The sequence below is a fragment of the Vicugna pacos genome, chromosome 25, assembly GCF_048564905.1.
Source record: "Vicugna pacos chromosome 25, VicPac4, whole genome shotgun sequence".
NCBI classification, from domain to species: domain Eukaryota; kingdom Metazoa; phylum Chordata; class Mammalia; order Artiodactyla; family Camelidae; genus Vicugna; species Vicugna pacos.
The window spans coordinates 23,904,956-24,049,134 of record NC_133011.1 but is presented as its reverse complement, the minus strand read 5'-3'; the positions used below and the strand labels follow the sequence as shown (position 1 = coordinate 24,049,134).

Sequence of the window (144,179 nt, the reverse complement as noted above, 5' to 3'; positions counted from 1 at the left end):
GATTGTAGAAATCAAAGGAAACCAGTAGGGTAGTGCTTCAGGCTCCCCATCTCTGTTTCTGCCTGAGCAACTTCACCTTTGTCTGTTTTATTAATAGTCTTTAAAAGCTTCTGTTCGGGTAAAGCATTCTGCAGGTGAAAACAATCTGCGAATCTAACTTGTCACTCCTCTTTGCTGAGTCGAGGTGCAGCCTGAGTCCTTCTCAACACAATATTCCACTCGTCAACTAATAGCAGGCCAGAGGTGGCACTTCAGGTGAATAATATTTGCCATTCCTCACGTAGGCGCAAACTCGGTGTCTCATCACACAGCCATCAGTTAATTCCAGTGCCTCTCATCCTGACTTTACTGGTTTCTACTTCACACTCACCCTGCTTTCATGCCTGTGTGACTGCCAGCCATGCAGAGGTCGCAGAACAGTCAAGCTGAGGAAATATTCATAGAGTGTTAGGGGTTGAAAACTCAAATGCCTTCTGAGGACAAGGGGGCGGCAGGGAAGGAGTAAAGACTAAGTGGGAAGGCAGATGGGCCCCGACGACGTGTGGCTGTCTTGATTAAAGGCATTCAAATTCAAAATTCCGAAAAATTCTGGAAAACAATAAGTCAACAAAACAAAAACATTCCATAATGCCTTCTGGGCTTTTTGTTTTGTTTTTGTTTTGGCTTTGGCCCTCTGGCATCTCAAATTGGTTCAGCTTGCCTGTTTTTCAGATGAGTCTCATAGGGGTGCCATGATGTGAGAGGTTGTGACTGAGAGCTTGGGTTTTAGAGTCAGAGTGAGCTGGTTTGCATCCTAGGCCCACTGTTTGCTCGATGTGTGATCCCGGAAATAAGGACTTCTGAAAGCCTCCATTTCCTCCCCTCCACATCCACAGGAAGCACATGGCCTAGGGCCGGGCGCATTAAGTGCTCAATAAATGCAGCTGTTTGTGTTGCTCTTGGGTACGGTCATACACAACCAGCTTGGTGCAAAGCTCGAAGATTCCCCATCATTCTGAGATTTTACATTGAGGACGTCTACCACCGACTTGCGGTCTCTGTGCGCATGTGGACGCTCCTGCTAAGACATAAAAAAGAAGAGGATTGGGAAAAGAGGAGACCTGAGCAAGGGGATGAATTAAGGGATAGTTCCTGGATGACACATGCATCCCTTAGCCTGGTGGTGTTTCTCGGGAGCATCTGTTTTTCCTTAAGCAAGGGGTCCCTTCTGGGAATGTTTTTAAAGGAAGTTGATCTTTTCCGCAGGTTTCTCCCAACTCTGCCATGTGGTTCAGCAGAGGCCAGTGGCTTTCAGAGTTTGTGTACAGGCAACTCTGCCTCCTGGGAGCCCCAATTTACTGAGAATGAACAGGGACTGCTGAATGGCTGTCAGGAGGGAACAATTTTCCATCAATTCAAATCTAGAACAGATTTGAACTAATGCCCTGGAATTAAGCCATCCTGTCTCTGGTTGAATAGAGAATCAAGTTTGCAAATGTGGCATTAAGCATATTGCTCGGATGGGTTTTATGTTGCAGTATACCCTTTGCTAGAGTGTTAAACACTTTATGAATATCTGTTGGCTGTTTGGGTACAGGATGGTTTTGATTAAACTATATTGACAATTCTGGGGAAATGGTGCTCTCACATATCCATGTAATGTAGCTTTTCGGTACTTAAAAAGAAATGCTCTTACAGAGGATCCACGCCATCAATTCAGGACCTTGGGGCTTACAAATTTACAAATTAATCCCTTTTAATTAATTTTTCATGTGCTTCAGGGAGGGAGGCAGCATGGTATTGTGAGAGGATGGGTGTCGAAGTCAGGAGGACAAATTTCAGCTTTCTGCTCTCCAGGTGTGTAACTTCATCGAGTCAGTAAATTTTCATTTCCTAAACAGCATGATAACATCTCCTACTCAGGACAGGGCTGCTAGGAGATTTAAACTGCATAACTCGACAGGAGCGCTCAGCTCAGTGTTTGGGAGTTAGTGGGTGCTTGTGAACACCAGATCACCTCTCTCTACTCTCTTAATGGGCTTGACGAGCAAAAATAATGTCGCGTTTGTACAGCCTGAATCAGCAATGCACGCGTTAATGCCTTCAGTTCAGAAGGCGCAATCTTCAGTAGTTTTTTGGGGTTTTTTTTAACACCTTTATTGTGGTATGATTCCTGTATGGTAAACTTTCAGTAGTTTTTGTTTTTTGTTTGTTTTGTTTTTATCATATGGCAGTTGTTGGGAGGCAAGCCCAACAGAGAACTGAGGATATCTTTTTCCCTTTCCTGGGCTTTCCAATGATCACTGATATTCTGCGTTGGAAAAGTGTTAAAAAGAAAAAAATAGCTGCAAAGGAAATCAATAACTGGTGATGCCAAATAAATCAGGCTTGATTTGCAGCTTCAGTAGAGAGATCGTGGGATGGGAGGCAACTTCAGTGTGGGCTTAAGCCTTCTGAGAAACTTTGCAAGTTAAGCCAGGGAAGTTTGAGATCCCCGGACAGGTAGGTGGAAATGCCAAAGGGCGAGGCACAGTGGCTTCCTCTGGGTTGCGGGGACCCAGACTACGCAGGAGGAGCAGCAGCCCCGGGCTCTGCTGAGAGACCCAGGCATGGGCCTCCTGTGTTCATCGGTTCTGCCTGACGGGGCTGCACCTGCCGTGATTTGTGAGCTCAGCCCCCAGTTTGATCCCTCCTTCACCTCCTGAAACGCTCATAATTGCCTTGACTGTCCATGCCTCTTTCATGTGAAGTTGTCTTTCTAAACTAACCACCCCTTTGTCCCTCATTAAAATTAAAAAAAAAATTTCCAGGAGAGTTTTCTAGTTACGACCTACTTTGCTCTGTCAGATTGCTGGTTTCCAGTGAGACAGGTAGCTGAGGGTGAAGATGAGGATGTGGGGCTATGAATTTTGAAAGGGGACATGGTGCCTGCCTGACACACTATCCTGAGAAGTCTTTCAATAAGTGTGGTCTGAGCACCTATATCACAAATCCTACTTAGACAGCTTATTAAAGATTCAAATTTCTGTGCCCCACCAAATCAGCCTTTCCAGGGCAAGACCTGGCTCTCTGTATGTTTAACAAACACTTGAGCGATTTGATCACAGTTTTAAGAATCTGTGCCCTGGTGGAGAGACCCTGCGGGTGAATCATGTGAAATTTTAAGCAGCCAAATGTATGATAGATTTGCTTACATGATTACCCCTAAAGACAAAATCCATCTGCTATTCTCCAGCATTATTGCAGAGCACATCCTGTTACTATTTCTCCACCGTGTGAGGAATGCCTGCACCAGCTGGCTGAGACGAAGAGTTGGGAGCAGAAGGGGGAATAATCTTTCTTATCCCCTTTATTCCCACTCCTCATTCTAGGCTAACAAAGGCATTACTCCCAGCTAGAAATACACAGATCCTTTGGTCCCAGTTGTGTTCAGTAGAGCACCACCATGAGCATAACTGAATTGTTTTGTTTGGAGCTTCAAGGAGGAGACAAAAATCATTTAGCAGCTCCCTACAACATCACCAGTACATGGCAAAACATCTCCAGTGAGCAAACACTGCCACAATCTGCTGTAACTCAGAAACACACTAAATCCCATTCCAGCCTTGTAGGACTGGTTTGCATATTCCGTAAGTTCTGTGGCAACCTTTTGTTTTGTTTTGGCAGAGCTGAAGGAAGACTATAATGGGGGTTATTTTCCATACTTTTACCATAAATTTTTATTTATCCAGCAGGAAAGAAAAGGAACAGTAAATTGAATGTCCTTCTCTTAAGAAAGACACATGCAGGGAGGAAGGAAACTCACAAGGCTTTTAATGACATCATTTACAAAAGAAAGTCCTTAGAAACCCTCAGTGCTGCCAATAGGACCTGACTGGTTGGTGTCTGAAGGAAATTAATTGATTCCTGTTTTTGTACGTGAGTGGAAAGAGCATTGGACGTAATGAATAGTGCTTTTACCTTGACGCCCGTCCTCCAAACTCGCAAACAAATAAATGCCCTGAAGTATTTTCTCAGAGAACTCGTTTAACTAAGGGAAGGGGCATCTCTGGTAGTCTTCATTTCTTGCTGGAAAGAAAGGATTGTTGTATCTTAAAAAAAATTTTTTTTTAAGGAAATTAGAAAAGGAAAGGTTTTTGTATCTTAAAATTTTTTTTTAAAGAAAAGCAGTAATAAAAGAATGCTGAGGTTTGAATTGTGTAACTGCTTATGAATAATTGACATGATGACTCTTACATGGTGAGCTTTCTTACAGTTTTTACCTCTACTTTTCATATTAGTCAAATCAAGATCATATCAAAGGCTGTGCCATTTAATTTCATAATGTTTGTAAATGTATTGAATGTTTATGCTAAGCACTATACTAATACTTTAGAAGTCTGATCTTGTAAGAGATCAAAAGAGGTATGTACTTTAATTTTTATTTCCAGTTAAGGAAGCAGAGACTTGGAGATGGCCAACGTTGACCAAAAAAAAAAAAAAAATGTAGTGGAAGATCTGTGACTTGAAACTGGACTATATGATTCCAAGTTATGTAGAGTTAACACAACCCTAAGCTTGTAATTTTCTTCAGTACTTTGCTATGTGCACGTGCACACATGTACGCACACACACACACACACAAACAAAAGGATGGGTATTTGTTAGGGACAAAATATTCCTTTATCCCCTTGTATAAGTGCCAGGTTCAAGAGAGAAAGGATATTAGTAGAACAAAACAAAGAACCCAGAAATATGTCAGCACTTGGGAAAATAGGTGAGGACTGTCAGCCTCCTGATACTGTTTCAAATCATCTTGGTATTATTTTATTTTATTTTTGTTCTTTCACTAACTCTGTATGTTTTCATGGGCAAATAGTAATGTCCTTGGCTCTGTGTTTTCTCATCTGTGAAAGGTGGAGCTTGATCAAATCACCATTGATTCCTTCTGTTTCTAACATTCTGTAAGTATGTATATGGTTCCTGCCTTCAAGAAGCTTGCAGTCTCCAAGCAGGTGTAAAAATACAAGCAATGTAGGATGCAAATAAACATTCAACTGAATGAGTGAAGTATCTCTTTAGATGGTCTTGGAGTCATTGCTTAAATGAGTGGTAAAGACTGTAAGTAAGGCGCAGAAATAACACAGCACTGATGCCATCGGAAAAGATTTCCCCAAGAGGATAAAGATTAAGCTGGGCTTTCAAAAAGTTCAAACAATTGAACTTAGAAAAATGTACAAGCTGAATACATGCTCTTTGTAATGAGTCAAATACTACAGGAATACTGAAGTTGAAGCGTAGCCAGGATGGGTAGGGAAACAGATGGGAGTCCTTGCCCTAGTATAGTTTGGTTTTCCATTTTGCTGTGTTCCCATGAACACGTCACACACATTGTGGCTAAATTCCCATCGTATCACTGTCATTTACTCTTGGCACTTTCACGTGTTTGGAGTTCCTTGATGGCACTTCTAGATCGTCATATCTGGCACAGTGCTTGTATCAGCAATGCACTTAGCATAACTGGCTGAATGAATGTTGTTATAGTTTGGAGATGTCCGTCCATGCATTTAAACAACAGCTTGAGTGAACACTTTGTGGGTCAGGCCCTACATGCAAAGATTAAAGGGAGATGGATCCTGCTCTCACATAGCTCCGTAGTCCCACGGATGGGTGTTCATAAGTGGCTGAAATGCAAAGTAGGAAGGGAAGAATTCCTCAAGAGAAATTTTGTAATTGAGACTCTTCCAATTTGGGTGGGATAGAAGGAAGGCTGCAAATAAGTTTCCAACTCAGTAAAGCCTAAAGAGAAGTCATAGAATGGGCAAATACAGCCCCAAATAACTAGGTGATTCTTCTTTGTCCTATCAGTTCCTCAACTCTCAAAGTAGATTGATTTATTTAGATCTTAGATGCTTGCTTTTAAGTTTTCTCCATTATTCCAGCATCTTGTAAGGCTATATATACCAGAGATTCAGATCACTTCTTGAGTTTTGGGTAGAAGTATATCTAATTCTAGAAGAATCCAGAACATGTATGATAACAACATAATAAAAGTGTTGGTTCTTTTCACAGACTGAGTAAGAACTCAGATGGAAATGCAGGCCTGAGATTGGGGGGGGTGGGGTGGAGGGAGGAGAGGCGGATAAAAAGAATAGTCTAGTCTTGTCACTTCCATGTGTCACCTCACAGAGCATGAGAAGTCTAGGTGAGTGGTGTTTCCATTTTTGCATTAATTTGTTCATTTGACAAACACAAATGGAGTGTTTATAATGTTGAAGGCAACAAGCTAAGCACTGAGACCCCAGAGACCACAGCTGTGTAAATCTGAGACAGAACATTCAAAGTGGGTCAGTTTATTAGGACTCCCTCCCCTAACAAGGCACCACGGACTGGATGTCTTAAACAACAGAAATTTATGCTCAAAATCCAGGTGTCAGCAGGGTTGTTTCTTAGAAGACCTTTCTCCTTGGCTTACAAATGGCTGCCTTCTCCTTCTGTCTTCACATGGTCTCTCCTCTGTGTGTTGTCTGTGTCCTCATCTCCTGTTCCCACAAGGACACCAGCCATATTGGATTAGGGTCCATCCATAGGTCCTCCTTTTGAGGTGGGAAGCCCCATAAAAAGACCAGCAGGACCCCTAGGCAGGGCTACTACTCTCCTGCCAGCACTATCTGATTCCCTGGCCCAGAGGCTCTATCTCACTTTTTGCATCTGAAATGGCTTACTTACCCCTAAAATTCTATTGGTTCCCTGAGCTCACTCCTGATTGGTTATTTCCTTTACTCCTGATTGGTTATTTCCTTCACTCCTGATTGGTCCATTTCCTTAACTTCTGATTGGTCCATTTCCCTAACTTCTGATTGGTCCATTTGTAGTACTTCATTTGCATGGAGCTTACTCCTCATTGGTTATTTCTCTCACTCCTGATTGATCCATTTCCCTCACTCCTGATAGGTTATTTCTCTCCTTCCTGATTGGTCCATTTCTACAAAGCTTGTTCCTAATTAGTCAACTTTTGTTATATCTTATTTGCATATGATGTTGCAAAGTGTAAACTGGCAGCCTATAAAAGCCTGTATAAACCTACAGACAGGGTCCAGAGCTTGGAGTGTTAACTCCTCTGGGCCCACTGGTGTAATAAACTTGAGTTCTCCAACTCTCGGTGTGCTGCTTGGTCTCTCGCCTGGATCCAGGTTGCTGTCACAACTGAGCTGTAACACCAAGCTATAACACTGAGCTGTAACACATTTTTTCTGCAACAATTTCACCTTCATTATCTCTTTAAAGGCTCAATTTCCAAATACAGTCACATCCCAGGATACTAGGGGTTAGGACTTCAGCATATGAATTTTCAGGGGACACAATTCATCCCATAACCTGAAACTTCAACTGTCCAGCCTCAATTCAGGAAGAGGATAAACTGGGGGGTGTTTATTTGATTAAAGTTTACTTTTAATAGGTAAATAAATATAGGTTCTTCTAACAAAATAAAAACCAACTTGAAAACTCCAAAGCATTACAATTTTCCATTCACTCTGGGTTTCATTGTTTGATAAAGATAGTGATTTTTTCAATTTTTTGGCACTAAACTATGTTAACCAGCCCTGACTGTTTTGTTTACTAAGTCCTTAGTTACAGACTTGAGCTGACGTAGAATATCTTGCTCTGGAAATGTGTACACATTGTACAGGCTCTAAAAGAGGAAAAAACATGATACTTTGCTGGCTTTAGGCTGAGATTTGCTATAAAGAGGATTTCTAGGGTGTTAAAAGAGGGGATGGATGATGCTAAGTGGTTTTCTTCCAATGGACGTAGACAAATTGTTTGGACTTGGATAAAAGGGAACATTTTGACTTGGCATCAAGAGGAACAATGTGACATTAAGAGTGTTGGTTGTGCTTATCAACAGGAACCTCTATGCTTGTTAAAGGCACTTCTGTTCCCATGGAGGTCATTTTCATTTATGACCTTAGTCATGACATATAAGAGCCTGTGCAAAAAAGATGAAAGGTAATGCAAAATTCCATCTTGGAGCCAATTTTTTCATTATCCCAGGATGGTAACTTAAAGAATAAATCCTTATTTTGTGCATGAAGTATTAAATTGCGGTTGTTTTATAACCTATACAGATTTTTAAATCTAGTTATGTTATTAACTTGATTTTTTCTTCCATCAAGAAGGAGTATTTTTTCATAATGCATTCATAGAGTAGTTGAAGTCTACAAGATATCGTAAGGCATCTTGTTCAACTGAAGAACCTGAGGTGGGCAGATTTTGCATCTCTCTCTTAAGGTCATCCTGTGAATTACTGAAAGAGCCAGGATTTAACCCAACTGAATCCAAGATTCCCTAACTCCCTCTTCAGGGCTTGTTTGAGCTGTCGAGTCACAGAGCATTTGTGCTAAATGAGACCTTGGAGGGCATTAAGCCAAATCCTTGTTATAATTGATTAATTCATTGTTATGAATTAAGCAACTTGTGACCCAGAAAGGTGAGACAATCTGCTAAGGGTACAGGGAAGTGACAGCAGAGTCAGGAATTAGGACCTAAAATCTTTATTCTCCAAGTTCCTGAGAACCCTCCCCCGGGATTTCTCACAGGGCATTATGAGCGTATACCATGCGCAGGGCTAGTGAAGGGGGCCCTGACTCTTTACCTCACAGGGAAGGGAACATGGGGTTTGGGGCTCCTCTTCTTATAGCCTTTATCTTCCTTTTGCACCAAAGGATGGTGGAACAGGGCTTAGAGATTCCAACAAGAAACTAACCAGAGTTCTAATTTTATTTAAGTGCAATGGATCAGTTGAAGTATATATTTAGTGATTTGTCAAACTATTGAGTACCAGCTGGTATTCAAGGGTGAAAAACAAAACAAAACAGAAACCAGAAAAATGCAGACTCTTTCTGTGCTTTCTCCCTCATCCAGGTAGAGAAACTAAATATAAACACTCCAAAACATACCTAAAAATACACTACACATAAATCTTCGACTCACATACCAGGTATTCCCTTTATTTTAGTCTCATGGACGTGTGTCCTTTCCTCTTCTAAACTGAAACTTCCTTGCAGTAAGACTATATCTTAGTCACTTCTATCTTCAGTATTTAGTGTGGCCAAAACCAATTTAACTTAATGAACTTATATTCAGCAACAATCCAAGGTGTTATAATACACAAGATGTCATAAGGCATCTTAGACCCAACTGTGGGAAACAGGAAATAAAGGCAGTAGCTTGAACAAGAAGAGATGTATTTCCACCCCACATGCAAGATGTCAGCAGGTGGTAGCCAGTGCTCCATGGTGCCGCTGGTCTGGACACCTTCTTTCTTACTGCATTGCTGAGTATGGCTTCCATTCCAGAATGGCTGCTGGAACTATAGTGATGACACATACATTCTAGCCAGCAGGAGAGAGGGAAGTGGTGAAGAATGATACATCCCCCTTTTCTTAAGAATACTTTGCATACCCAACTTCTTATGTCACATTTGTCAAAATTTAGTCATGGCTATAGCTAGCTGCAAAGGAAGATGGGAAATTTAGTCTTTTTTTTTTTTTCCCAGAGTACCTCAGTTAAATATTAGGGATCCAATTACTGAAGGGGAGGGACAATCAGGGAGAAAACGAATAGGATCTGCCAGAACTCCAAGCTCCTGAAAGAGATGTTTCACAACAGTAGTATTTCAGTATTTTTTTTCTTTTATGATTAGGGGAGGATCAGCGAACCCTATCTTATATTAAGATTATAGATTTAATGATAAACAGATCTGATTGTACTCTGGCTCTGCCGATTACTGCATGTGTGTGACTTTGGTTAAGGAGCTCAACTCATAGGGCTGTTGGAAGAATTAAGCCACAGTCCTGGCACATGTGCAATATGCAATAAATGATGGTGTTTATTGTCCTTTTTTTCTTACTAATTCCCCTGTTGAGAAAATATATACCTAAAAACATGTCTAGTAAAAGACATGCCATCCATGAGCTGGAGGATACGTGCCTTAAAAACTGCTGTAGCCGGAGTTAACAAGGAGTTCTTTTTTTCCTTCTAATTAAGTTGGTCTGGGGAATCACTGCTGTGAATATTCTGTATATATGAGTCCCCGTCCTGTGGCCCCATGAGAAATGCCATTACTTGGAGGATTCTTTGTGTTTGTGGGAGAAGTGCCCTGGACAGAAATGGCATACAGGAATTCCAGAATCTTTAAATACCCATTATAAGTATGTCCATAAAATATATTTTTCTCCATATTGAGGAAAAAGTTTCCCCATATGGGAAAAAGTCCAGCCAATTTCATTGGTTGATTGATTTTGAATTAGTTGAGCAATGAAGTTGATCACCAATGATGTACCCCAACCTTGGTGTTTTTAGGCTCTTTTTAACAGAGGCAAATAGGTTACCTGTAGTAACCTCAGCCTGGATAAAACAATTCAGTAGAACAAATATTCATTGAGTACTTGCTATGTGGCAGGCACTGTACTGAGCACTGAACAGCACTGATGTCTTGCGGGAAAGACAGAATCCAACAGAGGAGATGATACCCAGAGAAAGAGTAATGATAACATAAGCTCTCAGGTCAAGAGAGTTTGTATATTCATCTCTTTAAACATAGCTGGAAATGAATATGTATACAGAACTCCAGATGGAGAAATGTCTATTAAAGAATGAACCGGGAGATACAGAAAGATATTTGCTTTATTGCCTGTCTTTTGCCACTAATTTTGTGACCTCTGTTAGTTTAGTTACCATTTCCTGAGCACTTACCATTGCCAGGAATGAAGCCAATGCAGCTGGTTGATTTACAGGAGGGAGGCTGGTAGGCTAACATTGTGCCAACACAGTCCTGGTACAGTGATGATGCTTTTCATGACAGCCAGAATTTTTTTTTTAATTAAAGTATAGTTGACTTACAATGTTTTGGGTGTACAGCAAAATGATTCAGTTATATACATATGTGTGTGTATGTGTGTATTTTTTTCTTTTTCAGATTATTTTCCATTTAAGGTTATTACAAGATACTGAATATAGCTTCCTGTGCTATACAGGAGGTCCTTGTTGTTTATCTGTTTTATAGATAGTAGTGTGTATCTGTTAATCCCAAATCTCTGATTTATCCCTCCCAACTCTTTTCCTCTTTGGTAACCGTAAGCTTGTTTTCTGTCTGTGAATCTATTTCTGTTTTGTAAATAAGACCCTTTGTATCATTTTTTTTGATTCCACATATAAGTGATATGATATTTATCTTTCTCTGTCTGACTTCACTTAGTATGATCATCCCTAGGTCCATCCATTTTGCTGCAAATGGCATTCTTTCATTCTTTTTCATGGACAGCCAGAATTTGTAAAAAGAATCCAGCACCAATTTTCTAACAGAAATCTCTAGGAAGCTCTGATCTGAAGCATATAAATTTTTTAGTTTATAGGCATTTGTTAAATTACTATAATCTGACTTGGAAGTTAACAGAGAAGAAACAGGATGGTGCTTTGAATGCAGGTTGGACTTACATGTAAATCTAGCTGCCTCTTGAGTTTCTACGTGATGGTGCAAGGGTCACTTAATGTCTGTTGGTCTCTGTTTCCACTTCTGGGGGATTTTTGTGAAGATTAACTGGAATGATATATGCAAATGCTAGTGTATTGCCTGTGTGTATTAGATACTTAACACTGTCATCTTCCCCACCACTCTCCTTCCTTCCTCCCCAGATTGCTCTCACCAGTTGCCAGACAACTTGAGTGTTTGGCTTTATAACCCTTGTCAGCACTGGACACTGCTGCCTGCACATCCTTTCCTGTTGCTCTCTCCTGTTGTTTTTCACAACGCCACTGTCTCTTGTTTTCTTCCCGCCTTTGCAATTCTGCCCTTCGTGGGCTCAGTTCTCCCAACCAGCCCCGCAGAGACAGGTGTTCTGCTTCCATCTTCACCCTCCTCTTACTTTACACTGTCTCTCTCGGCAAATTAATCTATTTTATGGCTCCAGCCACTAAATGCTTTCAACCTGCTGGAGACTTCTAAATCCACACCTACTGCCTTCACTCCTTCTTGAATCTCGGTTCTGTGTTTCCAGCAGCCTGCTCTATATCTTCCTCTGAATGTCCCAGAAACTTCAACATATTAAAAAATAAAGTTTTCCCTCTGCTAGATTTCCTCTCTCAGCTAATGCATGGCCATCCACCAAGTTACCTCTTTCTTTTCCACTTGGCCTAATCTTCCTTTTTAATCAGTCACAAAGTCCTGTCAATTTGGCCTGCAGGATTCTCCAGACTTTCCTTCCTCCCCATCACTGCTACCACCACCCTCGTTCAGGTTTCGCCTGTCTGCTATTTTCGATGACCACACTAGCCTCCTAACTGGTTTCCCTGACTCCAGTGTTGCTTTTTTCCAGTCCATCAGTCGAAATCTTTATTAGTTTTATGGCAATATATTCTCTCCTGCTGAACTATTTTCAATGAAGAAATTCTGGCTAAAACTGGGGTGGAAATCCATTTATACCCCAATTCTATCTTCTAAAATCAACTGAAAAAAAAAAAGAAAATTTTTATCTTCAAAGAACTTAGCAAAGACCTACAAACCCAAACTCTGAAGAATAATTGCTGAACGTAGCAAAATTTGAATCTAACTGAAGAAAGACAATGATAGGAAATCCACATTTCCACAGTGGTTTTTGAAATAGAGGCAGCACATCACTGAAGAGCTGATTATGCCTGAAACAGCAAGGTGTGGGGTTGCGGGTGGACTAAGAGAGCGTGCGAGTCCCAGTTCCTCACCGTGGAGTGTCATTGGAAGTGACGCCAAAAGAATCCTGGGGACGTGCCATCTCAACGAGGATTCTCTGACATCAGAGCCTTCATTCATTGTGTGCCAGGCGGAACTCCTTGTTCTTCCATCAAGCAGTTCTCCATAGAGAAAAGACAAGAAGAAAAATGCAGATATATCAAAGAAGATAAAAACAAACCTGGTAGCAAAAGTTAGAAAACAGAGGAAGCATTAAAAATAGAAAACTAAGAGAAGGGAATTCAGAACAAGCACCTCTGTCATGCCAATAAATTTAATAAAGTAGAAAGTCATAAAAGTATGAAAGAAAAAAAATGGGTGGATTTTAAAATAATATTGGAGTGGAATAGACATTTCTAAGAACTGGATAGAGCCCAGAAGCCATAAATGAAATTGTGGTCAATTTACCTATTTTACTAGTATATAAAGAGCCTAATAAATCAGCATGGAAAAGACCACAAACTAACAGAGAAGCTGGCAAGGAAAAAAGAAAGGCTGTCCACAGAAAAAGAAGTACAAATGGTTTCTAAACATAAGGGCTGTTGCTCATCTTCACTCTGTTAAAGAAATGTAAGTCAAAACAAGGAAATTAAAAAACTTTTAATCTGATAAAAATTAATAAAATTTTTTTATCAGATTGGCCAAGATTTAAAAGTTTGATAACAGAGTAATGTCAAGGGTATGTGGAAACAGATACAATCGTGCTCTAGTGGTCAGAGTATAAATAGGTACTTTTTTTTAATGGGCAAGTTAAAAATAGCTCTCAGATTTTAAAAGCACATACTCCTTGATCCAGCAATTCTGCTTTTAGTAGTTTATTCTACAGGAGTACTCTCATGTATTTGCAAAGTCATAAGTACAAGGATGGATTGCAACCCTGTTTGTAATATAAAATAGTTTAGAACAACTTAAATATTTACCAACTTAGAATTAGTTAAATAAAAGGTGATGCAACAATCTAATGTGTGGAATCCCATACAGCTATTTTTAAAAAATGAGGTGAAATCACATGCATGGCCACAGAAGAATCTCCAGGATATGCTGTAAAGTGCAAAGAAGCACGTACACTCTCGTATATTAATATTCATCCCCAGAAAGACGTGTAAAAGTATTTATATGGAGAATCCTGGAAGAAGAGAGAGTAAAGATTTAATACTGAGGAGTAGGAGTAAACCCAGTAGTCTGGGATAAAGAGAGGGATTTGCTTTTTATTACATCCTTTTCTTCCATTTGAGTTTTTTATACTATGTGTATGGTTTTCATAAGGAGAATAAAAAACGCTAAATACAAAATACAATCAAATTCAAAAGACAAAAATTTCAAATCTCTTTAATAAGTTTGCATTACTTATGGATTAAGTCCAGACGCTCTGCCTAGTATGGTAAACTCTTGGTAAATTAATCCAAGTGACCTTGCTAACCAGTCTCCCAGCATTTCTCTTGATCAAAGAAATGAATGAATAAATGGATGGATGCATAAATATATTTTTAAAAAACCTTGAACTCATGTTTCCAATGAACATCACGTTTTGACTGAAAGAGCCCTGAAATCTTATTACCTACTGTCCTGTATTTGTCTTAACTATATATATATTTTTCTGCCTTCACAGAATGCATTTGAAAGGGTGGCCCTCTAGGAATAAGGAACTCAGCTCGTCCTAAACCACAGCTTTCGCATTTTGTAGGCTGAAAGTATCAGACTTTTTTCTCTGTAGTCTTGATGGATGTTTCCAAATGAAAAGATACTGGTCTTTCTGAGATGTCTTCCCTCATCCGTCTGCCCATCCTCTGCCACCACGGCCTCTCCTCTAGGCATGCCTTACCAGTTATTATTTCCTGAGCACATCATGGCCTCTGTGTTTTTGTTCATTTACCCCTTTTGCATGAAATGTCTCTGACTTCCTCCCAGAAAATTGTTACTTATCTATGAAGGCCCGGTTCAGATGATGCCTTATTTATGAGGTCTGACCCGACTGTTCAGGCAAAATCAGCTTTTTCATCGTCTTTGCTCTGGTAGCACTTTAATCAGAGGGAGGCCAGATGTGTTCTCATTCACCTGCTCTGTGGGTCCCAGGAGGACTAGATGGAACTGAAACCGAGCCCCCCTCAGAGCATCCCGACCAGATCTCCAGCTTCTGTGAAGGTCGGGCCCATTCCCGTGAGACTTCCGTGAGTGGGGACTGTGTGGAAGGACAGTTTGGACTCCACACTAGCTTGGGCAGGTCGTCATGATGGACAGAAGGACGGGGGCAAGACAGGTCCCAACAGGTTTGCGAATGTCACACACGGGTTTGTGTTTTACATAAACCACCTCATTCGTTCTTCACCTTTCAAGGAGGGTCTTATTATCCTTGTTTTGTAAATGGAGAAATCTGAGGCTCAAAGAGGTCAAGTAAATTACCCAAAGTAGATGGCGGAGTTTGGTTTAAAATTTGGGACTTTCTGGCCCCAAAGCCTGTGTCTGTTCCATTCTGGAATCTGTGCTCTGGGGAAGGAGAGGTTCAGGATGAAGCAACGGTGTTCTCACTTGAGAGGTTACCTCTCCAAACTCCCTTTCTCTTCTGTTGTGGAGGTGAGCGTGGGCGGGGCTGAGGGTGGGGACGCGGAGGACAATGTGAGGAGCAGAGTCGGGGAAGATGGGGAAAGTTGGCTGCGGCAACCTTTCCTCTGCCCAGTATTTCTTCTCTAACACTGTGGAAGTCCTGGATTTGTGGATGCTCTCCTGACCCCAGTCCTGTCCTTCCAAAAGGCCAGCTGGAGTGATTATGTTTTCTGGAATAACACAGGGAGGATGATGATTAATACTTGGCAAACTTTGGTGTAGGAAATGTGAAACACGTGCCTGTTTGGGGTCCCTTCACATGTTTCTAATCAACCAACCAGATTTCACTTGAATCTTTTACGGCTTCTCTGAAATTTGTAGTGAAACTGAAAGCCAAGTGTAGCCCTGGACCCATTTGTGGTTGCTATAATAACTATCCCTTTTCCTGACTCCTTCCACCACTTAGTGAAAATTACTATTGCAGTAAAATTTCTTAGTCATACTTTCCAGGGGGTTGAAATTTCTTAGCTTGTCATATGGATAAATATCTTGTTATGTTGATATTAGAGCAGTATGGTTGGATGGGTCTTTGAATGGAATTTGACAAAAGACACAGGCAAAATTAAATATTGAAAATTCTGTAAGTAGGTTGTACTGCCCCTTCAATTCAATTCAAGAAACATTTTGAGCACCTACTTTGTATAAGATTTGCCTGAAACTGTGAGTCCAGAGATGATTCCTACATTTATTTCCTATAAAAGTCCACACCTTAAACAGAATACATCTCAAAGAGAACTCACCATCTTCATGATCCTAAGCTTAGACGATGGTGCCACCAGTGACCCAGTTGCTGAAGCTAGACACCCTGGAATCCTCTCTGATTCTTCTCCCTCCCTTATAACCGTATTTAATGAAGTCCTAGATATTTTGCCTCAATTTTTAAAAAAAACTTACATCCTCATCTCCATTGCCATGATCCCTTCCCTGGTCCAGGCCTTCATCATCTCCTGCCTGGATGTTTCAGTGACTTTCTTTCTCATTTCCCTGCCCTCAGGCTCTCATCTTCCTTACCCCTTCTAGAGCAGTTACTCAAGGCACAAATGTGAGTATGTCACTCCCTTGCTTCATGAACTCTGTATTCCCCACAGGATGAATGCCAAACTCCTCACCAAGACATTCAAGGCCTTTTACTGGGTCACCTTGGGTGCCATGTTGGGGGAGGGTGGGTTGACCCATGAGTGAAGGCATCTTAGAAAGACCAGCATCTTTTCATGTTGAAAACAGCCATCAAGACTACAAAGAAAAAAGTCTAACATTTTCAGTCTGCAAAATGGGAAAGCTGTGGTTTGGGATGAGCTGTGTTCCCATTTCCTAGAACTCCACCCTTTCAAATGCATTCTGTCAAGATAGAAAACAATACATTCAAGACAGAAACAAGACAGTAGGTAATGATTTCAGAGTGCTTTTAGTCAAAATGTGATGTTCATTGGAAACATGAAATCAAGATTTTTTAAAAAAACATATTTATGCATCCATCCATTTATTCATTCACTTCTTTGATCAACAGATAATTTATTGACTACCGAGACAAGAAAGTTACAAAGTACCATGGTACAGTGCACCAAAGTACATGGTACATAGTCCCTGCTCTCAAGGAAAGGTAGGTAAGTAGGCAATTATAAAACCATAGAATGAGCATTCTGTTCTGAAAAACACATGGTGCTTTGAGAACGTGTATTGGGAGCACCTAATCTAATCCAAGAGGGTCAGGAAAGGTGATATTTATGTGGAAAGAAGAAAGAAGAATATGAGTTACCCAGGTGAAGGGAAGACTGGAGAGAAGTCCAAGCAGAGGGAAACATGGGCAAAGGGCCAGAATTAAGACAGAGGGGAATTCCGAGTTGCTAATGTGGCAGGATTATAATGCTGCAGTTAAGATGGAAGTAGGTACGGAGGCAGTTAGATATGCACCTACAGCAGGAAGTAATAGGTCCTCTGGGGGCATCTCTCACCCTTCCTGGGTCTTAGGCAGAATGGGTCAGTGCTAGGGCTCATGGCTTGGCACGTGGAACATGGACTAGGTTTCAGCTCACTCAAATCCTTAGCTAGAGACATTTGACTATAGGCTGCAACCTTGACCAGATTACTGCTAAACAAGATCAAGGAGTTGACCCTTTATCTTCAGGACAATGGGAAACCCTGCAGGGTGTTAAGCAGAGGAATTAGGTGAGGTTAGAATTTTAGGACCGTCTGTCTGGCTGCAGCATGGAGGGTAGGTTAGAAGACTTCAAATTGGAGTCAAGGAGAATGGTTAGGAGACTTTCTAGCAGTCCAGATGAGAGGAAATGGTGGCCTGACCTGAAGTAGTTACTGCCATCGTGAGTAGCTAAGAGGAACTCAGCAAGCAGCCTTCCAGGAGCTAGGCAGGGATGGTAGTCTTGCTCTTTCTTACCAAAAGCCCACCTTGGTGAGAGACAACAATCATGGATTTGCTGAACCATGATGAGGAAATAGATTCCTTTTTTTTTAAACACCTTTACTGAAGTGTAATTGATATTAAAAAAAAAAACCCTGCATACATCTAATATATAATTTGATGAGTTTGGCCTTAAGCAGACACCAAATCAAAGTAACAAACACATCTATCACCTCCAGAAGGGTTCTTAACAAGAGAAATTCAACAAAGGAGTAGGAAGAGAAACAGAACAAGATTCTGTTTGTCCCCTGAGCTGGCCCAAATGGGTGTCCCCTATGGCCTTTAGTTGTATAATAACCTCACCTGAGCCTGATGGGGACATTTATGTTTGTGACAGCTTGTTCTGTTTTTCCTCCCACTGGAAACATTTTCACGAGGCAACCGAAGAATCTCATTCATTACCCCAGAAAGCAACTTGAGCTTTCACGGTTGTGCAATCGCACCAAGTTAAATTTTTACAGGTCCTGGGTTGGGTTGGCCTGGCGTGGGTGAGATGGGAGCCAGCAGGGTTGGGTGTGAGGAGTACAGGCAGTCAGACAGTAATGGAATTAGCCACAGTGCAGATTTGCATTGGTGCGTGTTAACATCCTTAGTCACCAACTCAGGGGTGCTTTGAGGTCTACTGTTTGATCTGGAAAAACCATTAATGAACAAAATAATCATTTATATATTCTCTAGTTTTCTAATCATGTAAAAAAAATCTGTTACTTTAATCATAAAAAAAAAAGAAAAAAAATCCCTGCCACAAAAGAACAAGGTGTCAAGAGAGTTGAATTCTCTCCCCAATATTTTCCTTCCTCAGGCACTGGGAAACTTGATAAGGCACAACCTTCTCTGGGTCTCATTTCCTTGTCTCAAAACTGCTTTCAGAATTAAAATCCCATGCCACTATGAGATATTTGCATTTTGAGGTGTCAGCACACAGTAGGCTCTCCATGTATGTCTGTAAAATTGGAGGAATGAACATTGTGTGCTAGGCACATGGGAGGCAGAGAAATCAATGAGAAAAGTCCTTGTGTTTTAGTTGCTCAGTCATATACACAGGTGATAACGGACACTGTCTAGGTGCTATCCCACAGGCATGTAAGGGACTGAGAAGACAGAGGGCAGGAAGGCAAGAAACAGAGGCAGTTGGGCTGAATCTGTGCAGAGGTTCCCCAGATGTGCAGGAAAGGCCATTCAAAGGAGTGGTAGGCAAATGAAGGTCCACTAATTACCCTCTGTAACTCAGAGACTTGACGCTTAACTGCAAAAACAGCCTCTGGGGAACAGGCAGAATAATTGACCACTTGATAGCAAAATGGGTATGCCCTGTGGCCACTTGCTACAGATGGTTGTGTCTGACCATTGGATTGCCTACCATAGGTCAATTTCAGATGTACTTAAGAGGCACCCCTTAAGAGGGCTTAGCAGAGGATGCTAGAGGCAGGGCTGACATATAAGAATAGTAAAAGGAAGATAAAGAAATTGCTGGAGAGTAGTGCAGGTGGACAAACAAGACAAAGAGCCACATAGCCAACATCCTCTGCCTGCGAATGGCACTGATGAGCATTTGGTGGGAAGGTCTAGGTTCTCGCCGTCAGCGTTTTATGCCAGGAATGGACCTAACCCGCCTCCTCCCCACAACTTTCCATTGACAGGTGCTCTTCAGCTTCAGCTAAATCTTGCCACTGTCCCTACTTTCATCAGGCAGGACACAGATGACCATTTGGCAGTGGATATCTGCATGGTGTGTGAAGTTTTCCTAGAATAATGGCTTTAATTATTTTTTAAAGCAGCAGAACCCTCTTCCCATATTAAATTTTACTTAGAAGAACAATATGGAAACAGCTGTGGTCAAACAGCGACAACTACAACACCAGAAACATTTATCAGGCATTTATAGTGTCCCAAGTGCTGTGCTATGATGCACTTGATAAGCATCCCCTCATTTAATCTTTTTTTTTAATTGAAATATAGTCCCTTCATAATGTTGTGTCAGTTTCTGGTGTACAGCATAATGTTTCAGTCATTCATATCCATACACGTATTTGTTTTCATATGCTTTTTCACTATAGGTTACTACAAGATATTGAATATAGTTCCCTGTGCTATACAGAAGAAACTTGTTGTTTATCTATTTTATATATAGTAGTGTGTATCTGCAAATCTCCAACTCCCAACTTATCCCTTCCCACCTTTCTCCCCTGGTAACCATAAGTTTGTTTTGTATGTCTGTGAGTCTGTTTCTCTTATGCAAATAGTTCATTTGTGTCTTTTTTTCTTCTTTTTTTTTTTTGATTCGACATACTCTCATTTAATCTTTATAATAAGACTGTGATGTGGTGCATATAAGATAGCATTATTTTTATACTCTTTTTAGAGAGGAGGATGCTGGGAATGAAGAGTAATGGCTAATATGTATCAAAGCTAGAGTCTGACCTGGGCAATCTTTTCTCAATCTGGGGTCCTCTTGCCACAAGAGGTCCTGTCCCAGTGGCCTGGCTGGGATGGGGCTGGTGAGGCAGAGCCGAGCCATTCTGGAATCCATCTCCTTTCCCTGTTTCCCCTTGGTAGCATGTGTGGCTAATCCTTTCTATCCTCCTTCCCCCAGCTTGGGAACTCGCATAATTCGCCAGGTTGCTGTGTAATGTGGTCTAAGAAATATTGCCATGGTTTGTCCTCCAAGATCTCTCCAGAGTCCGTGTTCTGCCACAGCAACTCAGTGTGAAAAGGGTCCTGTGGCTAAATAAGTCTTCAAAAGTGGAAGTGGATGCCAATCACACACAAGAACAGGCATTGTGGTAGAATAGATAAACAAGATTACACTGTATAGCACAGGGAAATATACACAAAATGTTATGATAAATCACAGAGAAAAAAATGTGACAATGAGTGTGTATATGTCCGTGAATGACTGAAAAATTGTGCTGAACACTGGAATTTGACACAACATTGTAAAATGATTATAAATCAATAAAAAATGTTAAAAAAAAACAGGCATTGTGTGACCCCATTTATAGGACGTGTCCAGAATAGGCAAATCCATAGGTACAGAAAGTAGATCAGTGGTATCTAGGGCTAAGCGGCTGAGGAGTCTTGGGGAATGACTATTAATGGGTACAATGTTTCTTTTTGGAGTGATGAAAATGTTCTAGAACTGACTGTGGTGATGGCTAGTTCTGTGAATATCCTAAAAAGCACTGACTTATACCATTTAAATGGAGGAATTATGTTATATGATTTATAGCTCAATAAGACTGTTTAAAAAAACCCACACAAAAGATAAAAATAAACATACAGCATCTCTTTAAAAATTTGTTTAATGTGTTAATCTATTAATTTATGAATTCCTTCCACAATATCTGTGGAGTGCCATCTGTGGCTGGGCATCTGCTACACATTGGGGTACAAGGAGAGACAATTGTGACACAGCTGCTGGTGGCAGCATGACTCCTCTAACAGGGGCATGTGCCCGGAGCCCTTTGGGGACATCTGTGAGTGTTCACAACTCTACTCACAAGAGCCAAAAGACAGAAACAACCCAAAAGTTCTTCAAAGATTCATGGGTGAACAAACTGGGTCTATCTATATGCTGGAACACTATTCAGCCATAAAAAGAAATGAAGTGTGCTACAGGGTAAAATCTTGAAAATGTTATGCTAAGTGAAATAAGCCAGACACAAAAGGTCGAATATTATATGATTCCATTTATATGACATATTCAGAATAGGTAAAATCACAGAGACAGAAAACAAAGTCGTGATTGAATGGGCAGGGGGAGGGTGAAGTGGGGGGTGACTGCTAATGGGGACAGGATTTTTGCCGGGAAAGACCTCGCAAAAGAGATGCTATTGAGCCCAAACTCGGATTTTACCAGGGAGTCCAGCAGCAAGGAATCTCTGTAGACAGCCAAGATGCTCTATGGGTTTCTTTTAAATAATTAATTAATTAATTAATTAACTTTTAATTGAAGTATACTTGATTTATGATGTTGTGTTAGTTTCAGGTGTACAGCAAAGTGATTCAGTTATATATATATTCTTTTTCAGATTCTTCTCCATTATAGGTTATGAGATACTGAATATAGTTCCCTGGGCTACACAGCAGGTCTTTGTTGTTCATCTATTTTGTACATAGTAGTGTGTATATGTTAATCTCGGACTCCTATTTTATTCCTCCTCCCCCCTGCTCTATGGGTGATCTTGGTAGAGCTGATATTACGTGAAAGCTTGGAGCAAGTAGAGCACCGGACTTGTCTGGGGCTTTGCATGCTGGATAACAGATGATGTGTGGGAGGACCGGGGGGGAAGACGAGTGAAAGATAAGCAGGAGCTAATGACCCCATTCCTTGAATCTTTCATTCATCCATTCGTTTCTTTCTCCAGCATCACCCACATGCCAGGCAGAGGTTAGGTCAGACGTCTTAAGCTTGGCTTTTACAATTGCCTGGAAAGCTTACAAAAACAGATACAAGGGTCTTACCCCAGAGGGTGCTTTGTGCACCAGGATTTTTCAAAGCTTCTCAGGGAATTCTAACTGTAGTAAGTGTTGAAAACCAGTAGGAGATAAAAAAAAAAATTAAGGCAAAGATGGTTGTGGCACTTGGGAGTTTATAATCAACAGATGTTTTCTGAGAGCCTATTAAGTACACCCTGGGCCCTGGGGATACAGCAGTGACTAAAAGATGAATCCAAGCCCTCATGAAAGATCAGACTAGTGGAAGCAACAGAAAATAGGCAAGAAAGCTTATTCGGAGTCTCTCATTACAACCTGGGATAAATGATATGACGGAAATGAAGGTTAACAGGTAGCCAATATTGAGGGAGAGGATGGTTCTCTAGATTGGCTGGCAAGGGAAGGACCCCTTGAAGCGGTGACTTTAAACCTGATTCTAAACGAAGGAACTGGCCTTGGAAGATGCATGGGGAGTATGTTCAAGGCAGTGGACACGTGTGGTATGCATGTGTATGTGTTGTTACTGTTGTTAAAAAAAAATAGGCACGTATTCAGAACATGTTAGGAAAAATGGAGTACACCGTATGGGAGACAGTTGAATGTGTTTATAGGCTATGTATGGTATGGTATTTATCTTTGTATGCCCAGAATCAAGGATGCTGACTGTCATGTAATAGTTGTTTTATAAATGTCTGCTGAATAAGTGGACTAATGAAGTCCGTGGAGAAGAAACTATAAGACTGAAAGGCAGAGGGATTATTGACAAATGCATGTTCCAGAAGCCATGGGAAGAGAGGCATTCCATAGCACACAGAAGGAGGGCCACCTCTGAAGTGGGAGGGAAGGAGTTAGGACTGGAAATAAGTTTTCTGGTGCAGAGACAGGAAGCAGAGTTCCCTCCTGATAGCCACTGTGTTCTTTGCTGGGGGAGAGAAGGTTGTTTGCTGAAAAAAAGTCAGCTGGGAGTGGGTTCCGGGTTCTGCAGAGGCGGGCTAGTGACTGTGGAATTGGAGACGGGGGCTGACCAGGGACACTTGTAAGGAACACAGTGGTGCTGAGCACCCAGCCGAGGCTGCAGACCACACATAGATGGTGGTGCCAGCGGACATGGGGTGTGACGATGTGTAGCTCTAGCGGATGATTAAGTTTTGGGTGGGGTGTCTACAGATGGGCATGGCAGTGGTAGGACCAGGAAGTGAACAAACTGAAGTGGAAGAAGAGTAAGACTGAAACTGACATTAAAGTCTAGACTGGGACCTAAAGGAAGGAAGTAATGTCGAGAAGGAGGAACAAAGGGCAAACCCTAATGAGTCAAATGTCAAAAAAGTATAATGGGAAGAAGGGAGCAAGCTAGAAGGAAGGGAGTTCCTTGTTAATCTGTGGTAGGCGCTGCACACATTACTTTAAAAGATAACAACAGCTACCTCTTACTGAGTTTGACTGTATGTCAGAAGAAAGGCAAAGGGTTTTACCTACATAATTTCATTTAAGGCTCATAGCATATACCATAATCCCCATTTTACAGATGAGAAAACTGAGGCCTAGGGAGGTTAAATATATGGCTTGCATTTTTGTAGCTAGGCAAAGGAAGAAACTGCATCTGTCTGATGAAGCCAATGCCTATTATCACCAAGCTACGTTGCTAGTAAATTTTTCTTATTGTAGAATAACCTATGACTCCTGCATCCTTTTCTTATGAGCTGATAACCCAGGGCAACTTATATTAACCCCCTGGGCACCACAGGATGAAGTCCAGATTCCCTTGAGTGACACAGGAGGTTGATCAGAGTCCAAACCCACATCCTCCTTTCTAGACACAGCCTCCCACACCCTCTGCCCTTGCCTGCAGGAACTATTTTCAGTTTGCCAAGGGCATCAGGACAGCTTCTGGACATGGTGTTGTTTCAGTCGGTGATGTCTTTCTCCCTCTTCTCCTCCTGGCCAACTCCTTCCAGTCCTTCCAGACTGAGTGTGAGTATCACCCCCTTCCCCTTTCTTGAAGTGGAGAATTTAGAATGATGCCATTTGCCTAATCAAGCAGGCTTAGAGCATCTCTGCAGATCTGCATCCCAGCTCTCCTCTTCATACTAACATTCTGGGATGCTGACTCTTTGTTCAGGGCTCTCTTCACAGTCCCATAGCCCCTTCGTCTTCCATCTTCCATTTAGTATTTCACCATCTGGAGGGACCCAGGAAAAGGAAGGGGAAAGTCTCTGATCATGACTAGTGATGATGGACTCTTGTAGCAGCCTGAGGAACCCCTGGCTTGTGTCAACACTGTAGAGTGGCCAGTCTGGTTCTCATAGCATCCTTTTAGCACCCGGTAAAGAGAAAAAAAATTAGACAATAAAAAAATGTAGTCAATAAATTCAAGATATCTGTGGGTATCCTTAACCAAAACAGATATATTAAAACACTTTCTAACATTTTTATAATTTGAAAGCTAAAACATTCTATAGTTACTCTTGCTTTATATTATGCATTATAATTATTTTATAATGTGTGCTATAATTAAGTTAGTGGCATGGGTCACCTAGCAGGGAGGTGGATGGTTTGTGGATGTGAACAGGATGGGTGTAAAAGGACCCAGATTTTCACTTTCTGGGTGGGTGATTGGGCAAATACCTTATTTTTCTGGAGGTCTTTTTTTCTTTATGTGTAAAATGGCAGTAACAGGAGAGCTTCCCTGGCATTGTCTGGGAGGCCAAATGACAGCATGGCTGTCAAAGCCCTTCGTAAACTGTAGCATGCTTTAGGGGGGAAAAAAAACCTGGGGTGTTATTTCCCAGAGTTAGAGGAATGTATACAATACACTGCTTACGTTTAACCTGGACATACTCATTCAGGAAACTTCGGCAGCAAAAGGCTTTCGGAAACCGGGGAAAGAATCCGGCAGAATGAAAGAGAAATGGCAAATCGAATCTCTCAGAGACTCTCCTTGAAAGACTCCGGGATGAAAAATTAACTTGGCACTGTTGGGGGTGGGAATGCGGGCGGCTGCCCTGGATGCTCCGTCTTCAGCCTCCGGTCACTTTCCTTCCCCAAAGCCATCTTAGTCAAAGGTCATGTGTGAGTCTTGTCAAAGGCCAGCTTCCAATGGAATCATTGTCCCCCGGGACAGCGGCCCCCTGACTACATCTGCATTGGAGAAATCCCAAAAGCAAACGGCCCAGTGCAAACAAGAGCAGCCCGGGGCGGCCGTCCCGGGGCAGAGCTCACAGCGGAGGCCGCGTCCGCCGCGCCCGGGCCGGAGCAGGCGCCCAGACGGCCGCAGCATGAGCCGCCGCGCCGATCGGGTACGGTAGGCGCCTCCCTCTCCCCGTCCTCCATTGCTTGGGCTCCCGGGTCCCAGCTGCTGTTCTGTCAGCCGGGAAACCGTGCAAAGGGCCTCCGGATTCGCCGGAAAACGGTCCCCGTTGGGCTGCGTTCCCGTGCACTCAGCTGGAGCGATTTCCAGGCGCGCGAGATGCAGAGCTGAACTCATTTCGAGCTTTCGCTGCCAGGGAATGTTTGGGTTTGTAAATACGTATCTCGTTTCTGGAAAGGCAGCCGGTAGAGCCTGCAGAGAGGGGCCGTGGACGAGTCTCCGGTCCCCACGGCTGGAACCGGTGCCAAGAGGGAGCTCCCCGGGGCACAGCGTGTCGCCGGGATCGGGGAGCTCTGTCCTCCGGGGGCCGCGGGACTGCCTGGCGTTTTGTTTATTACCTGTTGGACAAGGGCTTTGCGGGGAGGATGGGGATTTTTAAAGCCATCTGTTTCAGTCGTGTTTTCTGGGAGCCTACATTTGACTCCAAAGGAAACAGAATCATCTCGCAGAGGGAGGGGGCCCCTTCCACATGGCCGGGCCCCGTCGCGGGCTCCACAAAGGGGAGATGTTGACCCGCGTGCACAGAGCCGGCGGCGGGCAGCCAGTCTCCCGGCCCTTTGTACTGAACTATTTGAACAAGCTGACTTTCAGATGAATCTGGCTCATTTTGGATAAGAGTTGAGGGAGCCTGGAGTCTCAGCTGAGTAGTGGTGCTTTTGAATCTCGGGCTTGGGAATCTCGCAGGGCAAATCGAGCAGGTGGGGAGGGTCGGAAGGGGCATGGGGCACGGCCGGCGTTCAGGTGCGAGCTGTGGGTCAAAGGCTTCGATGGGTGTTCTGCTACACACTCTGGTTTCATTTTAACAGGTCCCAGCTGAGCCGTTTCTCACTGATAAAGACAATGAAAACAAAAGCCATTCTGGCGCCCTGCAGGACACATAGAGGGAAGCGGGTTCTGGCATTTGTTTCTGTATTTATCACACAGCCAGTTGTGTGGAGACTAGGAAGTTTTCCTCTCATCAGTCTTGAGATGTTTGTAGAGCTTCTGCACTTCCCCTCCAGCTGCCATCTCGATTTTCTCTTCCTTCTCCCCAAACCTCTTTAAAGAGTGGGTGACATTCACCACCTCCATGTCCTCACTGCACAGCGGCTCCTTCATACCCAGTCAGTGGCTTCTGCCCCCTGAAGATAAACCTTGGTTAGGGCCATCAAACACCTTTTGGTGGCTAAACCATAGAGTATGTTGCATCCGACATTTCCCCCAAGTCTCCTCTGTGTCATTTTTGAACTGTTGGTTACCCTGTCTGTTTTTTTTTTCACTCTGTCCTGGGTTCTTGGGTAGGACACTTCCCTAGTTTCCCTCTGACCTTCTGAGTTATCATTTAACGCCTTGAAAGGTCTTCCCCTCACCGATGTTGGAGAGACGCTCTGCTTCTTGACTCTCTTTCCTTTGCATCTAGTAGTCTCTCTGGAAAATCGCACCCACCCCCATGGCTTCACCCACTTTGTACAAATCTGTAGCCTCTCCTGATCTTTCCTGTAAATACCAACCTTTCATACAGAACCTCTCCACTTTGGTCCCATGGAGCACCTTTAAATCAACATATTCAAACTGAATTTGTCTTTCCCCTTCCTCTCCCAGGCCTGCTCCTCCTCTTCACTGCTCCAATGGCATCCCTAGCTGTCCCAGCCAGACGCAGTAGAATTATCCTAGGGGACTTCCTCTCTTTCATTCGACACCTAATCAGTCACCAAGGCCTATCTACTCTTCCTGTTTAATGTCTTTCATACACACACCTGTGTCTCCATCTCACCTGCCACTGTTTTGGTGTCAGCCAGTACCACCCCAAGTGTGCTTCTGGTCACAACTTTCTGTGTGTCTCATTTAAGACCAGTACTACCCATCCCCAGGCCCCTTGTCACCATATGGTGTCAAACGGTCTTTCTAAAATGCAGTATGATCATGCAGATCTTTTTTGAAAAGTCTTCAGTGGATTTCTTTTTTTCCCTTTTGAGAAGAGTATTGATGTACATAGGTTCTCCCAGACTTGCCTTTTCCCTTCCTCTTCAACCTGATCTCTTGCCAGTCTCTCCCTCTCCACATATGAGATGTACATTTTAATGCACACTTTAGGCATACTGTGTGCAAATTTAGGCATAGTAAACTAGTTACTAAATATGACTTTCCTCCCTGTCCTTCTCTTAAGTCTGTGCCTAGTTTCTATTTTTCCTTTAACACTCAGCTGAGAGCCACTTTCTCTTGGAAACTACCCAGATCATCTGCTCCTCATCCTCCTTTCTTTTTCTCATAGAGCTTCCTCTACCCCTTCTATCAGAGCATTTACTATTTTTTATTGCAAATATCTTTATTACTCGTCTCTCCCATCTTAACCTGTAAACTCCTTGAGGGCAGGCATCAGCTCTTTTTGTCTTAGCATCCTTAGAGCCTAAAGACTGGACCCAATGTGAATCATCAGTGAATTTGTATGAATTCGCTTACAATTCTTATCAATGACTATTATGTTCAGAGATCCAATCTATAAAACAATATGGTAAAAAATGAAGAATGAAAGTCAACCATGATTATCAGGAAAAGGCACAGTCTTCCAATTATTTAACAAAGAAGAGTTCAGACTTTCTGGGTATTTGAGATAGTTCTCCAAGTCTCCAGATCTAACAACTCCTCTCCAATCCACACCTCGGCTAATGTGCTACCCACATCTATCCGAACCTTGCCCAAGGCTGGGAAAAGCTGCATGAAGAGCTTTTTGCAATTTTGTTTTGGCTTTGTGAAGGCAAAGGAATCATTTTCAGGGCAGAACCTGGCATGGGAAGAGGGTACTGAAGGCCAAGCTAAGTGGACTTCTAAGAGAGACTTTTGATAAGCTGATGTCAAACATACAAGCTGGTGTCTTTTGAAACCAGAAGTCAGGATTGGCAGGTGAGATCTCTAAGGGATGGTTGAGAGTGATGGAGGCTTTGGAGACTAAAGATGAAAAAATTCAGTTTGATTTCCTAAAGATGTGCATAGACAGAGAGGTGGATGATGATGATTAAGTTCTATAGAGGGTGTTTTAAACTGCAAATTGTTCTTGTTTGGAGTCACAGTCCTTTTGAGATTCAAATGCATGTTACTCTTCTCAGAAAAAAATACACAATATACAACATGTGGCACTTTTCATAAACTTTCAGGAGATTCATACAAGCCTACTCTTGGACCCCCTTGGGTTGTCATGAACCTCAGGTTAAGAATCTCTAATCAAAGGATTTATTCATTTGAGAGATATCTGGGGGAGTAGCTGACGATTAATAGGAGCCTGCATGGTCCAATAATGCACACTTTCTCTTTTGAGAGGATCCCAGTGTCATGTGTGGTGTTGAACTTGGAGTCACAGGACTTGGGCTCATGTCCCTGCTCTTGCACTCACTAGTTGCGTGTGACTTTCTCTCTGAGTGATAGTTTTATTATCTGTTAAAAAAGGATGACAAGGGTTGGAAATGGTAGCTAAAATAAAGTTTGTGAAAGGACTTGGAACGTGTTGTACTCAGTTAACATCAGTCAATTCAAAACCTTGAGTTTAGGAAGGGCCCAGATCTTGTGATGGTCTTTGGGATCATAAGCCTGCATGTGGGCTGGATTATGGGCTAGCTGAATGCATCTGTTAGAGGAGAGCTGTATCAGCAGGTGGACGTCTGTGGTGCTGTTCTACTGGCATCCGTCTTCATTCCTGTTTCATTCAATATCATTGACATCCCGGAAGGCATAACACACTGATCACATTTGCTCAGGGAAAAGGCATAAGGCTTAGGAGCCCAGAAGTTATCAGTAAATTGTAATATATTTTGACTCTTTATTTTTGCAAGGAGTGTGTAAAGGTAGATATAAAATATATCATGCAGAGGAGTGGGCATAGCCCAGTGGTAGAGTGCATGCATAGCGTATACGAGGTCCTGGGTTCAATCCTCAGACTGCTATGAAAAACAAACAAACACGCAAAAAAAATTAAAATCTATCATGCATGGTGCCAAAAATCAATTGCAAATTATTGGATGTGTGTGTATGAGAGAGAGAGAAAGCAGAGGGCGGGGTGGGGGTGTGGAGCAGTGAGATGGAGAAGGAGGGAGAGGGAGAGAGTCGGGGGAAGAGAGTGGGTTGCAGGAGAGAGGGGAGAGAGAGAGAGAGAGTTAAAAACAGAAAGTGGTGGCTTCATATAGTTAAGGTTTAGGGATTTAACCTGATAATACAATCAATCATGAGATATTTCTTCTGAAATAAAGTTAGGTTTTATTAAAAGAGGTATGGAGCATTAAACATGGAAGGTCATAGTTATTCTACTCTGTTTTATGCAAACCATGTTTAGAACAATTATATCAAGTCTGGGTGCTTCACATTAATTCATTAGCATTTTCAGGAGCACATACTACGTGCTGATCACTGTGCTGGGTACTAATGACAACTGTGCTGAAAAAAGACAGACCTGCTCTCCTGGAGTTCTGAGATATAGCAATAGATACAGCAATACAGCAAAGGTGCTAGGTGAACAAGTAGGTGATTTAATTCACTGTTATACTTGCTATATTAGGGGAAGCTTGTGTCCCTGTGGAACCACCTAAGAAAGAGCATTTAATCCAGATTTCATGGAACCAGGGTAGACTTTCTAGAGGCAGTAATGTTTAAATTGAAACCGAAAAGCTGAGTAGGGGTTGTCAAGGCGCAGGTGGTGGAGGGAAGAGGGTTTCAATTGCAGGTGATATTAACTTCAATACGGCAGAGACCTGTTGAGGAATTGAAAGAAAGGACATGACCCACAGAGGCAAGGGGATGAGAGAGATGAGACTAGAATGGTAGCAGGGGCTAGAACTTCAAGCTGTAAAGCTGTAATTGGTCCTTAGGAGAATAGGGAGCCACTGAAGTTTGTAAGCAGGGCAGCGTCACAATCAGTTTTGTGTTGGGGAAGAGCATTCTGGCAGCAGTATGGACAATGAGTTGGGTAGGGGGAGGTGGTCAGTAAGAGAGAGAGAGGAAGAGAGAAATGACTTAGGCGGCATTGTGGTAGTATAAGCGAGAAAGGATGGTGGCTCCAACCAAACTGGTAGAAGGAAGATGACAAGAGTGGAATATTTAACAAGCTAATTAGGAGCTACAAAGCAAGTAGTGACAAACTACAGGAATGCTCTAGGAAGAGAGGCTATAGGACATTTAACCTGCCAAGAGGAAACTCTAGAGAGCCACATTCTCTGTCTTTACATCTTTCAGTGTCATGTGGACGAGAGATTAACATTGTGCTTGTCTCTTTGAGATGGCAGCACTGGGTCAAATGAGTAGGAGACACAGGGCGATAAATTCCAGTCCAATACTCTGAAGAATTCTAACAGAATTGTTCCGAGGCAATGAGTTCTTTGTCACACAGACATTTAAACAAAGGCTTGATAAATATTTTTGGAAAAGTTGGAGAGGCAGGGATAGGGTAGCCAGGCTGGAGGGCACTGACATTTCCTTTCACCCCAAGATTCTGTGTATGAAGTTCAAGTCTCTTACTTAGCCTGGCATTTAAGGCCCACTGGGATCCAGCCCTTTGTGGAGTGGCCGTCTGTCCTGGCTTCCCTGTGTGTCCTTAGGGCAGCCTGTGGTCTCCTAGTGGCTATTAAGAGCACTCGATGTTCGCTGTCAAAAAGTCTTAGTTTGAACAGCAAATTTTATGATCACCGTGCCTTGACTTGATATCCCCATCTCATCGTCCCCTGGCATCCTGTTAGGAACCCTATGAATATTCACACTGAACTTTTTGTTACTCTCAGAAGAGACCCAGCATTCCGCTGCATGTTAGTTTACTTATGCTGTTTCCCGTGTCAGGAATACCCCTCCCCTGCACATTCTGTCTACCTTACTGACAATCTCCTTTCCCACCAAGGCCTAACCTAAATCACACGCTGAGCCCTTCATCAAGCCTTCCTGTAACACTGTAGTGCTAAGTACACAGTGATTTTTATACATATTTGATTTCCTTCTATTTCCCCCTAGAAGACCAGTACTAAGATCTGTGAAAAATAGTCATCCAATGGTATGAATGGTGCTGTGTCTAAGGCAATAACCTTTCAGAAAGAAATTTCTATTTATTTAAAAAGTCATATTTCCATCTTACAAATGATGCGTGCATCATGTAGAAAAAACTTTAAATAAGGAAAGTACCCGGAAGAAACAAAAAATCGTCTACAATCTCTGTACCTACGGATAAGCATATAAACACGTTGGCGAATATCCCTTCTATATTCTTTTACGCACATGAAGTCTCAAAATTGGAATCACACATAGCCTACTGTAACCTGCTTTTCACTAAAACATAGCAAATGTTTTATCCCATCTCATTATATACTTTTCAAAAACATGGTCTTCAATGGGTGGTGAATTGGGTTCCATTCTGTAGCTGTCTCGTGCTTCAAGTTCTCTTGGTGCACATCTGGCTGTTTCTGTCTTTTGATGTTATGAATGGTGCTATGATGACTCTCTGAGACATACATCCATGTACCCATATATCCATCCTGTATGGGACATTTCTATTTTCTAAAATGGCAAGACAGTTGATAAAAAAAAATGATATGGAGTTGCTAAGAACACATGAGTTAAAAAAGATCTGATTTTACTTTAAAAAGTTTTATTCCGATTCTTCGTTATATAACCCTATTATGTATGAGGTCTTATATATACACATATGTCTATGTCCACTTATTAACCCTCTAATGAAGATATGTGATTTGAAAATGTGTCAACAGTCGGTGGGCTTGATGCAGAAGTGAGAGATAACCAATAGCTACATTTCTGGAATGAAGAATTGAATATGAAATCTAAAAGCTTCAGCATCTCTGTGAATATCAATGTGACAAATTTTAACTCCTAAGCTAAATATAAGGAAAAGTGATGACGTGTATGTTACAGAATAAAGAGAATTCTCTGAAAGGAGAGACCCTGCCCGATGCTCGCCCACACCCCCAGAAATGTTTTGCAAGCTATAGGCACATCCCTTAGCCCAATCATGTTGACACATAAAGTCAACCGTCATACGGGTCTTCACAGAGGTCATCAAAGTTAAGTGAGGTCATCATCAGGGTGGGCTCTCATCCAGTGGTTGATGTCCTTATAAGAAGGGAAAATTTGACCCAGAGACATGGAGGAAGATGATGGGAAGAGAAACAGAGGCAGATGGCCATCCTCAAAGCCAAGAAGAGAGAGCCTTCTCTCACGGCCCTCAGAAGGAACCAACCCTTCTGACACCTTGATTTTGGACTTCTAAGAGTTCATAGGAGTGACAGGTGATAGTGTCCTGCTATTTCAGTGAACAACGAATTTTCATAACCATTATCTCCCTTGACCCTGACCATAGCATAAAAGATGAGCATTCTTACATCTCAGCTTTAGGGATAGGACACAGAGGTTCAGAGAGACTAAGTGAATTATTCAAAATTGCACAGATTGGAAGTGGTCGAGCTGGAACTCAAAACGTGGGCCTTCTGGTGCTAAATACCATACTCTTTTAATTAAAACACGATGCTTTTCACCTTCATGGACGTGTCAAATACCATCTTCTTTCTTTAAAATTTGAAAAGACGTGAGTTGTGGCATGCTAAGCCAGCTTTCTCATTTTTTTCTCCCCTAAATCCCCTGAGAATGATTTTATAATCCCACTTGTTGGAAGATCTCTGAGGGCTGAAGGCACCTACTCCACCCATGTCTTCATTATCAAATATTTATCAGGAACTTAGGCGCCCGTGTTTATGTGCACGGAATATTTCTTCTCCACTCAGAAGCTTTGTTTACGGACAAAATGAGCTTTCTCAATACACAGTTTGATTACTGACAAATCCAACTGCAAAGCTTTGGACATGTTGGATATAATTGAGTTTTTCCATCATTAATACTGCTCAGATATTAATTCAACATAGGGACCTGAGGGACGCCAAACAATTTCCAGGAAGCTGCTTGACTTTAATCAAGATTATTGCACTTTTTCCTTGGGTGACCTAAGCTTGTTCTTGGCACCCGTGAGCGCAGAGCACTGGTTGTCTCATAGAGTTTCAGTGGCTTCTACCCAGGAGATTTATTAGTTTTGAACCTTGGGGATAATTCCATAAGAATGTAATTCTTGTCCTCCTTGAAAGAACAGAATGTCGCTTGTGTAGGGCTGTTCTTGTTATGCGATAAAACCAGTGGTTCCCAAATTGTGGAATTGTAGCCGTCTGTAGGTAGGGTTGTCAGATTAAGGAAAAAAAAAAATTGACAACAACAAAGAAAACCCCAGGATGCCCCAGTTGAATTTCAATTTCAAATAAACAAGAAATACTTTTTTTTTTAGTATAAATACGTCCCAAATACTGAAAATACTAAAAATAATATTATCTCTGGCAAACCTACCTGTACGGTTGTATCAGGGGTTAGAATGTTGATAATTTGTTAATATTTCAAAAGTCTACGAAAATAATACATTTACTCAAGGGAGACTTCAGAGGTTCCTGAAAATGTTAAATTGCCTTGATTTTGATTGGCATTTTTTGGACCCAACTTGAAAGCCCGAGTCATCTCAAGCTGAAACCGTGATGATATTTCCGTGTTTGACGACTTGTATTCTGCGGAACACGCAAAGCACGTGCATTGTCTCACGTAATTGTCTCACGTAATCCTCAAAACCGGGGGTTGGAGAGCTACAGCTTGCACTGGCTATTTTGTAAATAAAATTTCACGAGACCCCAGCCACCTCTGTTTGTTTCTGCTTAGTCTGTGGCTGCTTTCATGCTACGACAGTAAATTGAGTGGTTGTGACAGGAGATTGTTATATGACCCGCAAGACCTAAAATATTTACTGTTTGGCCCGTTACAGGAGAGGTTTGCCTACACTTGCTTAAAACCACCCTTTGAAGGAGTTGCCATTCTTCCCATTTTTAGAATGAAAAACATAAAAGCCTGCAGAAGTTTAAATAACTGGGCAAGGTCTCTCAGCTCTTAGAATTCAAACCCAGGTCAGCTGAGTTCCAAAACTTCTGCTCTTAACTACAGCTGACCCTAAGGCTGATGGTCAATTCCTTTTATCCTAACTGGGTTTAACAATGGGGAAACTGATCTGTGATTTCTAATGGAATGCTATCCATCTCAAAGATAAGGCAGAAGGAGTGGGGTAGCGGTTAAGCACTCAGGTTCTGAAGCCACACTGCCTAACTGCAGCTCTACTACTTAATTTCTCTGTATCTCAGTTTCTTCCCCTATGAATTACCGATGATGGCTGTAGCTAGATGCGTGATTGATGCTGGGGTCAAGTGAGACGATGTCTAAAATGCTGAAAGGGCATTTGACATGTGGTCCACCAGTCACTTACTATTTTTATTTCAAACAACTATCATTTCAAAGTCAGAGTGAAATAAAGAGTTTGGAAAAGTTGGGATCACCTGGGTTGGCTAACAGAACAGAGCACAGTGGCCCCTGCTTGTCAGATAACAGCTAGGAAAGATGTCTGGCCAGCTCCTTTATACAGGTATACCTCATTTTATTTGCTTTACTGTGCTTTGCAGATATTGCATTTTTTTTAAAACAAACTGAAGGTTTGTTGTAACCCTGGGTGGAACAAGTCAATTGGCACCATTTTTCCAACAGCATTTGCTCACTTTGTGTCTCTGTGTCACATTTTGGCAATTCTTGCAATATTTCAAACTTTTTCATTGTTACTATATGATCTGTCATCATTGATCTTGAATGTTGCTGTTGCAAAAAGGTTATGACTAGCTGATGGCTCAAATGATAGCATTTTTTAGCAATAATGAATTTCTTAATTAAGGTATATGCATTGATTTTTAGATGTAATGCTATTGCACACTTTATAGACTACAGTATAGTGTAAATGTAATTTTTATATGCACTGGGAAACTAACAAGTTTGTGTGACTCGCTTTATGGTGGCATTTGCCTTATTGCAGTGGTCTGGAACCAAACCCACAGTATCTCCGATACTATGTGCTGTGAGAGATGTCTTTGGTCTGAGCACGTCTTGTAGTCCTCGGTTGGCCATGTTTACCTTGGGAAGGCGTGTTATGAGATGTTACAGGATGTTCATCCAGTGCTTGCTGGACCTTAAACCCCTTATTACTATTACCCCTGATATTTATAGCCCTAATATCCACTCCCAGTGGCTCCAAATTGACTAAAAATATAGCCAGGATGCCAGAGAATAACCTTCTTAAATAACACAAGACAGGCAATTGTCCTCAGAAACACCTCAATCTATAATTTAAACCTTAGGCAAAAACTAGAAAAAAAAATCAGTTTTTACCAGTATTCCTCAACCTCTAAAGCGTATTTTGTGTCTGGAGTCACTATGAATAAAGTCTGTATGTAGAGCGTGTTAAATATATTAGAAAAGCCTCGATCTTTTGAAGAGATTAAGCAATAAAGTTGTTTCCTGAGAGTGAGGGAAGTGGAAGGCTTGAAAAGACTGGAAAAATTTGCGACATTGTGTACAAACTGTTCAAGGGCTAGTCAATATGAAGTAATTAAAGACATGGCGAGACTCCTGGAGACTTGGCTTTGCAAAAATGGAGTGGCATGAGTGTGCGTGGCCATTGTCAGCAGGGTTTTGCAATTTCCTCGCATGTCTTGGGTGCATGGAAACAGGAGAAAGAAAGTGACATTATTTTTCTAGGGGTGGGGCTTAGCCCTCCTCTAGGATCTAGGGAATTCTTGAGAACTCTAGCCTTGGGGATGGAAGGAAGTGGTCCCAGCACCCTTGCTGCCATTTGACACAGCATAAGGCTACAGGATGGTTGCCTGATCCCTTTTCTCCTCTGTCTCAACTCTCCACACTGATTGCATCTCCCTTCCTCTCTCTCCGCCATCCACTTCCTTCTTTAGTGTATTTATCCAACACTAAGGAATGTCTCTGTGTGCCAGGCACTGTGCTAGGCTCTGGGGATTAAAGGGAAGAGGCACGCACTTAGTTCCTAACCTTGTGGAGCTTACAGTCTAGTGTGAGAGGCACACATGCTAAGAGTTAAAGTAAGTACTGGAAGGCATAAAGGTTGGGACAGAAAGAGAACAATGAGGTGGGGGAAGCAGGGGGTCGTCTGGTTGGGATCAGGAAGGCCTCTGTCTTGAGCTGAGAACTAAAGACTCGGTGAGGGCGGAGAAGTCTGAGTTACAGCTTCCAAACTCAACCAGCTAGTCAGTAAGAAGCAGCCTTGAAGTTTGAACCCAGGTTTGCCTGACTTTGAGAACTATCCACTCTTCACCAAATCCTAACCAAAAAAGAATGATACTCGGTTTCAAAATGTTTACATTCAGATCTGCCGTCCTCTCATGAAGCAATCTGAACAACAGTAGGGAGAGAGATCGTTCGTTCATTTGCCCATTCTTGTCGTTTGCGATGGGTTAGCCGCGATGTGGATGTAAGTGCCAAGCGCAGCTGTGAGCACCAGCGCTGAGGGGTGCTGAGGAAAGCATTGTTAGCCCGGAGCTGGGTGATGCAGCCGGAGTCTGCAAGCTCTTCAAATGCATCACAATGCCCTCTTTGCTCCATAGGATCCTGGCCCTCATTAAAATGCAAGGCATGTGCATCCCACTTTATTCCTTTCATTCCCAGACAAACACAAGTCTGAGAAAGAGGCAAACAAGTCTGTCCAGGTCATAAGTCTGCTTGGAAATGTGGATGTTTTGGGGAGGTTAGGCTGATGCTAGCAGGTTACCATTGCACTGTGAACTCTGAATGTCATTCGGCACTCTGGGGTTCAAGGGTAATAGTTCCCGCAGTGCTAATTACACACTGCAACCCACTGCCAAGGGAGGTTAAGCAGGTCTGAATGACAGAGTTGGCAGCCATCTTTCTTGGGTGTTTGGATTTCTAGCTGTCTGGGGAATGCAGCTGGTCCAGATGTAGAAAGTTCCACACTTTCCATACCAGATGTGGAACTTTCAGGAGATGATGGAGATGTAATTCCTGTCTTCAAGGAACTCTTAGTTTAGTAGGAAAAATTTTTACTGTAACAAACTCAATCCAGGAGGCAAGTTGTGGTGAAACAATTAGGGACTTCGAACCATTCACACTGGGTTTAAATCCTTTCTCCACCATTTACTGTGTAGCCTTGAGCAAATTATATCTTTTTCTTTTTTGGGGGGGGAGGGGTGTAATTAGGTTTATTTATTTATTTTAATGGAGGTACTGGATTGAACCCAGGACCTCGGGCAGGCTAAGCATGCGTTCTACCGCTGACCTATGCTCTCGCCCAAATTATTTCATCTTTCTGAGTCTTGGTTTCTTCCTCATAAAATGGGATTCTATAGCTACTTCATGCCATTAAGTAACTAGCTTAAGAGATGGTAACTTTTCATCACTATTGCTATATTTATTACTGTTGTCATCAGAATAGGGCAAATTCTGTTCTAACAGTGGGTGACTTTGGGCAAATTATTCAAACTGTAAAATAGGATAATTCAAACGGCCTTATGTGTGTGGGTCAAGGGCTAACTGCTTTCTCTCATCATTCTTACTACTGTTTTTTAGTCTTTATTCATAGCTCTTATTACTCATTGATATGCTTATGTATTTTATGTCTTTTCCTATCCCCCAAAAAAGTAAACTCCAGGAGCAAGTATTTGGGTTCTTTTGCTAATTGCTCGGGTTTTTTGTGCCTAAACACAATGCCTGGACCATGATATATTCTCAAGAAAATATTTGCTATGTAAGTGGATGAACAACTGAGTGAATGAATGCTAAACCCTGGTTAATTATTTAGCAAGTGGTACGCTCCTGGCACACAGTAGCTGTTATTATGCTTAAGGTCATTATCAGGGTTAGAATATGGTACATGCCAGGCCAGGAACCAATACAGAAAGATTGCTCCTGGCTCCGGCAGGCGGTGATCTGTGTTCTTAGCACTGGCCTCTCATCCACTGTGTTGTAGTTGAAACAACTGGGTCATTGTCAATAGTAAGGTCACATGAGATTAATTGCAAAAATAAGAGCTTCAGAATTTTTAATCAATTCTCAGAAAGAAGGTGAAACAGCTACAGAAAGAGAGGGAAGGCTGGGAAAACGACAAAATAGCATCTTTCGCAAAATATTTTGTCACATGAAGCCATGGGCTACAAGTCTCTGACCGAGATTTACCCAGCTCCAAACCTAGAAGGCACGCAGAAGCAGCTGCTTGGGTCAGATGACACAGAAGGAGTGCGTTGGGAAAAACCAAAACCCCCAAAAACCCAAAAACCTCAAGTACCTTTCAGTTTTGAGACTGGAAGAATTTCTTTTAAAAATAATAGGACAAAATACATCATAGCAGAGTGGACTACAGCAAGAAATACCTGGGAGCTGGACTCTGGTTAGGCAGATCTGAGTTTGAACAAACATGTGTGTATTTGGGCAAATTACTTAAAACTTGTGTGAACCTCTGTCAAAAAGAGAAACCAATATGTTCTTTGCAAGACTGAGAGGATTCAGTGAGATTATTTCTGTACAATGCCTGGCACAGTCTAGGTGCTCCAGGGATGGTAGCTGTTGCTATTAACAATGAACACTACCTGGATTAATTTGCTTAATGCCCACTACCGTCCTGTGAGGAAGGTATCATTCATTGTACATATGAGGAATGGAGGTCTAGAGAGGTTTCCTAACGCGGGCTAGCTAGCGACTAAGCCCGACAGCCCAGGATTTTCTTAATTAACAAGTTGTATAACATCTCTCGTAAGAGCAACAGAAGCTCAGTGGGACAACGGAAGGTCCAGAGCTTCTGCATTCTCTTGCATAATACTCACTGCAAGTTGAGGTTATTGGATTTCAACTTTGCAGTGGCTGTCTGTCTGCAAAGGATTGTAACAGACCTAATAAGGCTGGGAGAGGCTGTGTAAGGTCAGCATGTCTCATGCCTGTCTTCCTGATCCATCCAGAAGTAGATCGTTTCATTTCTTAAGTCCATCAAATGATGAGGTGAAAGGTGTTTCTCTTTTTCTTAGTCCAGCCCTGACCATGTTTCCTTTCATTGGCATAAATTAAATTGCACATGCCAATTATCTATCTATACCTATCTGTATCTATATGTATCTTTCCTTCAGGAGACGAAATAGTAAGAACAAAGTGTGTGTAAGGATCCTTACCTTTCCCTTTGATTTGCTCAGGAAAAAAAATAAAACCAAGTTCTGGTTATTTAATTTAATTTGAGTGGCTCTTTGCTGGTCATTACAGAGAAAGGGAACTCAGGTCCTCAAGAGAGTTTAAGAAGAGAGGAAAATAATAGATGATTGGAGTTGGAAAGAACCTTAGATGTTGTACAGCCAGTCTTTTTTTGAATTTAGAGATTTCATAAGAATTCCTGATCAACGTTTTATTGAGTGGTAACCATGAGTACATATTTTATAAAAGAACTCTGGCAGCACCAAGGGCTACTGATTTTTCCTTATCATTATCGATTACATTATTATATTTCTTCTCCCACTAGGATGTGAACTCCATGGGGCAGAGGCTTTGTTTTGTTTACTTTGCATTCCCAGTGCCAGAGATATACTGTGTGCTCACTAAAAGCTTGTTGAATAAATGAACAAATGGATGAGTGAATTAATGAGTGGAGTGGATAAGAGGGACTCCTCATCGTCTCGCTCAGGCCTCTCTCAGTGCCATCTAGTTTCGACGTGACCTACTTGAATGAGACATCCAGAAGTGAAAACGGGCCAGAGGGAGTCCAGGCAGTGCTAGGCTCAGCTGAACTTTTCTCTCCTGGATCTGGTGGTAATTGTTCAGCAAAGGTGCCTAAGGTAGAATGAGGTCATTTCGGGTTGTAGTCAAGCCTGAGCTCCTATAGAACTTGCAGGTAACAAAAATTCCCAGCTTTCTTTGACAAACATTGTTTTCAATTCAGATCTCTCATAGAGTGAAGTCATGTAACTGAATTTCGTATTCTATTTCAAGAATGCTATCCCAGACAGATTGATCTGGCTCTCTCTCTCTCTCTTTTTTTTTTTAAACCTCTTGACTTCAACCTGTCAAGATATTGTTGAATTTTGATTCAGTCCCTGGTACATAGCACAGGGCAGCTAGCTGTTGCTGGTATATTGTCTTTGAGAATACACCCATATCCATGATTCAGGAATCCGGAGGCTACCATCTCTGTCATCCCCATAGATGTCTCCTAGTGCTTAGCAGGCTGGAGAATAGACACTGAAATCATGTTTCAGAAGACCTCCCATTTCCACAATCTTGTTTGCACAGAGAAACAGCCAGAAGGGGCTGGAAGACTGATCCTGTCTTAATTCTGCTGTTCAAATCTCTTGTGCCTGAAGACAGTTTCAGTAGCATAACTGGCAGAGTCTATAAACTGTATCCATAACTCATCCTACAAAACACCCTGCAAGACAGGAGGGTGCCCTGGAAGTGGTCTAGAGATTGAAGGAGCCAGTTCTCAGTGTCTTCCACTCATGATCATTGCATGCCTCTAGGATAGAACACACCAGAGTGTTTTAACCAACTGTTGACTTCCATTCCTTCCAACTAACACATGCTTTTCATCTCAATATGCCTGATATTAAGTACTTGGCACAGAGTAAGCTTTCACTTAGCTTATATCGTAGCGAGTACTTACTAAATCTGTGTTGAATCAACACTATATGAATTTGTAAACCTCTCGTGTTCCAAAATTTACAGCCATTCTCTAACAATGACCCGCATTCTCTCTGATCTCTTGGGGACTTTGACATGACATGGCTGTGATGCCCACAGCTCTGATCACTTCCTCATTATCAATCAATTCTTTTTTCTGGGGGGGTCAGAGCAAGGTCAGTCCAAAATAGAAGTGAATCTGTGGCTTCTGATATGTGCCGAAATAGGAAACAGTAGGAAGCATCAAGACTTATCAAAAACATCAGATTCTATGCTTTTAATAGACTCATGTTTCTTTTAGAAAATAGTTGAAATTCACATTCCTTTTAGATCCTGCCAGTTTTGTAATCCTCATTGGGAAATCATGGACAAAAGAGGACTCCCCCACTTAATATGTACTTGAACTTGGGCAAGTTGCCTGCTATATTTGAGTTTGTTTTCTCTTATATTGGCAATGATAATACTGTGAAGAGTTTTATGAGGATTAAATAAGGTAATATGCAAATGTCTCTGGTTATGTTGCCTGGCAAAGGGCAGGCACTTACTAAGTACCAGCTGCCACTCATGGAGCGTGTGGTCCATGCCAGGTATGGTACCTCTCCTGCACACTTGCTCTCCCCTTTCCTCCACCCAGTCCTGAGCTGTCCTGATCTCCCAGCCAGAGCTCCCTTAGCTCTGTGACCTTGCCTATGAGCAGACTTTCATGGTAGCAAAATGAGAAGAGTGAGCAAAAGTTGATTCTTCTAACTCATAGGCCTGTTTATTTTTTTTTTAAAGAAATGTTCTTCAAATGCAAGGCATTTAAAAAAATTTGTGGTATAATCAACATATAGCATTATAGTCATTTCAAGTGTGTAATAATTATTTGATATTTGTGTATATTGAGAAATGATCACCGCAATAAGTCTAGCTAACATCCATCGCCTCATGTAGTTACAAAATTTTTTTCTCATGATGAGAACTTTTTTGATCTACTCTCTTAGCAACTTCAAATATGCAGCACAGTATTATTAACTACAGTCACCATCCTGGACATTATATCCCCATGACTTATTTATTGTATCATTGGACGCTTGTACCTTTTGATCCCCCTTCATTCATTTTATCCACTCCCACCCCCCACCTCTGAAACCACCAATCTGTTCTCTGTATCTATGAGCTCTTTTTTTTTTCTTTTTTTAAAGATTCCTCCTGTAAGTGAGATCATACAAGTATTTGTCTTTCTCTGTCTGACTTACTTCACTTAGCATAATGCCCTCAAGGTCCATCTCTGTTGTTCCAAGTCACTGTTCTTAAATTCCTGCAACTGTCCCACAGACTCTGATTACAGTTTGTTGCCATTAAGATTCAAGCCCCTTGAGATCTGTGGACAGAATGATGTGGCTACTACGCTCTGGGTCCTCTTCTTAGGCTATTTCATTTGAAAGTAAAATGAAGCAGGAAACTGATGAAAGCAAAATGGCAGAGACCCTGAAGTTCTCTGAAAGAGTCCCAGGAAATCCTCCTATTTTTAGGAAAGTAGAGGGTTTCATCACACATAGGGGCTGGTTGAAATAGGCCCACACCACAACTCCAATGCTTCAGTTTTCCTCTTAATTATCAGGTTTGGAGGGTAACTGAGGTGACTCTGGAGACAGCTCTGAAGGCACTGACCTAAGAGCTACAGATCAGGATTAATGGTCCTTTTCTGTGGGTCCAAATGCGTTGGAATTTGCTTCACTGCAGGAATAATCTCACTAGCTCTTTTTTTTTTTCAAGCAGCATTTTTTTTTTCTTGAGATAGAATTTATAAACCATAAAATCCATCCTTTTAAACTGAACGTTTCAGTGGTTTTCAATACACTCTCAGAGATGTGTGAATACCGCCGCAATGTAATTTTAGGATATTTCCATCACTCCCAAACAAAACTTCATATCCAAATACAGTCACTTCCACATGACTCGACAACCACTGATGGACGTCCTTTCTCTATAGATTTGCCTATTCGAGATATTTCATCTAAGTGGAGTCACACAACATGTGGCCTTTGTGTCTGGCTGTTTTCACTTAGCATGATGTTTTCAAGGTTCATCCATGTTTTAGCAGGCATCACTCCTTTTCATAGCTGAATAACATTGAATTGTATGGATAGACCAAACTTTGTTTATCCATTCATCAGATGATCATTCTGCTATGAACATTTGTGTTCAAGGTTATATGTAGACATATGTTTTCTTTTTCTTTTTTAATTAATTAAATTATTTATTTTACTTTCTATTTATTATTTTTGTTTCAGTGGAGGTACTGGGGATTGAACTCAGGAGCTCATGCATGCTAAGCATGTGCTCTACCAGTATATCCACCTCCTAGACATATGTTTTCAATTCTCCTGGGTATGTACCTAGCAGTGAAATTGCTGGGTCGTTTGGTAACTCTGCCTTTAACACTCTGAGAACCTGCCAAACTGTTTTCCAAAGTGGCTGCACCATTTTTAAATCCTATCAATAATATATGAGGGTTCCAACTTTTCTACATCCTTCCTAATGCTTATTATTTTCTGTCTTTTTAATTCTAGCCATCCTAGTGGTTGTGAAGGGGTACATACTTATTTCATTGTAGTTTTGATTTGCATTTCCCAAATGACTAATGATATTGAGCATCTTTACATGTACTTATTGTCCATTTATATATCTTCTTTTTAGAAACATCTATTCTAATCATTTGAACATTTAAAAAGTTGGGTTATATGTCTTTTTATTTCTGAGTTGTAGGAGTTCCTTATATATTCTGGATACTAGACCCTTGTCAGATATATGATTTGCAATTTTTTTTCCCATTCTGTGGACCATCTTTTCACTTTCTTCCCATCTTGAAAATAATGCTTTCCAATCCATGAACATAATTGTCTTCCCATTTATTGAGGTCTTCTATAATATTGTTCAATTATTCCATCTAGTTTTCAATGTAGAAGTCTCACACTTCTTTTGTCAAAATTGATTACTAAATATTTTAGATTTTTTGGTACTATTGTAAATGCAATTGCTTTCTTAATTTCATTTAAAATTGTCCATTTTTAACATTAACTTGTATCATGCCATCTTTCTGAATTCATTTATTAGTTCTAATACTTTAAAAAAATGGATTCATAAATTCATGTCATCTGTGACTAACGGTAGTTTTATTTGTCCCCTTTTGATTTTAATGCCTTATATTTGTTTTTCTTGCCTAATTGCTCTACCTAGAAGTGCAGTGTTGAATAGAAATGGTGAGAGAAGACATCCTTGCCTTGTTCCTGATCTTAGAGTGGACGAATTCAGTCTTTCCCTATTAAGTATGATGTTAGCTATGAGTTTTCTGAACAAGTCTTTTATCAGGCAGAGGAAGTTTCTTTCTATTCCTACTTTGCTGAATGTCATTCATGGTTATTTGATTTCAGGGGGAATCACAGAAATGGCAGTTTTGCTTCCTCCCCAAGATGAGACCATTGTGCTGCTAAGCATGTGACGATGCCATTCCAGTAGAAAGCATGAACTTCCTTTTAGGCTTACGTTCAAACGCATTTCTTGAGTTGAAGCTCAAATTCATGGGGCTTTCCAATCCAAATGGGGGGGAATTTATTACTGTGGTTGAAACCTGTGCCTTCAGAGATCTCTCCAGAATCACTGCGCCCTTTGCCAAGGAAGTGCTGCTCATTTTCTCTCGAGGTTGGAGACAATGTGAGAAAAGTGATTCAGAATATTTCTAACTTTAATCCACATATAATCTCTCCTTAAGTAAAGTGAATTCTCCTAGAACCTTTGTCACTACCAAGCAGCTATTATGTGCACAGCCTTTTGCTACCTACTAAGACCATGACAGCAGATGATACAGTCTTTATCCTCATGTATTTAATAATGGCTAAAATTTGTGTTTTCTATGTTCAAATACTGAGCTACCTGCTTAACATGCATTGTATCATTTGATCTCCGTATCAACCCTGTGTGATATGAACTATTATTATTGTTAAAAGAAATCTGACTTTTCGGGAAGTTAAGCAAGATCTCATGCTTGAAAGTGGCAGACCCAAGTTGGTTGGACTCCTTAATCCAGATTCTTATTCTCTATACTATGTTGTTTCTTTCCCCTGCTCTTTGGGAATTTATATTCTTATTGCTGAGGCAAGAAACACTTAAGTAAAACAGGGAACACTAAAGAGACAATTGATAAACATCTCGAGTAGAATCTGGAGGTTCTTGAACAGTGGGTGTTGTAGTTGTGACGTGGGTTCTTGTGAAGATTTTGAGCCTTGGGGAAGGCCATGGATTGACTGAGATTGGAATGAGCACAATGGAAAGAGGAGCAGCATAAGAAGTATGGAAATTAGCTTGGACTTCCTGGGGGAAGAGATCGACTGGAGGGAGAGTTTTCTGTCATTCATCAGTGGAAGATTTGATCTGGGGGCAATTTGGGTCAAATTTTGGTGTGTGTGTGTGTGTGTGTGTGTGGGTATATGAATATTACAACAAAGGGTAGGGTTTAGAGAAATATTTAAGTAATAGAATCAACTTAGTTATTATTTTGTTTGTTTGTTTTTATAAATTGCACTCCTTGAATTTCCACATCTCTGAGAAAGTACCATAGGGAGAGGGGAGGTGGCTGCTTAGATGGGATCCTGGCTTCCCACTCCCACTAGAGCAGCTCCAAATTTAGTTGTTGATGTTCATTTTGAGATTATACTGGAAAATCAGGTTTTAGCCAAAAAGTCATTTATTGGAGATAATCATTATTTTCTCCTTTGATTTATTGCTGTGATAAATTGCATTGAGAGATTTATTAGTATTGAACTATCCTTTCATTCCTGGAGTAAACTATATTATGCTTATAATGTGCTCCGAGATTCTGTTTATATATAATTTCGCATCAACATTAGTAAATGAGATTAGCACCCCCCCCACCAAAAAAAAAAGAAAATAAATCAGGTTTTAAAGCTTAAAAAGGGTTTCAAACCACTGAGTTAGCCCAATAATCCTGCCCTACAGATGAATAAACATGGGCTTAAAGTGACACAGCTAGTTAATAAGAGAGCAAAAATACAAGGTCACGTTCCAATTTAAATTTGTTGGTACCAACTCCTTCATTTGACAAACATTTATTGTCCATCTGTTATATCCCAGGAAAGATGCAAAGCTCTGTGGAGTGCAAGGATGACTGGTCCCTACATTTGAAGAGATCACGAGGGACAGGGATGCCTAAAAAGAGATTATAGACAATGTGGGAGGCCCATTGCTCTGCATGGGAAGGGGCAAAATCAGGGTGTGCTTCATAGAGGAGTGATACCTGACCTGAATCTTCACGAATGTGTTGTATTTGCCAGGGAGATTAGGGGGAGAAGAGCATTCTAGGCCAAAGCAGCACTGAATATTAAAGAATAAAGGTATGAGAAAGCACAGCTTAATCAAGGAATAGCAAATAGTTTTCTAATGAAGAAAACTTACAGTTTATTAAGCATTCCTCCATGCCAGGCATTGTGCTACACAATTTACATGGATTATTTCATGTAATACCCTTAAAAATCCTATGCGCTGGATACAGATGAGAAAACTGAGTCTTAGGATGGAGAAGTTATTCACGTAAGGGTTGCATAAGGTCTCACAGTTAAACAGTGGTAGAGCTTGGATCTGAATCCAGGGAGCTTAATTTTGGATTTAGAGTCCTATGCACCTTGCTAAGCAGTTTGGATTTTATCCTCTAGGTCAGTGGTTCTCAATCGTGCAGCAGAATCACCTGATGGGCTTATTAAAACATAAATTCTGGGCTTTGCCCCCGAGTTTCTGAGGTAAGACCCAAGGATTTGCATTTCGATCAAGTCTCCTGGTGCTTCTGACCTTGCTGGGGAATCACAGGTTGAGAGCTGCTGTGAAAGGAAGCTACTGGAAGGTTTTAAGTTTGAGGGGGAAACTCATTGGATGTTCCTGTATTTTCTGCAGAGCTCTCTGGGTAAAGGACGAGAATGAATGACAGGCTGGATAAGAGAGGCCACAGTGAAATGGTATTTGAAGAGGGCAGAGGACGCAAATGGGAGGAGCAGTTATGAGACGAATTTCTAATGTGTGTCCCGAAGGATGAAGCGGGAGAGATGTACCGAAAAGTGATCACCCGGGAAGATAGTTTTGGTACTCGTGGCACTTAGCAAGCTCTGGTGCAGGATGGCAATAACCGTGTTAAATTACAAACATTTACAGACACAGGATCTGATTAGAAACAAGAGGTGAAAGGATCGTAGTAGAACAAAAAGTGGCTCTAAGGCTTCCCTGGAAAGGAGTTGGAGCGGGAATTGTCTGTCTTGGACATGTCGAGTTGGGGCCCTCGTGTGGCCTCATCGAGAGAAATCCTGCTATGGTGGAAAGCGGACTAGCCTGGCTGAGGGGGCCCAGTTTCTAGACGTGGCTCGGTCACTTATTCTACCATTTTGGAGCTGTCACACACTCTTTGAACCTCCACTGCTTCACCTGCAAGCGGAGTTGACAATAGCTTCTCCGTCTGCTTGTGGTGAGGCTGGAGGGAAAAGGATGAGCGTTTTCAGGTTGATACTTTGAATCAAACAATTTTCTCTGGTCACATCCCCACCCATTTGTGCTCAGATAGGAGAAAGTCCACATGACAAAGGGAACTCAGACTTCTTTCATTTTCCCGGACTTTAACATGCATGTTTCAGAGCGGCCAAAAAAAAAAAAAAAAAAAAGACTTAAATTGAGTTTGAGCTTTAAAATATTTTAATATAAGCTAGAGTTCAGAAGAAAGCTGAGTTATTTCCTGGAAGTAATTCTTTTTAAACCTCAATTATGAATAAATATATTTTCAAGTGTTTCAAGTCCACTATAATTTAACTTTACATCAACTGCCTTGGAAGATTTTTTAAAACAACTGAAACATGTCTTAAAGCTATTAGTGAGATCCTTTATTTTAACTATTTAATTCTAGAGTGTGAGCAAGAATTTCTTATAATCCAGCTAAAACTTAAGAAGTGGCTTCATTGGTCATGATGATCATGGAGTAATCATTAACTCAGGGGTCACGTTTAACAGCTTGCTGCCCGTCGACCTCCATACCCAATGCATTAGCAAGTCTTTTCCCAGCTCTCCATCCTCTCCCTCTTCACTAACACATAATTCTCTTGCTGCGCAACGTCACTCACCATCTTTCATCTGGATTACTGCCATTGTTTCCAAACGAATCTACTGTATCCATTCTTGATGCCTTTCCAATTCATATCCACACCATACAAAGATTAACACTTCATATCTAATTAAACTTTCACCAACTTGAGCCCTTTAAAGGCTTTCCAAAGCTTTTAGGATGAGGTCAATATCATCTGATATGACAGATGAACTGACCACGTGAACTGACCTCTACTGACCTCCCAGTCTTACTTCACTCCACGCTCCGTGTCACTCTCCCTGCATTAGTCAAACCGGCTGTCTTCTCACCTGGTGGATGTGCAGTGCCTCCACTCAACATAGAAACTTTGCAGATCCCGTTCCCACTGCCTAGAATCCTTTCCTCCTCTCTTATCTGGTGGCTCCCACTATTCTCATCTCACAGTTCAATTGACACGTCACAAAGTCTTCCATGACCACATCAAACCTGAATTATATGTTCTCACAGCACCATTTACCTCTCTACTATGCTTGCCACAGCTGCAATTTTACACTGATTTCTGTGTCTATTTGATTGATATAGAGGGCAGGGGATGATGTTTGGTTTGGCTCCTTGTATAGTGCTAGTGCCCAGAAGAGTGCTTAGTACACAGCGGGAGCTGGTGAATATTTGTGCAATGAATGCATATTCTTCGAGAGTGTTCTGGTGCAGGGGCTCATGCTTACATTCCATTGGGAGTAAGTAATGCATAGAAGTTTATGATAGAAATTGAAGTCATTGAAAGATGTGACAGTGTTGATTTCAGCTTTCAGCTGTGTAATAACTAATAACACACGTCCTGTTTGCATTTGTATAGGCATATGCTATTTCTCTACTGGAGAACCCCCTGGGACCACAGATTACCCGTAAAACGTTGCCTCTGTGGTTTAAAATCTTAAGTGGTGTCTACTTTATACAAATATGCAGTCCTGGATTGTGAGAGCAATTGAGCCTGCTTGTTTTTCTATTAGCAGTCATATTTTTTTTGCTACGTGTAGATTGGACAAATCCCTTTTGTGAAAACTATTGTCCAGCTTTCATTCTGAATTTGCTCATAGTCCTCAACCACAGCAGAATTGAAAAACAAGAGTTTTTAAATGAAAGAGTTTTAAAACAGGAGAGAAAGAACACACATGGGGGCTGTTTTCTTACTCTCCTGCTGTACGTACTGTAGTGACTGCTACATGATACCCTTGATAATCAGGTGGTCAGAGACAGTCTAGCACCCTAGTCGTAGACGTATTCTGGGAATGGAGTTAAGTCGAGTCAAGGCGCCATGACTGCAGCTCATTCTGCACCATGAGAAGCTGGATATAGACAAAGTTTGAATTTGTTCATGCAAACTTCATAATTATTTCAGGAAGCAAGAATGACAGCCCTCAATTACATATCTTTCAAATATCACTGTTAACCTCAAGCCCTCTTACCTTAATCAGAGCTTGGGAACAAGGATTCACAGAACCATTTCATGAAAAGATGGACTGTGCATTTGTATAAATGCAACTACTGTATTGCAATTAAGCAATACACACGCCGCTGCTGCGTACCACCAGTAAAGTAAATAAAGCACTGTCCTGCTGCCTACAGTTTGGAGAGGATTCCCACGGAGGAACAAACAGCCACCGTTTGTCATTAAGACATCTAAACTGTGTCCAATTAGTAGTGAAGCCTATGACTGATATATTAAAATTATTTTATGAATTAGGCCAAGCAAGTCAACATTCAGGGCATAAATTAATTGATTGAGAGTAACTGATTCTAATGCTCTGTAGTCCTCACATTACTCGCATCAGACTAGCCTATTGCGTCAGTTCTTGTCTGGCTCCTAAACTCCCTCTGCCTTCTCCTCATCTCCTGGAGCTAATGAATCAGAATCTTGGTGGGCGGTGGGTATAAGTATTAACGTTTTAAACAAGCTCTCAGGATTATTCTCATGCCCAGTAAAGCTTGAGAAGCACAGAAAGACTTTTAGGGCCTGAGACTGTTCTAAGATTTGTTTGGTTTTTCTTCTGCCAGGGGGCAGTGTTCTCTGAAACACGGCTGGATTAGCAAACCAAGCTGAAAGTTGATTTCAGGCTTTCTCGCTCGCTTTCTCGTCGACTGACCCAAACACAGGTGACCTTTTACCAAAATCTTAAATACCAGAGCAGGTGAACTTTCTTGATTTAGTTTTGTCATAAAGGTTTGGACTATATTTCAGTCCTTTTAGTTGAGTTTCTAGATGCTGTGGGATGTGTTACCTGGTGTTTTGGTTTTCTCAATTTTAGATAATAAGGGGTAATTTTATTTTGCGATTGATTTGATGCCCAAGGTAGGGACTTTGGTCATCCTCCCGACAGTTAATTGATAATGATGTCTTCGGTAAAATTCTGTTTAATTATGGTTAGATGGTGTGTGTGTGTGTGTGTGTGTGTGTGAGAGAGAGAGAGAGAGAGAGAATCTGTTCCGTATACACAATGAGCCAGCAGAAGATAAAGCTCTTTGGCAGAATGGTGAACAGATATAGTGGCTGAGCTCAGTGCTCTTAGATAATTGGTAACAAGTGCTGTACAGAAGCCAATTATGGATAAACTTAGCTATTACACTTAAGACTTTTCTCCCCTGCACAGCAACCATGCATGTCAAAAAAATTAATAGATAATGATCAGCTCCTGAGTCTAATTTTTTTCAAGGAGAGCCTTCATTGTCCTCAGGCTGGGTTTCTACCATCAAATGTCAGACAGATTCTAAAGTTGTTGGACTCCGGCGAGGGCTGGGGAGGTTGGAGTGCTGGGGAGGTTGGAGCGCTGGGGAGGCAGGTTTTTCTTTCCGGAACGTTTGGAACTCTGGGGTATACAGTGCAATCACAGGATTGCTTCTATAGGTTCCTTTTGACTTTACAGTTTTCCTTGCAAAAGCCAGCCTGCATTCTGAACTTGAACATAAAGAGTAGAAAAATCTCACGTGGGGTTAACATCTTTCATAAGCCTTGCCAAATGCCCGACCCCAAATCATTTCAGTATGGCACACAGACGAAAGTGAGACAGCTCTGCAGAGAAGTCCATAAGCCTGCCATCTCTGCAGGAGTGCAAAACGAAAAGGATTTTAGAAAGACAACTATAAGTCTATGTTTTCTTTTTCTCGATTAGCTGTTGCTAAATTCTAGAATGTATAATGAAACCCAGGCCTACTGTGCAATCCGCTGTAAACAAGTTCTTGCTTTTGTGCTATCAGGTTTTGTTTGAGCGGAGCCACGACTTCCTCGGTAATTTGTTGCGTGGTAAGCACCGCAGTTGTTTACGGGCAGGCATATGCTGTGGGCGAGAACGAGGGTCACCAGCCTGGCCAGAGAAAAAGCCAAGATAAGCTTTCTTCCCTCATCTGAATCCTGAAAGTGTACAGGATTTAAAGATTTTTCAGCTTGTGAGCCCTCAGTTTCTTTTAGAAGTCTCCTGATTGCCCACGAGCTTCGTTCAGGAGAATTTCATGTTCACAATAGCATCAAAGGACGCAGTGTTTGGTGGCTGGATGATAATTTATCTGGGAAAAACCTCGGGAAACAATTCTTTAAAGCTAAATGCTTGCTGCCATTGAGATGTCCTTCCTCAATTCAATCACTAGTAAAACCTCTCCATCCCACCCCTGCTGCCCCCCGCCCCCCCCCAAAAAACCCCAAGGAAGAAAGAGGCAGAGAGAACTGAACTTACTTGAGAACTTATTTGGTCCCTCCTCATAGGGCAGAAGAACTCTATGCTGCTTAGCTGGCATTCCCAATAGTTTGATAAAAGTTACTTCTCTCAAGTCTAACAACAACATGGGGGAAAAATAATGCTATCTCTTGTGTTTAGTTACAGTCTTGGGAGATTTCATTGTGAGAAATATCTGAAGAGGCAGGAGCAGCTGAGAATGTGGCAATAGGGACAGGGTCCTTTAAACTGCCAGAAAAATAAATACATGGGCAAGACAGAGAAAGTTATTAGCTTTACAAATTATAAAACTTTCCTTGTTTTTTGTTTTTTTTTAATGAAGTCGTGAAGTTGACGACATTGAATAACCACACTGTAAACCTTAAAAGCTGAGAGCCGGTAGAAAACCTTTTATGACTCTTGTTTCATTTTTATCGGAGAAAATCCATTTGGTTTCTTTTTTAAAAACCGTGTTTTTGGGAGGGAAGGAAAATGAGCATGCACTGTTATTGGCTACAGCGACATAAGAAACCCTTATGTTACCAGAGGAAACCACATGAAAGTATCTGTGTGTCAGGGGAGGGACCGATAGTGGGTGGAGGAGAGGAGAGGGATGTTTCAAGCTTCTTATGCTCAGAGCTGCGATTTGTGAACCAACCGTGATGAAATCAAGCTTCGGACAAATCAGAGGAGCCTGTCAACCTCCCAGGTGGGATTGCTTGTAGTTAATAGACTGAACTCAGAGCCCCAAAAAAGCAGTGCATTCAGGGTAGGCAAACAGATCACACTGCAAGAGGCTTTCCAAGAACCCTCTGCCATGGCCAGGAGAAACTCATTCCGGCTGTCTCAGGTAGGAGAATGACAGACTGACAGGGGAAAGCCTTGCTCTGCAGAGTTGCTTTCTGATTCCGAAATTTTCCTTTTTGTTTTTAAAAGGAAGACAGCGCTGTGTGGTGTGTTAGGGAGCGTGTAGGACTGGGTGGTGATGGTGAAGGCACTTGCCTTGCCTTCGTGGAATTTGATTTAGAGCTGGCTGGCTGCACTGACAATCTGGTCTCTTGATTCCCTTAGGTAATATCCCTGTTCACGTTTGCTGTTGGTGTCAATATCTGCTTAGGATTCACAGCAAATCGAATTAAGAGGGCAGAAGGATGGGATGAAGGCCCTCCCACAGGTAAGTGCAGCAACTATTCCCATGTTCAGTCCTTTTAAATATTATATATCGGGGGATCAATATCAGCTCATGAAAAAATTCATCTTTAACCTGGCAGTGTAACTTAGTCCTAGATTTCTCTGGAATAAAACCAGCTCTGTGTATAATTCTGGGGAGAGAATGTGATTTTAATGAGAGAATATTTTATGATCACTTCATGATAGACAACTGGCTATTTAAATCTCTGTCCTCTGAAATTTATAAGTGCTAAAATAAAGTTAAAGCTCTTGTGAATAGACAAGGCTGAAACAGAAGCGGTGAGAACAGGTGCTAGCTTCACATTAAAGATACATGAATTTGATTTATGGTCATGTGGCAGGGGATGTAGTATTTGACTCCAGAAAGTTCTGACCTGGAGAAAAAGAGGAATGGGAGTAAAGAAGGCAGGGAACTGTCTTTATGAAACTTCAGGACTATGAGATTAAGATTTACCTAAATCAGGAAAAATATAAAAGAGAGGAGGTGCTTAGAAGGGCTTACGAAATTGACTTGCACTCACTGATTTTCCTTTGGGCCTGAAGAGAGGTGGGTTTTAATAGTGTGTCCTGACCTCACTAACAGGACTGAAATGAAAGAGTTCCCTTTTACAATACACGGCACCATAAGCAGTGTGGGAATTCTTATAAAGGAGCTCCTTGTGCAGATGGAGGGGGCTTAGCTGGCCTGGTCTTAAGTAATGAGTTGGTTAATTTCCTGGAAATTGGAGCTGCTGATGGTTTTATAAATAAAAATTACATATTAAGTAACTGGTACTCTAGGGGGCAATATTTTCTTGACTTTCCCTGACATTTCAGCATGTTTGTCTGCCTTCCTGTGTGTTTTGTATTTCTCTGCACTGTATTTCTTGACCTGACTCTTATAAAAGACTGTCACCTGTCTCTGTTTAGCCAGCATGAGTTTTTATTAACCAAGTTATGATCCATACATGGATAGTATACTAAGCCTTCCTTCCGTCAAGTAGGTTACTTTTGAGTCAGGTTGAAAGAATTATATTAGAAGTAGTTTAATGTGTCCAAGTAGGGGGGTGCTTGGGGTGAAAAATGAGAAAATGGATCATAAACATTGCACCCTCTCCGGGGAGCCAAACGGACAAAATGAATTGTCTTATGTTGTGGAAGGGGAGGAGAGTAGGTCACTGGGCTGGAGAACCCCGTTTTTATTGGTAACAAATGCTCTCTTCAAAGACTTCATTCTCTTGTTCCAGACAAGTGTAACTCCCATTCACACTGACTGTAACTGCATGGACTGGCAGGGGGATTGGACCCCTAGTTGGGTCAGGTGGGCAAGCTAGCAGTTTGAGAGCCCGCTGCTGGCTCTTCCCAGTGGACCCTAGAAGGAACTTTTTTCCTGTTTCTTGTTAATCTATTACTTTGGCTAAAGCTGATATTAAACGCTATTGCCCTGATGAATGTGTAAAATCAAGTCACCCGTTATTTTCAAAGTTGACTTTTTTGGAAAATAGTCATGAAAGTCCCAGCCTGGCACCTTCGATCCACTTAATTTGCCTGTGGCCTTGGGGACGTCACTGGAGCGGTCTGTTTCCTTGGTTGTACAGTGAGCAACAGGCCTAGATGACTTCTCATTTTCCTTCTGTATTAAAAAAAAAAAAAGAGCCCATGATTCTGTCCATTTTGTCTCATTGCCTTTTGAAGTGTGTGTTCTCTGCAGGAGAGCCTGAAGAATGTAGACCAGATTTACTAATCCTTGAATATATTTTGTATGTAATAAGTTGCTTCCATACATTATTAAAAACAACTGTGAGAGCTAACGAATCAATGCTACTTCTGGAAAAATAATATAAGCTGAATGATAATCTATAAATCAAAGCGATCTTATATATACCACAAAATATTTGCTTCTTGATTTGTTTAAATCATTGATTACTTTCAGCCTTTATGGCATCTTCTAAAAAAAATTTTATTAGTGAAAATTCTACCACTAGGAAGGCTGGTCTTAGGATGCAATGCCATTGAAGTCTGAGTTTAGAATTTTGGTATGCCTGAGCACTTTTTATTTTTAATTTTCTGTTGATGTAGCTTAGCTATTTTAGGCATTGTGGTTGATTTCTCCTGAATAAAGACCAAGACGTACTTTGGAAACTGGGTGAGAGCGCAGTGCAGAGAGTTTAAGCATTTTCATCTTTTTAAATGTTATATGTGGCTGAAATAACACATATGGTTGGCTATCCTGTCAGCAAAGCCTATGGATCCGAAAACACTGGGCGGACAATTTACCAGGAGGAAAGGCTTCTATGCCTATTTTCAGCAATGCTTTCATGTGCCAAAGGAATCCTGGGAAGCTCAGTGCTTCAAGATTATTCCACCAAATAGAAGGAACACAAAGGATATTGATCTATGGCCAGCTTCAGACTGACCCAGAGCAAGACCTCTTATTCAAAAGCATTCAGTTTCTTGTTTAGTAAAAGTAGTGCCTCCGAGTTCTCAGCAGTAGCAAAGAACATTCTGCACACACATAGACCCTCACAGCTGTACTGTGGTCTGAGGTGTTAATTTCAAGGCTGTGGCAATGCAAAGAGACTGTTATAATTAACTAGCACCCTTGTTAGCTGGATTTATTGTTGGGATCTAGTGATCTATTGGCAGTCATGGTGGAATAGGACTTCTCCTAAATCACAAAGGATCTATCAAGCTATTAGAAGATATGAGATGAGCAGATCTAATTATAACTCTTGGGTAAATATAATGGGCAATCAGGAATATGAGATGGCTGGAATAAATTTTCAAAGAAAATATAAATAATATGTGCAATTCAGTTTGATAATCTTGTTCCATACATCTGATGTAGCCAGCTGGATTTACTTTTAAGGTTGTGAGAGAATTTATGTGTGTGCTAGTGTGTGTGCACTCATGTAACGTGTGTGTGTGTGTTTGTGATGTGATGGTGGAGTCTATTTCACTGTAGTTTGGGATAGACACTCTTCCCCTCTCCAGATGGAAATGGGATATCCTCTGGAGATAAGCAACTTAATACTTGAAAGACAAGGGGGAATTTGAAAGCTTTTGTGAATAACTGGCTAGAAGAGACTTGAAAGCTCAGTCCGATTCATTACCATTTTTAGTGGCTTTAAAGTTTTAAAGTATGTGAATATGAACGTAACTGATGAGGAAATGTGAAGTGAAGAGTGTCTCTAACAACTTTGTGAGTAAAGCTTTTCGTTGTGAATCATAGAGAAGACAGACAATGGTGACAGGAGTGGCAAGGTTCATGTTCCTTTGATAATTTTGGGGATTTTATTTTATAATGAAAAGCCACTTGAATGATCGGGTGGTGGTATGTAGGAAACTGCAAAGCTGAAAGATATGTCAGCCATACTCTGCGAGGAAAACTGAGAGGACTATCGTGTCATGGGACTTTATGTTAACTCTAAGGTAAAAATTGGGGAGTTTAAGTCAATGAAATGAAATCATCTTAAATAGAATTTAAAGAGGGCATGGATTTTTCAGGTCTTTGTTAAATGGCACTTTGGTGCAGTTATTTCTCATTTATCTTAAAGCTATACAGTGTCTTCTACCTTGTTTCATTCACCAGACATCTCAGTCTTCAATAGAGTTCAATATAGGTATCTTTCAAAATCATGTCTTAAAAAGCACATCTAAAATTCAGAGCTTATGCACATAATTTGAAAAATCCTTGGTTCATGAAAATGGTCCTGTAGTTACATTCAGATGATCTAAAATTTTAGCTAAACCTTTGCTAGCTTAAATCAGGCCTAGAGTTCTGATCTTCCAACCAGGAAAATGGGGATAATGTTGCCTCTTTATCTGAAAAGGTATTTGAAAACAAAATGCCATATTAAGGCTGATGAGAATATAAGGTGTTAAATATATGATAATACATTCGATTTAGCTTTTTGTTTGAAGACCAGTGTCTAAATTTTTATCTTATCAAGTTGACCTTCGCTGCTATATAAAATGATGTTTCATTGTTTAATAGCAGATTGGTAAATCATTCAGACTTTCACTACTGACTACTATCATAAATGCTAATTGATTGGTTTATAGGTGGAATTAAAGCTTTAAATTGTATTCAAGTCATCTAGAAATCTGTTTCCTGCAGTTTATGAGGTCTTTCTACATGAAGACATTGTATTTATCTTTCTTTCTTTCTTTCTTTCTTTCTTTCTTTCTTTCTTTCTTTCTTTCTTTCTTTCTTTCCTTCTTTCTTTTTTTTTTATTGAAGTAGAGTGAATTACAATGTGTCAATCTCTGGTGTACGAAACCCTCCTACACTGCTGGTGGGAATGTAGTTTGGTGCAGCCATTATGGAAAATAGTATGGAGATTCCTCAAAAGACATTGTATTTATAAATACATTGAAAGTGCAGGTGTTTGAAAACTTCCCAGGTGGACCTATTTATTAAAAAAATTGTCTGTGAAATCTGGTTCAGAAGCTGTGAAGAGGAGGAAAGGACAGTGATGCCAAAGTCATGAGTATTTACAAAAAGTGATGTATTTAGGATGCAGTGATAACTGACATGCAGTCCTGTACGTAAGTGCTTTTTATTAAGGGCTGAAGGCAACGGTATTGAGAAAAAATGGCAACTTCAGTAGAAGAAAGTATGACCAGAAAGAATGAATCATGTACTCCAGAAGGGACATCAGACAGTATTAAATTCTAGAGAGTTGGACAGCATTTTGAATGTCTTCCACATTGTCTGCCTCCTTGCATTTTATACTTCAGACAGGGCAGGCAGACACAGGAGAACGAGATCTGTTTCAATGCTCTTGAAAAAGGTGGTGGCATAACCACAATCTGTTTCATTTCCAGACTTTACTATCGCTTTCAGGAAATACTGGAGCTGAGAACCATGGAGAATGGGAGGAACAGAGAGGGTGTCCTATCGCAAACTCTGAATGCGGGACCAGACAAGACTTAGAAGAACTGTCCAGCTTTGGGCTGAGCTAAATGTTTTCAAATTTAAATACAGCCTCCCTCACTGGCCATCATCCAAATCTGAAATTTTCCATTTTGCAGAGAGATTTAGAGGGAAATATGATTGGGGTCCACAATGAAGTAGTGTTTAGGTCACAGCTCTTGTCATGAGTTAGGTTTTTTCCAATAGTCGAATTAAATTATCAATCGTTTTTTCCCCACATATAAATGGCACTAGAATTCCACTGTACTCCCTCTGTGTACATATGGTAAGATGGAATATTTTAGAAACAATGTTTTAATTAACTAAGTAACAATAATCTCAAATTCATAACTTCTGATTGGTTCTATCAGAATTATGAATTTGAATGAAATAAATGATGTTTTACATTTTTTTAATCGTGAAATTATGCTTCTGTGAAAATAATGAATGTAATAGCATTGTTTTTATATATATCATACATGTACATATACATGAATTTTAAAATTCAAAGTACCTATTTTTAAAACACGAAATTCTGTCTGTGTAGAGCTGTATCATTTATTTCTTAAGATTCTGGAACTAACTTATTTCTTTGAATTAAAATAACATCATTTAAATATATAATTGAAAAGGCAGCAATAGCATTTGAATCTCATAAAAGTTTTGGCAAATGCCTCATACGAAATTTCAAGCCCTCATCAAACTTAGAACAGATTTCTGACTTGATCCTTTTGAGGTTTTTTATTTGTTTGCTTGTGTTTTTGTCTTTCTTGTTAGTTCTGAGGTTTTTAGACCTGGGAAAGGAAGGCTTTACAGATTTTAGAATTCATACATAATGAGTCAGAGAATCTTTCCATATCTAAGGATTCAATCAAGTGCCATCAAAAGGGAAGTCCTAAAATCTGTCCTTAGCCTGGTGTGAGGCGGACATGGGACCTGGACATGGAACGAAAAAGCCAGCACATGGGGGATGAATTGCAGAACTGCAAAAAGAATCAGGGTTAGAACTTGTTATGAAAGAAGACGGCAGGGATGCAATAGGCCGTGGAAAGGCAAAGTGAATTTTCTCTACTCTATCACTTTTCTTATGAAAAAAGGCACAGCAGTTCAGCTCTTGGAGGAAGAAGTACATGGCTCAGTTGTTCCTCTTCCTATTTCTTTTCCCGCCGCTGTCAGCTGAATCCAAGTCAGCCAAGAATGAATTTTGGCGTATGTGTCTCTAATCCACACAGGCCCTGGAATTTACTCTTACTTGAAAGCTGTTGGTAACCCAGTCCTGAGTACAATACTTCTTATGAGATACACCTTTGCATTACAACTGTAAGTGCAACTCTTTCTTAACAAAGCTGCCTATAGTTGAAGAGTTGCCAAAGATTATAATTGATAGGGACATGCAATTGAGTGAAATTCAGCTATTTCCAAAATCAAAGTAAGGGATGAACTTACAGGGTAATTAATGTTGTAAGAAAATTGTAAAAATTGTGTTGATAGAATGGATGAAGAGCAGTTTAAAATGGCTAAAAGTTCATACAGATATTTTGAAAGTAAAGACAGAAAGAAGGAAGAAGATTACCAGAGGAAAGCAAAGGGCATGAATGGAGGAAAATTTCACAGGCCGGCCTGGGTGCCATAAAGAAGAGGAGACCGGACAAGCAAACAGCTGAGAACAATGTGCCTTTGGACCCCTTTGGCTTGTCTCAGCTATCAGCGTAGCTGAGCGCATTTGTGACTGCAGTCACGGGCATGAATGCTGCTCAGGATTTATTAGGTGGCTGTTGGAATGACTTGGTCTAAGCAGTACCCTTACAAAAGGAAGAATTCAATTATAAACATTTTTCTTATCTTTATTCTTCACTCTAGGACTTTCTCTATTTTTCCTTTTTTCCATTTGTTAACCCTTCTCCCCTCATGGTTTCTTATGGTCCAGCGTGCACTGTTGATAGGTTGGCCACAGTCAATAGAAAAATGTGGTTTATGAACCAGAGGGAAGGCACTGCATTGGAAACCTGACATTATTTCTTAAACTGAACTGGTGTGGTTGGTACGTATTCCAACATCCCAGAATCAACCATGCAAAAGTGCTTCGCATCTCATGCTCTAGTGAATCTGTTTGCTTTAGTTGAACTGATCTAATGCCACACAGGCGAGGACTGGGAGACTCTGACTTCAAAGAGGACAAAGGACGAAGGGATGAACAGGATGTTCAGATAAATGGCTTTAGTGAACCTAGAAATGTCATTTAACATCTGTTCCCCCAACCCTGCTTCTGGTGTTTTCTTTATTTTACAAGTAATGGATACTAATTATTAAAAAAAAAAAAAAAGAAAAATTTGCAGAAGTAAATAAGGAAATAAAATTACAAATAGCATGTTGTAAATAACATTTGTTAGGATTTTATATATTATATGTTATATAATGTATACTTTATGTACAAATATTCATATGCATATATACATATATACACACAGGAGAAGCAAGCAAGCAAATAAACCAAAAGGCATTTGTTAAATGTTAAGAGTTTCAAACTAACAAGCCTCCTTGCTTATCTCTTTCTCATTTTCCCTAAATGTAGTTCCTGTTAAAGAGTTTCTTACAGTGAAAAAAACAAAACAAAACAAAACAAAACAAAACAAGGGCACCTTTCCTTAATGCCTGTGTCCCCCCCACCTCTCTTGTCTCTAGCTCTGGCTTTATATTTATCTATTTCGTTCTTTATCTCTATTTTTAATGTAAACTATAAAATATACTATTTACTATGATAGCAGTTTTCTGTGCTTTGCTGTTTAAAAGTGTTTGTAAATTTTGTAGCTGTTTCCCTATTAGCTTATGAAGATCTGACTTGTTCTTTTTAAGGGCTGGGCAATATTCCGTCTATGGATCTAGTGATGCTTTCTTGTATGTATATCTCGACAAACTTTTGCAAACACCCATGAGAGATAAACCCCTAGTAATGAAACTTCTGGGTGAAAAATTCAGATGCACTCTAACACGGTGATAGATCCTTCTAAATTGTGTTCTACTTGACAAAAATTTTCATTCCTAGCAACACCTGTGACATTACTTTTACTGTCCCTTCATCAGAAATTAATTATTTTGTAAGCTAAGATGTAAGCTAGGACCCAGCTTAAATTTTTTCCAGTCAGCCAGTTACCCCAGCAATCCTTTTTTTCACTTATTGATTAATCCTTCTTTCTTTCTCTGATTTAAAATGTTACTTTCAGTATAAAATAAATTGTCTTATATTTGGCCCCATTTCTCATCCTCATGCCCAACACTGATCTCTTTATTTTCTAGTATTAAACTGTTTTAATTATTTAACTTCAGAATATATTTTACTATCTAGTCTTCACCAAATTACTCTTTCTTTTCAGTTTTTTTTCTGTTTTCATATGTTTATTTTTTGATAAACTTTTAATATCCTCTCAAGTTTTAAGAATTCCTTTTTATATCTTCATTGTAATTGCAGTGAATCTTTAGGTTTATTTAGGAAGAACTGACATTTTTATAATATTGATATTTTTACCTCCAAAATGGTATGTCTTACTATTCAATGAAATCTTTTAAAATATCTTTTTTGTAGAGTTTTAATGTATTCTTTGTGTAAGTCTACATGTCCTATTAAATTTACATCTAGATATTTTACCTTTTAGGTGCTATGATGAATGGAGCTTGCATTTAATTTTTGAGCTCATATTGCCTGTTTCTTAACAAATTTGTGGATTTCATCTCATTGAATTTTTTTCCACATTTTTAGTTGATTCTTGAGATTTCTAGGTATACAGTTGTAGCATATGAAGGTAATGAAGGAGGATTTATTTTTGAAAAGCCTGGATTGTAGAGTTTGTGTTCGTGTGACTCAGTTATGAGTGTAGATTTTATGACTGGAAGAGATCTTTAAAGTCTTCTGTTCCAAGCCCATCTGTTCAGACTGTTCTTAGAACATTTGGGCTCATTTTTCCTTACAAAAGCCCCGTAGAGTTTTGGATAGGGGAATGAACTTCTGTTTCTAAGTGTGTACAACAAAGTTCTGTTCTCTGTTGGCATCATAGCACACATTAACCATCACAGATTTGTAGTAATAATCATTGTCAATGGTAGTAAACCCAATAAGCCAACATTTGTTACTCTCCCTATGGCTGACACTCTGTTAAATGGTTTACATGGTTTGTTTCTTTTAATTCTTATTAAACCTCAAGTTACTTTTATTACTCCCTCTGTTCTATAGATGAGGAAACTGGCAAAGGAATCTGCTAAGGGTACGTAGCCAGCGGCAGGTGATGGAGCCAGGCTGCTCAGCCAGAGTGTGATTGCATCACCGCGCTGTACTGCTTCCCAGGGCCACCTTCCCATGGTAACATAATCCACACTTCAGTCCCGTTGCCTTTGTCTCTTGTGTCTTGTAGTGTTATCAGACTCCCCCTGGACCAACACCTCCGGATCTTGCAAGGGCAGATGCTTTGAACTTCAAGAGGTTGGACCCCCTGATTGTCGGTGTGACAACCTGTGTAAGAGCTACAGCAGTTGCTGCCATGACTTTGATGAGCTCTGTTTGAAGACAGGTGCGTAACTTTTGAGTCCTCTCTAGCCTTCATTAGACGGCTTCAAGACGCCCTGCTGTGGTACACACTGGTGCTGCCACCCTGCTTTGGCCAAACCAGACAGTGGGTTTTAGTTTTGTTCCTTGAATGATTATCAATTCTATTATGGGCTCACCCCATGTGACTCTTGTTTCCACACAAGGCCCACCCAAAGACGGTTCTTTGCAGTTGTAGTCATTATTTGCTGGTTTTGGAAGTATTTGTGGCCAGCATTTTTTTTTCTTTTTCGTCCTCATAATTTCTGTCTCTTGCTGTCAATTCTCTCATTCACTCCTAGGATACCTGGGCTGAAATTGTGCACATTCTTAAAGTGTTGGGGGTTTTTTGTTTTTGTTTTAATTTTAATTTTATTTTCCTGCTTGCCTGTCCAGTATCTAGCATTTGTTTTATTTTGTCTTATCATACAGTGACTATTGGTCTCCCCTGAGGTCATTCTCATTCTCTGTGCAAGAAGAAAATGGTTATGGAATTCTGCTGGGGATTGCGTGCTCAGGGCAGCCCTCAATCTTCCTCTGCAGTCTTCCTGACCTTTCTTTACATTTCTTCTCCACTGGAGCAGTCAGTAGAATACACAGGCCTCTGGATGGGTGTGCACAAGTTGAGAAGGAGCACCTTTGGAGGCTCCTGCCATTCTTGCTGTGTGTTTCCAAAGCCCAACACTTTTCGATGGGACTTTGGAGACACCGGGCAGCCTCTCCGCCACGCCTCTGGGCAGCGTCCCATTCTCACTCTCTGGGAAACGTGATGAGTGACCCTGCTCTTAAGACCACTAAATGCAGAGGTTCCAAAGCTCTCGTGACAGATTATTACCTGTTTTTCGACTCTTATGGTTAGGTGATTCTTTCAAAACATTTAACTCATATTATCATTGATATTAGTCTGATCTTTTTTAATGATATTGTTAGAAACAGAGGCATTATTCTCCTTTAGTAAAGAAATAGACCTTGATTTAGATGAAAACTGACATCAGCTCCCTTACTAGTTCTGAGTTGTTTGTTTTCCCCTCAGAATAAGTTTTATTAGTCTGTTTTTTTTTTTTGTATAATAGATTTTCCAAACTTTTGGCCATTTTGGGGGTTACTTTCCTTTGGAACTTCTCCCAGCTTCCTTAGTTGTGGGTCTGCACACTTAAATGCTGAGAAACTTGTAAACTGAATATATGGATGGAACAGATGTTCCAGCAGAGTTCTTTGGCTTTAAAATGTTGTTTCAAACCAGCAGTCTGTGTTTGCTTGGCACTGAGGAACTAACTAATGTATTGTTACTCTCTGCCTTGAGTATCTTGTCCCTGACACATCATCTTAGCCCCTCTGGATTCCTGATCTTAGAGCTCCTTGTGACATTTAATGGATCTCCTGACTCTAGCTTAGCTCTCACTGAATGTAGCGCATGCCTTTCCTCGCAGGTTTAATAAATCTGGGCTAACATTTTAAAGTAGTTAATTTCCCTGTGTACAAAGATAACTTAGGCCAAATGTGGAAGAGTTAAATATTAAATAATAACAGAAGGTTGAAGGAGAAAACAAGAAATTTCTGATTCTACTATGCTAACACAACACCTCTGTAGAGTTAAACACAATCAATGTTTCAGTGTGAACTCCAAGACTGTGTGTGTGTTTAGAACGTATGTGTGCTTTTATTTATACGTGTGTATGTTTATGCCCATGTGAGGGTGTAGCTGTATTTATATTCCTTTGTATACATCATCCTTTTAAAAGCCTAAATAGTATTCATTGAACAGATGCAACCCACTTCGTTGAGTAATTGATCAGCATTTATGTTTCCCCAATTTTTGCTATTATGAACAATGTATCAATGAATATTGTTCATGCATATTCATATTTTTGTCTCTTCCTTAAGATAAATTCTGAGGGGTCAGATTTTTGGGGTCAAAGTATATATGCATTTTTAAAATTTAAATGTATATTACAAAATTTTGCTTCTCAAAGTTCATAATTCTCTCAAAGGGCACAAGAGCCTTTCACCACCATTCCCTTTTCAGCATATTCTCATTTAAAAAAAATTTTCTGATCTGATAGATAGCTTTCTTATTATCTAATAAGATTAAATATTTTTATGTTTATCCCCATATTTGCTTTGAAAATTATACAGTGGACTGACTCATACTTTGCTTGTAGTCACTGAATTTTAAAATTTTATTCTTACACAAAGTTAATAATTCTACAATAAAACCAGCTTGTTAATAGTGAGGCTCTTCTGTAAGCAAAGGGATTTTCTTATGGAAGCAGGGGAGGATAAAATTATATTAGTTGGTAGTTACCCTTGAATTGGGGAAAAAACATGCATGACCTCTGTCAGTCAAAGTAGCCTTGGAAAATTGCTAACCATTGGGAATAGCAGATCCTGCATAAAAGAATTCCCAAGTGTTTAATCTGCTTGGGAAGAGAAAGCTGTGGAAAGAAATACAGGATAAAAAAAAATCAGAGAATGAAATCAGGTTGTGAAGGTAATTCTAAAAGAATGGGAATTAAACTGTAGTTGGATTTTTTTTTAGCATGGCAACTAACATCTCTTTACCCATTTATGCACATAGCAGCAGTATCTCTTGGTAGAATATTACTAGGGAGCAGCATTGCTTTCTAAGACATTGCTTTCCACTTACATGACATATTTTAAGAGATGAAGACGCGAAGTGTCCTTTAGCTCAGAGAAGCCTTTCTTGACCATTCTGTGTCAAGTAGACCAACCCAGCCTTCATCACTTTCTGTCCGTGCCATCCTGTTATTTCCTTTACGGCACTTAGCACAAGCTGAAATGATCTGGTTGACTAGTTTACTTGCTGATGGTTTGTCTCTCCCAGTTTGGAATGTAAGCTCCATGAAGGCAGGACCTTGTCTTTCTTGTTCTTCACTACCTTTCCAGCACCCAGAACATGGAGAACATAGTTGACATATTTATTGAATAAACTGAATTAACTATGAAGTTTCTCAATACAAAACCCTGAGTTTAAAGAGCCATATTTTATTTTTATGATAACTCTCAATTAGATTAATAAGCGTTCATGGAACACTTGGCATTGCCAGGCACAGGCTCAGGTACTGGAAATACAGTGGTGAAAGAAGAGATGTGACTTTTCTTGCTGCGGAACTTACAGGCTAGTGGATGAAAAGTCATACAAAAAGTACAGCACTTCATTTAAAATGAAAATATTATTTTTCTGAATAATAATTTTCTTGGTAGAGTTGAGTTGTGAGCTCTCAGTTAAGTGCGCTCAGATTGAACTCCATAGCCTAGCAACTGGCCTCCTTGGAAATAAGCACTCTAACCTCTGGTTGTAGGTAGGGCCACATTTTGGTCAAAACTTAGAACTGTGAACGTTTTTCGTGTGCCTTTGTGTGCCTTGTGTCTGTTTAGGGCTTCAACTTCCAGGTGCATCTTCTAGCAGGCAGATTTCATTTTGCGGTTTTGTGGCACCATCACTTGTATTTAAATCAAGCTGATTAAAGTTAGTTGGAAAATAAAAGAGCCCAGCTACCACAGCTATGCCTGTGATGTAGGTGTTGCAGGCCTTGTACACCATACATTTTATCGGTCTTTTAGGATAGTTTGCAAGTGGCTAAGGGTTCCATTTTTCCAAAGGAGCCCAATGGCATTTGGCTTTGTACTCTGATTTGAAAAATTAAAAATCCATCCTATTTGTAAGTCCTCCAAATATCATCTAGGCTGCAGGCCAGCTCTAATTTCACAAGCAGATTAAATGTTGTGGGATTTTAGCTCTTTTGGTTGGCAGTTGTGGCCTCTTTCATTTGGTTTGCGTGAAGCCATGAACGTGTTCTCTTGTGCCGATTTCAGCTGGAGGCTGGGAGTGTACCAAGGACAGGTGCGGAGAAGTAAGAAATGAAGACAATGCTTGCCACTGCTCGGAAGACTGCTTGGCCAAGGGAGACTGCTGCACCAATTACCAAGTGGTTTGCAAAGGTACATGTTTCTTTGGATCAGCCTGAACTTGAAAAGAATAAAAACTGGAGACATTCCAAGAGATCTTGGATACTGTGGGTATAACACCTTGGATGTGGGCTTGGGAGGCAGGACTGGGTGGTGCTTTTCAATTTCACATGCTTCTGTCTGAGTTTTGCTTCTCTGCATTTCACTGATCTGAAATAACATGGAAATAACTCCCAGCTCCATAATTTGATAGAGCCATATAATGAAGAGATTTCTAAAAGAGTTCCTGTCATGGTTTTAGGTCAGGTTTCCTAGAAGCAGAGCACAAGACGGAAGTTCTGTATGTGGAATTTACTGGGGGGAGTGCTCTGTGGGAGGATCACAAAAGTGAGCAGGGGATGTGGGGTAGGAGTGAGATAAGCAAGGATGTGGCCTCAGGTGAAGTCAACTTGGCCTGCTCTACTGCGGGCTCTGGAAAGTAAATCTAAGTTCTTACCCTTGAGGCAAGGGACATGGCCTTTGTACCCACCGGATATAAGCTGTAAGCCGAGGCGCTAGCAGCAGCCTGGGGATGGGGGACCTAGCTGCTAAAGGGGATGGGGCACCAGTAACTCCCTTTATACCCTAAAGCCATGCATGCATGTGTGTTGACTTTGTGTGGTTGATTGTAGAATATGATGTTTTTATTCCAGTAGTAAATCCTAGTCAGTGGACTGCCGAATGTATTAAAGACGCAGTTTCTGTCTTCAAGGAGTTTAAGTTGCCATAACATCCACTTATAGAAATTAATGAAAAGATCCAAGAATCTTTGTGTAAAGTTTGCAAGTCATTTTTTAGGGGTTAAGTCCTCTTCCCAGCTGTGACATGAAACATTGAAGAAGAGTTTCTGTTAAAAGATTTTAGGGGAAAAGCAAATTTGTTCTGAAATATGTGTAATGTTTAGTTGGGGCAAGATGTACTACATTAATGCTGAGTTTCGGAAAATTTCTCCTCCCTAAGTAACTGTTGATAAAAGAGAAAATTGAGAATTTATTTCCTTTTCCCTTTTATTTCCCTGGTAAACGTACCAATAAACCGCAAAGGCAATCAGAGGAGGAAATAAAGTCCGAGGTGTTATTGGTCATTGAATCATGAAACGTTGGCTGGTTTAAAATTCTAGTTGCAGTACTTTTGTGGTGCTCATGTGTGCACCCTGGGTTAATACACATGTGGTAAAACTTCCCCATTTTCAGGAGCTCGGTACTTACACAACTGCCAGTAGATTCTTGTTGAGATTTCCGGTGCTCTTTACATGGGAGCAGTTTTTCAAAGTCTTGGTCATAAATATGACTTACGTTCAAGGCATATGACTTTTGTTTCTTTTAGGACAATGTAAAGCAAATGCTTTTTGATAATTTTCATTTTCTCCAAAGTACACTTCATTTTTTAACCTGAGCTCTTTTCTGTTCGATATTCTTAATAGAAGTAACTCAAGAAAGACGTAGGTTTATGCTCTCAGATTTTGGTGAAAGATAAAGGTAAAAGATAGCAGTTTTTTTTTTTTAATTCCTAAACTCAAGGGCTATACACAGATCCACTGTCAAAAAGTCTCTCTAACGCAGTCTTCACCTATCATCCCTGAGTAGTCCAAATCTTCTTCCCCAACTAGAGGGAAGTTGTCATGTTTTCTATGGCTTTGAGATGTTTGGTGGCATAGGAAAAAATGTCCCATCTAATGACCAAACAGTTTATTTCTGGAGGAGAAACAAACATGGAATTTTGTTCACTGACGCCACTGGTGTTTTTATCTATGAACCATCTAGACTCGGAAGGCTCAAATAAACACCACTTGGGGTTATTAAATCTAGACTTTCTCGTCATGTATGGGTGTAGTTTAGCAAGCCAAAACAGACACGAGGCTTTATTTCAGAAGTGCTTTTTAGATGGTGTCCCATAAACAGCAAGTATCAAACAGGACACAGGTCTGGCAATTCTATTCTTCAAGGCTCTGGATGGCATTTATAACTAAATTCACCGATAAAAGTCTACCCATTTTTCCTTACAGGAGAGTCCCATTGGGTAGATGATGACTGTGAGGAAATAAAGGCCCCGGAATGCCCTGCAGGGTGAGTGCACTCTATGAGTTATGCTTTAGTTGATAAAATATCACAGCTTGTGGATGGATAAATGGTTACACACAACATAAAACTAAAATCCTCGTATAAAGGCAAACTTATGAGTACTTATGAGTAATTTACCAGTCAAAATCTAGAATGGATCTCTTGAAGTAGGGAATTAAAATTTTTTTTCCCTCCTATCACCTCTGCATGTATTGGAGACTGAATATTCTCTGTGTTTCACCTTAGCTGAAGATTTTACAAATTATATCTAAACAGTACTGAAGACGGAAAGAAACATTTCTGGCAGTGGTTTGTTTTCCCCTGAAGTGCTGCTTTTTTATTTTTTATTTTTTATTTTTTTGGTGGTGGTGGGGTGGCTGAGGGGAGGACGACAGAACTAAAAATATTATCCAAGATGGTAACTCCTACCAGATGCTACGGAAACTTGACAACCCACTGAAGCGCTGCTCTGCTAGGGTACAGCCAGACTCGAGTGACATCCCACCGCTCAAGTGTGACCAGCATAAGGCACTTATTCCGCCTTCCAGGAAACTGTTGAAAATTCATGGACCCTTAAAATGCCTGGCAGAAAATTAGTTTTTTTACCAATGTGTTTTCATTAATGCATTGGATTGAGTATATTTTTGTTTTAGGCAGCACAGCCTGGGACACAAAGTCCAAGTATTTAGATATTCTTATTTTTGTCTCCTTTTTAACATTAATGAGCTACTTGAACTTCTTTGGACTTTCAGAATGGGATGGCAATAGTTTCTGACTTTTAAAATGTGTTTGGTTCTTTTTGAGGAAAAAGCAATATGTGGTAGAAGCATTGAATGAAAACAGTAATGATAATAATGAACTCATATAGTATTGTTCTAAGTGCTTTATATGTCACTCATTTAAAATTTGCCTCATTTGGGGAGAGAATAGCTTAGCGGTAAAGTGCATGCCTGGCATGCACAAGGTCCTGGGTTCAGTTCCCAGTACCTCTGTTTAAAAAATTAGACAAATAAATAAACCAAAAATTACCCCCCCTACACTAAAATGTGCTTCGTTTATTATATGGCTTCAAATGAACTCAAGTCTATTCTTGCTGAATTATCTTCAAACCATTAGAAACAAGTCTGCACATGGTTTAGTATTCTCAAGTCTGATTGAACAACTGTATCTTTAGAATGTAACAAAGGCCCTATTTCATCAGTCCTGCCCTAGTTAGAAGGATAATCTAGTTCTTTACTGATTAATTTTTAGAGAGCTTCAACAATTTTAATTATTTTTGAGATCAATTTATAATTAAACCTAAAATAATTTCTTTATAAGTGTTTCATTCTAGTGACAGTAGTGCTCCTATTTCACCCTCCTCCCTCCCTCCCTTCCTGTATGTGATAAATATTTATGGGAGCCCAGCTATGGGGCCTCAAAATAGAAAGATGAGTAAGACGCAAACTGTGCTTTGAAACTAATGAAGAAGATAAACATGTTAATATAACATTATAATATAATGTAAAATATATGAATGATAAAAGAGGTATCAATTCATATCTTAAAGGAATTGAGAAGTATGAGCAAAGAATATTATGAAAGAGGAAATCTTGAGCTGGATTTTAAAGAATGAATAGGTGTTTTTCAGGTAGTAAGTGGGAGAATACATATTCTAGGCAAATAAAACAGCTTTTTACATGGTGAAAAACCTTTTTGCAAGGCAAGAGGCAGCAGTGGAGAAAACACATTAGGGGAAATCTGGAGTCCAGTCCCTTCCCTGGTCATTTAACTCTGGACTTAAGTGATCCACAAATGTTACGTGACTGGAAGTCCAGGCTGATACAGATATCCTCACTGGAAATTTCATCTTGGAAATTCTTGGTTCCAGTTATAGAGAATGACTAGAAATAATGCAAACTCTGTGGCAACAGGTTTTCTAAAGCTTAATGTGTTACTGTTTAAGGTTTGTTCGTCCTCCATTAATCATCTTCTCTGTGGATGGTTTCCGTGCATCATATATGAAGAAAGGCAGCAAGGTCATGCCTAATATTGAAAAACTAAGTAAGTCATTTTCATACTGTGTTCTCATCTGTAATCCATGATCTACACAGTAACCACTCAGCTGTCGGCTTTGAGATCTCTGGCTTTACTATCTGAAATTCCAAAGTGAAGGTAGCACGTTTCTTTGACAGCTTATAGAATGGATTTCCATTATTTCCATACGTGAAGTGATTCTTATTTGTTCTCTTGCTCTAATATCTGAATTCTGTTTCCAGGGTCTTGTGGCACTCACTCCCCCTACATGAGGCCGGTGTACCCGACAAAAACTTTCCCTAATTTATACACTTTGGCCACTGTAAGTATTTTTTCAAATGGTGTCAATTCAAAGAGCTGATTTCATCCTGAAATGACTTAAAGGGAAATTTTAAAAACATGTTCCTTAGGGTTCAAAGAAAATCTTTCTGTTTTCCATCTTATCTGTATCAGTTGTTCATAGTAAATGCTTTTTACAACTTAGTGGGTGACTGGACTTCACTGCAGCTTTAAAAATTGTTTTTTCAGGGGCAGTTCTGTCTGAACACATGCATTCAACCTGTCTCAGATACCACAAGATCTGGTCTTTATTTTCTGAATTTTCAAATAAAAATGTTGACTTTAGGGTTACTGTGTTTTAATTTTCACATACTCCCAATTCTACCTTGCTTTCTTCTTTAAAAAATAGGATTTGTTTATTGAATTAATTTTGAGGGATTTGGGATAGAAACACAAGCTAGAGAAAAGGAATAGTGTATTTAGAAGTAGAAGCTTCTTTGGAAGCACATCAGTCAATTTTGATCTCAACGTTAATTTATTGTGATAAATATTATTGTCATCTTGCTTAATTGCAACATTTTAAAAAACCCAAATATTAAATTTCTTATAATCACGTTAAGTTTCTCAAATGTCTTATAATTAGTCCCTAGATAATATTCATGTTTGCACAGACAGACACATACAAATGTTAAATATGTATATCTTATATACATAAGAAATTAAATATTGCTCTAAAACCTTCTATGATAAGAAACTTTATTATAGAACTATTATGTATGGATTATTTTTAACAATAAATTTGTTTTTCTACAAAGGGGCTGTATCCAGAATCACACGGAATTGTTGGCAATTCAATGTATGATCCTGTATTTGATGCCACTTTCCACCTTCGAGGGCGAGAGAAATTTAATCATAGGTGGTGGGGAGGTCAACCGGTAAGTTTTGTATTTTTGTGTATGTCTGTGCACTGGAACATTTCATCACCAAATTTTTTACCTGCGAAAAAGATGTGTTTAATTTCCTCATACTTGGCAATGTTTCTGTCTTTTGATACTGTGTATGTATGTGTGTACATAGTATATGTATACAATATATACATAATATATGTGTGTGCATAATATATGTGTGTATGTATGTGCATATATCTATGTGCATCTGTATTATATGTATGTATTTATATGTGTATGTGTGTATACATGTGCATATACAATGTGTGTATATTCACATATGTTTATGTGCCTATGTGTGTATATATGCGTGTATGTGTATGTGAGGTTATGAGTATAAAATTGTGAGATGACAAGTGTCTTCATTAGGGTAATAGTGGTGGAAATGGTGACAAAGGAGTGACTTTCAGAAACATTTTGAAGAAGGAATAGTCAGATCTTACAGATTTACTGAATTTGGGGGTACAGTGCAAAAGAAGTGAATGACATGAGAGCTGCAAAATTTTGTCACATCTGCCGTATGAACCAGAGCAGGGACACTTGCTGAGAAAAAAAAGGGTCAAGGAAACTCACAAGGAATTTAGGAATTCTTTCGTTTAATCTTTTTTTAAAAACATTTTGGAAGTTACATATAGTAAATGGAATCCTACCTTGATTCTGGACCAGCAAATTAATACTTTGAAAGAAGTCATCCTTTTTACTTCAGATCAAATAAATGGCTGTGCAGAAAGTAAAAAGGGATGTAGGTGGCTTTCTGCACAATATTTTTCCTGTGACTGTGGGTATGGTCAGGCATCTTGCTTGGGTCAGATGTGAGCAAAGCAGCAACCTGAAACCATGGCTGTAGAATGTGCCGAACTGAACGAAGTGCATGTAACTCTGGCTAGAAGGACCCGAAGCCCTGTAGGAACACATCCCAGTACACGCAGTTGGTCAGAAATAGGTGGAGGAAGGGTGGCAAATGTTTCCATCGCATTTCAACTCTGATAGGAGGCTGTAGCTTCCTGGAGCACTGGTTAGGAAAGTGGGCTGGGAGATTTTTGTACAATCTGCCCTGGCAGGAAGAGTGGACAGTGTGTCTGCACACATCCACGTATCTACCTACCTGGAAATGTTTGCTGCAGTCTATGGGCAAAATGGAGAATATAAAGGAAGAAAAAAATGGTATTCCTCTTTGAGAAAAGATCATCTACGGTAAAAAAAAAAAATTCATACTGCATAACAAATTAGTATGCAGGGTTAAATATGGGCTTTTCATTAAAAAAGTAAACATTGGAAGACTTCTTGTATGTCTGAAGAAGTGTTTCTTTCTAGTAGAAGTTCTGATTCTGCTGTCTTTATTCAGGCTGGACTCCCAGAAATCTATGATGCCCTACGCTGTAAGCATAGCGAAATTTGTTTACAGGGTGGATTTCACAAACAAAGTTTATGATAGAGGAACATTTTAGGTGTAAATAAAATGATTGAAATTAGAGTTCTGTCAAGCTGTTGCTAGTTGGTCTTTTATATTAATTTTGTCCTGGAAGCAAGCTTGCTTGAAGAGCCGCAAATGATATAGAGATAAATAGTAATTTTATCAAATTGGATCAACTTAAAGCAAGTGTTGACATTAGGCTCCCTCGGGGTTGGCATGACTCAGAAGATGAGTCCACATAGTCATTAACTTCTGCAGAAACAGAGCAGAGGGAATGCTGTTAACCTGCTCCATGAAGTGAAGTCTCTGTTTTCACTCTGTTTGCCTGTTTCCTCACTAACTCTCAAAGTTGACACATTTCACCAAGTTTAGTAATTTCCTAGTCCCGACCAAGATTTGCGGTAAAACTGATTTGTGTTTCTGGCTATCTTCTTGAACAAGAGGCCACCGAAAGAATTCCAAAGAGCACAGTAGATTTAAGTTAAAAACACGTTTTATTGAAATTTGGCATGTAGGAGGGACGTATGAACAAAAACTGTAAGAAACTATAAATCCTGTACGAAAAGATGAGTCAATAAATATTCCTTAAGCACTTACACCATCCTCTCAGAGGCTTGTATAGTTCACAGAAAATCACCAGTGGAAAAAATAATTGGGGTGGAGAAAATATTCATAAAAACCTTAGACAGGTAATTAAATTAAACTCAACTTATTTTTACTGGGTGATTAAACCATGAAAGACATTTGGCAAATAATATATGAGTCAGATCAAATGGTGAATAAGAGCCACTTTTATTCTAGTTTGAAATCTAAAATATGACATGAGGCATTGGTATAGTGTCCAACTGAAAATTTGAATCACATCATCAGACTTCCCAAAATAACTTCTATAATATCATCTCATTTTAAAAAACCTGATATGACCACTGTAACAAAGTTAAGTCAGCTTTTAATTTGTTAACCGTCAGAATGCACAAGTAAAAGTTGTCATTCACTGTATGACCCTACATTTCTCCTGCATATTATAATGGAATTCTTTTTTACATTGTTGTTTTGAAACTGTATTTACTTTTTTTCCTTATTACAAAAGTATGTTGCATACTCTTACTGGACTGCCTTACGTGTATTTGTTTCTCTGAACAAAATCTCTCTGCTCTAATCCTGCAATTTCTAACACAAAGATATCTCAGTGGGGAAATGCCCTGTTCAGATTAAAGCTGGACTCAGAGAAGTGGAGAATGAATGAGACTCCAAGGGGCTCGCTTAGTGTGTAGATTTGAGAGACAAGTCCAATTTGAGAGGCAAGTCCTCTGAAGTCATAGTTTCTGGAGGAAGGCAGACACATTTTTTTTTAAATTAATTTTCTTATTGAGTGAAAGAGTCTCTAAATTCTATAGTGCTTTACTATTTTCAAAAGTTTCACACACATGATTTCACATAATCCCGTAATAACCCCTTTCCTCCGCTCTTATGTTGCCCCTCCCCAACTCCCTCTCCTCCCTGGCAACCACTAGTGTGTTTTCTGAATCTGTGAGTCTGCTTCTTTTTTGTTTTATTCACTAGTTTGTTGTATTCTTGTTACTTCTCGAGTTGCTCGCCCTACGGTGGTTTTCAGCCAGGATGATGAGGTACTTAGGAGAGACTCTGCTCCCCTTTGCTGCCAGGCTCATTTCTCTTTCAAGTTTCAGTTAAAGTATCCAGTCCCAAATAGCTTTCACTAAGCTCTATCAGTGCTGGCCAAGCTCAGGGACCCTCTTTTGCATTGTCGTATTATTTCTATCATAATCGTGACCATATCATTTCAAATTATTCACATATCTGCTTTAGTCTGTGGGCCCCATGAGGGTAGATATTTGATATATTTATCTCCTTATATTCAGGACATAACCTATAGCCTCACACGTTTAGGGGTTCCACTCACGATGTTTTGGATTGAACTGTTCTGTACCCCCATCTGCAGCACGTTTACCTGCACTTCTTCCTGCATTTCATCACTCACGTCCCTCTGGCCCTGGAAGGTCTGTGATTCTGCCGCCTCCCCCAACTCTCACATCTGTAGTTTGTTCTGACTCTTGAATCTCTTGATTGCTCTCCTCCCGCTGATACTGAGGCCCCGCCCATTCCTCTGGCCTCCCAGAATTCTACTTATTCCATCTCTTTGCTTTAAAAAATTTTTTTTTATTGAAGTATTGTTGATTTACAATATTGTGTTAGTTTCAGTACATCAAAGTGATTCATTTACACGTGTTATATATTCTTTTTTGGATTCTTTTCCATTATAGGTTCAAAATATTGAATATAGTTCCCTGTGCTATAAAGTAGGTCCTTGTTGTTTCTACTTCTGTGCTTTTGAATGCAAGAGGGTAATTTCCTTGCCAAGAACTGCGAGAAAGACTACAGTAGTAGTTCAAGGTTTTCAAAAGTGTTTTTTGCTTATTTTCTTTTTCAAAACGTCTCCCCGTCTCCCACAGCTGCACATTCTACTGAATTTGAGAACGTGTTGGATCTCATATTTAAATCCTCCTGGTCCCAGAGGGAAAGTGTTTAAAAAAATTTAATGTTTTTTTTAAAATTCCTGATAACATATCAAGAAGGTATAATATTATTCCCATTTGTCCCCTTTTCAAAATGTGGTATCTAGGACACAGCTGTTGAAAACCCTGCCTCTAGATAAAGCAAAGCGATGGAAGAAATACTGGGATTAAAGGTGGGAAGGCCAAACTCAGCGTCTTCTCAGCTAATTTTTTTTAGCTGTGTTGTTTTACCTATCTCTGAGAAAATTTATATTGCATTCAGATTTAGAATGAGAAATTCATTTCTCTAAATTAACAAGGAACTAGTTTTATGATTTCTGCTTTACAGTCCTCCCTCTCCCCGCCTCCCCCGCCTCCTCGCCCCATTCTCTCTCTCTCTCTCTCTCTCTCTCTCTCTCTGTGTCTCTGTCTCTCTCTGTTCCCTTCCTGACAGCCTGAGAGACTCTTTTTCATTTTTCTTCTTTTGGACCAACATTTTAGTGCCTTTTTTTTTCTCTGTAATTACTAGATTTAACTCCAGGGTTCTGAAATATAATAATATATGTATAACTTGCAAAGGAACTTTTATAGCTGCTTCTGATCTGATTTAACTTAAGAAACTTTCTTTATGCTTCAGTCTTGTACCACTTGCCAAATCTTGATGGCCCAGCTTCCTTACTGCTAGGATCCTTTTCTTTGAGATTTTAAAATGTCTTTTAATTTCAAGTATTCTCTCTTATCTGTTCATTTTTTGCACTTTTCTGACTATACTCCCAATTTTCTTTTAGAAAATATGGCCAACATTCTCCCAAGCAGGGAGAATTCTTTTGCTTCTTTTTTGAAAGAAATAGAGAATTTTTTTAACCTTTAATTCATCTTTACAGTTCACATTGCTTTTTCTAATTGGCTGATTTTTTTTTTCTAATTCCCACGATGTTAATGGTCACTGTAAAAATTTTGGGAAGTACAGAAAAGTGTAAAGAACCAACAATCCTGATTTTGCCACTGAGATAATTTTAGCGCACTTAGCATCTGTCATCTCTCCCAGTGGTCTTTCCTTATAGAACCGCAGACTACTTCCGGTGAACTTTTCCCCTGAGTATTAGTAAGCTAAAAGTTACTCATAGGGCTTCCTGTAGCCCAGATAATGCCAACATCAGCATGTATCCCACCATATAACTTTTGAAAGTGTAGGGTCATCATTTGACAGAATTATATATTTTAAAATTTTCATTAGAAAACCCCAGACTGATCTTACATTTCAATCTGCCAAATATTGCTTAGTACAACTTCCTTGGAAATACCAAGGCACTAGATTTTGTAGGCAGTTGTTTGACTATTCATACACTATGTTTGTGTCTCTGAAATTAAAATAAGTATGAAAGTAGATCTCTCAGTATAAGAAGCTGATCTCTCTGGTATCTGAGGTGGTTTTGAGGCACCTGCAGGATGTCCAGCACTCAGAGTCCATCTTCTTTGTAGTGGAGGTGCTGACACAAGAATGAATGAAACTCCAGGACCCATTTTGAATCCTTGTTGGCCAGGGGCTACCCAGGAATGCTGGAGTTTGTCTATAAAGCAGAAGGATACTCTGGACTGAATCCCAGAAGGGTGCTCAGAGCTATCTGAGATCCTGATCTCTCTGGTCCATCCCAGTGGGACAAGGACTCCACTTCTTTCATGTTGATGATGCCCACTAGCAGCTCAGACCTCCAAGGATCTGAGAGGATGCCCTGTGTTCTCCAGCCCCATCCCTCACTTGCGAGCAGCAGCAGCTGTCATTTTGCAGCTGGAGATTTTCAGTCTTCCTGAGGGACCTGGAGATCCTTGCAGAATTCTCCCAGGTCAGGTGTTCCAGACTTTTCTGAAGTCATGGCCAAGCTCCTGGATGCCCCACATCTCCAAATTGCCCCTTTCCTCAAAAAAAACAAGGTTTTTTTGGAGTAAGTAAAACACTGTCAAAATCTGGAGGCAATCAAACCAGAAAAGAGGTTGGTTACAAATCCTAGACCATTTTTGCTTTGGTCTTATAAAAAAAACTAGTTATGCTTCTTTTTACTGTTTGCCTCCTAAACTTAAAGGGTTTCTTCTCACAGACTTCTGTTCAATGGGACACTGGCCATCCTAAGCTATTTTTAATGTTCCTAGAATAACTAGATTATATTTATTTCCATTATTGCATAAAAATTAAGATGAAAATTGATCTAGTGTTTACCAAATGCTAAGACACTGTTTTAAGGATTTTATATGTATTAACTCATTAAAGCTTAGACTAATCCTATACACTAGATAATACTAATTAATCTAATTTTAAAGGAAGCTGATGCACAGAGAGCTTAAATAACTTTCTGGAGGACCACATGGCTGGTAAGTGACAGAGGCAAAGCTTAAACTCCAGCTAGCTGGTCACAGAGCTCAGATTCTTAAGTGCTGTATCTTCTGCCTCCCAACAGCTGAGCTGGGAAGAATATTTTAAAAGCCTTAATGACATACTTGGTTCACCAAACTTATCCCAGGAACTTACTCCTAAAATTTCATTTACTAAAAGACTAAGTAAAAGATGCAAGGGGAAATCCAGAATAAAAACTAGCCTCCTCCTCAACCCCCATTTCATTCACCTCATTTAAAACAAAACAAGACCAAGTTGGCATCTGTGTGCTAAGCTGGGGTTCTCCTCTGTGGGTTTTAATAGTCAAGGGAAGATATGATCACTTGGCATCTTTTGATGAGCAGAATTCTGCCATATAAATGAGATGTTCAGAAAAATGATCAGAAAAGACAGGTACCAAAGAGACTCTTGAGATGAAATGAGTTAAAAAAAATGCACACACACAAAAAATGCCACTGGAATCACAGCAGAGCTTGAAAGCTTTCACAGAGAATGTATTGAATAATGCTTATGGAAAGAATAATTCTGACTTCCAGATGTGAAAAAAAAAAGATTGCAAATATTGGGAAATTTATGGTGGGGTATGGGTCGTATAAGATACCTGAGCTATAATATATTTTAAAGCCTTTTCTTCTTTGACCAAAACTCAGAACATGTTATAAGCCTCTTATATTTTCCTCATTAGCTATGGATTACAGCCACCAAACAAGGGGTGAACGCTGGGACATTCTTCTGGTCTGTGTAAGTTACCTTTATTTTGTCAATGTTTGTAAAATTACAATTATGATTCAATTTATGAAACATTCATGCAGTCTGATTTCCTTTCAGTTAAATGTTAACATACTCCAACTTATGGATATTTTCTGATTCAAAATAACCCTCCAGGCTTTTTGTTTTTTTAAAGAAATCCTCTCTCTGTCTCTCCTTCCATCTCCACCTTCTTTTCCTCTTCCCTCCTTTTACCCATCTTTTCTTAATAGAATGTAAGGAAGAACTTCTCTTCTACTTCTAGTCATCAGGAAGCTTCAGGATTTCCCTAATAAGAAAAAAGGAACTACTCTTCCCCACAGAAGTGATGGGGAGATTAGTAGTTAATGTTCAGAAAAAAAGTCTTAAGATGAAACTTACCTAATAAAAGTGTCAACATGATTATTTTTTGAGGCTCTTTAGTAAGAAAAGGAATCTGTTTCAACTTTCATGGGGATTTTATTCCCACTGAGATGTTCTTTCCATCTTTTTTTTTTTTAAACCACCTAAAGCTGTTTTCATATTTGCCTCTTATGCCTTAACAAAAATCTGACTATTCTATAATAGTAGTGTGCTGAGAGCAATCACAGGTTCACATTAATCCAGAATGGTACTGTCTATATTCTCCAAATTCAGAAATAAAGCAGCTTTTTCAAATTTGAAGAGCTAAATTGAAATTGGTTTCAGTGATTCAAAGCTGACGGAGTGTCCCTTAAAAGTCTCCCCCTGCCAACCCCTCACTTTTTTAAGAGAGATTTTTCTCAGTTGAGAAATAAGTGTAAGTTCAAAATGACAGGTTGATTTACCAGTTTAATCTTATGCATTACATTTTTTAACCCTTGACTGTCCTTGATGCTTATAGAAGTGATTTCTTCTGTTCCACAACATATTTGCCTGGCAAAATGGAGAGGCGCCAACAGCATAATTAATACTTAGTCCCCACCTTCACTACCCGCCCCCCAAACTGCTGTAGAGCTTCATTGAAAAGGCTTAGTGTTCTGGTTTTGAATGGCAATTTTCTCCACCCAGTTCAAACCTTCTAAGAAGGTGGCTTTTGTGTGCTCCAAAGATGGCTGCAGTTTTTGCTTTGCTTCTCAGACAATTATTCTTTTATCTCTATGTCCGGGAAGTGACTTGGATTTTTAAATTTTCTTTCTTTATAAAAAAGTCTTTCTTAGAATTAAAAGAACACACAACATGGTCATGCCTCCAGTTACTTAGTGGAATATCTGTCAAGGAAATCCACACATAGTACATTATGAAAAATTTTAAATTTAAAACCGGATTCAAACCATAGACTTAGACTTTGAAGGTCATCTTTTCCACCTGGTTCTGTACTGCAACCTAGCATTAGTCTTTCATTTTGAAGTCATCCTCGGCTGATGCTCCATTGCATTCTTTTATGTCAATTCATGGTCAAAGGCAGTAATTCTCCCGACACATGGGTATCTAGATTGAGTCTAATCCCAGCTCTGTCACTTACTGGACTGCTGGCCTTAGACAGGTGATTTAATCTCTCAATAAACCAATATCCTCATCCTTAAATAGGATTGATCATGTCTTCACGATGTGTGTGAAGGGCGGTGTGAAGATACAATGAGTTAACTTATTTAAAGTGCTTAGTATGGTAATTAGTACATAGAGAACAACCAGCAAATGGTATTTGTTTTCTTACTCATGTTATCTCTTTCAACAATGACCAGACAATGGCTATGTCTGTCCTATGGTAATTGTTCCCCTTTACCACTCAAGGCCTCATCTAGTCCATCTTCCATTTTTCTTACTTTTTTTTTCTTTTTCTGACCATGTCTAATGTACTTGATCTCATAACAAATTCTTTGTCAATCAAAGATAGTAAAGATGACAGCAAGAATCCTATTTCCCTTTCTGTTAAGAATACAGTCTTCCTTTGTCAGATCTGTTTATGCGTGGTCTCTGCCAAGCATTTTAAACACTGATAGCTGAGGACCATGTCTCTTTTGGTCTGTGAGGTTATTTCATACAGATAATCTAGAACTCCTAGGAAACTTAGAGGCCACTGCGTCCAACCCCTCATGTTTGAGATCAGAATGCCAAGGCTTAGAGACGTGAAATGTCATACCCAAGGTCACACTTACAGTGGCTACTCAGACCTCCACAGTTCTCATTTCATGCTCTTACCGCTCACATGTCCTCAGCCCCTGCCCAGAAAATGATAATCACCTGCTTATCTTTCCAAGCAGAGAATGGTGACTTCTCCTTACTAGGTTCTTTTTTTTTTTCTTTCGGTAGGAGTATCTTGTATCTTTATTTATATTCACACAAATGCCTTGAACATAATATGCTTTTAACAAATATTTCATGAATGAATGTGTAATTTCTGTGGACCTGTGAATCCAGTACATAATTATAAAAGCTAACATTTTTTTATGTGCCTGGCACTATTCTAAGTGCTTTCTTTACATGTGTTCTCTCTTTTAATCCTCACAGCAATCTTACAAAATAGGTACTATTATTATCCTCATCTTATAGAGACACTGAAAGGTTAAATAATTTGCCAAAGTCTCATCACTAACACAAACCCAGGCATTCTGGCCTCAGAGTTGATGCCTTTTCCCCCTGCTCTCTACTGTTCAAGTACCCCATCCAAAGAAGGCATTAAAGGGTAACCACCCTGAGCTTGACGCAAATTGTATTAGTTTGTATTTTTCCATTAGCATCAAGTGACTCCATCAGAATCCATTTTTGTGATTTAACACCAATTTCATAAAATAAAGCAGCTTGTAGGGAGGTAGTGAAGTAAGGGAAAATGAAAAGGCTACGACATTCACTTTTTTTTAAGTTAGGAAAGAATTCAAAATATGTAATTATTTTGTTCAGATACAGGGGATTTCTAAGGCTGAAGAATTAAATACTTCAGGCGATTAACCTGGCTTTGTTATGCCTACTCTTAATTCAATTATAGGATATAATAAACAGGGCTGCATTTATTCAATAGCATTGGAATTTGTTTAAATTAGGACTCATTTTATGGTAAACATGAGTTTTCTGGGCTGGTAGGATAGTTCTAGACAAAGAGGGGGCCAGAGGGAAGAATGACAAATACCCCATCTGTCAGAGAAGGGGGAGTTAATGGCGGTGGGTGGTGAGGTGCAAATGGGGGAGGCTGCTTGCTCAGAGTCCTCGCCAACTCTCGCCATCTCCCATGGCTTTGAAGGTTTGTCTTTTTCCTAGCTCTCTCATGCACATGCCTACCAAAAGTAAAAGTTTAAGTGGCTCACCCAATATTCCATGATAAATTTTTGATAGTTTATTATTTTAGGTTCCCAGCAAAAGTGAACAGTGGATACAGAGATTTCCCTTATGCCTCCTGCCCTCACACATGCCCAGCCTCCCCCAGTATCAACATTCCCCCACCAGAGTGGTACATTTGTTACAAATGATGCATCTCCATTAACACATCATTATCACCCAGAGACCATAGTTTACATTGGGGTTCACTCTTGGCCACAATAATTTTTACTATCCACAGTTAAACTTGGGCTTCAGTTTAAAATTCATCATAAACATGCTCTATGCCTAGTCTTGGAGGGGAAGCAGAAAGTAAGTTGTGCTCCTTGTTAAGAAAGAATAAGCAAATTTTCCCACAAATAGAGATCTCACTCAGCTTGTGAGCATCTTAATGTAACTCAGCCCATGATACAGAGCTAGCCGAGAGCTCCTGAAGTGAGTGCCAGATTTAGGGTAATTATATTTCAACAGAGGAATGGGCCTTAAACACAAAAGTCATTGTGGATGAAGATTATACCCTTTTTGTCAGTCTCATAATTATATGTGCCTATTCTTGATAGATTTTTATAGAGCTGGAAGAGAATTTCAAGAATACTGTTCCTAACCCCTTGTTTTATAGAGGAGATACTTAAAAGTTCCAGATTAAATAATGTTTCTAAAGTCATATAGCTATGTAGAGATAGAATGATGACTAATTATGATCATTAATAAATGTAAGGTGTTTTTTTGTTTTTTTGGCATTTATTCTGTGCTAGGCATTGTACACACCCTTGGCCTATGTTGTCTCATTTCACCCTTACAACCAAGCTGTGTGGTGTGCTTTGCTGTTATCTTTATTTTACTGATGAGTAAACTGAGGCTGAGAGAGGTCACACTACCAACAAGAGCCAGACTGGGGACGTTAAGTCCTGATCCCTTGGTGGCCACAGCTAATGGCTTTACCCACTAAATAGCAATGACTCTGAATCCAGGGTCCTTTCTGTAGCAGAGCCTGTGATCAGCAAGGCAGAGTCTTCATTTGACTGTGAATCAGAGTTTCCAGTCTTGTCTTCGATGGCAGAGGCTGAGCAATGTGACGCGTTGCAAATAAAAATGGATGTTTAAACGCTAATTGGAAAGGGGAAATTTTACTCCAACAAAGTGAAAACAGATGGTGGTAAATAGAGAGCCCTTGGCCAGGGTGCAAGAGCAAGAGCTCATCAGGCTGGAGTTGGTGGAAAATGCAACCTAACCTCATGCTTTGCTTGTGGCTACCCTACAGGGTCATCCCTCACGAGCGGAGGATATTAACCATCCTGCAGTGGCTCACCCTGCCAGACAACGAAAGGTATTTGTCTCCCCTCCCTGACCCTCCGTCTTCTTTTTCCAGTGCATTTCCATCTTAGGTTGGAATTGGGTGAATACTGGCTAGACTCGGTGTTGGAAGCACAGCCAAGGTTTGGTATTATTAAAAGTTTTGTGGTTCTTAGCCTTAAGCTTGCTTCCCTAAGGACTTAGGTTACAATGGACGTAGGTTATTGGGGACCATTTAATTATGTGGATTACTCCAGCTGTTAATCCTGGCCACCACAGCAGAGCCTGAGGGAGTTCCTGGCTTTGATAAACAAACCAGCAGCATCTCAAGGACTGGGGAAGCATGAAGACTGACTTTTCACTTCAATGGAGTCCTTCTTTCAAGCTGCAGATTGCTTGGCCCCTGTGAATTATTACGGGGCTTTGTTATCTTGAGGATCAAAGGCCTGAGTTTGCGTTCAGATGTCCCTGGTGACTTTTTATTCCTGAAGGTAGTAATCAGGCCATCACCACACCGAGGGTGATGGAGGGGGTGGTGGGTGTGGAAGCAAGAGGAAAAAAAAAAAACAAGAAAGAGAGTTTTTTCATGGTAAAATGGACAGTGGTTGGGCATTTAATTTACTTGATTTGAGAGGATTTTTTTTAATGTGTAAGGATAATTGATATTCTTTGTCATGTGTGGTTTGTGGAATTCTGAACCTTCCAATTTTCCCGTAGGCCTTCAGTCTATGCCTTCTATTCCGAACAACCTGATTTCTCTGGACACAAATATGGCCCTTTTGGCCCTGAGGTTAGTAGCTTATCTTCTGCCTGGTAGAGCCTGTGGCCCTGGGCTACCTAATTTACTCACCTTATTTCAGGATTTGTACAAAGTCTTTTGGGCTGTTTGTATCTGCAAGGTGGATGCATAGTCAAAGAACTACAGGAGTAAAATCATTTTGAAACATCTCAAACATACCTGTTTTTCTTACAGGAACTTTGGTTCAGATTGATTTGATTTCAAACGTATCCTAAACTTGATGTTCATAGGAGGGGATATATTCCAGTCCTGCAGGCATCAGTCAAAAGGTGAAGGGTTGACATTTGCCGTCACTGGGATAGGAGTGGAAAAGAATCTGGAGATAAACCTGCAATACAAAACATTGCCACCGAATTTCAGCTCCCTTAAAATGGTTATGCAGTTCGGAGAGGGTCGGTCAGCCAAGTAGCTCTGATTCCCTCAGCAGGTACGGGCTACCTGGCAAATTTGAGAGCACTGGATTCTTCTTTATTTGATAAATCTTGACATAGGTGGATACCTGTGGGAGCATCACTGCCATCAAGAATATGAACATGTCCATCACCCCCCAAAATGAAACACATTCTTTCCTAAAAATTTAATTGTTTTATTATTTTTTTAGAAAAATTGGGGTAGGGGGAGGTAAGTAGGTTTATTTATTTGTTTCAATACAAGTCCTGGGGATTGAATCCATGACCTTGTGCATGCTAAGCATGAACTCTTGCCGCTGAGCCATGCCCTCTCCGCTGTGAAACAAATTCTTAACTGAGAGAAATACACTGTTGAACGAATCTGTTTAGCAGAACAGCTTGACACCCTTTTGTCAAGCACTCAGGCATCTTAGCAGAGGACAGTCCGTTGGTAAGTTAGTATCCCAGTGTAACGTCAAATTCAGGAGGTGCGAAAGGGACTCTTGGTGTTTTACTGTGTTCCTCTGTTATCAAGAGGTGAGAATCTCCCCAGTGTTTTCAGCCCAGGTCATTTTTAAATATGCTGGGATTTGCAAACCTAAATCTTAATATTTTAAATGTTTTCCACCTCTTTTCCTTACTAGAGTGGTGAGGTTTACATCAACATAATAAAATTTGATTTTCGATGAGAAAGTATTTCATAAACTCTGATGATAGAAGGAACGACCTCCTATTCTCTGATAGCCTATGGCTAGAATTAAGTTTACTATGTTCAGCATAAAGATGGCTAAGGAAATGCAGATATATGTGTCTTGGTTTAAGTATTTTTGATCAAAATGCAGCATATCTAAACAAAGGCAGTCAATACTAAGGAGCCATAAATATTTCTGAAGGCTTTAACATCAATTCAGTGGCGATTTTTTTTTTAAGCACTGGAAACTAATGGCTATGTGAAACCATTCTTAGTTTGGCCTTAAATCACTGAAGTCATGTAAGTCTAATGCTCTTTTTCCTAGTCCTTTGATGTTTAACCACTGGTGCATGATTATGAAACACAAATGATCAAACGAGATAAGCATCCACATACATGAAACACAGATCTTATTCTTGTCAGAGTGACCATGGCTGTTTTATCTTTAGGATGATTTTCATTGAGATTAATCTAAAAGGAATCACATTTTATTAGGATGTTAAAAAACAAAAAACAAACCAAACACCAAACCCTAAGCAGTTCCACGTGCCCTGTTTAAAGGTTCAATTTTGCTTGGATGACAATATCCCCCAAAAGACCCTGTGGCATAGGCAACCAGAGATTGGTAGAGCCATTCTTTTAAAAGCAAGAGGCTGGTACTTAAAAGAGGTGAGGGGCTACTCCGCTTGCTTGGCTGGTAAGTGAACTTGGACATAGGACTTCCGACTTCCAGACCAGGGAACCATTTAACTCTCCTTCAGTCTAGGAGATAAGCAAAGTAGTCCATTAATAAACTATGTTCCAGCCCTACAGAACATGTTCTTTATGCCAAACATTGGTTTTTTAACAATACAGATGAAGTATAATTCTTAGAATTCTCATTTCCTTAAAAGTTATATGGCTTAGCAATGAATGTTGTTCATCCATGAACATCTCTGGATTTCTAGTGTGTGTAGTTCTGTTATAATTACTTACTTTGAAAGTGTGTGTATGTGTGTTTTAATCAAGAAATAAACTAAAAGTTTTTTTAAGTACCAAGCAGTGATAAATGAAGCATAAGATGCTTTAATTTGCTGTAATGATGGTTCTACGCTCAGGATTCTCATGCATTTACAAACAGATTTTTTTTTTCCTGAGTATTTTTGAATTAAGAGTTGGAAGTATTCATGCTATGTTCCTTTTCGTATTAATGCTTCTGTAACTAGGATATTCTTATATCTATGGGGTAAAATGCTAGTGATGAGGTATCTTGGAAAGTATTTTCAGTTATGAAAACCTGAGAACTTTGTCATTTTCTTCTGATAAGGCAAGGAGTATTTTCAGATGTCAACTATTTCTCATTTGACAAGAATCCTATTTTTTACTGAAAGAAAAACAAAAAAGTTTATACTTTCAAAACATGAAACCAAAGCCAACAAAACTTCTCTTCCATGGTAGACTGATAGGTTTATCTGCCTGTATGTCTCTCATTTATTGTGCATTTAAAGATTATACTTTCTGCAGTATTATTTTTACAATCAGTAACATGTTATCTTTTACATCTAATGAGAAAATACCTTGCATTTGAGATGTAATTGAAATGATTTGATCTAGCAAAATGTTGTGTGCTACAACACGGTTCAAGTTTGTGCTTTATTCACTTGAGTATACTTTTTTCAGGACAATTCACAAAGGCTATTAAATGAGATGACCAAAGATTGAGCTAATAGCGCCAAGAGATGGTGTGTTGCTCCTGGTTTCATAGTGTAATGGTGAATGTTCAGAAATATGCTTGCTTTTGGTTATTGGCGCAACCTTTTTCTCTTTGACCTTCTGTGCTTTCTCTGTGACCTTTGGTTCGGCTGCTCTTCGAGGCCTAGAGGCAGAGCTTTGGCTGGCTAGTTACTACTCCAGATGGCAAAGTATCCTTCTGAAAAGCAGGGAAATTTGCCCCTCTCCTTCCCATCCTTTTAATAACCTCAGGCTAAATCTTCTAAAGTCAAGACTAAAGTATGGCTGGTCAGTGAAAACTTAGCTTTCGTCTACCTCTAACATTCGAAGAAGGAAATATATGCCATATAATCACTGGATGAAAACTCATTTTGACTAAATCCTGTTTCTCCCGCTGCTCCTCTAACCTGCTGCAATCGAAAGGGCTCGCCTTTGGAGTCTTCGGAATGTTGAGGTCTCTTGCAAATGGCCGAGTGTCTGACGGGCAGACTTGAGCGCTAGCTGAATGTACTTGGTGACCATGAAATGGTAAACCCTCTTTTTCCTTTTTCCTCTCTTCTCATGGAGAATTGGCTAAAACGAGAAGCACTTAAAAAAAAAAAAAAAACCCAAAACAACCCAGAGTCTGTGGGGCTGTGTCTTTTAACTGCTCTGCCAAAGAGAGAGGACGAGACAGCAGTGGAAGGGCCTTTGTAGTCGCTTGCTCTGGAAACAGTGACATCGCATGGCAGATGGCCTCCTTTTTGGACCCACTAACATTGTTTCTCCTCCTGCCCCTTCTTGCATCTGAATGATCCTCGGGACCGTCCTACCGAGAGAAGCCAGCTGGGTAGCCAGCAGGGCTTGCTGCTTTAATTCACCTTTGCACCGTCAGCAAATCAGGGGCCTGTTTTTCTCCAGCATTTGGAAGTCCCACAAGGGTATCTTCCTTACTCAGTGTATGTGTCAGCCCTTACTGCTCTTCGATGTTCAAAACAAGATGCATAGTGTTGCCACTCCCCACAGCCTGATCTCCCAAAGGGGTTTCTAACAGAGCAGAAGTAGACTCTTCCTTGGCGTGATATACACACCAAGATGAAGAGATCTTGATGATTTTTTTTTTTTTACATTTTTTACCTAATTTTACAAGAGGATTTTTTAAAAGACAGTTCTGTTTATGGTTACGTTCCTCTGTTCCAGAAGCCTAAATTGCCAATGAGATGTTCTCGCTCCTGATTTGTGGAAGCACATTAGTGACCAAGGAGGATTGCTTGGCATTTTTATGTTTCATTCCATCCTTGGCATTGAAATTTTTTCCCTGATCCTTTCCATTGAAAGTGACAGTTGTTTTGATATATTTCGTGGTATGAACAGATACCTATCAGAATCTGAATTGGAACGACCTGTATGAATCCCTTTGCACCTTGAAATGACCAAGTGATGAATATTCTACTTAGTTTTCAGCTAGCACTTTATAAATGGAGAGCTTTTCACAAACAATGACCTGTCTCTCCGTAACGCAGGAGTTGTGTCATGCAGAACTCTGTCACCTTCAGGTGTATCCACAAGTAGGCTCCCCGGTCAAAAGAGACCCACATAATTAGATTCTCTTAAATTATATTCTTGTTCTCAGTGGAGAAGCTGTGCCAGCAGCATCAAGATCCATTCAGGAGGCTTTTCTCAGTAGAGTTCCCCCAATCATCCCTCGTACCAACTTTTTCTCACTTATGGAGTCTTAGCTTTTTTTAACTAAGACCCCACTGACCCCAGAAAGCAAAGTGTGGGCTTTATCATCTGACCCAGAGGGACAGACGGCTTCTGAGTCCAGACATCTCTATCCGCCAGTACAGGAGAGTAGTTATGGCTCACCTTTTACTCCGGCTAAGAGACCTAAGAGGAAGGTTACCCCTAAGAGGAGACAGGAAAGACCAGTTACTCCTCCAAAGAAAAGAAGAAGAAAATTACATAAGATGGATTATGCTGCGGAAACTCGTCAGGACAAAGTAAGTTGATCTATTGTTCCAAAGCTTTGTGGTGGGCAGGTCTGAGTTGAAGGTTTCCTTCAGTGCCTTGGTTTGAAAATCAGCTAAACAAGTTTCAGAAAAAATCTGGTTCATCATCCTTGGCTTTAAGTCCAGAAAATCTGGTACTTCAGACATTAACCCTGATGTGAAGACTTCTTGAACTTTCAGCCAGGAAAAAAGAGCCTTCTACTTTCTTTAGAGTCAGTTGCCCTAAAACTAGTGTGAACATTTAGGTTTGAACTAATGTTAAGAAGGCTGTTGGTTTTGCTTGCACTTCTCCATAGAATTTGTCACAGTGCTTTGTAGCCTTGGTTCTTAAGAACAACCCAGTGAGGTAGTCGGGGAAATCCTCAAAAAACAGCGTAGGTTAATACTCAGTAGAATATTGGATTCGATTATTGGTCAATACCTTCAAGTTCAGAAGAGGTCTTGGGTAGTAGACAAAGGAATAGCTGAGACAGAAGGAGAGAGGAAACAATGGGTAGATAGAATTGGATGAGTTTTCTTATTGAGGTAAGAGCCATGTCTGCTCTTTTCTTTACGTCCAGAATAGCTTATAGGTTGTTACTTTTCTTGAAACTTCAGATACCTCTGAGGCGCTATCTTCTTTATGATTGTTTGGACTAATCACTAAGAAGTAGGTTCTGGATTTTAATCTGAGTCGTCTTGTTGAGTAAAATAAAATAATTTGTTGCCAAGGTTGACATATGTTGTGCATTTGATATTTCTTCGTGTAGGTGAAGGTCTTAGAGGAGAGCATAGTTTACTCAGAAGCAAATCCCGCCTAGGCCAGCATCTCTTAGTCTTTTTAGAGTTTGCCGCACGTATCATTCTGAAACTTTCACTTGTGACTTACTCCTTGGAACAGAATTTGAAATACTGACCCCTGTCATGAGGAAAACAAGTTTACACCTGATTTTACTGATGACATGATATGAGGAAAGACCTTGAGTCATCAGAGAAGATGCTGAAGAAAGATAATACTATGTGTCTGAGTGAAAAAAGATGAACAAATCCCTTCTGTTCTTATCGCTGTCACCTGGAGTGGATGTGATTGTAGCTTAGTAGTCAGATTCAGCTGAAGTACTGTTAAGTGTTTACCTGATGTATGTTTCTTGAAAATCTTTCCATTACACAGAGATGAGAATGAAAGACGGGCCTCTAGTATGTGGGAACATTTATACTATTAGAAACGTCCGTTTGCAGCAAGAACATGAGATGGATTATGATTCTTATGCTTTGGAAATGTGCTTCAGAGAACTGAGTTCTCATTTTTTGTTAGGCTAAATAAGAAATCTTCTAGAACAAGCTCAACAATTCACTTCTGTTTAAGTTTGGATTCTTGGAGATTTTTATTGTACGCAAAATCAGCTTGAAAGGGCTAACTTGAGAAGTAGTAGCCTGTTTCTTAGAAGGGGTCCTTCTATTAAGAGTTTATGTTGTCATAAACTAACAGTTAAGGGTTTTGGAACGTTAGATGGATCTCATTGTATTAATGATGTTCTAATTTGGCATCCAGTGGAAGGTTACCATTTAACCTCAGAACTGCTTTGATTCTCTTGGCCTCCATCTTCTTGCCGTGGTTCAAAGTCTAGGTGATTTCACATGGGAAAAAAGAGGCTTAAACTATCCATCTGATTTTCTGATCACTTTCAAAATTCTTGGATTTAAAGAACATCGTTACATTTTAGAAAGGCTATTTTATCTCTTTAAAAAAAAGAGTTGCCCTTAATATTTTGACTTTTTAATTAACAAATCTTGAAAGGGATTGGATGAGGAGAGGTTTTATGTTCCTGAAAGAACACAAATAAAAGTGCTTAGACCAGATTTCCATTAAGAATGGCAGGAAATCTCCCTAGACAAAGCTCTGCCTCTGGGCCTGAAGTTTTCTTTCCAGAAGGTTCTAGGGGTAGAAGATCTATGAGATACTGAAAGAAAAAAAAAAAAAAAACCTTCAGAGACTAATTTGCTCCTTTTTCCAGATGACAAATCCTCTGAGGGAAATTGACAAAACAGTGGGGCAATTAATGGATGGACTGAAACAACTAAAGCTGCATCGCTGTGTGAACGTCATCTTTGTTGGAGATCATGGTAAAGCTGTGTTTCTTCTTTGCCAATATGGTAGATGGATAAATGTTTCTGATGATCTTGGGGCAACCTTTGCCTTCAGAATCCCAGGTTGTATTCCTCACCCTCTTCCCCCCTTCTTCAGGATGAGGAAAGAAATTGAGCCACGACTCAAAGCCATGAGATGACCTGAGATGACCCTGTGTTCATTTTGATCAAAACCAGGGACTTCCTGTATCTTTCTGTTCTTTGCAGGAAAAGCCTTTCTACAAAAATCTGTCTCCTATTAAAGAGTTGCAGACAATTCGCTTGTGATATTAAGGGCTTGCTCTGTGAAGGTGACATATCCCCACTAGCCGCATCCCCCAAAGGAACCCACAGAGTTCATGTGGCTAAAAATTAAATCTAAACATGATAAAGGGGCAGAGACATAGGATTCTTGTCAAAGAAGTGTCATATAAGTAAAATGATTTCCATGCATTCACTGAGTGAATTCAAGAACCAAACCAGAGGACTCTGCTTGGGTAGAGAAGACTGTTAAAGAGAGGAAGAAGGTCTTTAGGAAGCAGTTCTTCTAAATCACTGTATAAAGTAGAAACATTCACGGACCAAGAGCATCAAAAACATTATATGTTTATAGAGCTGAAGGGGGACCATCAGAGAGCATTCTTATTTCACAAGTGTGCAGCCTGAGTTTCGGAGAGTGCCTCCTGCATTCCAGAACTAGCAAATTGCAATTGTGACCCTGGACTATGTGGCTGCTCCCTTCTAGGAGAGGATTTGGAAGAAGAAAATTGACTCATTGATAGTTCTGTTAAGAAGGGCAGATAAATCTCCTTAATCAAAACTCTGCTCTGGGCCTGAAGTTTTCTTTACAGAATGTTCTAGAAAATCTATGAGAAATTAAAAAAAATAAAGCCCTGGGACTAACTTGCTCTTTTGCAGGGAATAAATCCCTGTGACCATCTGCAAAATCATGCTCCATGAGTTTGATCTGGTGGAGACCTGCAGATAGGACAGAAAATTTGGAGCATGTGACACAGCTAATTCTATTTAAGTTGCCCAGAGGTGTCAAGAACATTTGGTCACATGGTGGAGCCAGATGTCTAAGAAGTAGATGGGTCCCAATGAGTCACATGCTGGAGCCAGATGTCTAAGAAGTAGATGGGTCCCAATGAGTCACATGCTGGAGCACTGTAAAAGTCATGGCTGAATTAAAACCTTGTCATGCCAGTGTGCAGACTTCTGGGATGAATAGATTGCATAGCATCTCTTCCTTAAAAGGTGGTATGGTCTAGTGTTTCAGAGCCTGGGCTTTGGAGTAAGAATGAGTTTCAGTGGAGCTCAAATCGCACTGTGCCACTTATAAGCCTATCCAAGTCTCAGCCTCCTCTTCTGTAGAGTGAGGACACTAACGTCACCTACACAGAGTTAGTTGGGAGGATGAAGGGTGATGATGCTTGAGAAGCACTTTGAAAGCAAGAGAGATGGTTCACCACTGGTGGGACATAAGGTGACTTAGAATGTAGCAAATGGAAGATCCTTCTAGTCTTCCACTAATATATATTTAGAGACTTCCCTTTCCTGGATTGATGTTGTACTAGAACATGAGATGTTTATTGTTTTTTTCTTTCTTCCTGAGATTTAAATATTAAAAATCAGGATATATAGCCCTTCTGCTCTGTTGGGATATCTTTTTCTCTCTCTTCCTTCCAATTTGAATTTAAAAAAAAAAGTGGGGGGGGGGAGTCTGGATCTAGGACCCCAGAAAGTGATAATTTGAATTTTACCAGCTCTGGGCCCCTCTGGGTTATATTTTTTAATTCCAAAAACTTAGGGAATCCTTTACAGTATCATTTATATGCCCCCTCTTAAAGAACATTCAGATATTGGGTTGTACAAAGCAATGACTTAAACTTTCATAGTGCCATCTCATCTGATAAATTCTGAAATGACAATAAATTCTCTTCCAGCCTCCATGGTTTGTGATTCAAAGATTTGAGCTTGCTTTTTTTTTTTTTTAATTTATTTTTCAACATTGACCAAGAACTTTTCCTTAATGGTAGGCAGGGAACAAATCTTGGGTGAGTGGGGAGAATATTTGTTGGTTTAAAAAATTCCCTACCTAGACCCTTTTTGTGTTCTAGTTGCAAGCGTTCAGTTTTGACTGATTACGTTGTTTACGACTTGTTTTCAGCGTTATTTTGTTTTTCAGTTTGGGTGGTCACGGGGCGGACATTTTTCTTTCTCATCTCTTGTTGCCAGTATTGTTCTGTCAGTAACATCCAAGGCCACCAGTGGAGGCAGAGTGAGGACTGGTGATTATGTGCTCAAGTCAGAAGATATATTAGAGAGAGAGAGTTGGAAAATGACATTTTGTAAAAGAGACACAGAACTATATATTCCAGTTATTTACACCACCTCCAGCTGGGAAGAGTTTAAAGCAATCTAGGATTTTTTTTTTAAAGAATATATCTTTTTCATAATGACCATGTAAATAGTTTTTTTTTTTTTTTAAAGATCATGGTTACTTCCTTTGTCTTGTTCTTGCTGAATGGCTTCAAATGATAATTGAGATGTTGTGTTTTCAACCTTCTGGTGCTGCAAGATGATGTGACTAAGTCAAAGTCTGGTGAAAAGTTTATATAAAGAAGCATTACAAAATTTAAAGTCAAGTTAAGAAATCTCAGAAGTGAGAGGTCCCCACATTAAGTTGTTAAAAGCAAATTGAGATACTTGAATATTATCTTTAGTGTCTGTGTTGAGATTTTAATTTTATGATTGCCTGAAAATACTTTCTTTTTCTTCCTGTAGGAATGGAAGATGTCACATGTGATAGAACTGAATTCTTGAGCAATTACCTGACTAACGTGGATGACATTACTTTAGTGCCTGGAACCCTAGGAAGAATTCGATCCAAATTTAGCAATAATGCTAAATGTAAGTTGATTCTTAAAGTGCCAAGCCGTTAGAATGGTAACTTAGTGGAGTGAGAAAGGGCTTGTTCTCTGAAGCTGGGCTACTTGGGTAGAAGCCCTGGCTTTGCTACTTCTTAGCCGAGTGAACTTAAATAAGTCATTTAAACTCTAAACCTCAGGGATTTTGTTTTTGTTTTTGTTTTTGTTTTTAATCTGAAAAAAGAGAATGATAATAACAGCTAGCTCATGGGAGTTGTTGTGAAAATGAATCTATGTGTATCACTTAGAACAGTTCCTGGCACATGGTAGCATTATATAAATATTTGCTCTTGTTTTTATCATGTGGAGAACACACTTAATTTGAGGCATGTGTATGACCATAAACTTCTGTTTACAAGAGAAAAACTTTCCAAGAAGAGGTTCAGGCTTACTCTTGAGCAGAAGCTGGGGAGTCCATGACAGCGTTGACAGAACCACACTCAGACCCTGAACCTTCCCAGGAGCATGGTTGAAGGGGACCCTTCACCTTTATAAAAGTGATCGACAGAACCCAGAAGGAGAAACTATTAAGCCCTTGGAAAGTGGCAGCTGTTTTAAAAGATTAGAGATAAACAGGAATAATCTTATCATCACTCATATTTTACACATTTGGGATCTGATACGCCACTGATGAGAACTTTGATTTATGGGCTCGGATATTTTTTGTAATGCCCAACCACCTAGCTTTTGAGAAGTGTATAGTTTTATTGGAAACATGCTGCATTTTGGGAAAAAGAGACTCCTTTAGCATTTTTAGCCTTGGGAATAAGAAACCATTGGCATCAAGCATTAAAGCTTTGGAAAATTAAGTTTTTCCCAAACGATGTTCCTGAGTCAGCACAAATGGGAACTGTTCCAAGGTCAACTCCAGGCAACGCTGTGAAATAAACAGTGTTGGTGGCTCTGCCTTCTCTTTTCCATGCTTTTCTGTCTTCTGTGTCCTCTCTTCTCCTCTGCTCACTTGAGATAGGCAGGCTCTCTCCAGAGATGGCCCGCCAAGTCACTACGTAACCTCATGAATTAGTATTTGCATTTTAGGGCTTGCGCAAGAAAGGTTTTATCTGTTTTGAAAGGTATTTGAGACGTCAGTGAAAGTAATAGAGAGGCTATTTTAAGGGGAAAGAAAAACTTCCCTGGGGCCAATGAAATGATAGCTACCAATAATTAAATGTTTTGTATTTTACATTTGTGAGGAACAGGGGAGCAGAGTGGTTAAGAGCACAGCCAGCGTGGCAAGGTGTCCGGGCTCAAATCTCAGCTCTGCCGGCTGCTCACGCTGTCACCTTGGGAAAGCCACTTAAACACTCTGTGCCTTGGTTTCCTCATCTATAAAATAAGGTTGCTGGGAGGATTAAAGGAGAGCTTATCTACATATCGCTTAGACTAGTGTTTAGCACATAGTCAAAGCTATACAAACGTTAGTTATGACAGTGACGTTTTCGTCACATCACTCTTGCACCAGATTATACACACACCATTTTACTTAGTCCTTCCAATGGCCCTGTGTGACAGCTATTGTATCCGCTCTTATAAACAGTAACAGTCAAGGCTCAGAGAGAGGCCGGGTTACTGGCTACGAGTATGACAGTTAGTGGCAGGGCTGGGATTTCAATCCAGGAGCTTAACTGAGTTTTACCCACCACCTTGCACTGGGGGTCCTTTCGGCTCTCACAAAGTGGGAGCTGTCAGCCGAAGAGGACTGAGTAGTTTGGAACTGTAGGATTGGTGTCCTCCACATGGGCTCAGGCATCTGTTATTTCCTAGAAGTTCTCTGGGATTTGTCTGAGCCATTTATTTTTCTTCATTATCAAAGAATATGAGCTTAACACTGTTTGGTTCCTTTGAGGACTGTGGTTTACGAGGCCACAGTGTGTCGCAGTTCAAAGCATGGCTTCCTCAGTCAGATTGCCCGTAGGGTCTCAGTGTGCATGTGCGCCCTGCCGCTACCTTCTAAATGCTCACTGGCTTAGCAAGGATTCTAACAGCACCTGCCTCCTGGAGTGGTTGTGAATGACCAGAGAGACAGTGTCTGCAAAGCTCTTACAGGGAGACTGCACGTTGTATGCACACAATTTGGGTTAATTATTATTGCTCTCGTGATTACTGATTTGCTTGCCATTAAAAGATGTAACTAAATTTTAACCCCAGTTTAAGCAGACGGGACTCCATTTTTGCCTTTGGGTTTCACAGCTTTAGAACTAAGATTCTGAACATTGTCTTTGAAGAGTATATATTTATGCTGCAAGGCAAGCTTCTTCATGCATTTGCAACAAACATGAACTAATATTTATTTATACTTATTAACAAATGTTTATTGAGTGCTTACGATGCACCAGGCCCCAGGGATGCAGCAGGAAGTGACAGAGACATGACCTGCTCTACTGATGTTTATATTCCAGGGACAGCTGCCTCCTGACTGTTGGTATCTCTTCTGAGAGCTGCTTTCCTTTTCTGCTGATTCTATAATGACATACTGAAGCAAATTTTTTTGAAAACAAAACAAAAATCCAAGCAACATACAATCTCCTCTTTCCCTCTACACCCCCCCAAAAGGGGACCTTCAGATAATGTAATCCTGTCCACAGTTTACACAGAGCCATCATTTACATAGCTTTGCTTTTAGCTCCTTCAGGGTATTGACTGAAATATCCTTTGTTTGCCGGTGGTGAAAATGAAGGGGGTGCATGCATGTGTGTCTGTGGCTGGAAGGGGGCAGCTACCTATGTAATTAGACCTGTGATGTCACCGAGGAATCAAAACTCCCTTTAAAAAAATGCAACTCAATGGATTAGAAGATTTATCTTAAAGTGGATGATGGTTTGTTTCAAAGATCTGTGGATAAATAGGAAGCTTCATAAGAAGCCCCAGATACCCAGTTTAGTTCCCGACATTAAATTTCAAATAAACTAAATCCAGGCTGGGACCATCTAGGAGAATTTAAAGAAGCAATGTACCCAGCGATATCCTCGTGCCCTGGAAGGAGGAATTCCCTTGCAGAAGCATTAACCTGGACCCAGCAGGGACACTGACCGTAGGAATTGGTCCACTTACTTTCTGCCTGTCACTTACTGAAATATTAAATACCCCCCACAGTTTTACATGTATTTTAAACAAAACCTAAAGCGATAGCTCTTCTAGGAGAAAAAAAAAATGGAGTCTCTTGCAAAAATGATTTCTCTCTGATTATTGCCAACTCTTTTGAAATCTTTTCTTTTTCTCTTTAAACAGATGACCCTAAAATCATTATTGCTAATCTCACAGTAAGTATCGCATGTCACCAGGCCTCTGCCCTTGGCATGGCTTCCACACACTCACCTCCTGTGCTCACCTCCCCTGTGGGGTGAGAGGAGCATTTTCTTCACTGCCCTGCCATCCTGTATGTTTGCTCCCCTAAGAGCTTTCAAAACTTCTGGCCCAGGGACAGCTGCAGGCTCCCTGATGTTCTTGGCAACGATACAAAATGAGAATATTTGATCTTGCCGTTGAGCTGAAAAGTATTTATTTATGATTAAACAGATCCTTACTCTTTCTGAACCAGATCTGCCCACAACCCTGTTCCACCGTTTCCCCATCCAGGGTAGAAAATGTGATCACATAGGCCTGAACATGCATCCTCCTCCTCCCTCCCCACCCCACCTCCCATCCCCGGACTTGCAGCATTTGGGAAAAGCCTTGGAGTTTGAGTTGCTCTTGGTGATGGTCTCAGATTCAGGAATGTATCTCAAAAATTTCTAACTCCCCTCTGACAACCTTCCATGTCTTCTTCAAAGTTATCGAATCCCCTTCGAATCTATTTGTTTTCAATTTTTGTTATTTGATGGGGGGGTCCCAAGTTCCATTTATTCACTAATTAGCCTTTGTTTGACTTAAAACCTCCCTCAGCTTTCTAGAGAAAGAATATCTTGGACTTTTCTAGAAGACACCCCACCTAAAGTCCAATATCCATTTGTATTTCAGTGTAAAAAACCAGATCAGCACTTTAAGCCTTACATGAAACAGCACCTTCCCAAACGTTTGCACTACGCCAACAATAGAAGAATTGAGGATATCCATTTATTGGTGGACCGCAGGTGGCATGTCGCAAGGTAACTTGGGGATAGGCAGTCCCTGTGTCTCATCTTTGTAACTACCTCCTTGGCACCTGGAGTGCTTTAAGGTCCTTAGCCATTATAAAAAGAAATCTCAGTTGGGAATCTCATCACTTCCAAAGAGTTTATATGCTAGATAAACAGTTAACGCTGAGATAATTCATCTCTCGGTCCCTGATCTCAGCATCTCTGTGGCTTTTTGTAGCCTCTTAGTCCATCTTTGTGTGTATGTCTCTTTCATTTTTCAAACTAACATTCTAGCTTCTATTCTTATTACTTGAGTAAGTCAAAAGTATGGCTGGGACATTGCCTTGCCACACTGGGCTGATTTGGTCTCTGTTGATAAGACTGTCGTCTGTAGTGATATTTATAGAAGAGTTCAGAAAATGTTGTTAATCTTTATACTTCTATTACTGTGAGCATGTTTTACATTGCCTTAAATATTTCAGATGTTTGCCTTGTTTTGAGCTACAAAAGCCTCTCCAAACATGGAAGAGACTACTCCTTGCTCTTGAATCTGGTGTAGGACGTGTCTGGGAACGCTAGCCTGTTCCAAAGAGCTAATTATCAAAAGCTTAATCACTTTCACACAGACCTTACCCATTCACTCTTGCTTTGAATTTCTTCTTAAGAAAAGTGTAGTAAATCCATCCATAGTAATAACTGAACAGTTACTAGATGCAGTCTGGGTAGGTACTGTGATGAACTTACAAGGGAGAGAAGATAACAAGGAAATGTTGGTCCCTAAGAGTTCGTATCTGTATGGACCATCTGGAGATATGCATGTGACAAATACATAAATACCCTACTGCAATTGTCAGGGATACATTAGGTTAAATATGTAGGATTATGAAGAGAGACGCATAAGGGCTAGAAGTTATTGAAGTCACGTAGAACAGACATGGGGAATCTTCAAGGAAAAGTTACAAAAATGTGACCAAAATGGCTTCACTGAGTATATCTGAGTATGGGATGGCTTGGAAGAGAAAGCAAGTTTGGCACCACTGGTAGGTTTAGAGGAAGAAAACCTGGGAATTGAATAGAAGTTAAGTAAAAGATGACGACTGTTGAGCAAATTAGTGAAGCCCAAAGCCAAGCATTTTAATTAGCAGTAAATCTTTTAAATTTAACTCATGAATTGTTGAGTTGTTATATGCACATATCTTACTATCCCAAGTTGAAAGTACTTTTCCTAAGAGTGAGGACCCCCAAATTTAATTTCTTTGTTTTCCCCCAAGTACTTTACTTCAGTGTGATGTACTTATAGGTACTTAAGAAATATTTGTATTAATGAACATGAACATTTTTTTGAAAAGTGCTACATGACATTAAGCAAGAGGCATCTTCCTCTCAGAACAAGGAATGTCAAGTGCTTCTGATGTCTGGAGAGCAGACTTTCTGTTTTCTGTTTCTAAATAAGAGATACTGTCTAGGTGGGGCTTAGCTTTTGTTAAATATGCCACTATTACAAATGTTAAGTTTACCGCTCAGTTATGCTCTCTAGTTGTGCTACTAGGTAAATTTGTATGCAAACATTTTCATAGAAGATAGATCTCCATTAATTGATTAAACATTGTGTATTTTAAAAGTGTCGCCTATGTGCTTGGCATTGAGCATAGTGATGGGTACATAGAAGCGAACCAGACAAACCTGGTCCCAGAGGGGAGAATTTTACAGTCTCGGAGCTAGTGAAGCACATGGGCATACAGAACATAGGCATACCTCGTTTGTTTTGCACATACTGAGTTTTCAACAAATTGAAGGTTTGTGGTAACCCTGCATTGAAAAAGTCTATTGGTGCCATTTTTCTAACAGCATTATTTTTTAAATTAAGGTGTGTACATTGTTTTTTCAGACATAATGCTATTGCATGCTTAATAGACTTTAGTCTAGTATAAATATAACTTTTATAGGCACTGAAAAACCAAAAAATTCATATGACAATTTATTATGGTATTGACTTGATTGTGGTGGTCTGGAACCAGACGTGCAATTTATGGTATTGACTTGGTTGTGGTGGTCTGGAACCAGACGTGCAATATCTCCGAGGTGAGTCTGTACCTGTGACCACTGCTTTGCTCATTGCCAGCACGATGTAAGAGGAGGGCACCAGGACTTCTGGTCAGGGGTCCCCATTTGTCCTGGGCTGACCATCAAGCAAAAGTGCTTGGGGGCAAATGAACATCGTCATCTTTTGATCCCCACCGGAATGATGCAGTTAAAATGGAGACAAATATGCTTGCAAAATCCACTTCATAGAGATTTTTTTTGTTCACTGAATTTTTTTCTTTTAATCAGAATGATTTCATGAGAAATTCTGACTGTGCAACTGTTTCGCTATAGGAAACCTTTGGATGTTTATAAGAAACCATCGGGAAAATGTTTTTTCCAGGGAGACCATGGATTTGATAACAAGGTCAACAGTATGCAGGTATGCTCACAGAAGTATGAACTGAAGTGTTGGAGCAGTTCTCAGAACTGACGGGGATGGTGGTGTGAGTGAGGCTCGTGAAGTCCTCATAAATGGAGGAAGGGTTGCTACTGGATCTTAGCAAAGCCTAATTGTTTTTGTTTGTTTTCTTTTCTTTTGGAAGACTGTTTTTGTAGGTTATGGCCCAACATTTAAGTACAAGACTAAAGTGCCTCCATTTGAAAACATTGAACTTTACAATGTTATGTGTGGTAAGTCACTTATTTAATCAAAACCAATAAAACAATCTTGAGTTAACATATGACCTCCTTCAATGTCAGAGAAAGAAATGAGGTGTCTGTTTTCTGGGATCACCTCGTCCTTTCACACACAAAAAAATGTTGTAAGTTGCCCATTGGTTCAAGGGACAGAATATCATCCCCTTCTAAGGCTTCTTTGTCTTCCTTCAACAGTTGACTAATGGGGAGTTTTCATAGTGTTGCTGTTGGCAGCCTCGGGCTGATCTAACATAGCATTACAGTTTGACACCACTGGTCAGAGACCGGGTGAAGCAAGAGTTCGGTACAGAGCTTTCTCCCACCTCCATCTCTCGCATCGCAGCCCAGTTAAAATTTTTGCCAGCTTGCATCCTGGCCAGCTATTTATGTGCTTCTAATTATTTTTCTTCCTTGAGTTTCTAGTTGCTGAATGAGGACAACTTTTCCTATTTAGTAAGGGAGTGCCAGTCTGGTGGTTAGAGGGGGAGTCTGAAAGTCGGGTCTCCTGGGTTCTTTTCCCATCTTGGCTGCTAGCTCTCCCCTGCCCTGCCTCTCAGCTTAGGCAAGTCACTGTATGCTCGCTTGGCAACCATTCACTTGCTATGAAATCAGCCTGTTCATTTCACAGCGGCACTTCAGGGCACAAGGCCAAAGCCTCCTCTTGTCCCCGAACTTCTGTGGAGTGCATTAGAGGGCAGACTAAAGGTTATTTACTGATTATAAGTCCCATTTCAAAATTTGGGATTAAAAGTCTCAGACAAGCAGAAAGGTAATGATCCTGACACTGATAGTGCTTGAGTGGAAACCATCACAGACATAGGCAATAGCCAAATAAGACCCTCTTCCTTCACTCTTTCTTTTTGGGAATGTCTCTCTTTACAGTCAATCAATGAACATGCTGTTTCCGAAAGCTGTTGTCAAAACGTGACCAGGCAGGAATAGTTTAGGAAGTAAGAAGTGAGCCTACCATCTAAATTTGGTTTTGTCCAGTTCTAATGTGTATTCCAAGTTTTCAGACCCTTGGAAGGTGAATGGTCTTGACTCTCACTATATCCCACCTAAAATATTTACAGACTACCTGGCTTCTTTTCTTTCTTCTTATCAGATCTCCTGGGATTGAAGCCAGCGCCTAATAACGGGACCCATGGAAGTTTGAATCATCTCCTGCGCACTAATACTTTCAGGCCAACCATGCCAGAGGAGGTTACGAGACCCAGTTACCCAGGGATTATGTACCTTCAGTCTGACTTCGACCTGGGCTGTACCTGTGATGATAAGGTAGAGCCAAAGGTAGAAATAATCTTTTTATGTTTTTCATGGAGGAGGCTGGTGGGCATAGAGCATCCATTAGGACTTTCTGTGATGATATATGTAGTTTATAGCTGTATCAACTCTAAGCTGGTAGTCACTGACCAGATGTAACTTCTGAGCACTTGGAACTAAATTTTTAGTTTTGTTTAGTTACTTTAAATTTAAAGAGCCATATGTGGCTCGTGGCTGCTCTGCTGGACAGCACAGGCATAGATAATGAAGAGCAAAAAGTAAAATTCGTAATGCTATGCTGTGGAGTCACAATTCCCAACCCAAAGTTTTTTCCTTTTTTTCAACCTGGATTACATGTCTATCAGTCATGGTCTCAATAGGAAACAGATGGCCCACGCAGAAGAGGTTTTTCAAAAAAGTTTAAAGGGTTTGTTTCAGTCATGTTTAATGGGAAGACTATTCACAAAGGCTGGGCAGGGTAGAGGGAAATCAGTGAGGGATGGCGAGGCACCCTGGGGCTATTAGGGTACCAATCCTCAGCCTCCACACTAAAGGGCTCCACACTAAGGCAGTGACCAGCACATGGAGAAAGAGCTGTAGAGGAAGGAACTCTGGGAGTTGGTAGATGGGTGGGATGAATACACTGCAGCCTGGTAGAGGGGAAGTTGGGGGAGTAAGTCCTACCCGCCCCTCGTCCCCTACTGGGACCTCCCAGTGTTGGAACCCAGCTAGAGGGCAAGTTTTCTCTTTGATGCAGTCCCTAGAGGGCAGTCTCCCAGGGCACAAAGCCGGGTAGGGAAGGGAACAGCAGGTTGTGGGTGGTGGCGAAAATAAGGACTACCCAGCACATTGTGTTTGGACAGTTTTTGAAACAAACTACATGTGTTCAACAATGATTTGCATATTGAATTTTATACTGATCAAAGACTTTAGAGCTGCCAATCAGTGCTTCTGATAGCAAAGAAATAACCAGTGTTACCACACTGAGTTGACAGGACTCCAACACAAGGCAAAGAAATCTGTTATTTTCACATGTGTGGTTTTATTACAGGCAAATATGTCATCTTTCTATTAGACCTTTCCATTAGAAAAATGGAAAATGGTTTTCCTTCTGGCCTAGCCCCCTTCCCTTCCATTTGCTACCTCCTAGGGGCCTAGGAGCCACAGTTTGGGAGGCCCACCATGGAAGAAAGTTTGCTCTGCCTCCTTACTGTCCCCCCTACCCCCGCCCTTTATCCTTCCTACTGTAGCTCCTGATGAGAACTAATGAGGCTAATTAGTATAAACCAGGTAATTCTAAGACCTCAGCTAGAGGAGTTGAGTTGCCCAAGTCAACAGGAAGTGGTCTTTGAAGTGAATTTCAGATATAATTTTAGAGGAATCTGTTAGCTGTATCTTGTTGTCTGAATTACCTTTCTTCTGGGGAACAAGAAATAGTTTGGTTATTTTATCTTAAACCATTTTAGAGGAATTCTAGATCATCTGTATTTTGTCAGTGGGTTTCACCAAAAGACTACTTTTCTTTTCTTAAAAAAAAATACAGACTTACTGATAAGGTATAGAGATTAATAAAATGAAGATTTTAATATACACATTGTGAGAAAGACAACATTACAGATGGAGTGGAATCTCCACGTGACACCTCCCCATCCCAACCCGACTTCCTTCCTACCCAGACATAATTAACATCCCAAATAGAGTGTGCATAATTGCCAAGCAGACCTCTATACTTTCACTCCATACCTAAGTAGCTCTTAAATATCTATTAAGTAGTTTTTAGTATAGTTCCCTAAAATAACCTATAGTATCATTTTGCACATTATATATGTTTAAGTAAATGCTATTATGCTATGTGTCCTGCAATTATTTTGTTCATCATTATGTTTTTGAGATGTATGCCTATTATTATGTGAAGTTTTAGCCCCTTTATTTTTACCGCTGAGTTAATATTTAATCCTATCACTATACCATACTGAATTTATTCATTTTCCTATTTGAGAACATTTGGTAATTTCCAGCTGCTAGTGTCTCCAGACAATGCTGTAACAGACATTACTGTAGATGTCTTTTTGTGCACATACGCTTGAATGTCTCTAGTAGCTGTAGTGGGAGTTGGAGTGGCTGAGTCATGACTTTTCAGAATTGCTGAGTCATTATGTTTCAGCTTTAGAAAAAGCAATTTCACAGATTAGTTTGAGAATCACTTTAGTGTGCCTTGAGATTAATCCTAAATATTGAGGCAATATTCAAATTAATGTACATATATATGCCCTAATCATCATTGCCAACATGGGAAGTTAGTACCATAACTACCCATAGTTTTAAGGAAAGGAAACAAAGTCGAGGAGAGAGTAAATAACATTCGTGACCATAGAATCACCAGGAAGTGAAGCCTAAAATTTCAGTTTGAGATAGAATAGTAATACCTCTACAGAGCTTACGATATTGATGAAGTTTAAGGATCCTGTTTTGAATTTGGCTGGGTACTAAGGAGAGAGAAGGGTACTGGAAAAAAAGAACATTTCTGATTTTCTTTCTTTTCTCTCTCTCTCTCTTTTTTGGTTTTCATACATGAAGAACAAATTGGATGAACTCAGCAAACGCCTTCACATAAAAGGGTCTACAGAAGGTAAGGAGTTGATGGAAAAAACAACCAGATAAGTTTTGTTGTCTAGTTTTCAAAAATTGGAGAGACTTCTTATTTACTTCATAGTGTAAGCACAATATTTTTTTAAGATTCGAACTTGGATTGTGAAGTGATTTCAATACCATCTGCCAAAGGGTATTGGTTTATTCTATGTAGACAAGATGCCAGCTGTGTAATAGTTAGAAAAGTCCCATTACCTTTTTTTTCCCGCCTCAATAGCCTATAAGCCCTCGAAAAAGAGACATACCATTGTGTCTCTGATGGATCATAAGTTTAGGTGCTGATGGGGACTTCCATGAGGGGAATGGAAGTCACAGTTATGAATGGTAGCAGCTGGTACCCCGACTGAAGCCTCCCTCCCCGGAGAGTCAGTGTGCATGTAACAGGGAGGGATGCACAGAAGGAACCAAATCAGAACTCCGTCTTCAAATAAAAATTATCTGGAACCCTAACTCATCCTTCTCTTGTTTTATGTACAATAATAACACTGCAAGTCCCATGCAATGGGTGAAATTATATAATCCTTTACCAAAGGGCTGTAAATTATTAGGAACAACAATGTAATCTCCACAAGCTCTTCTTCTGGTTTAGAAATTCCAGAAAATGAGAAGAAATTAGAAGAGGAGGGAAAGCTTCTAGTCAGGTTACAAAAGCAGATGGAATAGCATCTTGTAACAGCAAGAGAATGACCAAACTTACATTAAAAAGAAGACAGAACTCAAGCACAGCAGCCCAAGTCATGCAGTAAAGATGCACATAGCAAATTCTCTTGAGAGCATTACTTGGGTTATTAGCTGACATGTGGTTCTGTTTATCACATGTGCTGTTTCCAATCTGATTAAGTAAAGGTTGAGGAAACTGGGGGAAGATTTTATTTACTTCACTTATTTTCCCGCTTTATAAAGAAAGATCTTCATCTTCCTTCTTCTCTTTCTGCATCGCCACCCTCCCCCTTCTCTCTTTGATGGTAGAACACACAGACGCTGGCGTGTAATTGGGTGAACACAGCTTTGGAGATAGGACTTAGTTGGTGGAACACAATCCTTTACAAACTCTAGAAGTGATTTGAAATGTTTGACATCTAACCTCTAATGGACCGCAATGTCACGGTAACCAGAGAAGTTGAAATGCTGCTCAGATCAAGGGGGTAGAGTCTCATGATTTGAGTTTTTCAAATATTCAATCACCAAGACAGAGATTTTACTGAAAGGTTTACCTTGAAAAAATCACTAATGAAATAGTGAATTATGATAACTTTGAATGGACGCTCATGTTTTTGCTGATTCAAACTCCAGCTATTCATGGTCCTAAAACATTTCCATCTGGGAAAACACCCTGCATTTAGTTTGTTGGTGGCAGTGTGCTCATATGACAAAACCAGTTCCAGAACTCACCCTAAACAGTAGCTTCAAACTTCTGAGCATGAAAATAAAGAGGCATCTTCAAGATGAATCGCTGACTCTCAGGGCTGGGAGGAGCCTTATTTAGTAACTTCACTGCTCCATTGCTCTGCTCAGAGGTGAATATTAGTGTTGTATTTCTAGATAATGTTGTATCACTGAGGCTTAAAGTTTATATACTTTCATGGAAATGGACCCTGATGGGTATTTGTCGAGCACCTGCCCTGGGCTGGGAGCTGATTTCTTCAAGATGTCTCGTTCTGTCAGCATTGTCACCGATAGTTTCCAACATGTGACTTCATGATGATGACAGAATATTAGGGGAGGATCATGGTAGCACATCCTCTTGGTCTGCTCATGGCCTAGTGGGATAGCCTTTGATGATACAAGAGAGACTTTATTTATTTTTTGTTACAATTAACAGTTTAATATTCAATAGACTTTTTTGGTGTATGTTGTTTAAGTCTATAGAGCATAATTTTGTATGTATGCATGATAATGGCCATTTGCAATCTCCAATATCTGGTGTGATACAAGGGAGACTTTAAAACTATTACATGAAATACAAATAATTACGTATTGTTGTCTTATTATGTGCAAAGCAGTGTTTTGTTTAGATTCTAGAGTATGTGTAAGCCTCAGTGTTCTCTCTCCTGTTTCTCTCTCTCTTTCTCTCTCTTGGTCTTTGTCTCCTTAAGGATCCTGTCTCAGTCATTTCTTTAGCTACAAAATGACATTTTCTTGGTCCAAGTTCTTTCAGGCCTTACGGTGTATCTTGGATCATAAGTCTAGGCCCCACTGGAAATCTTCATTGTCTGCTCTGCTAGAGTAGAAACTTGTGAATTCAAGTGCATGTTATACTCAGAGTAATCACTTCCCCTTTCCAGATATCTTTGAATATATATTGAAGCTTTTAAACCATTTTGTAGGACTAAAGTTCTATGCAAATGTACAGTTATATTATTTTCATTCCTAGTTTTTTTTTTCAAATACCCCGTAGGTAGCCAATTTTTTCAGAATAAACCACGTGCTCTGCACATTCCATTTGTGACACTCATATGTGGCTGTTTTAATGTCACATGGCATAAAACCACTCATACATCTGTACAAAACACATGTGTAAAAGCTGTACATTCCAATATACCCAGGGAATATTTGAGGTAACAAAAGAGAGGCATATTAAATTAATCTTAGGCTATATTTTATTATAAATATTAAACTTCCAGAATTAAGTCCTTTACTAAACTGAAAAGGAATAAAAATGTAATCTTCAAAAACTGTGATCTGAACTGTTGCTAAAGCCTTAATATTTCTAGATATGTAATGAATTCCAGATCTTAATTGCATGACTACTGTTTCTGAATCACATGTGTGTAATGTCTTGGCAAACTTACTGAAGTTTCATTTTGAAATCCATTGAATCCATGGATGAATGAATGAACAAATGGACATGTTTAAATATCTCATGGCAAGCAGTTCTGGCCCTAGAACCAGGTTTATTTTTCACTGTAAGAATAATTGCACTATTTATTTTCACTTTAGTCTTTTCTTTATTTACATTGCTAGACTATGTTTTGTGTTTTCTTAGTCAGGTTGGCCTTCACTGTCATCTTTGTGGGAAAAGGAATTAAAGATCATTTTAACACCTGTATGTTTGGCTCCTTATCACACACCATGAGAAGTTAGTTTAGTTAGAAAAATGACTTGAACGCTAGTAATTCTTGTTAACTTTAAAGAAGAGTCCTGAATGTGACTAGAGAGGGACTTGCCTCTATAGCTCTTTTCAGTTCTAAAATGTTTCTCATTTTCATTATTTCACTGGAGATGTTAGCCATGCTGAAGAAGGAAGGAGATATGCTTGTGTTTCTCTGTGTACGAATTCTTGTGTGTGCTTTGGGGAAGACTTGGAAGAGATCAACACATGATATAATTTTTTAGGATTTATAGTAGGATTCAAGACTAATTGGATGAAATAGACACTATATTTGAATAGCCTTTACCTATCACTCTTCCTTGCTGAGATTGAAGGCGAGTGTATACCCTTTGCTAAATCACTACAACTACTTTGGGTCAAGACTGAGCTAGGTGCTTGACCTATATTCCTGTAGACAGTGCAATGTTCCAGTGAGATATGAGGCTTTGGGAGGTTAAATGACCGAATCACAGAGCTGTAGAGAGCTGAGCTGAGATCTGACTTCGGTCCTATGTGACACTAAAGCACCCGTACTTTCCTCTGTAAATGCTTCTTCTAAGGGCTGGAACAAAGAGAAGGTGTTTGGAGTGATTCGCAGGGCATATCAGAGGTTGGAAGTTGTTTCCCAAAGTATGAGATGCTTGGATACAAATTGTTGCTCTCAGTAGCTTTTCAGCAGGCGTGATTCAGGCAGAGCTCCTGCTCAGGAGTAGATGGGTCTTCATTCCAATGTGCTCTCCATTAGAATAACCCAGCAGGCAGCCTTTACCTGAAGACAACCCAAAAAGATAAGGAGAAGAATAATGGACCAGGACATCAGAGACCTAGATTCTGGGTGCTGTTATGTAGCTGAATTATCTTGTACAAATCATCAACCGCCAGTTCCTTCATTAGTAAAATGAAGATAACAATCTGCCCAGTCTATCTCTTGGTGTTGTATCAGGCAGATCATATGTAGAAAGCCAGTTCCTTAAAGTCAGAGAGAATAGTATTTAAAAAAAAAATAAAACAATCATTTATTTATTCAGCAAGTATTTACCAAGTAGATATTGGGCATTGTTGGTGGTAGAGATACAATGCTAAATAAAATAGATAAAAGCCCTGTTTTCATTAAGTTATTATTTTATTGTGAAATTTAGCTAGTTGATGAATTACAACATAGTGTTTTAAGGGTTGAGGTAAGAAAGAGCAGGACACTCACAGAGGCACTGAATCTGATCCTGGAGGAGGTTGACACGGCAGTAAATGGTAGACACTTAGGAGGAGAAAGGATGTAGGAAAAGGAAAGACCTTGGATAGAGATTTTGTGGTAAAATGTAAAAGCATATTATTGTGGGAGTGAATGTTTAAAAAAAACAAAGGAAAGGGGAGAGATTTTCATGTGGCTCTCAAGTCAGCCAGCTAATCTGTGGGAATATGAATCAGGAAGCTGAGGAGGGAAAAGAAACACAAACTCAAGTCTGGATGACCAAATTTTGGAAGACAAAAAGAATGAGCACTAAGGAAGTCCACACCACTTAAAAAGATTTGCCTCACAGAATTTTGCCAAGTGTGGTATTTGGAGGAGAACCTTGGCGTGTACCAAAAATGCCAGACACTATTGTAAACAGGGAACTGGGGTGTGGAAGGAAAGCTCTGTCTGGAATTTCATGGAGTAGAAACCCAGCCTGAGAAGAAACAAGCTCCACTAGATCTGTATCATGAAATCACGAGGAACATATTTCGAAAGCAGAGGCTCGCAGGCTCATCTCCAGGGGGACTGGGTTCTCAATGAAACACTTACATGACCAGAGACTGAGTTTCATGTACACTCCTGTGGCATGACTAGGGACATTTTGCTAAACAGAAACACGATGGGTGGCTTGTCTAAGGTGTCATAAGGAGTAGCAGACTCAAGCTGTGACCAAGAACTTGTGATTCTTGGATATGCTGATAAGCTGAAAAAGGAAAATCTGAATTTTGGTTCTGGACCTTAAAGTGTGTGTTTCTTACTGCAAAGATGATTTCATCTCTTTCTTAGATAATTTAGATGATTTCACCTCTTAGATAAGACTCTAATGCTTCAGGAAGACCCAAATTGATTCTTAGGGTCAGTTGGGGCACTAGACTGGATTTTAGGAGACTGCTAAAATCATTACATTCTTTTCTCTTCATGTCATATATGCTCAGTTAACAATTGAGAGAAAGTTGGTCAGATCATTAATTATTTGTGCTCCAGCTGTGTGCCAAAAACTATAGTTGTGCAGAGCTTGGGAGCCATGAAGCCCACATTTTGGACGAAAATAGTCTGTACATGCAGAGCAGAAGTGTGAGTAGAGATAGAGAAGCTTAACTGGAGAAATCAGTCAGGAGTAAGTGACTCAAGATTTGTCTCTTGCCATCTGGTTCCCTTTGTCCCTCTCCTCCTCATGTCTCTTCCATGAGAGTTGAATTGTGTGACCCTATTATTTGTCATCCCCTTTTAAATGTGAGAAGAGCAATTATGCCAGGGCAGCAGGCATAATGGGATGGGGGTGTCACTCTTAGCTTCGTAAGTTCTGTAAGGACTGTAGTGATGCCACCTCACCCCCATCTGTGGCATGTCTCATGCTCTGTGTTCCCTTTCCACTGTGTCGATATTTCCTGTGGAGTGTGCACCATATTGCATTTTAGTTATTTGTGTCATGTTTGTCTCTCCTATCGAACTGTGAACTTCTTGAGGGTAAAAGCTCTATCTTAATTTTCTTTACCCAGTATCTCTATTTCATAGCCCAAGGCTTGGCACAAAGAAGGTATTCAGTATACATTTGATGAGGGGGGATACATGAATGAAATCTTTGAAGATAGTGACAGGACTGGTGGAGAAGTTATTCCCAGTAAAGAGAAAAGGAGTCACATATATAATAGCACAGAATTGCTGACAACGATCACGAGCAGTATTGCAAATGAATCAGCCTTCGTGGAATGGATGCTGTGTTGAGGAATGACAAGAAATAAGAAGGAAACAGAGTTGGTGGAGTCTATAGATTGTCCAAAACTATTACTTGATGGCTGCTCCGAAGAGGGGTGTTGCCTGGCGAAATATGGCTACTGTGTTGTTGTCCCCTTAATGGGATAGATTGGAAAATATGCTAGGTTTGCATTTGAGCTAGGATGGGTAAGCATTAAAACTTGAATGCTAAAAAGAGAATAGCTTCTCAAAGAATCTTGATACTTCTGCTTCCAGCTGAAACCAGGAAATTCAGAGGCAGCAAAAATGAAATCAAGGAAAACGTTAATGGAAATTTTGAACCTAGAAAAGGTTTGGTTTGAAGGAAAGTCTGACTTGGTTAACTGCCCCCAAGTACCACTGTTATGATTTGCTGGCTTTTTACTTGTTCGTTATATTTCGTTTATATAATATTAGCGTATCGTGTTCTAATTCTTAGTGGGGGGGGTCCCCAAATTTGGCAGCTTAACCAAGGCTTCTGCGTTTACTGCAATGCTCGCGAAGCCCAGCTGCCCAGAACAGGCTTGTGCTGTAACCGGGGGGGGGCTTTTTTGTGCCTCAAATCAGCAGTCCTACTTGGGAGGGGCTCGCAAAGTAATCTACAAAGAGTTTTCTCTGTTCCTTGTGTAGAATGGTAATACTTTAATTAAAGCAACATGTATACATAATTCAATAAGTGATTGCCAGAACTGACTTTTTCTAACAGAAATAATAGTAACAGTTTTTTTTTTTTTTTTGGATTATCACTTAGGGAACTGTGAATTGCCTAAGCCTCAATCTCTAAATATTTTGGTCTATAGGACCCCAATTTCTAAGAATTTATGGCAATTCTGACTTTAGCCTATCTAAAATGGGCAGATCAAGCTCCAGGCACTTACTGTGGGTGTGGAATGAAGGTTTGCACACTAAATTCCCATGTCTTCTTAGAAGAGTAAGGTTCAAACTTTTTTTTTTCCCCTAAGAGGAAAGCTTTCTCTTAGGGGTCAGAATCTACATTCTGGGGTCTGAGTTCTTTAATAACTAATGACCTCTTTTCTTCTGTATTTAAAGGAGTCTCTTGAATGCCCACTTATTTTATCTATACATGTTCCTTTAAGTCCTTATCTAAAGAGTTTTCCTCCATGTCACAAATCTACTTTCTTTAAATGCTCATTACTACTCACTTTTTATGCTGAAATAATACGTTTTTGAGTTGCAGTTTACAAATAATGATCAGAGTGCCTCTTAATTAAATCATTGGTTAATTTGATGTGCCTTTTCAGGGTCAAATAAATTAATTTTATAAAAATCCAATCCTTTTGACTTCCCATTCAGCAGTGTCATTTCAAAATTTACTGTATACTGTTTCCTTCCAATACAGATTAAAATCCTTTACAGTTGGAAAACAAAACATTAAAATAAATATGGCATTTACATTACAGTTTCGATAACTGTAAGCCTTGACCCATGCTTAGGTGATCAAATAAACCACAAAAGTGTTAGAAAAACTAACCTGATTAAATTAAGGAGAAGGAGCTACCTTATTAATAAGTAAGCAAGCAAATTGTGGACAACTTGACTCTCTTTCAAATCAAACATTTGATGTAAATTTTAATATGTCTTTAACACAGTTTATTTTTCTTTCCTAGAGAGACACCTGCTCTATGGACGGCCTGCAGTGCTTTATCGGACTAGATATGATATCTTATATCACACTGACTTTGAAAGCGGTTATAGCGAAACATTCCTAATGCCACTCTGGACATCATACACTGTTTCCAAACAGGTTATTGAGAAAATTAGGTTTCATATTCTTCATGTCATTCCACTCCTTGCCTTAATATAATGATTGCTTTCTTAACAGAATTTTGGCTTAGATAAGATTTTAATTTTTCCTAATGAAAGATATCCTATGTTGGATCATTTCCAAACTATTTTGAATTAGACTTTCCGCAGTGTTCCAACAACTTTGTGGTAATATGTGAAATAACATACCAATTCTTTTCATTTCTTTTACTCTGCTTGTCATTGCCCAGCAGTTACAGAAACCACCAAGATTTGGCTGTTTGTTTTAATAGACTTCATTTTTTGGAGCAGTTTTAGGTTCACAGAAAGATTGAGTGGAAAGGGCAGAGAGTTCCTGTATACCCACGGCCCACCCTCCCTACGCACAGCCTCCCCCGCTATCAACATTCTGTTTTTTTAAATAAATGTTTTATGTTGGGGTTTTAGTTTTGGTAAAGATGAGATAGGTGAGTTTATATCGGAATTAGAAAAATTTGTTTGGCAGTTGAGATATGTTTTTAATTTCTGAGTACAAATGACTACTTCTATTGCCCCAAACACAGCTTCTTGTTAATTTGTACTGTGTACACTTATTTTCACTCAGGCAGGTACAATACATATCCAGTCTTTTTTTTAATAGAAGATATATCTGTGTTATTCCTTAGAGTTATTTTTTAAGCTGTCTTCTATGGAATCCTATCGATTATATCAAGAGTGAGATTTATGCCTTATGTATTATTGTTTTACCTAAGACTGATGAGAGAGTTCTGCTACTAAAAAAAATTAAGACTTTGAAAATTACTAGCTCAGTGCATATAAAACTGAGGCCCCCCTTTTTTTTTAAGGAGAATATGAAACTATCAGCTATAGGAAAAGCTAATGGGGTTTTAATTTCGTCTGTTTGAAACTGAACAATCTGGCTTCAGTATTTCCCTGTTGGTTTGGTGTTGTCTCTGCGATGGCATTACTGAATACCTCTGACTCACCATACAGGCTGAGGTCTCTGGCGTCCCCGAACACCTGACCAGTTGTGTCCGGCCTGATGTCCGTGTTTCTCCGAGTTCCAGTCAGAGCTGTTTGGCCTACAAAAATGATAAACAGATGTCCTATGGATTTCTCTTTCCTCCTTGTAAGTTACAGAATACCAGGCTCTGACCATTCTGGAGGGATGTTATTTTGTGGAGTCTGGCGTGTGCAACTTGGTATTTAGGATTTCAGTGGTTTTCAGGGTTTTCTTCAAGAGGGGTGCTCAAGAGATTGAAGAGATGAACTTCTATGGGATCCTTGCAAAAGCAGCCAGAAAAGAGACCAGCTTTTGCAAATCCTATTCCAGGGGAATTCTAAAGTGCAAAGGAATATTCTATGTGTTCCCTGACATCATTAAATGAGAATCTGACAGTGAACTAGTAAGTTATTAAGACATTAATCTTTTAAATAACACTAAAAGGTGGTCACTTAAGACTACATTAATAATTCCTCATTACCGTGATAATGTTTTTTGAAGTCTAAATTATGTCACTGAAATCAAGAAATTCTTTTACATAATAGTTAGTAGACCCAAGACTAAGTAAGAAGAAAAAGAATTGTAAAAAAATGTTTAGAGAGACCTACTGAGTGAAGAAAAGAGGCTGAGTGAGAAGCAAAGTAGAAAATGGTATATAAAGAAGGAAATAAATAGAAATAAAATAGTAAATCCATTCACTTCATATTATTTGGACCATTTTAGAAGATTACCTTTTTATTGATGTAGGTTTTAGTATGTAATAGACACTTTGTTTTCCTGATGTTTAGATCTGAGCTCTTCACCAGAAACTAAATATGATGCATTCCTTGTAACCAATATGGTTCCAATGTATCCTGCTTTCAAACGTAAGTCCAATATTTACCTATTAAGCTATTATTTGTGGAAAGAAGTGTTTCTAAATTTACCACTTACCTTTTCTACCTCTATATTAATTTTAATAATAATACCTTTCATGTATTTAGCCTTTACAATTTTCAAAGACCTTTAATTGTAAATTGACTACTGTTAACCCAAAATTGAAATCACAAGAAGGTACCCAGGTCATGAATAGGAGAAACAGCTAAATCACGTTTGTGCTTTCCTTCTAATCTGGTATTCTTCCTGTTTCAGTTCTCACTGTATTGGTGGTTAAAAAGAGTCCTCTCGGTATTTTGAAGGCTGCCTGACATTCAACAGCATCTGTATTTATTTATTGAATATTACGGGAAGGCCACTAGCACGTCCTTCCTTTAGGGTGATGGTGATGATGTAGTCTGCATGTTGACCCTGAAACCCAGCAAGAACTTAAAGGGTCTTCTGAATCATCAGAGTATTTTATTCAGTTGGTTTTAGGGCTGTGCAAATTATATACACTCATCATTTCTCTGTATGTGATATAATTATTTGTGGATGATAGTTGTGGAATGAATGGTATCGGCACAGAGCCCTGGCCCCCAAACTGAGTTCTAGTCCCCGGAGTGTTACCACTGGCTGTGTGATCACAGAAATGCCATTTAGCCTCATTTGTAAAATGATGAGATTTGATTGCATAACTTTTATGGCTTATATGGATTTATAACAATTGTGTAATGACCAAAATAATCCATTTTCTGTTTCTGATAACAAAGAATTCATTCATTTGCGCATCCATCCATCCATTGAGCAACCCCTGTATTCAGAGATAGAGAAAGCATCATGGAGTAGCTTTGATCCCCGGCTTTAGCTCATTTACAGTGAGCAGACTTATATATGCTTATGGGAACGGTAGGAAAAGGAAACACTTCTACCTAATTCCACTCAGTAAAGGGGCCTTGGGCCCTGTTACACAACTCTCAGGGCTGAAGTCAAGTCTCAGAATAGGAACACGTGATGGTGGAGTGTCACCTACTGGGGCAGGTCTCCCCAGCTTGACATTGGTGAGATGGCCAACATGGTTTAGAGGAAAAAAATGTTTATTTGATGTCCTCAGTTAGTAAACAAAGGCTTATTCAAAGGTAGAATCCATTGCGTATTAGTGAAACATCAAAGTATGCTTTTAAAAGGAGGTTTCTTGGTTTGTTCTCAGGCCCGGTTGAGACATGTTTCATAAACCTATGTAGATCCATTTGTCATAATATTATAGGGAACGCAGCCTCACTGAATTTCCGCAAATCAGGGTTTCTTGGATTTCTTATTCTTTACTGATGCTTTTTTGACCAAGTAGCAATAAAGGAAACACATGGTACCACCCTGAGGCTGGTGTGGCCAAAGGCCTTTCACAGAGGGCTTGCTGTTCTTGCCCAGGGCCATGGCTTTTTCGCAGGCCACATTTCTGCGGGTTTGGCCTTTTGACTGTTCTCATTGTTATTTCTCTCCTTCTACGCCTCTCCAATTTTTATGCTGAAGTTAACATTTGAACTGCTCCCCCACTGTCCTCCTTTCTTTATTGAAAATAATTATCCATGGTATTTTGGCTCTGGTGGCCTGCTCTGTCTTTCTCATTTAGAACAGAGCACCATGAGGAAAATGCCAAAGTACTTTTTAATAACAAGAGGTAAGAAATGATAACAGTCTGAACCTCAGAACCCCCATGCAGAGTAGAACGTGGTAAGTGAAAGCTAACATTCGAGAGCCAGCTTCTTTGGTTTGCCTTTCCTGTCCTCTGTTCTTCCCTTCTTTTGCCTTTTTCTTTTCTTTTCTTTTCTTTTTTTGGTCATCTAGTCACTATTTTTAAAAATTGAAGTGTAGTTGATTTACAGTGTTTCCGGTGTATAGCAAAGTGATTCATTTATACATACATATATATTCTTTATGATTCATTTCCATTCTAGATTATTACCAGATATTGAATATAGGTCCCTGTGCTATGCAGTGGGTCCTTGTTGATTTTATAATCATTTTACAATGTTGTGTCAAATTCCAGTGTTCAGCACAATTTTTCAGTCATACATGGACATACACACACTCATTATCACATTTTTTTCTCTATGAGCTACCATAACATTTTGTGATTTTATGTGTAGTAGAGTCTATTTGTTAATCTCAAGTCCCTAATTTATCCCTCTCCCACTTTTCCCCTTTGGTAACCATGTTTGTTTTCTATGTCTGTGAGTCTACTTCTGTTTTGTACATAAGTTCTTTTGTACTCCTTTTTTTAGGTTCCACATATAAGTGATATCGCATGATATTTGTCTTTGACTTACTTCACTTAGTATGATAATCTCTAGGTCCACCCATGTTGCTGTAAATGGCATTCTTTCATTCTTTCTTTGTGGATGCCTTTTCCTTTTTCCATTCTGCCCCTCCCCTGCCCCTGTGATTAACCATAATGTTAACTGAAGCCAGCATGGACAGGGGCATCTTCTCTAGAGGATGACTGTAAAACTGAGAAACGAACAATGGAGGAGAAACCAAGCGTGCTCAGATCTGGGGAGTTTTCCAGGCAAAAGGAAGAGCATATGCAAAATCCTACTGTGAAACAAGTTTGGCAAGTTGGGGGACAGGAGGAAAACCATGCACCTGATGCAGAGAGGGAGAGGAAGTAACGTCATGGAGGTGGGCACAGGCCATGGTGGAAAGCGAGGATTTTATTCTGATTACAGTGAGAAATCATCTGGAAGTTAGAAATGGGTGTTGGGGAAGTGTGATACAATCTGATTTATGGTGTAAGAGGATCCATCTGGCTACTCTGTAGAGAAAGGGCTACAGGGAAATAAGACTTTCTCACAGGGTGCCCGGGAAGTAGACTTCCGCGGTAGTTCATTGCAGACAGGGAAGTGACTTAGACTGGCGTGGATGCAGTGAAAATGGTGGGAGTAGTCCGATTTGGAAGACCGGGATGTATTTTTGGGGTAGCACTGACAGGACTTGTTCATATGCATCTGAAGTAAGGCGAGAAGTCAGGGATGTCTCATAAGATTGCAACCTGAACATCTAGATGTGTGCAAATGCCATTGACTATGATGGAGAAGCCAAGAGCTGGAGCAGAATTGAGAAGGCAAATAAAGAATTCTGTTTGGATAATTTTTTGTTAGACATGATTATTGGGTATTCAAATGCATGCATGATTATTAGGTATCCAAAGGCATGAGTTGGATAGCATGCTTGGAGCTACAGGGAAGGGTCACGGCTAGAAACATAACCTTGGGAATTAGCTTGTCTATGACATGAAAGAAGAGAAAGGAGATTAAGGCCTTTTCTCACAAACATTATACTTCCTCTGTTATACATAATATTCTCCCAGCCTGGTATGTTCTGTCTCCACCTCTTTGCCTAGGAAACGCCCACCTGTCCTTCAGATCTCAGCCGAGTAGCCACTTCATCTGTAAATGCTTCCCTGACTTATTGGGCTGGGTTCAACTCCTCTACCGGTGTCTCCAATATGTTCCTCTTTGCTGGTTCATAGATGACACACACAGCTAATGCTTCAGGAGGGATTGTTCTCAAGAATCACAACAGCTCAATTGTCTCTTAGCTTGTGACATTTGGCTTGTAGAAGGCATCCTGGAGAGAACTTGGCCTAAGCAAGGAGTTTGTTCATGAAGAACTGATTTTGTCTTTGCACAGGAGTCTGGAATTATTTCCAAAGGGTTCTGGTGAAGAAGTATGCTTCAGAAAGAAACGGAGTCAATGTGATAAGTGGACCAATTTTCGACTATGACTACGATGGCTTACATGACACCCAAGACAAAATCAAACAGTAAGCTTTTCATTCCTACTCAGTGTGTGCTTTTAAACTCTAAGACATCACTAAAGATTATCTTTCAAGTATTCAGGTTAGAGAAGAGCTGGTACCCCTTTAATCTTTTGCTTTTTGAATCTCCTTGTAAATTCTTCAGTTCTTTTGGACCTTTGCTTAAACATAGCCCTGGTGGCTGGAATGGAATGGGTTTTGTGGTAAATAAATGCACTTTTCAATTCCATGAAAGGAAATGTATCAAAAGATTTTTTTTTCATTTATTCTTCAACAGCTCTTTAGTGGGAAGATGGTAATTTTCTCTTATCTTCATTATTTTGGGGAACTTTTAGGATTCTTAGGTTTTCCGAGTCAGTATATCTCAATAGGAGATTGCATATAAACTTTGATCCAATGTCATTTCTATCCCTCTCTGTAGTGCTATTAGGGAAATAAAAGGATAAGGCATACTCTATTCATAAGGAACTCACAGTCTACTGGAGAAGATAAGAAAATACAAATGCAACAAATTCATAAGAGGTCATCATTTAATTTTGTACAAGCATGAAACAATCAGAGAACAACACAAAATATGAGAGGGTTTCATTGTGATAGATAATTAGACAACAAAATGCTATTTTTTCATACAGGTAACTAATGAAATAGCAATTATCTTACTCCCTTTCCAGTCACCCATAAGGGAAATTTCATCTTCCTTGTACATTTATTTTATTGCTGATTATTGTTATAGTTTTTAGCCCGAAGTACATTATCAGTTCAATCATTATTTCAATATTTTGAAATGATTAAAATTAAGATAATAGAAAGCTGGGTAAGGAATTGTGAATTTCTGTACTAAAACTCTACTGGAAAAGATTTTTTTGTACCTCTAGGAGCATCACTAGCATTCAGTCCTTAGAAATCTCTTTAGTAAGTGAATTCTCTGTACCAAGCTCAGGATTTCATTGTGGCTCAAAAGGGCCATTATCCTCCTAGCTCCAGCGTCTCCTGCCTCATTCATTTTATTCAAACACTATGAAAGTTATTTTCCTGAATCATGGGTTCCCTACTGGCACTCCTTAGCCCAGAAACCTTCCATGGAGCATCCTTGCGTACATAATTATGCCCAGACTCCACAATTTTGGCACTCAGAACATCCCCCTACTTTGGCTTTTATTGACCCTTCCAGTCTGACATGTCTACTCCATCGATCTATTCATCATGTCCAGCCTCTGAGTTTTGGTTCAAGCTGTTTTTCTTTGTCTGGAATATCTTTTTCACTCTACCCAGTAGAGAGAAAGAAGGGACTCCAGGCATTGAAGACATTACATTCAAAGTTACACAAGTGGGCTAATGCTTGTGAGTGAAAAATGACCCAACTGAATCAGGAATTTAATTTTAGTGACTTTGGCAATATTCATTGACCACCACTTAAAAAAGAAAGCCACTACATCAGCTGTAATTTTATTTTGCTTTCCTGTTTCAGGTACGTGGAAGGCAGTTCCATTCCTGTTCCAACTCACTACTACAGCATCATTACCAGCTGCCTGGATTTCACGCAGCCCGCTGACAAGTGTGACGGCCCCCTCTCGGTCTCCTCATTCATCCTTCCTCACAGACCGGACAATGAGGAGAGCTGCAATGTGAGTTCAAGGACAGCATCCTTTAGGATTTGCTGACATAATCCGTGCTTGTGTCTTAATTTGTATTCCCACCCATCGACTAGAACATGCTTAGTATAAAACATTTGGACTATGCAAATGGGTATACAAATTGGGTCTTTAAAAAGGACCCAAACAAAACTTTGCATAACCCTTGGGAACTCTGTGTTCTAGTAGCTTTTTAGTTTTCAATGTTAGGGTATGTGTGGTGTGCATGCATTTAATGTAGTTCTATATCTGTGTTCGATTTTGACAAATGACAAAAGCGCCCAGATGTTTTCAGTTGTGCAAAAGATGTATGTATTTTGTAAAAAGTGGAAAGTGGAACAGTTTTGGCAATTATTGAAATGAGGGAAGCGTTCCTGGGAGCTTGTTATGTTATTCGCTCTACATTTGTGGATGTTTGAAAATTTCATTAATCAAAACTTTTTACAAAGATACACAGAGGAATGTGTACTTCACAAGTCAGATCCTCATTTGCTACTAGTTATGGGGGCAGATGTAAGAGGTCACCTCATTCTCAAGTAGCACAGGTGACTCTTAATTCACTGATTCCCACGTGAAAGCAGGACAGCACGAGGAAGAAGCCCCAGGAAGGCAGAAGGAGCCACGCCGCATGCTCCTGGCCCTGTGCTAACTCTGCACTGGGGACAGAGCTCATGATTACAATGTGATAGAAACTCTGTGCTCCGAGTCTGTGCTTTTGTTTATATAATAGAAGGATAGGTGATAAAATCTACAAAGAAGACTTTTAGTCAACAAGCAGTACTCACATTCCCTAATTTTGTAAGGTACTCTGGGAGAAACTATAGGGTGTTAAACGGTTGCAACTCTAGGCAGCCTTGCGTAGGGGCAGAGCAAATGAAACAAGTACCGAAATTGCTTTGCTTAAAGGCAGAGAGCCTCGAGGGGGTGGGGATGGCTCAGTGGTAGAGTGCATGCTTTGCATGCACAAGGTCCTGGGTTCAGTGCTCAGCCCCTCTATTAAAAAAATTAAATTAAAGAAATACCCCTATAAACAAAGGCAAAGAGCCTTAAGAATAGTTTCAACAAAGATTATCAGCTTCATGGACAAGGCAGCTTGGGGGCTCTGGCTTCAATGATGGGTGGAGACTGAGGCTATGACCATCCAAAACAGAATAAGGGATGCAGGGGGAAAAATAGACATCTGAAATATTGCTTAAAAAGTTAATGAAGTTTGGTCAGTATATTGGAAATGAGGGCAGTAGTGGGAGATGTGTTCACAGGTCGCACGGAATCAAATATAAAATAAATGTGGTGGTAGCAGTGGTCAGAGCAGCCACAGTAGTAGTTATTCCCATCTGTTGAGTTCATGTTATCATCCAAGTACAGAGCAGGTCCTCTCCCATATGATTGTGAATCATTTCATTACCCTATGAGGCAGGTGTATGTGATCTCCTCCCATCCCCTTTTATTCATTGTTGAGAAAGCTGTAGCTCATAAAGCAAAAGTGTATATTATGGGTCCCTGGATGGTCAGCAGGAGAACAGAATTTTAGATTCAAGGTCTCTGAATCCACAAGCCCAACCTCTTTCAACCTGGTCAGATTCCCTGGTGGAACCTCGGGACCTTAGGACTTTTCCTCGTTGCACAGGCACCAGATAGCCACAGAAAGTGTTTAAGCCTAAGAGCAACATTTTAGGCTCTGCTTTCAGGACATAAATTTGAATCAGAGAGGGGCAAGCATGGTGCGCAAAGGGTTTTGGCAAGATTCATGGGATTGAGGTCACAGAACTTGAACTGGGGTGTGGTCCTGGAAATTTCAAGAGGAAGGTGGAAGGCAGCTAAGTACATGGAAGGCAATCTTCTGTACTGGAAGCATCAACAAGACCTTAGAAATAATTGGATGGGAAGTGGAGAAGCAAGGGAACTTCAGGTGAGAGGGGAGCAGTAATCAACTTATTGGCTTGACCTTCTCGATTTTGGTTGTTCACAACCCACGGGATTAACTAACGGTGTACATGGTGTACATGTATGTATACATGTAACAGTGTACATTTGCTAATCTGTATAACATGATGTACGTTTCTGAACTCTAGTTTTACTAAAACCTTGTTGTGGGGTGGTAAAATTTTTGCAAAAAAGTAAACACGTATATTATGGAGTGAAATTAAATATTACCATACATGTTTAAAACAAGGCAGAGACTATTAAGACATTTCAAACTTAAAGTAGGGACACCTCAACTCCTGGGGAACATATGTTCAAGTTTCTCTGTCATTAGGGAAATTTGGTGATGGGGGAGTTTGAAAAACGCTGTTCTGAACTCAGCTCAAAAGCAGTTCTTTATTCCCCCCAAAGGTTAACATCTGACAAGTGAAATCCACTGCTGGCCTCAAAAGTCTTTCTCTCTGCACAGAGCTTGGAGGTGTTTCTTGCAGAGTTCATGGCCAGCACGCTTCTTAATGAAGAACCTCCTGCCTACATAGAGACCTGCCCTTGCTCTGCAGTTCACCTTAAAACTGCTGGGGCTTCAGTTCACAAACTCGCTTGGGAGGAAGTCGGGGAGAAAAGGCAGGTGAAGAGTAAATACGCACAGCAAGAACAGCAAGCATGTTCATGGATCATTTGCATTAACACTTGAAGTCATTTATTTTTAAAGTTTTTCTTTTCCTCCCTTGGTGCACATGAACTTTTACTCGACTTTTATCAGTTCTGCATTTTGTACTAGAGTTTCCCTCAGCGAGAACTTCTGTGGATTGCCGGCTAGCAAGGGGCAGAAGTCATTTTCTTCACGTGTAGCATAGCCCAGTATTTCTCAGTGACTAATTGGAGGCAGGATTTTGGCATTGAGAACCAGAGGAGAATGTCTCTCAGATGAAACTGGCAAGTCACTTCCCAAGGAAAGAAATAGCAAAAGACAGATTTTCCCCTAAATTCTTATAATCCCAGCTGGCCATCATTTAAATTAGGAAAAACCTTTTCACCCCTTGTCCACACATTTCAAATGACTGCGTTTACAAAGGAAACATTAGACTTACTGACCATTGAAAAATCAAATAAATGAATTGAATATGAAAATTCTCCCAAAATATAATTTCGTGCTTACTCTGCTTACTCTGAGGGGGTCCTGACCCATTTGGAGACCTCCTACTTTGTTAATTATATGGTCACACTGAGAACTGGTCAGCACCGTTGTGGGTAGAGTTATATTTAGGTCTGTGCTTTCCTATGAATCGCAGCGATCTTGGTTAGCTTGGGCTAGGAGGGTGGGGTGTGGAGGGTTAAAATCCTCACTTCCCCAGCCTGCAAAGCAATTTCTTCCTGTTTCTTCATTTTTCCTGGGATGGCCAGGCATCAGTTTCCTGAACCAACACCCTCCTGGTCCATATTTAGCCCTGGCACAAGCTGCTGCAGCTCCCTGTCCAGGTCTGTGTGGGTTAGAGCTTTCCGAGAAAACCCATTGCAGGTTCTTGGGCTTCGGTGGGTAGTTCTAGCAGTCAGAGGTGGGTGCGGGCACGCCAGAACGTCCTCAGCCCTAGCACATACAGCTACCCTGCCACTTGTAGGAAGACTTTTGGAAGCCATTGCAATTCTGGGGGGCATTTGGGAATGAAGTTATTTGCAAAGGCCCGCCTCCCATGTCTACTACGAAGGTAGACCTTTCCCCATAATTCTCAAGGCTCTCCCATCTCATTCTTTCTCTCAACTTCCCTCAAAAGTAAAAGAAGATGGTTTTTAAACATAAAATGCTTTGTCTGCATTACTTTTTCGTTTCAACCTAGACGTGAAATAAATTGTTTGGGGTGGGATGTCTAAACGCCTTTCACCTCGAATTTGTGCAAATGAGGCAATTCTTGTCAAGTTGTTAAGAACAGAAAGAGATTTCCTTCCTTTTCCCCATGATGTTGTTTCCTCACTTTACCTTTCCCCGCCCCCTTCTTTCTTCCTTGCCTCCCTCCTGCCTCCCAGGGAGCTGCTGAAGTAAGCATTAGTATTCTTGTGAACCAGTGAAGAAACCAAGGTCTGGAGGGGTCAGATAGTTTGACCAGGGTCTCCCAGCTGGAAGGTGGAAGAGCTGCAATTCCAAGCCAGTCCCTTGGGCCCCAAAGTGCCAGGTGTATCAGCTGAGCTTCTTTGAGTCAAACTCATTCAAATATCACCTGGTTGCAATCCAGCAGATGATGTGGTTGATCTAGCACGTTCTTCTGAAAGGCTAGGAATTCATACACACATCATTTTGTGCACCAGGCACAAGTTCTCCACGTTCCTTGGGAGGCAGAGGCACATTCCTAATTCTCATGCTCTGTGCTCCACATTGCAGTTTGACAGCAGGGGAAAGAAACAAATTACTGAATTCTCCAGGGCCTTTGGTTTTCCTAATTTTGATTTATGTTCTGAGAACCTATTGAGTCAAATGCCCTTTCACGCCACATGCCTCGTTTATTTGGAACACCTAATTGCTGTTGAAAATGTTTACAGCCAAGGGCCGGTATTTGTGGCCTGTTGCCGGCAGGAATGTGGGAGAGCAGTGGGGAGGCCAGGAAGGAGTAACATGCATTGGCTTTGGGTGCAGGAGTGTGTAGAGGTCATTTGTGGACTTGGGGCAAGCTGACCATTTGGAGAGACTCCTTTGGAAAATTCTGACTCTGATTGTATTCCCTTTCCATTGCAGAGCTCAGAGGATGAGTCGAAGTGGGTAGAAGAACTTATAAAGATGCACACGGCTAGAGTGCGGGACATTGAACATCTCACCAGTCTGGATTTCTTCCGCAAGACCAGTCGCAACTATCCAGAAATTCTGACACTAAAGACATACCTGCATACATATGAGAGCGAGATTTAACTTTCGGATCCTCTGTGGTGCAGTCTTATCAACTGGTGTATATTTTTATATTGTTTTTGTATTTATTAATTTGAAACCAGGACATTAAAAAGAAGTTAGTCTTTTAATCCTGTACCAGATCTGACATATTACGCCTGAGTGACTCCACTGTTTCTCTCTAATTCTTGATTTAGGTAGCCTTGTGTTCTGAGTAGAGCTTGTAATAAATACCGCAGCTTGCATTTTTAGTGGGAGCTTCTAAATGGTGCTGCAAATCTGATATTTGCATTGAGGAAATATCAATTTTCCAATGCACAGTTGCCACATGTAGTCCTGTACTGTATTGAAATACTGATTTTGTAAAGTTGCATTCATTTACTGTTAATTATGACAGATATATTTAAGCCTTATAGACCAATCTTAAATATAATAAATCACCCATTCAGTTTTTTCCTGGTTTATTTGGCCTTTATTTCACATAAATTAGAGTGCTTCTGGTGTATTTTGTGCATGAAAAGTAAAAATTTCTTGTTTTGGGTCCTCTTCCCAGGTGGATGTAGTTCTTGAAGACAAAGGGACATCCTCCATATTCAACTATGGTGGCCTGGATGAGATAGATGGGGTGCCTATATATGGGGAATCCTAAGGGCAGAGGGAAAGGGGAAGCAGAACCCCTGAATACCCTCTCTCACCTATCTATTTAAAAAAAATATTTTGAAGTTTGGAGGAACAAGATCTTTTGATCAAGTTGGTTCCAAGTTTGTATTAGACTCAACTGAGACAGTACTAAGCATATATTCTGTATAATGTATCAACCTAAGAACCAGGGAGGAGATAAAGAGAAATGAGACAGTGGGATGAGCTATTGACATAAAAATGTAATTAACCAATCAAGGGAGAGAATAATAAATGCCAAGTGAAAGTGTTACTAATAATGCAATATGGCAGAAGGGTCTGAGTGATGGATGGAGGGATTCTTGAGGGACCCAGTTATGGCTTATAAATAATAATGAAGCACAAAGTGAGAAAGTCAGATTTTCAGTCCTTCTGATTGTATCATGGAGAAAGGTGGGTCTTAGTCTCTAGCGGTTATTAATCTACCTTAAAAAAAAAAAGAAAAGATAACAGCATGTCATTGTTGTTTTTCATTATGTTAATTTTTACAGTAGGTCCCTTTTATGGTCAGTGAAATAGGTTTTTAATTTCTATAAATTTTCCTTTAGAAATAAATTTGTTTCAGAAGGAACATAGTATGTTAAATAACAAATCCATAACAACGAAAGTAGGCCTGAAGGTATGGGAACTATCATGCAGGTGGTGTGAGAAAACCAATGCTTGGAAAGCACAGCTACGGGACTGCACTGGAAGACGTGAGTGTGGTGATACTGATGACAGCCGTTATTTATCCAGTAGCCGCTGTGTTCCAGGCATGTCTCTGGCACTTCATCAGCTTTGACTCTGAATATTGAAAAGTGAGGAGTTCAGGGAAGATTTTATGGAAAGGGGGAAGAATGAGGATGGGGCTGGAGAAGGCTGGAATGGGCTCTGTGGTTTGGGGTAGGTAGGGTGAAAGTGAAATGGAGGGTAATCATTAATCAAATCCATTCTACCTGCCTTCAGGAATCAAGGTCATGTACAGAAAGACTTGCACGTCCTGCAAGAGGCCTGTAGCCTAAACAATAAGGTGTTTGTCCGAGTTGTTTTCCAGGAACTTGCAGTCAGCTGTGTCGAGTTTGAGCTGAGCTGGTTAAGACTGGCGAGGACCACCAACCCTCCAGCTGGGCATGCGCAGGTGTCCTCTGGGCGGCCTTCTGACATCACAGGGCTGAAAACCCCACCCTCAGGTCCTGCTAAGTGCCTCCATATTGTTTTTTAACAGGCAGAGGTCCGTAGCTTAGTTACACCTGCACAGAATGAGGACTGACTACCACACCTTTTTCCAATCACCTTTCCCCACAGTCCCCTTGCTCCCCAAGCCTCAGACTGCCCTGCTTCCTTATTATTTTTTATCCCATAAATGCCCCAAGCCTCTAGCCTTCTGGGAAGCAGATCTGAGACTTGTTCTTGAGTCTCCTTACTTGGCTGCCTTTAGAATAAACCTTCTCTTTGCGGCAAACCTCAGCATCTCAGTGTTTAGATTTACTGCACATCAGGCAAAACAAACCTGGTTTGGTAACAGAAGTATGGTAGAAATGAATTAGAACATCACTCAGCATTTATGTAATATTCATTATTGATCATCTGCTACCTGCCAGGCAGTGCCTATACTTGCTATTGAGGATAAAACAAAATAAGATAAGCATGGTTCCTGGCATCACAGAATTTGCCTTTTAATGGGAGAAAGAGCCCCCTCAAGAAACCCCAGGGCTTGGTTGTGATGTGTGCTAAAGAATTAAACAGGTGCCAAGGGACAAGGGAGTGCAAAGTGAAGAGACTTAGATGACAGTGCAGCCAACACTGAGAAGAGCTGGCCTCAGGAAGCCCAGGGACAGGAAGGAAGAACACGGCCAAAGACTAGGGGTGGGAGAGCTGTTGGGAGGTGTGAGGTTCTGAAAGAAGACAGGCGTGCTCGAACACAGCGGCGGGGTTGGGAAGGACCAGCTCAGCAGATCCTTAGAGGCCCCGTTGAGGATTCTACTTGAAGTGCAATGGAAAATAATTGAGAGGTCTCAAGCAGAGGCGTGACAGGATCTGATTTAAGATTTCGGTGCACTGACATAGATATGCAATAATCACCTGGTGTGCTCTAAATGTAATTCCACATAAAATACATCTGATATCAGAGGGTCCGCCTATTAGGTGCAGTAATTCTGCACTAACACTCCCAAATTTTTTAATATTTGCAAGCTCCTTGCTTAGCTCGATTTCCACATCACCTTAGACTGAACTCTTCTCAAAATAGGTTATACCTGAGGCTTTTGGGGAGAGCAGTTGCAAATTTAGTTGAGTACTGCTGCTCTATTTTTATCCTTAGGTCAAGCCTTTCTTTCTCATAAATAAACTCCATACCAACCACTGTGTATTTCAGGTGAGTGGTTTTGCCGATAAACACATGCCATTGATTGTGGGGTTATTTATGAAAGTCCCTGAATGGACAGGGACTCTATTAAAATGAGGTCTGGAAGACTATTTTAGGTTGGGTTTTTTTTTTTGTTTTTTTTAAATATCGAGACCTTGGTCCATTCATGCTTTCATTGAGCAAGTTGCCAATTGCTTGCTAGCTTGGTGGTCCTGTCCTGGTGGACAGATTCAGAAACTGCGTCTCTAAAATGAGCTCAGTGTAAATAGAGTAAACCAGGAAAGCAGCCACACAGTTTCTCAAGGGCAAAAAACATTCTGAATTGTTTTTAGGAGAGCTGGCTTAAAGAAAAAATTTCTCTGTACAAAAGCTGTGTTTGGTGTCAGTTGGGTTTGCCTACAGCCCCCAGTTTCCAGTGTCCGTTATTCCCTGCGGTGGGGACGAGGGTGGCTGCAGATACCGTGGGGCTGATCCTCCTGCTGGCCCTCCTCTGGCTTCAGCTGTCTCTCACTATCTCTTTGCTGAGTCAGGATGGGGCTGCCTTGTGGGTGGGAAGTGGTAAAGGCAACGGGAATTCTCCCATGGCTCTGAAGAGAGAGAGGGATTGTACAGGACAGTGAGGAACAAGACTGAGATGTTTGAGTTCGGAGGCTGGGGTAAACAGAGCCCTCGAGGCCCAGCCCCGTGTGACAGGAATTCCTGTTCGGGCTGCATTTCTAGGAAGATCATGTCCTGATCCCTCTGGTCCCCTCCTTGTCCCCATCCCTGGCAGGGATGCCAACTTTTGGGTGGAATGTAAAAGTGGAAATGGTGCCCCTGCCCTGTGAATATTTTCACTCTGGCTATTGGGAGTAGGCAAAATTCCAAACCCTCTGTGAGCGCTGGGCTCTGCTCCCTCCAGTTCCTTCAGGTGGCTCTTTTCCTGCCTTCCGGTGGAAACTCAGGTACTGATTAATGTTCACCTGAATGCTTGGGACCCTCTGCAGAGTTCTGGACTTTTCTGTCTCTGTGGCGTTTTCTTGTCTTGGGTCTTCTGCCCAATGAAACTTATCCATCTTGCCATGTCTGGCCTCACAGCCTTGTCTCCTCCTGTTCTTAGTCCTTGAAGGCAAGAATTCACTCATCTTTCTGTTCCCTACTTCCCCAAGCACTGAACCCTGAATATAATAGGTAATGGATAGTTGTTAATTTTTTCCTAAATTGAATTCATATGACATTTAAAATGTTGAATGGAATTTCACATCCAATTTAAGGAGTATAGACTGAGACAGGCACTGCAAACCTAAAAATGGCCAAGAAATGGTTTTAACTTTGGAAACCTTACAGTAGAGTGGGTCATATGTACATGTTAAAATATAGTTACAGTGCAAAGTATATTTAGTGAGAAAACAAAGAATGGCCCTAACTTGATGTAGAAATTAGCATTTGTTAAGTAACTACCAGACGGCAGACTGTGAGCTACTGACCTACCTGTGTTACATCTTTCACCACTCATAACAGCCCTGACGTACACACTAAACTCCACATTCTGAGGCTGAGAAAAATCAGAGTAATTGTTGAAAACTGAGCTGTCCAAGGTCACACAGGTAAAGAGAAGAGGGGCAGCACTGGAACCCCTCTCTGACTCCGAGAGCCAGGCTAATACCATACCCCAAACTGCCTTTCAGGTTTGGGAGTGACAGGCCAGAAGAGACATTGAGAAGTGATGGCACTGAAGCCAGTAAGACACTTGAAGGATCAGTACATGTCTTTCAGGAAGAAAACGAAAGAAGGCAGTGCTAGCAAATGCTTGCAAAAGCAGGAACCCTTGAGAGATCACAGCATGCTGAGGGAGTGGACACTGGTTTCATGTAGCACACTCATGCTGGGTTTGGAACTGGGGTGCTGAGACTGAAAGACTGGCAAAGCTGAGCTCCAATAACAGAGGAACTTGCTGAAAGGATTTAGGCCTCATCCTGCTGGCATTTGGTTACCATGGAGACCAGGGTGCTCAGGGTTGTGACTTAAGAAGCTCCGTCTTTCTTCAATGCAGAGCATAATTTGGGTAGGCGTCCAGTAAAGAGTACTAAAAAGGGGGTTCTTACTCAAGTGGTAGAATGCATGCTTAGCATGCATGAGGTCCTGGGTTCAATCCCCAGTACCTCCTCTAAAAAGAAAGAAAGAAAGAAACCTAATTACCCCCCTGCCCCCCCCAAAAAGGAGTCCTATTGTTACTGGGTGTAAGGGTGAAGATCCAAACCATTGTAATAGTGTTGGGAATGGAAAGGAGGGAAAAATTTGACAAATCAATAGGAGATTCAACAGACAGAAAGAGGGATGATAAGCATAATTCAGAGGCTTTGAATTTGGGCAATTGGGGAAATGATGCGGCCATGGATCAACTATTCTAGGAAAAGAACAGAAAGATGCTGGAGTAGTCAAGCAACAATAAATTAAGGTATTAATTTATTGGGGCTGAAATGGAAGTATGAAAAAGTCATCTCAGTGATGTGACCAGGAAGCAGGCGAAGTAAGAGACCCAAGCGGAGGGAAAGTCTGCACACCTGCTATGTAGCTGTCAGTTAATTCAGTACATGTGGGCCACGTTGTCCTCATAAAGGTCACAGAGCGAGAAAAACCAAGATAGAGGAAGAACGCCAGCATTTCATTCCAGAGAAGAGAAGAGGAGGCTGTGTTAGTCAGTGGGGAAAAACTGGAGATTTGCAGGTACATGGCTTTGGGAAAATGTAAGTCTAAAGTTTTTCATCTATAAAATTTTAGGTGATAATCACTCTTCTCAGGGTTGGCATAGAATTATGACAGGAAGTCTCTCTGAAATACAAGTTGATAAATTTTCCCTCCATTTTCATCTCCACTTCCCACCAAGGAAGGCATTCCCCTTCAAAGTTGTTTTCTTGGCTTGGGGGATTTTTGCAGAGTGGGTGTAGGGAGCAGAAGTAGTCTGTAATTAATGGATTTCCTGTCTTTTGTGAAAACCTAAACCCACTGAAGAGGTGGAAAGAAATAGTCTTTAGAGCACCAAGAGAAAAAGGGACCTCTCCTGGGATTCGGGACAGAGAGAAGTCTGTGGATCTGAGCGGTGGTTACACTGCAGGATGAGCTTGTGATCTTTTCAGGGAGGTGGAACCCTAGGTCCTGGAGGTCCTGGCCACGGCTTGGAAACAGAAGACTGGCAAACCTCAGAGGAACTGGGGATATGCACAGTGAAGACACAAATGCCTGTTATATTTCTCCCATCATTTTCCATTTACTAGATTCTGGTATAACCCAGCGGGGAAGGTGAGAATCTCCATAGAGACTGAATTAAAACATCCTGTAAGCTGGAATCTCAGATTGGAAGTGAGATTTATTTGGGGGGAAAAATAGAGAGAGAGGTAGATACCAGCTACATTTGGAAAAGTCTTAGCACCATGCTTGGTACCTGTCAGGTGTTCAAGAATATTAGGTAAATAAAAAATGAGCCAGGAAAAAAATTTTTTTTTAAATGGAAGGAGTAGCTGAGAGGTAGGGAGAGAACCAGGGAAGAGCTTGTATTGTGAAACCCAAGGATACAGACACTTTCAAAATGGAGGAAGTGGTCAGCGATGTCAAATGCCAGAGCGAAGTAAAGTGAGACAGGAATTTGAAGGCATCCATTGAATTTTGCAATAAGGTGGTCATCCATGACCTTCCTGGAAGCTCATTCAATGAAGTGGTCTGAAAAACGGCCAAACTGTACTGGGAGGAGGAGAGAATGGGAGCCCACACTGGAGGAGGGGCATGGAGACTGCCCTTTGAAGATGGGAAACAGGAGAAACAGACAATAACTGCAGGAGAAGGGCAGAGCTGAGGGAGGATCTGATGCCAGTTAGGATGGGAAGAAGGTTTCACAGGCTGCTGAGAAGATTTGAGAACCTTAGAAAGGCACTACTGGGTAAAACCATTGAATTATAAACAAATTTGAAATTGAGAGCAATTGGTGAATAAAAAGTCAGCTGTAATAGATTTGCCTTCAAATTAAAGAATGAATATAATTACCTCCTGGGGGTCAGTGTTAGTATAGAACAGATGATATACATCATGCTTTGCAAAATGGTGGCCTGAAGGCTGGAAACGGATCACAGATTGTTTGTTGTGCCCGCATGATATTTTAAAAAATAAATTAGATGCCAAAATTTAAAATCATCACATTTCATGCAGAAGTCCAGATTTCTGAACCCTTTTGAAACACTAGAAGCGCTTTTTACTTAGTCATCGTTTGTAGGCTATTGTTCTTACCGTCAGTCGTCAGTAGAAGCCGATTTGGCTGCCCTTAGACAAGCATTTTCTAGAAGAGAGGATGGCAGATGTTTTCTGTAAAGAGCCTGGCCGTGCAGCCTCTAATCACTCGATTCTTCTGCTGTTGTAGAGCGAAAGCAACTGTAGACGCTACATAAAACGAATGGGCCTTGCTATGTTCCAGTAAACCCACCTGTCTTATTGTTCTTCTTTCCACCCTGGGTGGTGCTTAAGTCCCCATTTTCTATTGTGTTAGTGCATTTGTTTTTATTCTTACCCTAGTGCATTAATGTACTTTGCTTGCCTTTAGGCATTTGATTTTGACCCCCATGTAGGGTGACCAGATGCCTTGGACTGGAGGCATTTCAGTGCTAAAACTGAGGAAGTCTTGGGCAAACTGTGACAAGCTGGTCACACTGCCCCCAGGCTGACATGACTTCACATTTCTATTATGTACTTCGCCATGGAAAAAGCATTGTCGTTTTCCTTATCTGATTTAAAAATCTTTAGTAATCTTTTCTCTCTCTCCTCCCTTAGAGCTTTGTTTCCCATTTCAGTAATAACTCCAACCAGCGTTGTACTTTCATCTATTTATCTCTTGTCTTGTTCTTCAGTGCATTCAGAGACCTTTGCATAGGGTCTCACATGGATTTGATTATCATTAAGTGATAGATGAGTGATTGACAGGCCTTACTCTCTTCACCCTCAAAGAGAGTGTCGTCATTGTGGGTGAAAAACTCTCGGCGAGATGAAGGTAAAATGGTAACCGGGGGCCCACACTTACTCTCAACTTCTGGCTCCCTGAAATGAGAAATGTTTCTTCCACGCGTTGGTAACGTTCGCTCTGGGCCATGGTAACACCCCAGCCAGAGACCTACAGCTCCTCGCTCTGCTCCCCCACGCTGCTAAAACTCTGTTGCCCACTTGGTCAAACGAGTCCTGTCTCTCCGCTCTCCCCTTTCACATCAACAGCTTGAATCTGCAACATGAAGGAAGAGCCTGGGGCTTTGAAATCAGATGTAGGTTCAGGTCTGGACTCTGCCATGTCCCAGTTCTCAGTCATGTTTCTCATGTTGTGGCAGCTCATTTGTAAAACGGGGATATGTACCTCTTTGGGTATTTGTGAAAATTAGTATTGCCGAGTGAAAAAATAAGGCACAACCTAAAAGTTGAGAACACTGTTTTATTTGGTGAATGTTCTGAGGACTGAAGCCCAGAAGACAGCCTCTTGGATCGCTCTGAGGGACTGCTCCCAAGAGGTAGGGGGGAAGCCAGGATATATCAGAGTTTTTGCAACAAGAACCAGGTAGTGGGAGCATCAAAAGAGTACTGTTAATGGAAGAAAACCAGACATCACACGTTAAGGAAGTTAGTGCTTTTCTGTGTGTGGGAAGGCACAGAGGTCTGGGCTCATCAAAATCATTCCTTTGATCTGCACCTAGCCATCTAGGGCCAGTATCCTGGTTTTGGGGGCGGGGGTTTGTTCATTTGTTGTTGCTGTTTATTTGTTTTGTTTTTTCCATTCTGAATTTCCTCAGGGTGCACAGTAGGGGATGACTGCAGTGATTGCTGGCTTGCTGGCCCCAACATCCTTTGTTTACTGATACCTGATACTGCAGGTGACATTCTTCATCCACGTAATGAACGTGCAGTACTTAGTATTATTATGCATAGTCCGACAAATATTTAGTATCTCCAGGGGGTAAAAAACCCCAGGGGTGTGGCAATGGAGATCTACACTAATCATACTGATGTATTGAAAACATATCACATTTCAGGCACTGTGTACAGTACTTCACAGTTGTTACTGAATTTAATCCTTACAAAATGTAGCATCATCCACTGTCCTGGAAAGGAGGGTGGTCCCAGGACACAGGACTTTCTGTTCTAACACTTGGAACGGTCCCAGGCACACTGGGACAGATCAGTCACCTGGAGGCCCATGAGTTAAGTGTATTAGTGGGCCCATTTTATAGATGAGAAAGCTAGGGTTTAGAGAGGATAAGGACATACAGTAAATTTCCAGCAATGAAGGTGTGTCTTTGATCTCTCCATAAAGTATCCTTCTGCCCCATCTTGCCCTGGCTAATTTTCAAGGGAGCACCTCCTCTGGAAAGCATCTGCTGGCTGCTACAACCTTCTCACGTTCTCCTCACCCCCTGGTACCTATATTTAATGATCTTTGTCTGGGGTAGCCTCCACCTCCAGAGCTCTTAGGAACATGGACTGTGGTTTAGTCAATATTTTTCCACCGTCAGATCTCAGCACCACATTTGATCCACAGTAGATACCCAGTGCATACTAACTGCCTAGCTCTGGACTTAAGCAGCAAGATAAACCCCAGGTAAAATCATGAATTTGGAAACTAGTATTCTAGTCTTATGCTGCCACTAATTTTTGGAGGGACCTTGCCTACTCTGTGCCCAAATTTTCTCAAGTGCAAAGTGAGAGTGACTTGGACGATCTCTCTGGTCTAATCCAATGATTAGAACCTTGTAAATTTGAGTTTCTAAGCTTTCCCTCTCACTCCACCCCTAATTTCTAAATCTGTCTACTCAATTCATATGTAGAATTCTTCACGTGCCCTTCACCAATAGTTGGTTCCAATGTCAAGACTGTTTACTCCCATCTTTTTACTCCCCTTGCAGTCTTCCCAAGAAAGAGATAACATTTATCTCTGCATTCTTTAGTTAGTTGTTTGCCTCTGGTTCCTCTCTGGCTAGGTTAGAAACTATTTGGCTCATAATCTCAGTTATGTATTGGTGTATTCTTAGTATCTGCCAAGAACTTGATAATGTCAGAAGATTAGATGAATGTGTAAGAAGGAGAAGTTTTGCATGAATCTCGTAGGGAGGGAAGAAACATCATATCACTTTACTTAACCAAATATAATATAAATGGCTTTTGGATTTATGCTACCCTGGGTCATTGCCAACAGCTGAGCATTTCTAAACCCATCTCTCCTCACACTTTCTCCTTGACCTCTACTCTTTTTGTATTTTTCCTTTTCTAGTTGGCTGCTTGAAGAGCCTTGAATAACGCAGCGAGATGGACTAAATACTAGACCTCAGTAACATTTTGCCTTTGCAATCAAGTCTTTGCTTTCATTTAGCTTTGAAAGAAACTAAATATAAGAGAGTCTTAGAAGTGAGTTTGGTATCACGGCTCTTGTAGGCGATTTTAAATTATATAAATTCATATTAGCATCTTCCCTATCAGACTATGGGCAAGACATTTTGTCCCTAGGGGAATTTTTTCTTAATAATCTCTGAAGTGAAAACTCTGGGCCAGATTTTACAATACTTTAAAACTTTCAAAAAGCTTCTCTGGCTTAAGTCTGCCTGGTTCTGGCTATTGAGTCATCCACTTATTAACAACGAGACCTTGAAAAAAATCACTTGACTTCACTGAGCCTCACTTTCCTGTCTGTACAATGGGATAATAAAGCACCTACTTCACAGGATCATTGTGAAAATAATAGAAGATAATTCAGATAAACCTAGCATGAAGATTAGCAGATTTCTTGCAGAAAAATTCACCAGTCACGTGAATCAGATGGCTTAGTTTACTCTAGTTTTGTTGATCTTTTTTGCAGCCATTAGACTATAGAGATTAGCACAAAGTTTCAGTAAACTGGGAGGATATTTGCAGTGTTTGTGGCTACTGGGACCCACTGTACCCCTCTTCTGGTAGCAGCACCCTGTTTCCTTCTAAGAAATCACTTTTATTTGTCCTTCTCTGAGTTCATGCCATTTGAGTGATATGGGTCCACTCCAGTTTTATGGGTGGGTTACTCAGATCTGACCAATTATAGATTTGCTTTTCTCTGGGTGCAGGGAATGATTCTGAGTGGCATATGATCTCATTTGGCTGGAATGTCATGAAAGGAGATGCTTCTTCCCCACTAGACTGGACCCCAGGAGGATGTAAAGCTGAACTATGATAGTCTTTTTTCCAGGAGGGAAGACCACTCCAGGTGTAGTGCATGACAGTGGACTCAAGCAAGGTAAAGAGAGACCACCTGTGTCCCTTGCCTAAGCCAAGCATGTGGGTAGGCACTTCCACCAACTTTTCAGTAACATGGGCCAGTTAGTTTGGGCTTGAACTTGACACTTAATTGAAAGTGTCTTGACTCACATAGGAGCTGGTCGTTTCCTCCTTCTGTAGATTAAGGTCTATGAATCCATTCAAGACTCAAGAAAACAATCTTAGCCACACACACCCGTCACATTTCTACCAACATCAGCCTCTTTGTTTCAAAGCTCTTGCTTCAACTTCTAACTTTTTGCCACACAGGCACCTCCACTAATTCATCTCTTCTCTGTTCCACCTGATCACAAACCGACCTCTCCACTCGGTGCCCCACTCTCCTCACTAGCTGCCTCCTGGTGCCTGGCTCCCTCGTTAATGTCTATTCATCCTTGATTGACTCTAACCTGAGCATCTCTTAAGTGCTGCAATGAACAAATGCATAACTGATACTAATCTGGAACTGGTCCTGTCTTATTCCTCCTAAGCTTTCTCAGTTACAGGCATAAACTAGAGAGTCCTGATCCTGTGTGAGGCTAGGGGAGACTTAGTTTATTTCTTTTTTTGAAAGCCCACAAACCAGCTCATTCAGCTGAATTAGATGAGAAAGAGTCATAGCTCCAGAGGCTTCCACTGTTAAACTTCTGGGTTCCTCATTTGTAGAGTCTGGAGAGGCAGGGGAGGGCAAAGGAGAGAGAGAATGTGGTTTGATTGCAGTATAATTTTCCTCCCTCTGGGAGCATTTCAAGCATATTCTACAAATGTCAGGGAACCAATGACTCATCAAACAGTCGAGTGTTGGTTTTGGAAAAGGGAGAGGAAGTCACTGCTTTGGAGCTCAGTGATGGATTTGCACTAAGGTAAGATCTCAGCACACCAGTGGGACTGAAATGTTGGCAGGAATCTCTTGCTCTTTTCTGAGCCTGGGAGAAGTGCCATGTCCCCCAGATCCCAGGAGCAGGGTGACGCACTTGCAGTCAGAAAGCATTTAGTCTGAGCCTTCCAGAGTAACGCTTCTGGTGTCTCCAAGACCGAGGGGCTGTGACTGTAAAGTCAAGCCTCAATTCCCTGAGGACAGGGAGGAGACAAGGCTCACCTTCTGTCCCACGGCGTTGGCAAGGGGAAGCAACTGTCGCTTGGTTAGTCTGGGCAAATGTGAGCGGTAGATGAGAAGCAGCTGTCAGAGAGAACTGTGCCAGCCTTTTCCACCTTCGGCTCTTATCTCCCGTCCCGTGGCTGAGTCTGGGAAGCGAGAAAGCACAGTTATTGATTTAGAAGCACTAGAGAGGAACAAAAGCTCAGGGGAGGGAAAAACAACAAGGGACGGGGCTGCTCAGCAAAACCCACAGCTCCTCACGTAACGCTTGCTTCCAGTGAACTCATGGGACCGACGTGGGACAGGCCATGGGCTGTGGTCAACGTAACTGCTGTGTTGGGGTGAAATTAACACACCAGGGATGAAGCACGCTGGGACCTTCTCCCTTTCTCCTTTCCTTGAGGGGTCTTGAGCAAAGACTATAACTTTCTGACCACTTCTGCATCCTTTAGAAAGTCTATATCTCTGCTATTCATTCTTTTTTTTCTTTTTAAAAATGGTGATGAGTGTTCGTAGATGCTTGCGTGTATTGGATGGTAGTGGTAAGGGTATTGAAATGAGGCTCTGGTCAGAGGGCCTGTTCTAACTCTTCTTAGTAAGTCCTGCTGGTAGAAGGGAGGGGGAGGGAGGGAGACAGTGGCCCTAATTGTTAGCAGCCAGTGTTGGAGGCTCCCTCTGGAATGTGGCTTGTACGTGGCAACTTGGCCCTCAGCTTTCGGCCTTAGTGGTGATTCTGGGATGCCAGGAAAAGGGCCACTCTGTAACCTGTAATACCTGCTTGTAAAGAGAGAGCTTCAGGATCGGTCCTCAGACCTGCTCTTCTCTTCTTGCCACTTTCTTGTTCATCTTTTTCTTACATCGATATGGCAAGATCCTAACTTATTTGCTGCTTTTCTGGATTTTTATCTGAGTAGCGTGGGGATGCTGGAGAAAGCCACACAACAGGGCTCAGTGGTAGCACGATAAATTCACAATCACACTCCCATACGGGCCTCCGTGTGGTGCGGTCCATCAGCTCTCTTACCACCCTCCACAATGATCACCGTCACTGCCCCAGCATCTGGTCCTGTTTCATGCCCCCTTGCTCTGAGTTTCTGATGTCTCCTCTTTCTTTCAGAAGGATTTGAAGCCATCAGACCAGAAGTTCTCCAGACTCAGAGTAGCAAGTGTACATCTGTCCCTATAGCAAAACCCACCTCCACCCCCTGTTACATTATTACTAGGATGTCCCTCCTCTGAAGGTCAAAGCCTCCTCCTTGTACTTTCAATTCATTTTCTGTCTTCACAGGGACTTTCCACTGTCAGTGAGTCCCCTCAACCAGATCTTTCCATAAATATTGAAACACACCTAACTCTTTTCAAACTGTGGAAAAGAAAATTCCCTTATGGTGTACCTGTCTCCTCTTACAGCTTCTCTAACTATTTTGCTTCCAAATAGTCTTTGAGTTCTTTCCAATATTTAGAGCAAAACTTCTCAAAATACCTGTGCACACTTGGTGCCTCCATTTTCTCTCCACCCGCATCTGGCTTCTGCCTTCTCACCCCTCCAACGTCGCTCGCAAAGATCACGAATGACCTTCATGCCACTTAATCCAAAGGCCACTTTTTAGTTCCCATTTTCTCCACCTCTCAGCAGTATTTCACACTGATGCCCGCCTCCTTCACGGTCACTCCAAAATGCCACACCATCTTGGATTTCTTCCATCTTCGGTGAGTCTTCTCTCTCTTTGCAATGTCTTTTCCCCCACTAACTTGCCATTAAATATTTAAGTTTCCCAAGGCTTGGTCGTACCCCCTTCTCTTCCTTTTTCTTCCTTTCTATATTTTCTCCCCGGAATCTCACTGATGTACATGGCTGCCATGAGCACTCCATCGGGGTCTAGTCCAGAACTTCCCTCAAAGCCTCACACTCATACATCCAAATTTCTATTCCGTATCACCACCTCCATGCTTCAGGGCCACCTCAGACTCATTATATCCAAGATTATGTATAAACTTTCCTTAAACTCACTTTTTTTTAAAGTGCTCTCTGTTTCAGTGAATGGCCTCACCATTTAGCCAGAAATTTAGGAGTCATTTTTTGCCATTATCTTCAATTTGCTTTACCGTCACTAAATCTGTACATTTTACCTCTTTTTTTTTTCCTTCTCACCTTGTCTGCCTTCATCCTAGTCTAAACCACTCTTGCTTCTCACCAAGGTAAACGTTTCTTGTTTGGTCTCCCTACATGTGTTCTGGTTCTTCTTCTAATTCACTCTTTATTCTACAAAAGTCATCTTTCCAAATTCAAATCTAGTTTGTGAGTTCTGATCTATTTTCCCCTTTGCTCCTGGTCGACTACCTGCTCAAAAGTCTTTCACACTCCATTCCTCTTTGCAAAGACATGGAGACCCAATTCATTTTGGTTTGTTTCTTGTACTGGTCCCTGCCTCCCTTTCCAGTTCCATCTCCCATCATTTTCTCCCTTGCAGTGTCTACTCCTGTCACAAAGGCCTTTCTTTTGTTTCTTGATTAGGCCAGGTTCCACATGGACACAGGGCTTTTGCACATGCTAATCTCCCGATTCCTTAAATAAACTTCCTTCCCTCTTCTGCCTAGTTCACCTGCACATGCTTTTAAGGTATCAAGATAAACATCATGTCTTCAGGTATTTCATGACTTCACAACGTAGTTCAGATTCTTTTGTTTTGTGGTAGTGTAGTATCATAGCGTTCATCTTTGCTTGGGATAGTACATTCATGTGGGCTTAATATCTATCTACCTGACTAGACTGTAATGGGGAGCAATGACTTGCTTATTGTATCCCCTGTAGCCAGCACAATATCTCATACTTGGTAAGCACTTAGCAAATATTTGTTGAATGACTAAATGAAGAATCCCATTAGATAGGCCCTCTTGTCTTCATTTGTCTTCATTGTGATGTTTATAAAATAAGTGATGGAGTTGTGTGGCCCTCACAGGTATGTCTGACTCTAGAACCCAAGAAATACTTGGTATACAATAGCTGTGCTGTTACCAGGGAAGGACCATAGGTCACAGTGCCGTGTGTGTTTGTGTGTATGTGTTTATTGTTGCCATTGTTTTAAAATAGGGACCGAGAGTAATACAAAGTCACTTGTTAAAGGCTCAAATCATCTTAATTATCCAATGGGCTGTCATTAGGAGAAAGACCTAGCTGTTGTAGAGTTCTTTGTTTAACAGAGTTCGTATACTTTGATCATAGTTTAAGGGGGATTGGATTTAGGTAGGTTGACCATATGTCCTGATTCACCCTTTTGTTTAGGTGTAATTGTGAGTGGTGTAACAATTACCAGTACTTCTTTAGCTCTTAAAACTCCCTGTGGGCCATACGTGATTTGAGAGTGCTAGTTATAGGCGAGGCAGCAGTCAGTGTAAAGAGGTCTGGAGTTAGAGGTCCAGGTTTTTGTTCTAGCTCTGCCTTTAGATGTGATTGTGGCAAGTTGCTTTCATAAGTTTCAGGGACTAGGTTCTTAGTAGCCTGTGCTTTTGTGATTTTTGTGTGATCTTTCAGCTAAAACGGTAAAGATTGGTTAGTTTTCAATAGGCAGACATGAATAGAAGGGCCCTCCAAGTTTTAGGGACACAGGAGCAAGGCCACAGAGATATTAAAGTGTATGAATTATTTAGGAGCACAGTAAACTTGGTTGGAGAGGGCAGAAAAAGATTGAAGAATGTAAATTAGATCAGATATGGTTACTGTGTATCTAGGGGAGAATCTTTGATGACTGGAGTAAGATGGTTGTGCATATACTTTAGATAACTTTGGTAGGAACAGAAAATGGATCTGAGATGTGTAAGAATATGGAAAACTTATTTGGAACAGATTTTAAGGGCCAAAGCTGGGCCATAAAAGTAGTGAAGAAAAAGGACTTGGAGAAAAGAACCACTCAAAGGGCAGAAATGGAAGTGTTTAGTGACTGGGGGATGATTGCATTGGGGAATCACTTATGCAACAAACATTTTTAACACCTGTTTTTGCCAGATACAATGTGGGATATTGGGGTACAAGGATTAAAAGACTTGATCATTGATTTCAAGGAAATATGTAAATGAATAGTTATAATGAATACCATATAAATTAGAATGGACATATGTTCCAGGAGCAGTTAAATCATAAAAGAGGAAGTTTTAAGTCTTCCTGGATGAATAAGGATAGACATCATAGAGGAAGTACTTGATCTGGGACAGAAAGAATGAACCAAGAAGCTGATGGGGATGAAAGCAGAGTATTCAGTGTCAAGGCTCCTGTCTTACTCACATTTACATTCCTAAAGCCCATCATGGTGTCCAGAAAATAGAATGAGCATAGAATTCTGGACTCTAGCAGGCAGTGGCTACCAAGGGAGATAGAAGATGATCAAGCCAGGAAGGAGAGGAAAGAAGTGATGACCATTCAGAGGTTGAACTTATAGACTGTTTTGGTATCTTCCACATCCTGAATGGTGCCATGCTAGCTTGAAAGAGCTGATTCAGCCTTTGAAGTTTGCTAGCCTACAATTAAGAGAGTTCAGCCATCAGGAGAAGCTGACTCAAGACACAGAATGACAAATTTCTATTCCAATTACATTCAGAAATGTTAAAAGATTTGATTACATTTTGGTCTAAGGGACAGGCCACAGATTTGAAGGAGTCAGAAGTCTCGATATTTTCTGGAATCCTTTTTGCTCATCTTTAATTGAAAGGATATTTACTTTTCAGCCGAGTTTTCAAGTCAATCCAATTATGCTTCTCCGTGACACATACTCTCATTTCACCTTGGCAGATTGGTTTCATTAGAAATAATCCATGGTGGGGGTAATGTTAACATAATATTGCTTCTAAACTAGGCTCAATTTGATGAAAGATTTGGATGTACTTGGTGGGTTGCCGTTCCAATTTCAGACGTTTTGCTGGCATTCCCTGAGAGGCTGCCAAGAGCAGGGGATGACAGCTAAATGGGCTTTTCATACTCTGAATGTGGCAGTGGAGATTCAGCCTTGTGACTCCCTTTAAAAGCCTTGGGGAATTGATGATCGAGAGGCCCTGAACTCCTCTGAGAAATGTTGTTTCAAATGGGTACTTGCCAATCCCAAATTTACCAGTTAAAACTGGAAGATGAATTAGGTCATCTCTCACATTTATACATTATTTAATCCGATTTGCAATGATACGTCACATACATTACCCCATTCGATCTTCATAGTAACTCTGGGTTGCAGTCAAGAATGGCCTTACTTTTTCCATTTTATAGATTTTACAGATGAAAACTAGGTTTCAAGAGAGTAACTTGTTTGTCCATATTTGCAAAGATAATTAAATGTTTATGAGGTCTGGGAATCAGCTTGGTTTACTCATTCCCAGCCTAGTGCTTATTATACTTAACCAAGAGGTTTTCACTCGGTAAGACTTTTAAATACACTCAATGAAGGAATGACAATCCAGTCTTTGCAGCAGATAATGCCATACAACAGCATAGGCAGGCAGGCATAATGAAGATAGAGCTTTGCTTGGACTTCGGTGCATCTTCCTATCAGCACAGTGGTGGCCTCACTGATCCACTAGTCCAAATGTGTATCAACTCATCATACAGATACCAAGTATCTCCTCCCAAGACATACACAGAGGGCTCTACAAAGAGTAGGGAGTGATTGTAATAGAGATCTTTTGTGAGTAGTAGTTCCATTTAATTAAGACGATCTGCCTCACCAGCTTAATGGCATAAATAAAGGTCCTTCTTTAATTTTTTGATATTCAAATGACTTGCATCTCAAGTTGCTTGGGTAGAAAGACATGCTGGCCCAGATTCTTGGACCTGCCGTAGTGATTCTTCAAGGGAAAGTAATCTGACTCCCCCATTGTTATCTGCTGCCAGAAAACTTCCCGTTGTGGCTCTCTGGTTTATTCTCATGCAAAGGCATTATTCTCAAAGTGCTCACAATGGCTTTTGAGTCAGGAAGAACTTCACCATCGCTGCATGCTCAGCTAGAATCATTCCCCTTCCTAGGAGCAGTAGACCTTGGCCTTGAACCTAGATCTTCTCTCTATGCTTCACCTTTTTTTATTGTGAGCCCCCTTTTAAAGGCCTTTTGTGGATTTACATTGACATTATCCCAGTCTATCAAAGAGGGTTTAATGTTGACTATCAGACTGGAAGTTGTTGAAGTCTCTACCACCTAGGTATCCAAAATTTTGTTCCTTAACCTCTATGCAAACTTGCCCATCTAATCACAAGAACGTCTTTGGTACAACAAAGAAATGTTTTCCTATCAAGGCATCTGGATATAACCAGACTATTGAAAAAGTTAAAGGACTTAACGTGATTCAAATATTTGGCTAAGCCTTTTGTATGGGAGCAGAACTTTGTCCTGACATTTGAACGCTGAATGGATCTAAGAAAGATGGTGAAGTAGATTAGGGATTTGAACTGCAGGATCCCTTACTGCTCCTATGCCTTCCAGGCAAGGGGAAGGAGCAGTTACCAGAACCTAGAGACAGCTGCAGTCACAGCTGTATCTACAAAGTAGGGTTTTCCAATACGAACTGTGGACTTTGGTAAAAGAATCCAGCTACTGCTGTCTCATGGCCTGGCAGATTTGGAATCAGGAAATAAGTTCCCCGTTATCTTTCTCCATCTGATTCTCCCCCTCATGCGTCCTACTGGCTGGCGCCAACCTGAAGCTGGAAGGTTAAGGTCACCTGGTTGATGCAGTCCATGGAGATCTCTCTTTGAGGCAAAAGAGCAAGGAGGAAAAGAACAGAGTGTAGATCAGGGTGGGCAAAGGGAGACTATTCATCACAAGGTATCTACTTCTAATGGTACTAGATCGCCTTAAAGAGATGGGCTGACTCAAATTCCTACATTCTTGGCTCAAGGAACAGCCTGAAAGAGAGATATTTTCTATGACTATGGAGAAAGAATATCTTATAGGAGGCTTAGGACAGAGATGGCCCAAAACCAAACAAACAGCTTCGTTCTGGGGTTTGACAAATTACAAAATCGGTTCAATTCCAAGTTTTATTAGACTTCTTCTAAAGTTGAGACAACAAAGTAGGATGGGACCCCATGAA

The 144,179-nt window shown here is 40.5% G+C and overlaps 1 protein-coding gene across 11 annotated transcripts; it reads left to right on the top strand.

Moving 5' to 3' along the window:
• The first annotated feature begins 24,040 nt into the window (after positions 1 to 24,040).
• On the top strand, positions 24,041 to 125,160 carry ENPP2 (ectonucleotide pyrophosphatase/phosphodiesterase 2). Of its 11 annotated transcripts, none has more exons than XM_072949637.1 (28): positions 24,055 to 24,149; positions 25,025 to 25,474; positions 52,993 to 53,095; positions 62,413 to 62,568; positions 66,420 to 66,545; positions 68,557 to 68,617; positions 70,557 to 70,654; positions 70,870 to 70,949; positions 71,722 to 71,841; positions 78,855 to 78,910; positions 83,448 to 83,513; positions 84,197 to 84,269; positions 88,898 to 89,050; positions 91,054 to 91,162; positions 93,953 to 94,078; positions 97,324 to 97,355; positions 98,053 to 98,180; positions 100,527 to 100,614; positions 100,778 to 100,865; positions 101,977 to 102,149; positions 104,712 to 104,763; positions 111,080 to 111,154; positions 112,471 to 112,607; positions 113,600 to 113,735; positions 114,398 to 114,475; positions 118,155 to 118,287; positions 119,750 to 119,906; positions 124,561 to 125,160. In XM_072949637.1, exons 2-28 carry the CDS (start codon positions 25,244 to 25,246, stop codon positions 124,729 to 124,731), a joined length of 3,006 nt encoding a protein of 1,001 aa, XP_072805738.1. In that variant the 5' UTR covers positions 24,055 to 24,149; positions 25,025 to 25,243; the 3' UTR covers positions 124,732 to 125,160. The 11 variants fall into 11 exon arrangements, with proteins under 11 accessions (XP_031547140.1, XP_072805738.1, XP_072805737.1 ...); XM_072949636.1 differs by having other exon boundaries at positions 101,977 to 102,161; XM_031691280.2 differs by lacking the exon at positions 25,025 to 25,474 and having other exon boundaries at positions 24,041 to 24,149; positions 101,977 to 102,161.
• The last annotated feature ends 19,019 nt before the right edge of the window (positions 125,161 to 144,179 follow it).

Coding starts and splice junctions, on each gene's coding strand:
- ENPP2 (XM_072949636.1), top strand. CDS start 25,244: ATGTGTGAGTCTTGTCAAAGGCCAGCTTCCAATGGAATCATTGTCCCC. Junction 94,079..97,323: donor ATTTAGCAATAATGCTAAAT/GTAAGTTGATTC, acceptor CTCTTTAAACAG/ATGACCCTAAAATCATTATT. Junction 98,181..100,526: donor CGCAGGTGGCATGTCGCAAG/GTAACTTGGGGA, acceptor GTTTCGCTATAG/GAAACCTTTGGATGTTTATA.